The sequence below is a fragment of the Mixophyes fleayi genome, chromosome 6 (genome assembly GCF_038048845.1).
Source record: "Mixophyes fleayi isolate aMixFle1 chromosome 6, aMixFle1.hap1, whole genome shotgun sequence".
NCBI classification, from domain to species: Eukaryota; Metazoa; Chordata; class Amphibia; order Anura; family Limnodynastidae; genus Mixophyes; species Mixophyes fleayi.
Window position 1 is genome coordinate 125,013,298 of NC_134407.1, and position 124,161 is coordinate 125,137,458.

Sequence of the window (124,161 nt, forward strand, 5' to 3'; positions counted from 1 at the left end):
ACATTTGTCTCCAACAACTGACTAAACATAACAGTATAGCTGCTGTAGTCAGATTCATGCAGCATTGCTCACACTAATTGTGTGCGGTGGAAATACAAAACTGGTTGATTCTTTTTATATGGGACATTGGGCCTGATTCACTAAGGAAAGGAAAGCAAAAAAAAAATAAGTAACTTTAAACCTTGGTAAAACCATGTTGCAATGCAAGGGGTACAAATGAGTTTATTATTTTGAATATAAGGTAAAGACTGGCAGTTATTTTCATGCAGGATGCAAATACTGGATAGCTTTATTTTTACACTGACATTAAAAGTTGATCTACATAGTGTCAGGAGCCGCGGCGGCCACGGGCATCTCTACTTCTTCCTGTATTGATGTCCCCGGCCATCGCCATGCGGGGTAATTAAACATCATTAGGAAGTCTGAGCCTGCTTGTCATCACAGGGCTGAGCCCTGATTGGCCCATGTCAGTATATAAGGCAGGGAGGGCTTAGCCTCCCTGCCGGTTATAGCGTTCAGTTTGCCTGTCAGCTAGCCTACTCCTGTATCATGTTGGTGACAACCTGTGGATTGATTTCTTGTGTATGACCACTGCCTGGACTTTGACTCTGCCTGTTTGTCAGTGACCCTTGACCTCTCGGCCCCTAACTTGGATCTCGCTACCGTGCCTGTGTCCCCGACCTTTGGCGTGTTTACGACTACTCCTGCTTGCAAGTGACCTCTGACCTCGGCTAGGTTACTGGATTCGCTGTTACTCCTCATTCCTGGGTTCTCCGCAGCCAGTACCCATCTCACGACCCTCCGTTAGTCCGCAGCCAAGTCTGTCCCCACCACTAGGGGCAACAGTGAACACCGGACTATTGAATCTGCCATCACAATTTTCCCTGGCAGTGAATTCCATATCTTGACTGCCCTTACTGTAAAGAACCACTTCCTTTGCTGGTTGTGAAACTTCCTCTCCTCTAACCTTAGGGGGTGACCGCGTGTCCTGTGTATAGTACTTGGGGTAAAAAGTTCCCATGAAAGTTCTCTGTATTGACCCTTAATGTATTTGTACATAGTAATCATATATCCTCTTACACGCCTCTTTTCTAAAGTAAACATGCCTAAACTGGCTAACCTTTCCTCATAACTTAATGACTCCATACCTTTTTTTCAATTTTCTCGCCCTTCTTTGAACCATTTCTAGTTCCAAAATATCTTTTTTATAGAGTGGTGGCCAGAACTGTACTCCATATTCAAGATGAGATCTTAACAACGATTTATACAGTGGCAAAATTGCACTGTCTTCCCTTGCATCTATGCCCCTTTTTATGCATGCCAATACTTTGTTTGCCCTTGCAGCTGCAGCTTGACATTGAGCATTATTGCTAAGTCTACTGTCTACGAGCACTCCCAAATCCTTTTCCATTATAGATTCCCATAAATGAATCCCATTTAATTTATAGGACATGCGCTACCCCAATAGAAATCTGTCCTCACATTTTAAATTTACCTCCCCCTCCAATGCAACATGGTTTTGCCAAGGTGCAAAGTTACTCATTTTATTTGCTTTACTTTCCTGAATGAATCAGGCCCATTGTTTTTTATATTTGTCAATAGGATGCTCTCTGTATTGTATGGCGGTCACTAGGACGCACTCTGTATTGTATATCTGTCGCTAGGATGCTATCTAAATTGTATATTGGTCACTAGTATTGGGCAAATTATTATGCATAAAAGTATAATACCTACTTTGTCTTACTTTCAATACATCCCTGTTATTTCTCATTGAGGATGCAATGTGTGCAGTCTTATGTCTATATCATTTAATCCTAAATTTGATGGACACCATTTTTATATGCAATTTCTGTTTTGTTGTTATTTATGGTCAGTAAAATAACATAACTTTACCACTCAAATGTCCTGATTCCATCTGTATAGTCCAGATTTTTGGGGGACGGTTCTGCTCAGCAAAGAACTTGGGAGGTATTTGCCACTGTTCGTTTTCCTAAAATGCTATGCAAACCAGTTAATGGTACGTACATCATGTAAGGTAAGAGGAGAGGGAGCTGGTTGAAAGAAGGCACTTACCAGGCCTCCATGGTGCTGGCTAAACCCCCTCGAGCAGCACGGTGCTGCTCACAATAGGCCCTTCCTAAATTATTTGTAGGAGATATAGGCACAGGACGTTATTGAAATTGAAGAAAATTTTGTTATGGGGAAGGGGGTTGTTCATAGTTTTTATGTTATATATTTATATTTCTTAAACTTGAAAATTGAAGTAAACAAAACAAAAAGATACTATGGGGCAGATTCAATTTAGCCGTGACTAACGTGGTGTTAAAGCTAATACCATTAAGGGCCGCGTTACTTTTTACAGTAACGCGGCCAATTCAATCTGTCCCTATGTGTTTTTGAGTGTGTTTGTGAAGTTGGGGGGTATCGAGGGGCTCACAACTCGCTAGTTCCGTCTCTGGAGGTGGGGTTTTAGGTTTTATATTAAACTTTTTAATTCTTTTGGTTTTTGTAATGCTTTTTTCCTCCTCCTCCTCCTCCTCCTCCATGGCAGAATACACTATGGGGTTAATCCCCCCTTACCCATGAGTCAGGACATGAAAGAAGACTCACCCTGAGAGTATATAGGACCACACCTCCCTTCTTTCCTCTCCTTGTAGTAGAGTCAGGCAGTTCAGGTTTATTATTTTCTGTGCTTACCTACTTCTGATTTTATTTCCAGTTGTATAAGAGATAGCTGCTCCTGAAGGTCTGCCAATTGCATTACTCTTGAGTGTTAACAGTGCATAACAGTGGGACTGGCCTAATCACAGAGTGATGCTCTCCTCAGGAGCTTGCATCCTCTGGCAGCTATGAGAAGCTGCATGGCACCAGTATTCAGAATACATTTTGCTCTTGGTGCATCCTCCCACAGCAGTGGTGAAGCGACAGGATATCCACACGCTGTGTATCAAACAGAACTAAGGCGAATATGGAGGAAAAACAGTCCCAAGGACACAGGTTAGGGTAAGCACCAATGATAATTGTTTTTATGGTAGCTCATATTTTTTAGTGAGTTAGTGTACAGATTGATATTAGTCTACAATATTGTCTCTTGGGCAGAAACGCAGACTGGATATGAGAGGGTTAAGGAGAAAACTACAAGAAAAAAAAAAGAAGAAGCAAAAATTCTTTGTTTAGCCAAACATTTCTGGACGAATAATTGAAGATTGCATTAGCTAAAACATTTTTATTACTAAATTGATTACAGCAGCTGAGGTCTATAAGGTCAAGATTAGTAATTTGTGTTGCCTCAGAAGACTGAGTCAGGTATGCAGCTGGTGGAATCGGGCATTGCCAGACTGTCTGATGAAGGCTCAGCTCTGTGTGTGAAGAGGAGCTTAATTTCAGCATGAATTGTTGTGAAAACTGTTAAAAGCCATTTACAAAGTGAAGTAAATTGAGGAAGTTTCAGGGCCTAAAAAAGAATGGTCGCATTCTTTCATTGAATAAAGTTATCAGCAGTATTATATCAGAATTATAATTTCTTGAGGATGTTAATTCCTTGAGGGATGCTATGGATAGAATGAGGTGCCAAAAAACACTGAGTGGCTCAGTGTACTAATAGCCAGGCAACATGCTAGTCATTTGTGGCTGTGACTCAGGTTCAAATCACCTTACAGGCTGTTTTTAAAATAAAATAAAACACCTTAAATAAATAAAAAATAATAAAATTTTCTTTTACACCTGATTCCTGGGGCAACATTAAGGCCTTCCGTGACTTCCAGAGCATTATGCACCAGGGAAAATGTATACAGGATGGCATAAAGAGGACTGAACAAAAGATTGTCCAAACATATGCAGGTAGTAACTAAATCTATGTGTGAAGCATTCCTGGATGCAATTAAACAAGCTTCTAGACCATGGCTTACTCAATTGTTATATAAGAAGCCCATGATTGGTTACAGTCTAAAAATAAACTGATATCACTCCCCTTCTAGAGGATTATCTGTTTGATTACACATGAGAAGTCTTCAAATAGATTTTCTATCCAGATGGAATAGAAATATACAGGATCAAGGTCAGCTGATTTCACTAACAAAGGAGGTGAGACGGGATCTGCATGGATGGTCCGTAAACAGCTTTCTGGACAGTGGTGGTTCCTTATGAGTATATAGCCATTACAACAAAAGCAAGTTTATTTGGTGGGGCGCCACATGCGTACAACAGATAGCGCAAGGCCAGTGATGAGGAAGAGATGGCCACTTTACCCTCAGATGTAAGGAAAATGAAGGCTGTGGTCCGAGTGGGTTTTTACTTCCAGGATCTCATTACAGGTCGGTATGTTCAGAATACACTTAGACAACCAGATAGTAGTGTCCTGTATAAATCATCAAAGGGGCATGAAAAGCTGCTCTACGATGATGGAGATATACAGCCTCTACTGCTGTGGACAACTTGACAGGCCTAAAAGCAGTGCATATAGCAAGCGCTATCTACACCAGATTTGTTAAGCCAAAACACCTTGCACCCAGGTGAATGAACATTGAACAAACAAATATTCCACAATCTAGTAAAAAGGTAGGGTCACCCACAAGTGGACCTCTTGGCGACCTCACAAAATGCCAAGACAAGGAGGTTTTTATGCCAGGCGTATGGACAAAGAAGCAGAGGCTGTGGATGCCTTCTCAATAAAATGATAATTAAATTTTGGCTATGCTTTTCCACCAACACCATGATCCGTCAAGTGCTAATAAAAAGAAATAAGGACGGACAGGATAACCGTAATAGTAACACTATCCTTTTCGGGCCACAGATCTTGTTTTCCTCAGGTGTTACAGCTAGCGGTAGAGAAACCGTGGCTTCTTCCACTACATTCAGATCTGATCCATCATGGTCTGATAAACCATCAAAACCTAGGGTTCTGGAGACTAGCAGTACGGCTACTGAGAGGAGACATTTGTAATGCTAAGGCATTCCAGTAATCACTACGCTTGAAATGCAAGGACAACATCCAGGACATATTATAGAATCTGGGACTTTTTTTGTGTAAATGGTGCTCTGATAAACAGTTTTCACCAAAGGGTCCATCCATAGGTACTGTACTGAATTCCTGCAAGATGGGCATGAGAAAGGAATAGTAGTTATCACACTAAAGGTCCAAACGTTTGCTCTTGGAGAATTGTTACACAGAAGGTTGGCTGAAAATAAGTATATAATAAAGATGCAGGTGGCAAGGGGAATAAGATGCTTTTATTGCTCTCCTTTGGCTCCATGGGTCTTGAACCTGGAGACCCTGACCAATACCCTGGTATTGGCACCTTCTGAAAATTACAAGAGTTTCCAATGAAATACCTAACAATGAAGGTAATTTTCTTTTCCTACTCCATGGCAGCTCTCACAATGAGTTAACTCCCTAATCAGCTGAATGTAGACAGGAAACAAGAAAACACACCTGGAGGGTGTGTTTTCTTGTTTCCTCCACCATACCAGTGTCTTTTTTCTTGTCTCAGCTGAGTCATAAATAGTGTAGCTAGCTGTTTGTTATTTTATGTGGATGGGCTTACCTTCTAAATTTCTGACTTTTTCCTGGGACGTTTCCTGCTACAACTGGGTAGCAGCTGCGGGGCCTGTGCAGAGGCTGGAGGATTCACAATATTGCCACTTGGAATCTCCTTGTTCAGGTGAGTCTTCTGTGAAGACATCATGTTGTGGCTGATCTGGCCACTACAGGCTCCAGTCAAAGGGAAATTGGCCACCGGTGCAGTAAGTCCACTGGGCGGTGATCTTCTAGAAACTGCAGGTGCAGAGGTAATTGGATGCACAGATATGATGTCACTGCTAAGGCAGTTGCTTCCCACAAATAAAGGCTCAAGTTCCAGTGACATGGTACTTGTGCTTTTTGAGCTACAATCCTCCAGCATATATACAGTGGTTGGACAATGAATTAAGAATTTTTTTGTTTCTTGTAATATTTTGATAAAAAAATAATACTTTATATAAACTTAGTTTTTAATTTATTGGCCCGTGCTAGGCGTTTTTTCCTCATTGCTGGTGTCTGCTTCGGTTTCTTGACTGGTTGACAAGCTCTAAACCCAAACTCTGCAAGGTGCCTCCGAACAGTTTTTAAAAAAAGGTTAGCTCATGCTTCCTTCTACATCAACGTCACACGTTTTGCTGGCAATTTTTGGTTCTCTGTTGTAATTTTCTTGTGCATTCCGTCCTGTCTGGGTGTAGTTTTATGGCTGCTGTCACATCGGGAAGGTGATCTAGCCAGATTCTCCTGCCACTCGGTGGAACAATATGGCAACAAACTGCCTAAATGAAACTATTATGTTTTATGTTTACATCATAGAGTATAAATCAGAACATATTTAATATATATTCATTATTTTTGAGGTACAAAAATAAAATAAAAAAGAAAAGTGTAATTCATTGTCCCTCCAGTGTGTGTGTGTGTGTGTAATATATATAATATATGTATGGAATACTGGCACAGATGGACCAGGAGCCCACCCCAAGAAAGCTGAAGAACAACCCATAGGTAATCTCTTATTGAGGGGGTTTTGTTTGTGTTACTTTTAGTATTTTCAATTAGTCAATTAATTTTCTGTTTTTAGTAGTACCTATGTGGAGCCTGTACATGGAAAAAGATTCAGCAAAGCTAGTCTAGTAGCCATGCATGTGAACCCATGACTCTATTTCAACCTGGCGCTCTTTGATGCAGTGCTTTAATATTGTAGGAGTTCTGTGTGTGGTGTTTGCCCCTAACAAACAAAACAAAACCACCACAAAAATTTTAACAATTTCTCCTGGATGATGAAAACAATGCATGAATCTTTGTCTCAGGAGCAGGGGTCAAAAAGAGATCCAGCCGTCCACTCAGTGGGCTCTCTGCTAGTTAGATTCTGTGAATGTGGGAAAAAAATTGTTTATATTTTTGTTGCACCAATTGTAATTATGCTGATATATGCGTTATTACACCCAATATTTGATTCCCTAACATAATCTTCAAATGTTTAAGCATGGGGTGCTACCACTAAACTGTTTAATAGCAAGAAGAAGTTAAAGATTTATTTAAAGTGCTTTGATTCTGGGTAGGATAGTGATGGAAATATCAAAGAAGATCGCAGGATGTTTAATCTAGACTCGGTTATGTTATCCTCAATCATATCAATCTAGGGGTATGGATGATGCCTGCCCTCATGACACTGCAGGATGTTCTCTTTTTAGATCATCAGGTGGAATTTTTTCAAACTCGTAGAAAGAGTGGCAAGTATTTGATAAATACCAACCTAATATGAAGAGAATAAATGGCATGTATTATTATTATTATCATTTAATTATAAGGCACCACAAGGTTTCCGCAGCGCCGTACACAATACAAACAATGGACAGTACAGGGAATCACAGTACAAAACAATAAACGAGTAGTACCAAGACTTCAGAGGCTCCAGGCAAGGCAAATATATGGAGGTTGGAGCAGAAGAGAAGGTAGAGAGACTGGAGAGAGAAGGGCCCTGCTCATACGAGTTTACATTCTATAGGGAGGGTAGACAGACGACAAGCACAGAGGGTGTCGGAGGAGGGGAGCAAGCACTCCCTCTACTGAGGAGGAGCGAAGTGAGGAGAGTGAGCATGGAGAGAGGGTTAGGTGGAAGGCTGGTAGGCTATGCAGAAGAGATGAGTTTTGAGTGCCCATTTGAAGGAGCACAGGTTAGGGAACAAACGGATGGAGCGTGGGAGGTTATTCCAGTGCAGGGGGGCAGCTCGGGAGAAGTCTGGAGTGGGATGAGGTGATCAGAGTGGAGGAGAGGCGACGGTCAATGGCCGAACGCAGGGACCGGGCGGGAGTGTGGATGGAGAGAAGATTGTAGGTGAGGGTAAGAAGTTTAAAAAGAATTCTGTAAGGGAAGGGGAGGCAGAAGAGGAGCAGTGAGAAAGGAAGATAAGCCTCGCAGCCGCATTGAGTAATAGAACGAAGGGGGGCAAGGTGAGAGCGGGGAGGCCGGTGAGAAGGTTACAGTAGTCCAGCCGGGAAATGATAAGCACGAGGATAATAGTTTTGAATGCTTTGTGAGATAGGAAGGACCGCATGTGGGCGATGTTGCGAAGTTGGAAGCGACAGAATTGGGCAAGGGATTGAATGTGGGGGGCAAAAGAGAGAGAGGAGTCGAGGGTGACTCCCAGGCAGAGGAGTTGGGGGACAAAAGAGATAGTGGAGTTGTTGACAGTGATGGAGAGGTCCAGGTGGGATGGGGACTGAGACGGAGGGAAACAATGAGTTCGGTTTTAGCAATGTTAATTTTGAGAAAACGTGAGGACATCCAAGAGGAGATGGCAGAGAGGCAATCAGATACATGAGAGAGGAGGGGGGGGAAAGATTGGGAGAAGAGATGTAAAGTTGAATATCATCGGCGTATAGGTGATACTGAAGACCGAATGAAGTGATGAGAGCACCGAGGAGTATAGAGTAGAGGGCCAAGAACAGAGCCCTGAGGGACTCCTACAGGGAGGGCAGAGGGTGGGGAGGATGATCCGGAGATGGAAACAGAGAAAGAGCGATTGGCGAGGTAAGAGTTGAACCAAGTGAGGACAGTACCAGAGAGCCCAAGAGAGTGAAGGGTTCAGGAGGAGGGGGTGGTCTACAGTGTCAAAAGCTGCGGATAGGTCAAAGAGGATGAGGAGGGAGAAGTGACCCCTGGATTTAGCAGAGAGGAGATCATTGGTTACATTGGTGAGAGCGGTTTCAGTGGAGTGGAGGTGGCGGAAACCAGATTGGAGAGGGTCAAGTAGGGAATTGTCTGAGAGGTGACAGGTGAGGCGGTTGCAGACAATTCGCTCGAGAAGTTTAGAGGCATAGGGGAGAAGTGAAATGGGGCGGTAGTTGGCGAGTAAGGGGATCAAGATTGTTTTTTTTAGAATAGGCGTGATAAGAGCATGTTTGAAGGAGGAGGGGACAGTGCCAGAGGAGAGAGACAGGTTGAAGAGGTGAGCTACATAAGCACAGACAGTGGGGGAGAGGGAGCGGAGAAGGTGAGAAAGGATGGGATCCAGGTGGCAGGTGGACGGGGGAGAGGAATGAATGAGTTGACTTCATCACCCGGAGTAGGGCAGAAGGAGCACCAGGGTGGGATGTGGAAAGAGGGGGGAGCGAAGAGAGAAGCAGGAGAGGGAGGGGAGGAGGAGATATCAAGTCTGATGGCCTCAATGTTTGAGGAGAAATAGGATGTAAAATCAGTAGCAGAGAGGGAGAGGGGGATAGGAGGAGGCGGAGGGGTGAATGTGGCAAAAGAGGCGGCAGGGGTTAGAGGACTGAGAAGAAATGAGGGACTTAAAAAAGGATTGTTTAGCGAGGAAGAGGGCGGAGCAGTAGGAGGAGAGAATAAACTTAAAGTGAAGGAAGTCAGCCAGGGAGCGAGATTTCCTCCAGAGGCGTTCTGCAGTACGAGTGCACTTCTGGAGGAAGCGGGTGAAATTGGAGTGCCAGGGTTGCGGAGCTAAGGGGCGACGGCAGACAGAGGTGGCAGGGGCGACGGCATCCAAGGCAGTGGTGAGAGAGTGGTTATAGAGAGAGGTGGCTTGGTCAGGGCAGACCAGGGAGGGAAGAGGGGAGAGTAGGGTTTCAAGAGTGGAGGAAAAGGAAGTAGAGTCAACAGCGTCAAGATTGCGCCTAGTAAGGGTAGATTTAGAGAGGGGTGGGGCAGGGGAAGAAGACAGATTGAAGGAGAGTAGGTGGTGGTTAAAGAGTGGGAACAGAGAGTTGGAGAAGTCGGAGAGATCACATCGATGAGAGAAGACAAGATCAAGGGAGTGAGCAAGGCAGTGGGTGGGGGAGGAGGTCCACTGTGTGAGGCCAAGGGAGGAGGAAAGGGCGAGAAGTTTGATAGAGGCAGGGTCAGAGGGGAGATCAATAGGCATGTTAAAGTCACCAAGTATGATAGTGGGGAGGTCAGAGGACAGGTAGTGGGGAAGCCAGGATGCGAAGTTGTCAAGAAAGAGGGAAGTGGGGCCAGGGGGGTGGTATATGACTGAGACACGGAGGTGAATGGGGGAGTAGAGGCGGGTGGAATGGACTTCGAAGGAGGAGAAGGAGAGGGAAGGTTCGGAGGGAATGACCCGAAAAAAGCAATTGGGGGATAGGAGGAGTCCTACTCCCCCACCTGGACGGTCGTCCGGTCTGGTGGAGTGGGTGAAGGAGAGACCACCATGGGAGAGAGCGGCGGGGGAAGCAGTGTCAGCAGAGGAGAGCCAGGTTTCGGTGATAGCAAGGAGGTTAAAGGAGTTGGAGATGAAGAGGTCATGGATAGCCGGCAGTTTGTTGCGGATAGATCTAGAGTTCCAGAGGGCACAGGAGAAGGGGAGAGATGTGGAGGAGAGTGGCAGGGTTGGAGCGAGGGGGAGCATTAAGGTAGGGGCGGGGAGGGGGGCGAGGGGAGAGGATGGGAATAGGACAGGAGCGTGGAGGCATGGTGATGTACAGGAGATAAGGGGTGGTGGAGGGGCGAGAGAAACAAGGTGGAAGAAGCAGGGGGAGGAGTCCGAGAGGAGAGGCAGAGGTGTAGACAACAATAGGCAAAAAATGGTGCAAAGCAATAATGCAGTACAATGGTGCAAAACAATAGTGCAGTAGGCTGGTGATAAAATGAGTAAAAGTAATAGACTGGTAATGAAAAGAACAAAAGTAATAAAAATAAGGAGAGTAGAATTTCAGGCAAAACAATTTGGTAACAGTAAAGAAATAAAGACAAAGTAGAATACCAGGCAAAGACAGTGGGTGACGCAAAAAGAACAAATAGGCAAAGCTGAGGGAACAATACCAGGCACTGAGGACAGGGAACACTAGATGTAGGATCCTGGTGTATGTTTGCTGGTAGTCCAGAACAGGGGAGTCCTCAGGAGCAGGTGCCTTCAGGGTGATGAGCAGGAGCGCTGGCAAGTCCAGGGGGGAGGGATTCGGTGGATCTAAGGGTGCAAATAAGACCAGGAAAGTGTGCAGGGGAACAGGGAGAATCCTGGGTTGGAGGGAGTGAGATCAATGAGGACCAGAGAGAGGAATGGGGTAGGAGAAGAGACGGAGGGGGGTTTACTGGACATCCGTGGGGACAGAAAGCAGCAGCAGAGGGAGACACAGGGCCAGGAAGTGGATGGAGAGGTGGCGAGCAGGCCCGTGCCGCGGCCTGTCGTGGCTGATTTCGGATGGGCGGGGGAGGTGCAGAGAGTGGAGGCAGCATCAGGAGCTAGGTCAACGAGAGGCAGATGGCAGGAGGCAGCAGAACATCGGAGCAGGAGACAGCAGGAACAGCTTGAGGAAGAAGAAGGCCGAGTCTGCGTCCTGGAGTGGCAGCGTCGTCGGGAGGCCCAGACTGCATACTGGAGTGGCAGTGCCGTCGGGATTAGAGCGGGAGGCGGCAGCAGAGGAATGGACTGCAGGAAGTCATCTGGCCACAGACAACAGGCAGCAGGAGACCGCGGAGTAGAGGTGAGTAGACCGCCCGGAGAATAGGCCTGAAGCCAGGGGTTGAGGTAGATGGCGGCCGATGGACGGAGAGTAGGCCTGAAGCCAGGGGTTGTGGTAGATGGCAGCCGATGGACGGAGCACTCAGGAGGACCACAAAAACCACCCATGGATGGGTAGGCTGGCAGCAGAGGCAGGCAGCACGGAAGGCGTCTCCATAGGGATAATTCTGGGCCCAGATGAGAAAGCAAGCTGGGCTCCAGTAGGATGATGTACCCAAATGTAGTCTTGTACCTAAAATTGATTTAGTTATTGCAAGTCTGACATCAAACACCACGATTCCATTAGATGATGGTGGTCCTCTGAAGGATCCTATGGACAGAAAGATGTAGAGCTGTTTCAAAAGTTATATATTTCCTCAGGTATTTCACTCAAGTCTGGTATAGCAGTAGCTTCAATCTAGAGAGCTCTTAGATTATGAGCTAGTATTTTGCATACTGACATTGAGGAAGATCAGTAGACAATATTTGTTGAAATTACGCAATAAAACATTGATTCCATTTGTGAAACCCCACTGAATAACATTGTTTTTTTTTATTCCAGAAGCAGGACTTCAGCAGTAGTAGCAGAAAGAGCTCTTTGGCTATGCCAGTGGGAGGCAGACTTGTACTTGGAGAATCGTTTGGTCTAGATAGTCCTGTTAGGGGAAAAAAAAAAAAAAAGAGGCAGGCAACCTTGGTTTATCCCTGTAGGAGGAAGGGGGGGGGGGGTAGGGGCAGAACTGCATACTTTACAGATGTTGGAAACTTATCACTCATAACCAGTGGGAATGAGATGTTGGTGGCAAGGGCTACAGTAAACTGTTCTCATTGTGGCATGTCCTGATTACATCTTCCCTCGTTGAACAGGAAGTTCTAGAAGACAACCTTCAAGATCTGTTGAAAGTTATTGTTCCTGTAAATCAGGAAGGCATAAAATTTTATTAAAAACTTTTCGAAAAATCTTAAACTTAGTTCGATAGTCTTCAGGAGGTCTCAGACCAATTCTAGATTTGCAAAGTTTCATACAAACAAGGCACTTTCGAATGGAGTCAGTCAACTCCATTCTCAATGCGGTAAAGAAAGGAGATCTTTTTTTAAAAAAAATCTTTATGTAAAGAGGAAACAACAAGAAAAATACAGCATAGTACTCAAAAAAAAAAAAAATTAATGTAGAAGGCCTCTCCTCTAAGCTTTATGTAGTATATCAATGGGAAGTGGCGAAGGGGTAAAGGATCAGAGATGAGGGGAGAAAAAAGGGGGTGTTGGAATTTCACTAACCCCATCAGGAATATTGCTAAGGCGAATATGTGCAACACGTCTGGTGATAAAATGTCCCATATAACCCATATAATTAAAAATCAAACATCAGCAAGGACAAGAGTATTACCCACCATGCACCGCACCCAGCGTGGGGGAATCCGGAGGCGGCCCAAACACTATGTTCCAATTGCGGGAGGGGGAGCCGATGTGGATAGACAACTGCGGCTTGCTTGCAAGTACCACAGGGCCCACACCTTGTCGAATTGATGGGGTTTGTCATGGAGATAGGATGTAATACTCTCCATCATGCTTGTGACATGCCAAATGTAATTCTGTAGTTCCTGCATAGAGGGAGGATTAGGGTCTTTCCAATGCTTGGCTATTAGGGATTTGGCAGCTGCCAGTATATAAGAGATAAGCTTGTTGGAAGGAGCGCTCTCATCTGGTATGGGGCGAGAGAGAAGAAATGACCAAGGATCCATATCAACCTGCTGTTCTGACGTGGAGTTTATAAGTACAAGGACCATGCACCAGAAAGGAACTATACGAGGGCAGATCCACCATATATGTAGCATGGTACCCCTCTGACCGCAACCCCGCCAGCAGCTCTGATTGGCCACAGGAAAATTCTAGACAGACTGGTGTGTAGTACCACCTATAGTACAATTTGTAGGCCGTTTCCTTGATTAGCATAGAGATTGAGCTCTTGGCAGTTCCCTCTCTGACCTCCCAACAAGATTCATCTGGGGGGGGGCCCAGGTCGTTCTCCCATTCCCGCTCATGCCTGCGTGGCTCGTCAAAAGTGGTCTCTATAAGCCAATTATACATCCCAGAAATCAACCCTTTAGTTAATGGCGTATGTAAACACATGAGCTCAAAAAAGTGAGGGTTCAGAGAGCTTTAAGTGGCGGCAAGGACATAGCAGAGTGTCAAACCTGGAAATATTCAAAGAAACGCAGGTGAAAAGGTTCAAACTTGCGGCATAGATTCGGATCTATGCTGCAAGTTTGAGGCATAGATGTGATGCCCAAATTCCAATGACAACCAGGTCCGACACCACCAGTATTCTCGATCGTAGCCATTGTTTAATTTGCTGTGAGGAGTTACCATGAGGGAAGCGTGGATTGCCCCAGAGGGGAGTCAGGGGTGAAATAAGGGAGAACAATTTGTTCTTTACCTGACATGAGTCCTATAGGGTCAGACAAAATTAAAGAGATTGAAGGGAGGAAGCCTCTGGTGGTCTGTCTACGTTAAGGAGATCCCAAAGTGATGCCAGGGAAGAGACCCCAGTGAAGTGGGGCTCCAAGTCTACCCAAGCTATAGTCTGGTGGGGGACATGGGTAACCGTGAGCTGGGAGAAATGGGATGCCAAGTAATAGAGTTTGATATCTGGAAACCCCCTACCTCCCCGAGCCCTGGGTTTTTTGATCACTGCTACAGAGATTCTAGGTGGCTTACCATGCCATACTAATTTAAGGAAAGAGGAATGAAGTCCCGAAAGATAGAGTCATGTACTTTCACCGGGAGAGTCTGAAAAAGGCACAGAAGTTTAGGGAGCAGGTTCATCTTAACAGCAATGATCTTCCCCAGCCATGATATAATATAGCTCCTCCAAGTCCCCAGGTCTTGTTTGATTTTAGTCAGGAGGGGTTGGGTGGAATTTCCCGATATTATCTATCATAGGAAGAGGTACTGTAGATTCCTAGATATTTCATCTTGTTTGTCTGCCACCGCAAAGCAAAAGTAGCCTGTAGGTTGGTCCTGAGGGAAGGGGGGGGGGGGCATGGAGGAGCAGCATGGCCTCCGATTTAGCAAAATTAATTTTTATAACTGGACAGGAGGCCATACTCACCCATGAGGCTATAGAGAGCAGGCAGATACTACTGGGGATATGTAAGGGAGAGGAGTATGCTGTCAGCAAAGAGAGAGACCTTAAATTCCCTGGGACCCACACCCATTATCATAGCTATCTGCCGGATCATTTCCGCAAAGGACTCTATAACTAGAGCGAAGACTACGGTTGACAAGGGGCAGCCCTGTTTTGTCCCGTTAGAGAAGGAGAGGGTGTCGGATAAAGAGGCATTAACTAAATCTCTAGCTGCGGGAGAATCGTAAAGGGCAGATACCCCTGTCAGGAATTCAGCCAAGAAGCCATACGCCTTCAAGTCATGCAACATACAGTCCCATGAAATCCGGTCGAATGCCTTCTCAGCGTTCAGGGAAAGCAACATTGCCAGAAGACGTCTCTGGTTGATTATTTGGACTAAGTCTATCGTGCTCCGGGTATTATTCCTAGCCTGACGGCCTAGAATGAATCCCACCTGATCGTAGTGGATCAGATCTGGAAAGACACTGTTCAAACGGGTAGCCTGGATCTTTGCATATATCTTAACATCTACAATAAGGAGGAAGATGGGACTGTAGCTTGCACAATCGCTAGGGTCCTTCCCCTCCTTATGACTGTGATGCGCGCTTCTAACATCGATTTAGGAAATGGGACGCCATGTAAGACAGCATTGAAGAGGGTGCGGAGGTGGGGGACCAGGATCTGGAAGAATCGTTTATAGTAAGACGCAGTGAAGCCGTCTGGGCCCAGGGCCTTAGAGGTCTTTTTTGCCTTGGTAACCACCAGTATTTCCTCCAACGTAGCTCAGCCCAACAATTAAACAAGGAAATTACAAGTGAATGTGGGGAGATTCGCTTGTCTCAGGAAAGCTGCTATGGTATCTGCAGGGGGGGCACTCCCAGGGATCAGTCTATCTAAGTTGTACAATGTAGAGTAGAATTTCTGAAACTCGCAACCTATGTGGTCCAGGCTGTAGATGGATGAGCCAGAGGCAGACTTCAAAGCCATAACGTTATTTTAAGATCTCTCAGCCCTCAAACTGGCTTTTAAGATCCTATCTGCTTTGTCTCCCTTCTCGTAAAATGTTTGCCTCAGTCGTTTCAGGGCTGCAGCAGTGGATTCCGAGAGAAGGAGATTCAGGTCAGACCATACCTTGAGAAGCTTGACCAGGGTAGTATCGTCTGCGGAGAGCTTGTGTTTTCGTTCTAGAGTCTGAAGTTGAATAGACAACGATATGTGTTTAGAGATGGACAGCTTTCTGCAGCGTGAGACAATGCTAATAAGTTGACCCCCGCACAACTGCCTAATGGGCTTCCCAGAGGGTTGTGGGGGGCATATCTGGAAGGTCGTTGAGAAGAAAATATTCTTTTATAAGGGTCCGCAGCTCTAGAGTAAGTTGCAGGTCGTGAAGTACAGTGTCATTGAGGCGCCATGTGGCAGGGCAAGGATGGGAAACCATATCTGAGAGGTCAGCAGAAATGAGAGAATGGTCAGACCAGAAAATCGGGTGTATGTGAGCTGCCCGGAGCCTCAGGAAAAGATTGTGACTGAGGAAAACCATGTCTCTTCCTGAATAGGTGCCGTGGACCAGGGGGTAAAACTTATAGTATCGGGAGGAGGGTTCTCTAAGTCTCTCAAGAGTCAAAGAGAAGATGGTGAGAGAGGAGGTACGCCAAAACCTTAGATTTACGGGATTCCGAACCCTGGCGGGGGGAGCGTGAATGGACGATCTATCAACAGTGTCATCTACTACAACATTCCCTTGCCATAATCACTTCTCCCTGGCGTATCTGAGAGAGCAAGGAGTCTAGGGCAGCAAATTTTTTTTATGATTCGAGGCATAGGGTATTGCTTAATTTTCCCAATAGGATTAGAAAGCAACCGTCAGGGACAGAGTGTTATGTCAACAGCTTGAATGTCACATGTGAGACAAAGAGGGTAGCAACACCCCGTTTCTTTTGTCTAGGGTCGCAAGCATAGAAAGTAGAAGGATACAGTCTAGACTTCAATTCTGGATGTGACTGACGGGTACAGTGTGTCTCCTGAAGATAGACTTCGTCAGCCGTATGTTGTTTGAGTGTAAGAGAGAACGTTTTTTTGGGCTGTACAAAAACCTTTAACGTTCGAGGAAAAGATCCTAAGAGCCATGGGGCGGTGGAAAATGGTCCACCCCAGCTCCCCCCAGCGAGGGTCAGATGTGCTGGAAGAAAACAAAAAAACAAAACCATGTCAATACTGTGGCAATGAAAATAATTAGAATCAGAAAGTGCCTGAAGTAAAAAAAGATGGAAGGGGAAAAAAGGGGAATGGAGGGTGGACTGGACCAGTATGTGGGGCCACATCTGGTCCGTGAGGGCCTCCAGGAAAAGTGAGGGACAGTGCCTGTGACAGGGAAAAGCCAGGCAAGGGCAGTATATTACACAGAACAAAGGGTCTAGTTGTACCAACCTCAAGAGGTGAACATCTACACCACCTCCAGGCCAGGGCAAAAAAGCTGGCATGGGAGCCAGAAGAAGAGAGAATGTTGTGAGGGGTGGGAAACAGCTACTGCCATAAACCAGAGATGCAGTCATATAAAGAGAAAAAGAAACAGGGCAGTAGCATGTAGCAATCTGAAACGGTAAGAACACAACACATTGCAAACACAGAACATTAGTAAAGAACTGCTACAACTCTGCCTGTTATTTGTATCTAGCAGCAGTACCTTATACCACCAGAGGTGCTGCTGTTCTGTTCCTGAACTTTTCTACATGCCTGAAGGAGTTAATCACCTTGCATTATGCATAATTATAACTGCACCTGTCGCACTGCTTTAAATACCTGCCTCAAGCTGTGCTCTGTGCAGTTCATCCTTGTATACCTGGCTGCTGCTTGTGTTCCCCCTGTTACTGTTTGATTCTGCTGATATTTGATCTCCCGTTGTGACCTTGGCCTGTTTACCGTTTATGCTTGTCTGCTCGTGACCCCGAACCTTGCCTGAATACTGAATACTGCTTGACCTCTAGTTACCTTAGACCTTGGCCTGATTACCGGACTATGCAAGTTTGCTTGTGACATTTACTTTGCCTGGACTCTGTTTGCTTCCTGGACAAGACTTTTGCATCCTGGAATTGGGTAACTCACCCTTATTATCCCTGCCTTCAAACTATATTAGCATTCTGTGGAACCTGTTATTTCTGTGTACCTTCCTGCCACACCTGTTTATGTTGGGAGTTATACCTGTTTATGAAAACCTGCATGTTCCTGGAACTGAATCCTTGCTTATATATTTTGCTGGAATAAAGACATTTGTATTATACTTCCGTGGCTGCTTGCTGAGTTTATTAGGAATCGTAACAAGAACAACGCAAAATAACGTCTTCGGCCTAAGGCTCAGATCTTTTCCTAGTCTGCATGAGGAGGACCAAAAACCAATGGTCCGTCATGCAGAGAGGAGGGAGATGAAGCAAGGCAGCTTCTGGTGAAGAGAACACAACAAGCACATTTCAAGGAGGTGGAACACAAGCAGACGGTTTAGCGGTTCTGACACAGTTGTCTACTCGGTAGTTATGAATAGGAAGGGCTGGGATTACCAAAGTCTCGAGGAGTCACACCTCCTTCGCCATGGTCCAGGCTGAGTAAAGTTTGTTATGATGCCAGAAGAGAAGGCGAAAGAGAAAGCCCCAGCGATATTGGATGCTGTTGTCCTTGAGGATAGATGTCACTGGTTTCAATTCACATCTCTTGAGGAGAGTAAGTAGGGCAATGTCCTGGAAAATTGTCAGGGAAGCATTGTCGAATGAGATTGAATCAGTCTTATGAGATTCCTGCAGAATTGCATCAGTGGTGTAATAGTGACAACGAAGGATGACATCCCGAAATTGGGAGGATTACTGAGGCCGAGGACAAAGGGCTCTGTCCAAATGGAGCTGTTCCTCGTGGGTAGCAGGGGTGAGACGGACAAAAAGTCTTTCCAGGTACTCTTGTTGTTTCTGTAGATGGAGCATATCTGTTTGGACTGCCTGTACCGATTTCCTCATCTCCTTGACCTCACAGAACAGAGATTGTAAATCTTTGCGAGTCAGTGGCGAAGAATCCGAATATTTGGAATTGGACTGAGCTTCATGGTGAGGAGAGGAAGCACTCAGGGTCTTTGCTTCTGTATCGGCAAATTTCTTAAGGCTCTGAGGGAGGTCCAAGCCACCTGTCTTCCTGCCTCCTTTAGGCATGGTATGCACAGGAAAGATGCCACAAATAGATAATGCAGGATGTGCAGTTGTGAAAAGCTTTGTGTTTAAGTTAGAAGAAGAAAGAAGGGGCAGTATGATGACATTGTAGGAGCTAGTCCTAGCCCAAGGGCCATGCGGAGCGTCACAGCTTAATCCATATCACGGCTCACATTGGAACCGATCGGTGCCCAGATGAGTAAAAATCCAGAACACTCCTTCTGTGGACATGAGCAAATATGTCAGAAGAATGCTGCTCTGTGTGTTAGAATGGGATGGTCTGCCAGAGATGGGTTGACTGCATAGTCCAGAAGGTGAACCCACTATTTTTTTGAGGACTGATAGATAAACACTGCTAGACAACAATTAACCCCTACAAGTCAGGTCCCAACATGTGCAGATGGGGCCTTAGGACATCAGGACAAGCCTGAGCACTGAGTGTGGTGGCTAGAGTGGGTATCCAACTTCTGAAGTAATCAGGCAGGAGCAGTGTTCCCTCTCGTGCAGACAGCTTCAGATATCAGCTATCATTCAGACACTGCTGTGGACCGATGGAGAGCAGGTAAGCTGATCGGGGGTAGTAGGGTGGAACCTACCCCCTGCAGGGTGATGGATGTAGAGGCAGACCGTGACTGTGTGCTCTGTGCATGGGGGACAGAACCAGGGCCCTGTTGGAGGGGGGCTCCGGCGGGCACACTTCTCCAGATGCTGGTACCCGGGGATCTGGCGATCAATGCGGCTAAGGTGGCAAGATGGCAGCCGGCGAATCCAGAAATCGAGGCCGCGGCTTCCAGCACGGATTAGGCCTCAGATGTGCTGGGTGGACTGGGAGCAAAGGGGGCACCCCAATGTGGGTCCAGACTGTAGTGGAGGGTAAAGGCATTTGCGGGTAACAGTTTTGACAGGATACAGGTCCATAAATAACTGTGGGGAGCCCAAAACGAAAAAGGTTCTGCAGAACTCTAAGACAACGTGGCTGACCTTGGTGGGAGATTTTTTAACCTCAATAGATCAGCAGGATGTGTATCTTTACATCCCCATTGCAATCTAGCACCATCAAATTTCTGAAATTCTCATCCAGTCTTGTCACATCCAGTTCACAAGCCTTCTTTTGGGACTTTCCTCATTACCTAGAACCTTCACCAAAGTTTTAGCGGTTCCTATGGCTGCTCTAAGAAAGCATAGCATAACCATGTGGCCATATCTGAATGACATGTTGGTCATAGCATGTGGGATGGAGATATATATATATATATTATACATGGGGAAAAAATTAGAAGAAAAAGAACGGCGCCTTCTGGTGTAGTATTTGAGTTTAGCACATATATAGCTTATAGAGTTAAACCATTTATGTGTATTCCTACTATATAGCATCATGGTTCCAAACACCAAGTAGGTGGTATAGAATCAACCAGAGAAGTGTGGTACTATGGAAATCACTGAGGATCACCTGGCGTGTGATTATATATATATATGAGTACAAGATATATGTAAGGATGCGCTTATCTGTATATTTTACTGCATGTAATATCCTCGTGTGTGTGTGTGCGTGTAATATATATGTGTGTGTGTAATATATATATATATATAGCTGCTCACTGACCCCCGTGTTTTGGTTTTGGATCTGGATTACCTTCGGGTTTTGGTTTTGCCAAAACCGCCCTTGCGTGTTTTGTTTTGCAATTCTTTTACAAAATTCCATTTTTTGGGCTACAATCACATAATTTAGGTATTATTTTGTACCTACATTATTATTAACTTCAATAACACTAATTTCCATTACATTTTTACCATCTCACAGGTCACAATATGCTTTTCATACACTTTCAGACAAATACTGCAGCGAGTTGGCTGGATGTTAAGCGACAGAGCAACGACACATACACACTGCAGTTTATATCACATCTAGAAAACATTGCCACACACCAGTGTCACAAACTCACAATAGACAAGTAATACAAGATGGAATTATCCTTGTGGCCTCCCACCCACCCTTATGTTGGATCTTAAAAAGGACATGCACACTTTAACAAGCCAAGCAGTTGATCCACAAGAAGTGCCACTTTTGTGGCTGAAGTGCTTATTTTCTTTCGGCCTTCAATAAACAAGATAACAATGTCACCCACAATTAGGAGAGGTAGCATGTACACTTTATCAAGCCAAGCACTTCATCCACAATGAGTGCCACTTTTGTGGCTGAAGTGCAAGTCCAACATGGCCCTCCCTACACAAGCTAATAATGGGCTTGTTAAAGTAATGGCAGAAACACACATCAGTGACAGGAAAGTGCAAGATGGAATTGTCCTTGGGCCCTCGCACCCACCCATATGTTGGATTTTACAAAGAACATGCACACTTTAACAAACCATGCACTTCAGCGACAAAGGCTGCCAGTTTTGTGGCTGAAGTGCTTGGTTTGTTTGGGCCTCCACTAAACCAGCTTAATGCCATAAAGACAGGTGTCAGACCCGAATAGAGGAGAACACTAACCGGTAATAGCGCTACTGAGTTAGTAGGTGCGGAGTCTAACGTACCCCTGGTTTTCACCTGGGACCCCCGCAAGAAGGTTTGGAATTTGCTGCACAGGGCACGCAGGTCGCGGCCATATTAGTCAGTTGCCGGTGTAGTGAAAGAAGTGTCAGATGGTCCGGGTCAAGCCAAACGGAATGCATGGTACAAAGGGAGAATCCAAGAGAATCGTCAAAACAAGCCAAGGTCGCAGGAACACAGTGGGGCACACAGAAAGGAGGAAGGTCGACAAGCCAGGTCACAACTGGAGAGCAATAACAGGAGAGTGGTCTAGGAAGCCGGGTCACAACGGAGGAACAAACACTTGGAAGCAAAAGGCAGAAAACCTGTTACTCTGGCATCGTAATGGCGCCAGAGCAAGGTTTAAATAGGGGCAGGAAGTGGCAGTGATTGGACTGAATCAGGCACTAGTGTGCCGATACTAGCATTTCGTTGCCTAGCAACGGGACTAAGCTGGGCGCATGCACCCGACGGAGCTGGGGGGTGCGCCATCCCTGTTGCCAGGCAACAGGCCGCGCCAAGCGGTTCACACAGGCGTCCCTCCCCGCCGAGTGGAAGAACAGCGGGGACGGTGCCTGACAGCAGGTTAGACCAACAGTGCTGTCAAATTAATTCTGCACTGTCAAGATGTTGTCATCATCAACTTCAGCATCATTCTTACCCTCATCAGTGTGTACATCATCATCACAGACTATTAATTCATCGCCGCTGGAATCCGCCATTACAAAAGTGTCAGCACTTGGATGTATTTGCCGTTAAAGGCCTTCCTTGTGGAAGATGTAGTTCTTTTTGATGAACATCATCTTTTCTACATTTTTAGGAAGTAACCTCCTACGTCGATCACTGACAAGGTTTCCGGCTGTGCTGAAAACTCTGAGTACACACTGGAGGGTGGGCAGCTTAGGTATTGCAAAGCGAGTTTGTACATGGGTTTCCAAATTGCTTGTTTTTCCTCCCACTATGGAAAGGGACTGTCTGACATGTCGATTTCAATGAACTCATGAAAATAATCCTCCACCGTCCTTTGCATGTTAGTAGGATCGGATGGAGTTATGGCCGAGGTCTCACTTTTTTTGCTAAATTCTTTCAAACCAGATGTCAAATTGTTGTGGTCTGCCACCTGCGTCATCCCTGCTTCTCTTTGGAAAGCGCAATTTCTTACGAGCAGCAGCTGCCTGAGAAACTGAAGGAGGAGACGCCGTCAAGCCATGGACCACTTGAGCGGTCAACTTGCTGACCAGGAGCTCCTTGCATCTCTTCAGTCAGTTGGAAGCAAAGAATCCACGTAGGTCTTAAACCTAGGATCAAGCACAGTCGCCAAAACATAGTGATCCGACTTCAAGATTTTATTAACTCTTGGATCATTGCAAAGCAAATTAAGTACTTGATCTACAAGGCCAACATACTTTGCGGAATTGCTTTTTTTTTTCATCTCCTCCTTCAGTTTGTCAAGCTGCTTTTCCAAAAGTCGAATTAAGGGAATTACTTGGCTCAAGCTAGCAGAGTCTGAACTCACTTTACACATCACAACTTCAAATGGTTTCAGCACCTTGCCAACACAGAAAGGATTCTCCACTGTGTAAGACTGAAATACATTCCCCCTCCTTTCCCAATGTCATGAGTTGTGCAATACGCTTATATGGCTTTGTGCTGTTCCTCCATCTGCTGAAGCAAGATCCGATGAGACAATGATGACGTTTTGCTTCGTTTTCATGCCCGAACGCGCGTGCAAGTTACGAGCCGGCTCGGATACCCTTAGTTTGGGTGTGCTTGGTTTTCGGGAAACCGAGCCCGCCCATCTCTAATATACATCTAATATATAAAAGAGAAAATTTGTCCTTCTGTCTGTCTTTCTATACAAATCCACATTTTTCAAGCAAAGATCATGAAATTTTGCATACGAGTGTATTAAAACATGACGGAGGTAACTAAAAAAAATTAAAATTGAAATTCATTACGGGGTGGGGGTGGCGAGGGGGGTAACACCTAAAAATCATCGAAAACGACCATAACTATAGAATGTCTGGAACAATTTACACCAAACCTGGTACATATATGACTTACAGTCTGACAACAAATATTGTGGGGGCAAGACACCCCTAGCACTCCTAAGGGTGGGGGTGGCGAGGGGGGTAACACCTAAAAATCATCGAAAACTACCATAACTCTAGAATGTCTGGAACAATGTCTTGGAAGAAGTTCCAAAAAAAAGGGGAAATATATTTTTTCTGGATGCACCCGGAAGAACAGGTAAGACGTTTCTCATCAAGTTGTTACTTGCTAAAATTCGAGTACATTCCAAAATAGCTATTGCTGTCGCCTCTTCTGGAATTGCTGAAACTTTGCTCCCTGGTGGAAGAACAGCACATTCAGCTTTCAAGTTACCGCTTAATCTGGCCCGAAGTGAAACTCCCGTCTGCAATATCACTAAACGAACAGAAAAAGCTCAGATTCTGCAGGAATGTCAGGTCATTGTATGGGATCAACGCACCGTGTCACACAAAAATGCTTTACAGGCCCTCAATCAAACACTTCAATTTTTAAGAGCCAATAATTTACTAATGGGTGGAGTCACTGTTGTATTGGCTAGAGATTTTCGACAAACATTGCAGATGTATTGTATAAGCGTCTACAATTTCCAGTTCGTTTAGCTTTTGCCATGTCTATCAATAAGGCCCAAGGACAATCTTTACATGTAGCTGGAGTCAACTTGGAATCACCTTGCTTTTCTCATGGACAATTTTACGTTGTGTGCTCAAGAGTTGGATCACCAAGAAATTTGTATGTATTTGCCCCAAATGAAGAAACGAGAAATATAGTTTATCAAGCTGTTTTGAAGTAATTGTTTATCGGTTCGTTCCATCATATACAGTTCAAATACAGTTTGACATTTTCACTTTTCACCTTCTACTGGTCCAATTTTAACATGATATTTACATGTATGTTTAATATTTAGATTGTTTATTTACAAAAATCATTCTTTAAATCCCGGGCAACGCCGGGTATTCTGCTAGTGTGTATATATATATATATATATATTATCAAAAATAATAGATAGTACTTAGCGGAACTCCAGTTTGACCAAGGAAGTTCAATTAAAGTCCAAGTAGGACACAGGATTTCCTATGTTCAGGAGGCAGCCAAAATTCCCACAAAGCCAGATGGTGACCTGGAATAATTTATAACAAAACAAAATAGGGAGGGGCGCCACATAATATAATACTGTATATACTAGTAATACAGAAGATGTGCCATGAACAAGAAACTCAATCATCCATATGGGTGAAAAAAGGAAGGCAATTATATAACACTCAAACAGCAAGAGTCAATTTGTAGATAAAAGGATCAAGGACACACTGGAACTCCTCCACCTCACCAATATAAAATGTGCGTACCAGATAAAAAAAACCTTTAACGCTTATCTGTGTATGATGATAGTTCTTCACATGGGGTACACTCTGTTTCCACCCTTCAGGCATATGCAGGGCAAGAGATGCATACAGTGCTTCTAGAGTCCAAGATTGGTACTCAATAATATCCAGATTATGTAGACGGAAAAAGATTCATATAGTGTAATACTGTATAACACCAAATTTATTGCATACAAAATGCAGAATTGCACTTACATGAATAAAAGTAAAACATGCTTGTCTGGGTATCTTTAAAAAGAAAGGAGACCATCACGAACGGAGCTTCCTGTAAGCAAATCAGCTAATTCCAACTGCTCAAGAACACACCACCGATAGAAAGTATGGTCACAAAGTCCATTTTAAAACAATGTCCTCTACGCGTTTCGTCTTGTAAAAGACTTCCTCAGGAGGTAGTAATATGTGATTCTCCCGGTCACGGATTTAGATAGTGTGCATCCCGCCATCTTGCGCATGCGCACAAGTGGCGTACTATGACGTTCTATGTCAAAAGACGTCTGAGACGTTAGTCACATGTCCTAGAATTCAACAAACTTTACTAAACGCTCAAGCTGACATAGTATTGTATACATGCATCGCTAAGCGACCGCTAACAAAATGAAAATACATTTTAAAAACTTTGTACCAAAATGATAGCGTAAATGACAATCATCACCGGGCACCAGCAATAGCAAACTATAGAAACATATATTAAAAAATATATATATATATATATATATATATTGTAAAAAATACATTATAAAAAATGCATATATAAAAAGTTAATCATGTAGAGATTTCAAAAGCCATATACAAACATATCTTAGAACATATGTAAAAAACATAAGCACAACCCAACAGTATTGCAATATTAATTATCAGTGATAAGAATACCATAAACCCAAAACCCATTAAATGGGACAAAGTTCCTCATGTACCTCATAAAACATATAAGCCTAAATAAATCCCTATAAAAAAGGGGCTATTTCGTAATTGTCGTTGAACCCATTGGGCATTAGGGTACCCAATGTATAAATCCAAAACATCGCTCGATGAGAGAGAAGCTTTTGAAGGTCTCCACCTCTATACCCAGTTGAACATGTTCTAATGCCATAAATTTTAAAAATTGGGGATCTGATTGGTGGACTTCTTTAAAATGTTGTGAAACAGCGTCGCTAGTCACTTTATTCTTAATATTTCTTACATGTTCCTGGATTCTAATTTTCAATGCTCTTTTTGTTTTGCCTACATACTTGTAGCCGCAGGAACATTCCAGAAGGTATATGACAGACATGGAGAAATAATTCATTAACTGTTTAACTTTAAAATCCTTAGTATTATTATAATTAGAAAATGACTTGTTTATCGGAGCTGTGTACTTGCAGATGTTGCATTGGTTACATCTAATACTTTACAGATCTTTATCTGTAAACTAATTGAATTTATATTAACCCATAATTATTTTAAGTTTCTTAACGATTTTTATCTTCAGTTGTGTGGAACAGCTATGAACACAACCTTCGCGCCCAGTTTTGCTAACTTGTTCATGGGCGTATGGGAAAACCAATATATCTACAGTCCTAATGCATATTCAGATAATATTATTTTGTTTAAGAGATATATCGATGATATTATCATAGTGTGGAAGGGTGATCTTCAAACTTTGAACGAATTTATGTGTTATATTGGAGAAAATGATTTCAATCTCACTTTTACGATGAAATGTGATCCATTAAGGGTAGAATACCTTGACCTTGTTCTTATTGCTCAGAATGAAAATGTAATTACTCAGAATTCTATCAAACCTGTTGATACTAACAGTGTCGGACTGGGGCATGAAGGGCCCACCGGGAGACTGCAACGCTAGGGGCCCACCAGAGGGGGTGTGGCCAGCCTTCATAGAGGTGAGACCAGACACTAGAGGGGGAGTGGTCAGCCCACGAAGGACAGCTAGCACCATAGTGTAGTATATAAAGAATGCAGTGTGTGTATAAAGAGTACACAGTCTTGACCTGCCCCTTAGATTGAGCAGAACAGTCTCCAAAAATCGGGATTGTCCCACTAGACCAGGCTTGGCTAACCTGTGGCACTCCAGGTATTGTGAAATTACAAGCCGCAGCATGCTTTGCCAATTTATAGCAGCTTATTGCTGGAAGGGTATGCTGGGACTTGTAGTTTCACAACACCTGGAGTGCCACAGGTTAGCCAAGCCTGTACTAGACTCAAAACATTTGACAGACTGTCCTACCTGTTGTTGTCACTTTTACCACCTGTGGCTGCTGGTTTCTTTAGTTGCGGTTTGTCTGTTTCCTGGAATTTTGGGGGCCCTATTTGGCAAAAAATAATGGGTACATTGAGAAAATTCCAACCAGCCCCGGCGTTAAATCAATAGGACCCACAATTAATACTTAGCCACCACCTACCACACACACATTACATTGCCACAAGCCCACTGTGCCATCACACACACACTACTGTGCCCCTTAATCACCATGCTGTGCCTCCTTATGATCGCACTGCGCCCACCATGCTGCTTTTGCTCCCCCCTTCTCCTGGCCTCCCTTCACACTCTGCCATGCTGACCTGGCCCCCCTTCACACTCTGCCTTGCTGACTTGGAAAGCACTGTTACATGATCCCAATGTTTACACTGCCTGCCATGTGCAGATAAGTGCTGATTCCTGTAGCCAGTATATACACAGGGAGCCTATTTACGCCAATGTTACGCCAATGTACTAATGCTCAATCAAGCCTGCAGAGGTTATATCAATTTATAATGTGGTTCTCCATTCCTGTATCTATCACTGGAAATATTTATCACTGACATTTTATCTTACATGTCTTGTTTCTGATGCCTGGATAAACGATCACTAAAAAATGGGTTCTTCTAATTCTTAAATGGCTATTATAAGTGCAGGTACTTTTCATGCCTCCTTGGTACAATAACCTTGAGCTGTGTTCATCACATGCTCGGCAAGTGTAATAGAGACTAATCATTATGAAGGAGGCATACAAGGTACACACACATTCAAACATGCTATGTATGCAAAAGAGAAAACTTATTTGCAAGGGAAATATGTGCTGTAACTGGGAGAGTGCCAGAGACAACATATCTGGATGTTTACTTATAAACCTTTTTATCAGTATTGCAGTCACTTATGAGCAAGCTTAGAATGCAACAATTAGAAATCAGAAGGAAATCTCATCAAAGCATTTCCAACTTGTTTTCCACTGAAAAGAAAGTGTTAATACTCTGGTCAGACAGACCTCAAAATAGTGTTTTTATACTTACTGGATCACTGCACGAACCAAAAAAGTCTCCCCGCCGCCGTCGCAGTGTTGGTCTGGAGTCATCTGTTACCTGTTCTGTAAGCTCCGCCCTAATAACGGCTGGGCCTACCTGTGGTTAGACCGGCTGTCCGGCAGGCCAGTCCGAGGCTGGATACTAATAGTTATCTTCACTTCAAGAGTTCACACGCAAAGAAATGGAAGACTAACATTCCGTATTCTCAATTTTATCGCATAAAGCGGAATTGTAGCGAAACAACTCACTATAAAGAGCAACTTAATGTTTATTCTGAGAGATTTTATAAGACAGGGTACCCTAGGGAGCTGCTATATGACGCTATAGCAAGAACTGAGTGTCTTAACAGGCAAGATCTTTTATCTTATTCGAAGAAAAGCACTAAGAATGATAATGTGTCGTTCATTACCACATATTGCAGTGGAGATCATGCAATTAGATCATCTTTGTCAAAACACTGGAATGTGCTAAGAAAAGACCCTATTTTACATGACATCCTTCCTAGAACACCTAATGTTATCTTTAGGAAACATCTTAATTTGAAAGATATATTGGCCCCGAGTCGTTTGAAATGTATTACCTCTAGCAAAAATCCAGTTACGTTTCTAGATATGAAAGGAAGTATTAGATGTAACCAATGCAACATCTGTGTCACGGATCTCAAACAGAAGTACAGCTAGGAGTCACGAATTTGGTGAAAAACACTCTGTTTATTTGCAGAGAGGTATTAACAACAGGTAATAAGGAGCAGTGATAAATACCAGGTTCCAGCTGATGCAGAAAGTAGCATGAATGTCCAGAAACAACCAGGTAAACGGTTAATGCAGGGTACCAGAGGGTAGGTATTAACAACAGGTAATAAGGAGCAGTGAAAAATACCAGGTTCCAGCTGATGCAGAAAGTAGCATGAATGTCCAGAAACAATCAGGTAAGGACAACAGGAAAGGACATCACAGGATGGGACAACAATAACCAGCAATGACTGCTGGGAGGAACAGGTATATATAAGGGGAATGAGACACACCCAGGTGCATGAGATAATTAGTGAACATACAGGTTAACTCCTTAAGCACAAGAATAATGCACAATAGCAGCACCTCTGGTGAAAAGAGGTACTGCTGGAACACAAAATAGCAATACAAATAGAGTCCAAAAGTCCAGGAGGCAGGTTGTTACAATCTGCAAGTACACAGCTCCAATGAACAAGTCATTTTCTAATTATAATAATACTAAGGATTTTAAAGTTAAACAGTTAATGAATTGTTTATCCATGTCTGTCATATACCTTCTGGAATGTTCCTGCGGCTACAAGTATGTAGGCAAAACAAAGAGCATTGAAAATTAGAATCCAGGAACATGTAAGAAATATTAAGAATAAAGTGACTAGCGACGCTGTTTCACAACATTTTAAAGAAGTCCACCAATCAGATCCCCAATTTTTAAAATTTATGGCATTAGAGCATGTTCAACTGGGGATAGAGGTGGAGACCTTCAAAAGCTTCTTTCTCAACGAGAGATGTTTTGGATCTATACATTGGGTACCCTAATGCCCAATGGGTTCAACGACAATTACAAAATAGCCCCTTTTTTATAGGGATTTATTTAGGCCCATATGTTTTATGAGGTACATGAGGAACTTTGTCCCATTTAATGGGTTTTGGGTTTATGGTATTATCACTGATAATTAATATTGCAATACTGTTGGGTTATGCTTATGTTTTTTACATATGTTCTTAGATATGTTTGTATATGGCTTTTGAAATCTCTACATGATTAACTTTTTATATATGCATTTTTTATAATGTATTTTTTACAATATATATATATATATATATATATATATATATATATATTTTTTTTTTAATATTTTTAATATATGTTTCTATAGTTTGCTATTGCTGGTGCCCGGTGATGATTGTCATTTACGCTATCATTTTGGTACAATGTTTTTAAAATGTATTTTCATTTTGTTAGCGGTCGCTTAGCAACGCATGTATACAATACTATGTCAGCTTGAGCGTTTAGTAAAGTTTGTTGAATTCTAGGACATGTGACTAACGTCTTTTGACATAGAACGTCATAGTACGTCACTTGTGTGCATGCGCAAGATGGCGGGATGCACACTATTTAAATCCGTGACCGGGAGAATCACATATTACTACCTCCTGAGGAAGTCTTTTACAAGACGAAACGCGTAGAGGACATTGTTTTAAAATGGACTTTGACCATACTTTCTACTATCGGTGGTGTGTTCTTGAGCAGTTGGAATTAGCTGATTTGCTTACAGGAAGCTCCGTTCGTGATGGTCTCCCTTCTTTTTAAAGATACCCAGACAAGCATGTTTTACTTTTATTCATGTAAGTGCAATTCTGCATTTTGTATGCAATAAATTTGGTGTTATACAGTATTACACTATATGGGGCGTATTCAATTGTTAGCGCTAACGCTAACAAACGAGCGTTCGAAAAATCTTAGCGTTAATATGGTAATTACTCGCGGAATTTCAGCTCACTGCTCCCTGAGCTGCGAGCTGAAATTCCGCGAGTAAACTACCGTATTAACGCTTTTCGCGCGCAATATTACCGTATTAACGGTAATATTTTTCGAGCGCTCGTTTTTCAGCGTTACGCTCACAATTGAATACGCCCCTATGAATCTTTTTCCGTCTACATAATCTGGATATTATTGAGTACCAATCTTGGACTCTAGAAGCACTGTATGCATCTCTTGCACTGCATATGCCTGAAGGGTGGAAACAGAGTGTACCCCATGTGAAGAACTATCATCATATACACAGATAAGCGTTAAAGGTTTTTTTATCTGGTACGCACATTTTATATTAGTGAGGTGCGGGAGTTCCAGTGTGTCCTTGATCCTTTTATCTACAAATTCACCCTTGCTGTTTGAGTGTTATATAATTGCCTTCCTTTTTTCACCCATATGGATGATTGAGTTTCTTGTTCATGGCACATCTTCTGTATTACTAGTATATACAGTATTATACTATGTGGCGCCCCTCACTATTTTGTTTTGTTTATTTTTATATATATATATATATATATATATATATATATATATATATATATACACACACACATTTATTTATTTATAGAATTTCTTATATTGTCACGCTAATATCTGTTACGAGCCGCGGCGGTGCCCAGCCGCCGCGACTCCCTTACCTCCATCTCGGCCGTCGCTATGACGACCGGGACGTCACTTCCGGGGGCTTGCCTGCTGTTGCCGGGGCAACGGATAGACGCTCCTCTCTCCTGCGCCGCGTCCCGGCATTGTAGGGCAGCGGGCGCGTGCGCAACATCGGGGCAAGCCTGCGGGCTAATTAAACAGCTGGATGTAATTAGAGACCTGGGCTCTCATTGGTCTGCTTCAGTATTTAGGGCAATGAGGTCTGCTGCCTCATTGCCGGTTATAGCTTCTGCTACCCAGTCTGCTGACCTGCTTTGTTCCTGTTCCTGTCTATTGAACTTCTACTGATCTCCCGTGTATGACCCTTGGCTTGGATTTGGACTTCGCTTGTGTATCCCGTGACCCTGACCTTTGGCCTGTTTACCGTTTCTCCTGTTTGCCTGTGACCCTTGACCCTAGCCTGTTATCTGGACTTGCTACCTGCTTCCGGCCCTTGACCTCTGCGTGGACCACACTCCGCTTGCCTGGGTTCTCCCCCAGCCCGTACACACTTCACAACCCTCTGTCAGTCTGCAGCCCAGCCTGTCCCCACCATCAGGGGCTCCAGTGAACACCTGATTGGCAGAGTAGACTCCGGGTTGTGTTGTGACAGCTGGAGGGGTTCCTAACAATATCATGGTAATATTAATAGTAATGGGACCAACAAGTAAACATTCAATAGTGTCCCCAGTTCTTATTATCATATTATGCCACAGTAATGCTTCCAATACATATTATACCAGAGTAGTACCCCCAATTCATATTATGCCACACAGTATTGCTCCCAATTCAAACTATGCCACATAGTTGCCCCCAAATTGTAAGTATTCCACATAGATATATCTCTATAGTTGTACCAACCAATCCTTAGTGTGCATAATACTTACCTTTGAAGTCAGCGCCCACACGTCGTCTTCACCACAACCTGGCTACTGCTTCACTAAAGCAGCTGAAGATGGTTGCGCAGCAGCTCTATTTCGGCCATCTTCAGCTGCCTTTGTGAGACTGCTGCGGAGCTCGGCGTGCTAGACAAAAGTGGTCTGCATGCCACGTGTGGCACGCGTGCCTGGGGGTTGCCAACCCCTGACTTAGACTTTAGGCTCAGCCTTTCAAGGATCGAAAAATAGTCCCTCAAATGGTGGCAACGTCCAAGGTTAAGGAGTCAACGTATAACCCTTTCACAACCAGAATGGCTAGTGCTTACAACAGATTCCAGTGCTACAGATTTGAGAGCCCATCTGCATATAGAAATAATGCAAGGTACCTAGCCAGAGAAATATTCTAGAAATGAGAGCCGTTGGCATGCAATTCAGAACTTCCAATCCTGCCTACAGTACAAACATCTGAAGATATTTTCTAACGACAGAACAGTACTTGCTTTCATAACGCAAAGAGGCACCAGAAGCAGGTCAATGTTGTCAGAAGTAACAGCTCGGATATTATGGGCAGAAAACAAATTGGCAATTTTTCGACCCTTTATGTACCCGGCAAAAACAATGTCATAGCAGATTATCTCAGCAGATGTCAAATCCTCCCAGGGAAAAGGGTCTTACACGAAAGTCTTTTTGCTTACTAGGCCAGAAAAACAGGTTCCCTGACATTGGTTTGATGGTGACAGCCCAAAATGCCAAGAGGCATTTTTGGGCTGCATTTTGTCAGTTCCATTTCCACCACAAAGACAACAGTGCATTAGACGTAGACGTCTTATCAGTGCCGTGGAATTTCAAACTGGGTTATGTGTTCCCTTCTTTCTTCAATCATTGCTCGTGTTCTGAGGAAAGTCAAGAAATAGGTGGTAGAAGTAGGAGGGATTCTCCCATGGTTTGCAGTATCTTGGAGAATGCTTCGAGAACAACCTTGACCTCTGCCATGCAGGCCAGATCTTCTACACCAAGGTCCAGTCCTTTACCCAAATCCGTACTCCCTCTCTTTGGTGGCAGGGATATTGAGCGGTCACTTTTAAAACACAAAGGTGCCTCAGATGAAGTTATTAATATATTGGTTTGAACGAGAGAGAATAATTCTTCTACCATTTATTACAGACTGGAAAAAGTTAATTTTGTGGTCAAAAGCTAGGATAGTGGATCCTATGTCGGACAGTATCCCAGGTATTCTACATAGAATTTCTTAAAGATGGTTTTGTTAAGGGTCTAGCTCTATACAAATATCTGCAATGAGTATTCTTCTTGATGCCAAGTTGGCATCTCAACCTTATTTACCAATTTTTTTAAGCGGTAAAAAGATTGCTGTCATCAATTAAACCTTTTCTCAACATTGTTTTGGATTCCTTAACCTCAGGTCCATCTGAACATCTGCAAGACGTTTCCCTCAAATGGCTCATCCCTTAAGTATTATTTTTAGTAGCAAATACATCTGCTCATCGGGTAGGACATCTACAGGCCTTATGGGGTAAGGAGCCTTTCTTAAACAACTATACTGATAAAGTAGTCTTGAGAACTAATCCTGCTTATTTATCCGAAGTTGTTTCACCTTTCATATCAATTAAGGAATAATACTGCCAACTTTGTGTTCACATCTATCTAATAAGATAGAACAACTTCGTACCTTAGGTTTGGTCAGAAAAAAGTGATAGTTATTTATCTATCCAGAACAAGAGGTTTCAGAAAAAACGGACAACTCTTTATTCTTCCCTGTTGTTACCAGAACGGTTATGCTCTGTCAAAACCTTCCTTGGCAGGATGGATCAAGGAAGTTGTTACACAGGTCTACAAGGGGAACAGGAGTGAAGTGCCTAAGCTATTAAAGGCATTACTCGACATGGGATGTGGCTACCTCCTGGGCACGCAAGGCTAAAGCACCAACAAACAACATCAGCAAAGCTGGATGGTCATTAATTCAAACACTATTTTACTAGATGTCTCATCTGCTGCTGATGCGCAGTTTGGGAGAAGACTCTCCAACAAGTTGTTCAATAAAAAATTAATTTATGCATTGATCAGTTTGTTGTTTGTATGGCCCTCCCTACTATTTATACTGCTTTGGTATATCCCATTGTAAGGGTTGCCATGGAGTAGGAGAAGAAAAATTGAGAATTGTACTCACCGTTAATTTCCTTTCCTTGAAATACTCCATGGTAGCCCTATGTTTCCACCCATGTTTTATATTTACGTTTTTGTAGGACAGCTTTGGAAGTTACTAAAGACACTGGTGTGGAGGAGTAGTCACCTTATATACCCTCCAGGTGTGTTTCTTTGTTTCCTGTCTACAAAAATTAACAGTGAGTATAATTCTCAATTTTTTTCTAGAAGCAATTACCTCAGCTAGGAGGATTTCAGAGCTTCAAGCTCTCTGTTTATGCATGAGGATAAGGTTGTGCTAAGAACCAATCCAAAATTCCTGCCAAAAATAGTATCACAATCTCATATTATTCAGGAAATTGTTTTACCCCCACTACGTCCAAAATCAAGGAACTCCAAAGGAGATTTCATTGTTTGCTCTTGGTCCATCCCATTAACATTTATTTTGAGGATACAGGAATGAAGGAAAACAAAGCAGTTATTTGTTTTTAATCAGCAGCAATGAAAAGGGTGACCCAGCCTTAAAGGCATCAGTGGCAAGATGGATAAAATTCTTGTATTAGAGAAGCATACATAGTAAACAAGGTGGACGTGCCTCAAAGCATAAGCACACATTCAACAAAAGCCATGCCAATTTCCTGGGCAGAGAAGGAATCTGCCTCTATGGAAAAGTTATGTAAGGCAACAGTCTGGTCCTCCAAACATACTTTCACTAAACATTATCGTATCGATGGTCCAAGCTTCAGCAGATGCAAAGTTGGGAATGAATGTGTTGTAAGTGTGGTGAAGAATTTTTTTTTTTTTTCTTTTTTAAAGCGTATACGCTTATATATAAACAACTTTTTCTGGACTCTAAGCCCATAGTAAACTATTCTATACATGCTTTGTAGAGGTGTTTCTTTTTGGTTTTTTTTTTATGTACAGTATCACTCCATATGGAGTGCATATAGATATTATGTGCTCAAGTTCAACCCATTACACTTCAGTTAAATTATATGATGGGGCCCACCCTAGGCAAAATGCAGCTTTGGCATCACCCCATAGTGTCTGCTGCCATGCAGGAGGAAGCATCAAGTTTACCTGGTTTCCTTTACTCCTCCATGACAGCATGCTGCCCACATCCTTGTGTTGTTGTTCTAACATGGTATTAAGATATTTTTCAGCTTGGGGAAAGCCAGAAGATACAGGAAGGAGGGGTTCTATATACTCTCCAGGTGTGTCTTTATTCCTGTCCTGACTCATGTGCAAGAGAGGATTAACCCCATATTTGTGACAGTGACTTCAAACTGTTAATGTTTTGCCTTCTAACTTATACATTTAACCAATAAATAATCTGAATCAGGTTTTTAATAAAGTGACATTACTTCTTATTACTATATGTAGATTCTCTCACAATTGTAATGTTGGAAGGTGAATAGACTACAAGATAATTGTTTCTCTATAAATGAGTTGAAGAGATTTTTTTTTTCTATTAAATTTACTAATACAACATTTAGTTTAGTTTAAACATCTATAAACATTTACTTTCAATGTAATTTAATCGATCTGAAATTTGAAATATGCTAATTAGACAGAATAGGAGTACTTTAGAATGAGGCAAAAAAAAGGTTTAAGTACTTACGTTAAATCCGTTTCTCTGATTCCGTCTTGGGGACACTGCTTACCATGGGTTGTGGAGGGGAGCTTGGGAGTTGGCACCTAACTAGTTAAACTTTAGTACTGCTGACAGACCCCTCCCCTCTACAATCCCCCTGCCTCTTCCTGTTCAGTTAGTTTTAAAAAGCCCAAGGATAAAAAGGGCAGTCAAACAAGAGCACACAGAAGAAAAACAGAAGGGAGGGATCGCAGTGTCCCCCAGACGGAATCAGAGAAACGGATTTAACGTAAGTACATAAATCCTCTTTTCTCTTTCATCGGGTCTGGGGGACACTGCTTACCATGGGGACATTCTAAAGCAGCCCCCTAAGGGTGGGACTACTCTGAAAATCCCGCTCGTAAAGCACTACGAGCGAAATCTGCATCAGCTGATGGGAAAACATTAAACTGATAAAATTTTGTAAAGGTGTGGACAGAGGACCAGGTGGCTGCCCTGCAAAGCTGGTCTGCAGAAGCTCCATTCCTTGCTGCCTACGAAGCCCCTACCGATCTGGTGGAATGGGCTGTAAGTCTCTCCGGCACAGGACAGATAGCCTTTATATATGCTAGTCTGATGGTAGACGTAATCCATCTTGCAATGGATTGTTTTGAGGCTGGTCAGCCTCTCTTATTAGCGTCATAAAGGACAAACAGAGAGTCAGTACGTCTAATTTGGGAAGTTCTTTTGACATATATGCGGAGAGCCCTAACAACATCTAACTTATCCATAGATTGTTTATCTGAATGAGAAGAAGATGAGAAAACCGGAACTACAATTTCCTGGTTAAGATGGAAAGCTGACACTACTTTAGGGACAAAAGGAAGGGTCCTTAACACCGCTCTGTCCTCGTGGAAAACCAAATAAGGTTCTCGACAGGACAAGGCTCCTAATTCAGAAACCCTACGAGCTGATGCGATAGCCAAAAGAAAGAGGACCTTCCAGGTCAACCACTTTAAATCTGCCTCGCACAAAGGCTCAAATGGAGGCCCCTTGAGCATATCCAGTACCATGTTGAGATCCCATGGAGCTGTAGGAGGTACATAAGGAGGCTGTATGTGCAAGACTCCCTGGAGAAAAGTTCTAATATCTGGCAAATCAGCTAATTTCATATGAAAAAATACTGAAAGTGCTGAAACCTGTACCTTTAGGGAACCTAATCTGAGACCTGCTTCCAGGCCCTCCTGAAGAAAAGCTAACAGGCGAGGAATACGAAAAGCGGACGAATTGCATGTCCTGTTTTCGCACCACCTAATGTAGGCCTTCCAAATCCTGTGATAAATGCGAGATGAAACAGGTTTCCTAGCTAACATCATAGTGTTAACTACACTGGAAGAAAAACCTCTAGACCTCCAGAGGCTGGCTTCAACAGCCATGCCGTTAAACTGAGCTGAGGTAAACTCTGGTGCTGGAATGCACCCTGCAGGAGAAGCTCGCCTCGATGCGGAAGGTGGACCCCTGGTCCTTCCGCCATGGACAATATGTCTGCGTACCACACTCGGCGCGGCCAAGAGGGAACTACTAGAATTACTGGCAGACCGCCCTGCCTTACTCGTTTGAGGACACGAGGAAGCATGGGAATTGGAGGAAACAGGTATCCCAACCTGAACTCCCATGACATAGTCATGACATCCACTGCCGCCGCTAGTGGATCTCTTGCCCTTGCGCAAAACCCTGGAACTTTTCTGTTGTGCCTGGAGGCCATGAGATTTATGTCCGGAAGACCCCACTTCTGAACCAGAGACTGGAAGACTTCCGGGTGGAGTGACCACTCCCCCGGCGTCATCTGGATTCGACTTAGATAGTCCGCCTCCCAGTTTTCTATTCCTGGAATGTAAACTGCTGATATTGCCGGAACATATAGCTCTGCCCAAACCAATATTTGGGCAGCTATATCCATGGCAGCTGCACTCCTGGTTCCTGCTTGCCTGTTGACATATGCCACGGCCGTGGCATTGTCGGACTGAATTCTGACCGGGTTGCCCTGAAGAAGGGACTGTGCACCCCTGAGGGCCAAGAGAATGGCCTTCAATTCTAATACATTTATTGATAGGGCTGATTCCTGAACCGACCAACGTCCTTGGAGTCGGAGCTGCCCACTGTTCCCAAAACAGAGACAGACGTCCCCCCACTGGGGCCCCCTTTGGTACAGGGTGGTCGTCAGGACGCAGGCTTCTCCTGAGTCTTGGAGGCCTGGCGCTTAGATGCAAACGAGGATCTCCCCCTAGTAGAGGAGCCTCGAGAATTGGATTGTCTGCCTCTAAAGGACTGTCCCCTGTGAGAGGAGGTCCCCCGAAAGGGCTGACGGAAAGAGCTGGCCCGTGGGTTGCGGCTCCTGTAAGAATATACTGGCAAGGAAGTGCTTTTGCCCCCGTTGCCTGTGAAATAAGGGTATCTAATCCCGGGCCAAACAAACCTGCTGCAGAAAATGGACCTCTTTGATTCCGCATCACCTTCCCAGGATTTCAGCCGTCTACTGCAACAGCCATAGGATCTCTTGGACGGGAGCAGAAGAGAACCTTGTGCTTCATCCGAGATGCCACCATGTCGACATTTGGGTGACCCCACCATTCCACCAACTGACGAAACACCTTAGGATGAAGGGACAATTTCCGCATGGCCAAGGGACTTTTGCTTCTGCTCTAATGATTGAGGTATGCCACTGATGTGGCATGGTCTGACAATCTTCACTGGCCTTCCCTGCAGCAAGTGTTGTGCGCTTATAAGAGCATGAAGACTGCTCACAGTTCAAAGACATTGATTAGAAGCTTGGATTCCTTTTGAGTACAAAAACCCTGAAACCGAGCATGAAGACAGAAGGCCTCTAATCTCGAAGGCTGGCATCCTTTGTGTTAAAAGTCCAATTTTAAATTGATAAATCTGTTTATGTAACCACCAAAGAAGCAACTAACTGGTCTGGGGAGGCAGGTGCAATACCTGGGCCTTCAGATTCAGATGGTATTTGTTGCATTGCAACAGAAGATTCAACTGGGACTGCCTTGCATGACACTGAGCAAACTGGATCGTCTAGAAAGTCGATACCATGTTGCCAAAAATGCTCATGGCGAAATGTACCGAAGGCTACCTTGCCGCCAACCAAGATCTTACCCTGTTCTACAAGGCTAGAATCCTGTCTTGGTTGGTAAGAACACCCGTTTTGATGGATGTGAAATAAAAATACTCAAAAAGATCATTTGCTGAAATTGGAGCAACTTGGACTTTTTCAAGTTGAGAATCCAACCGTGAAACTGTAGAGTCAGGATTACTACTTGGATATGTCGCCTAAAGCACCTTTGGAGACTCTGTCATTAAAAGAAGATCGTCCAGACAAGGTATGATTGTAATCCTCTTGGACTTTAGCAGAGCAGCCACGACTGGCATGATCTCTGTGTAGATACGTGGGGTCATGGCCAGACTAAAGGGAAGAGCCTGAAATTGTTAGTGCTGTGACCGAACCGCAAAAGGGACTGATGACCCCTCTAGATAGGTACAGGAAGATAGGCATTTTTGATGTCTAGAACCCCCATGAATTTTCCTTGTTCCATGCCGTGAATGACCGAGCTCAAAGACTCGATCTTGAACCTGGGCACTGTGACATGGGTGTTGAAAGATTTTCAGAGTCAGAATTGGTCTGAATAAGCCCTTTGGATTTAGTACGAGAAAAAGGTTGTAATAAAAACCCAAACCTCTTTGAGAATCTGGCACCGGAATCAACACTCCGGAATAAAGGAGAGATAGAATAGTTTCTCGTAAAACCAGTCACTTTCGTGGACAAGTGGGAAGCGCAATGGCAAAGAACTGTCTGGGAGAACGACCGAGCAGATCGATCTTGTATCCTCAATCCACTACACCCAAGCCCAGACATCGGTGGTAGACTGCAACCACTGATCCCTGAACAAGAAGACGAGCTCACACCACTGGCGACAGCGGAGGAGCAAAATGTCTGTCATGCGGACTGCTTGTTTGCAGGTTTCGCTACTGGACGTTAAGCAGACTAGGCCTGGCGCCCACGCAGCAAACCACCCCTAGGGGCGGATGACTGGCCTGTAGAAGATTGGCTTGAGGAATATTAACCCCCAAACCTTCCTGAGGACTGAAAGGACTAGAATTTGGATAATCTTTGTTTGGGAGCATTAACTGGGAGAAAAGAGCCCTTTCCACCTGTAGCTTGACTGATAATGGAGTCAAGCTGAGGTCCAAACAAAAAAAGATCCCCAGAAAACAGTATGGTCTCAAGAACCTTTTCAGACTGCCCATCAGCCTTCCAGGACTTAAGGCAGAGAATACGACAAGCTGAAACTGCAGAGGCAGAAAAACATGCACCATCAGTCCCGCGTATGTAGCTGCCTCTCGTAAATAATCTATCGCCCTCTGAATTTGCTCCACTATTGGAAGCAGTTCATAGGAAGGCCTGCCAACAAACCTTGAAAACGGTGTTTTGACCAGCGTTCTACTGCTTTGTTAACCCACGCAGATGCCAAAGCAGGCCTGTACCATCCTTAAGAGTGGCTATGTTAGGAAAAGGAATAGTAGTTACCTTGGCTAACCTTGTAACTGCAGCATCCACACGTGGAAGCGTCTACCATTTAGCAAAAAACTTCAGGAGGAAAAGGATAAACCGACTGCAGTCACCGAAATACTTGGAACTTGCTATCTGGGGAAGTACAAGGCTCTTACAAATCTTCCAATAGGGAAGAAGCCAAGAAAAAATATTTTTTTTTTTCTCCATGCAAAAAGAGGAGCCTGTGCAACTAGTAACCTCTTACTTAGGAAAGTAAAGTACCCGACACACAGCTTGTATTAATTCCTCCACACTCTGGCGAACCGAATGAATCTGCTCCACAACCGAAGGAGCATTCATGTCAGAATTCACCGCTAAATTACCTTCATTCTGGGAACTACTGGCTTATTTTCATGAAGTTGTGGCGCCATCCTCCAACGCTTACATGAGGAAGACGGTGCCGCAGATTGTAACAACCTCTAAGAGGAAGAAACCTAAACCAAACCTTGTACAGAGGATGCAATTCCCTGTACCCAAGCAGGCTGTACAGACTCCGCCAGGGAGAAAGTCAAACCTTGACTTAGCGAACTAGAACCCATGTCAGTTGCTACAGTGCAAGCAGAATCAGAAGATGGAGCGACTACAGCCTGTGCTGTGACCGCACCAACTGAGCAAGTTCAGCCATTGTATTGGAGAGACCGAACCCAGGCATGTGTTGCCGTATGTAAAGCAGCAGCTGCTGTTTTACACGGTATGCTCTTTGAAAGCCGGCAGGCTGCGCACAGAGCCTGCGCGCCTGACTGACCTGATGGTAACTTAACATGACAGACAGCCCAGGTGAAACTCAACATTGATGTAACACCAGTTTTACCACACATGGTTTTTCTCCTTCTGACATGTTAACAGATGGGACAAAACAGTGTAATAAACAGCGTAACAAAAACACAATATAAATAACAAGCAGCCCACAAAACTGAACAGAAAGTGAGCCTGCAATACAGCCAACAAAGCCCCACAGAGTAAAAGTAATAAACTTTTAAAAATAATCCCCAAACCTTTCTATCAGGACTCAGGACAAAAAAGGGGAGATATAAAATGGCTGTTTATTCTGGTGTCTGCACACATAATAGTGAGAGACTACCATGGAGGAAGTGTAATTAGAAGAAACACCACTCCCCCAGGGCCCAACACTGAATTGGTAACATTGTGCCTAGCAGGGCTCACTATGTTAGTGACCCTTGCCTGACCCTGTCTCCTGAGCTAAAAATAAAATGTTTTTTTTTTTTTGTTTCATAAAATGACTGCTTCTAGTAAGAAGCAGCCTGCTCAGGGACAAACTGCGATTTTCTACCCCTCTCTCTCAGCATTGTGCTGGGAGAGGGTTTCACTTACCTTCTGCCACCCCTCCTCACGTTGTGTCTGCAGTCTGTCAGATCAGGAGGACGGACACAGCCTGCGGCGACTGTGCCTGGCTCCTAGGAGGGTATGAAAACGTTGGGAGAGGGAGGCTGGCAACAGAGGCACCTCTCACAGCAGCTCCGATCCCCCCCCCCTCCATACAACGCTTACCGCACGCTGCATACTGCCATAAAATAATAAAAGTAACAGAAGAGGGCTGCAGCCCAGACACAGCCCTTTCACCGGGCACTTAAACTAGACTGAGGCTGGACAGGAGGTGGGGTATAGAGGGGGAGGAGCTAGGGCTTAGTTAAACAGAAGTTTAAAGTGCCAGTTCTCCCTGTCCCTACTCTATACCCCAATGTCCCCCAAAGGAAGACAGAGAAAAAAAAATGTGAGTCATCAGACCAGGCCCCCTTCTTCCATTGCTCCATGGTTGAGTTCTTGTGCACATTGTAGATGTTTTTTGGGGTGGTCGGGTCAGTATGGGCATTCTAACCGGTCTGTGGCTACGCACCAACCTGTGATGCACTGTGTGTTCTGATACCTTTCTTTTATAGCCAGCATTAACTTTTACAGACTTTGTGCTACAGAACCTCTTTTGTGGGATTGAGACTGATGGACCATCCTTCACTCCCTACACGCATTAGTGAGTCTTAGGTGCCCTTCCTTGGACCACATTTGGTAGATACTAACCACTGCATACCAGGAACACCCCACAAGATCTGCCGATTTGGAAACACTGACCCAGTCTTCAAGCCATCACAATTTGGCCCTTGTCAAAGCGCTGCTCATACCTTTACACTTTCTCATTTTTCCTGCTTCCAACACATCAACTTCCAGGACTGACTGTTCCCTTCCTGCCCAATATCTCATGCCTTGACAGTTGCCAATGTAATGTTATTCAATTCACCTGTCAGTGGTTTTAATGTTGTGGTTGATCGGTGTAGTTTTTAATTAAAAGTGGTATTAATCCTTGAGGAAACAATTTGCAGAGTGTATGTACCAGAGGGCAATGTCTAGCCTGCCACATTTCCACTGCTTTACCCCACCTATGTAGTTACAAATACTGGTACACTGAAACTGTAATCAGGTATAGCACTGTAAAAGTTAAAGTTGGTGAATTTATATGTAATCAAGTTTTTAAAAAGTGCAGAGCCTTTATTTACTTTTTTTTTTAGTAGATCTGAAATTTTTTTTTTGCATTGTACTGCATGGGTTTGTCTTCCAGAAACAATTTTAAAATACCACTAAATAAAAAATAAAAAAATCCCAAAGCAATGTGCAGCCATATTTTGTATGTAAGTAATCTTAACATAATTGTTTTAAAAGAATGATTTTTATTATAATTTTTAAGAGAATTTAGTGTACTCCCCAAAAATTACACTTTTATTCTACTTACAAGTCATTTTTATAGAACCCCCCACTTTCTTTATGTACTCTTTGATGCAGGATTTCAAAATACCTGCACTCTGACCAGCAGCTAGACTTTAGCTTTTTATAATGTAGATCACATAAAAAGAGAATGATGGGTTATCATTTGAATTTTAATGGTTTAAAAATATTGATGGACTATGGTGATCTGTTTTTAGCAGAATGAGATATCTTGCAATTCATATACATTGTATATATTAAATATTAACACTACTAAAAAGGAACAGGTACAAATACATGGTGATTTAAGAGTCCGGTTTAATAATACTTTATATTTATGTACACGGAGTAGCTATATATATTTCATCTGAAAGACCCTTTGGGTGACGTTAGCAATGAAGGATATGACAGAGCCAATCTTTAAAATTCTACACAACAAATGGTACAGGCTGCAGCCTGGTTCACATTGATGGTTTTGGCTTGGCTGTGATGTCCTGTAGATGGCAATGAAAAGAAAACAGGCTCTTTTCTGGGCTTCACCATTCCTCTTCACTCCAATGCTTTATCAACACCTCTGCGGGTACTTAATAAAATCTCACATAAAACCCTTGAAGCAAAGGGTGGGAACGGAGTTTGTTGCTGCAAAAGAGTCCAATGTGCCATTTTTTTTTTCTATCACGGACTGGGAACAGACCTGAATTTGAAGAGAAAGGATTCAATAGAAATGTGATAGAACAGTGTAGTATAAAAAAAAAAGATTTCCACATTACAAAATAGGTAAATGCATCACAAATGAAATCACACATAAAAAAAGATTTAAAAAAAAAGTAGGCACTTCTATTACTTATAGTACACTCGGCGAAAGCTGTAAAAATTGGATTTTTATACTTGCGTATAATCTGTTTCTCTTTCTCTTGTCCATTGGGGGACACCAGGGTATAGAGTAGGGGCAGGGCGAACTGGCACTTTAAACTTCTGTTTACTAAGCCCTAGCTCCTCCTCCTCCATACCCCCACTTCCTGTAAGCCTCAGTGTATGTTTAACCAAGCCCACAGAAAGCGGAGATAGAGAGAAACACTAACATTCTCTTAAAAACAAGACATGTCAAACAGTAGGAGAAACCAGAGCGTTTAGGGTGGGCACCCAGATTTTACACAAGTATAAAAATCCAATTTTCTCTATCCTCCTTTGGGGGACACCGAAGACATCCCAAAGCTGCCTCACGGGAGGGAGCGCACATAAGAAATGGCAGGAAGCACCTTCCTTCCAAAACACTTGCATCTCTGGATGCAAACACATTAAACTTGTAAAACTTAGTGAATGTGTTTACAGAAGACCATGTGGCCGCTTTACACAGCTGTTCACTGGAGGCACCATGGCGGGCCGCCCAGAAATCACTTACAGACCTTGTAGAGTGCGCACTTAGATTATCTGGGACAGGCTCCCCAGCCCCACTATAAGCGTTACGGATATAGCCGTAATCCATCTAGCAATAGTTACTTTAAAAGCTGGCTAGCCTCTCTTGTGAGCATCATAGAGAATCAAAATATCCTCAGTCTTACGCACTTTCTGTGACCTTTGCACATAAATGCACAAGGCTCCGACAACATCGAGATAATGAATAGAATTATCATTATCCGAAGACGTAGAATTAGTCAGGGAAGGAATGACAATGTCCTGATTTAGATGAAATCTAGACACGACCTTAAGAAGGAAAGAGGGCTTGGTTCGAAGAACTGCCCTAAAAACAAGGTGGAGACTTGCAAGATAAAGCAGCAAGCTCTGAAACTCTGCGTGCCATAGATATGGCCAAAAGGAAAACAGTCTTTCAGGTCAGAAATTTGAATTTCACTGTATTCAAAGGTTCAAAAGGCGGATGCTGTAAAGCATTCAACACCAAATTCAAATTCCATGGTGCTACCGGAGGAACATATGGAGGTTGAACATGGAGTACACCCTGAATGAAAGTTTGCACATCAGGTATGACAGCAAGTCTTCTTTGAAAGAAGACCGAAAGAGCAGACACCTGACCCTTAAGAGAACCAAGGCGCAAACCTGCATCCAACCCGTCCTGCAAGAACCTAAGTAACCTTTCCAAGCAAAAAAAAGAAATAGGATATCCCTTCTTTTCGCACCAGCCAATATTTGTTTTCCAGACTCGTTGATAGATTTTTGCAGAACCTGGTTTACGAGCCCGAAGCATGGTTTGCACCACACGTTCAGAAAAATCCCTTAGCTCTCAGGATCATTGCTTCAACAGCCACGCCGTTAGAGCCAGACGTTGTAAACCTAAATGACAAAAGGGACCTTGAGTTAATAGGTCTGGGTGTAGCGGCAACCGCCACGACCGAGCTCCTGCCATGGAGAGCACTTCGGTGTACCAGGCCCTCCACGGCCAATCCGGCGCTACTAGAAGAACTGGAACACCCTTCTCTCTTTACTTTTTTTTTTGACACCCTTGGGAGCATGGCTACTGATGGGAAAAGGTACACGAAGCATTACCTCCAAGGGACAGACAGGGCGTCTACCGCAACAGCCATAGGATCTTTTGCGCGGGAGCAGAAGAGGGGGACTTTGTGGTTCAACCGAGATGCCATCATGTCGACATCCAGCTGACCCCACCGTTCCACCAACTGACGAAACACCTCCGGGTGGAGGGAGCATTCACCCGGATGCAGAGTTGCCTGCTTACGAAATATGCTTCCCAATTTTCTATTCTGGGAATAAAGATGGCCATGAGCGCCGGAACGTGAGCCTTGGCCCACTAAAATATCTTGTGCGTCTCCTGCATGGCCAAGGGACTCTTGGTGCCGCCCTGATAATTGAGGTATGCCACTGCCGTGGCATTGTCTGACAATCTTCACTGGCCTTCCCTGCAAAAGTGTTGCACGCTCATAAGAGCATGAAACACTGCTCTCAGTTCCAAAGACCCTGAAACCGAGCGTGAAGACAGGCGGCCCCCCAACCTCGAAGGCTGGCATCCATTGTGATCAAGGTCCAATTCCAAATTGAGAATTGGCATCCCCTGCTGAGATTTGGTTTCTGTAACGACCAAAGAAGCGACTGAAGGCTTTGCGGAGACAGGCAGAATTCCTGGCCTGCCAGGTTCAGATGGGATTTGTTCCATCGCAACAGAAGTTCCAACTGGAACTGCCGTGCATGAAACTGATCAAACTGGACCACCTCGAAAGTCAATACCATCTTGCCCAGAACTCTCATGCCAAAGAGCGCAGAGTGCTGCTCTGCCGCCAACAGAGATTTCACCATCTTCTGCAAGGCTAAAATATTGTCTTGGGGGTAAGAACACCCGTCGTTGTCGGGTGTCGAATACAAGACCCAAAAAGATCATCCGCTGGGATGGGATCAACTGGACTTCTTGAGGTTGAGAATCCAACCATAACATTCTAGAGTCTGGATCACTACTTGGATATGCGACAGAAGCGCCTCAAGAGAATCTGCCTTTAAAACAAGATAGTCCAGGTATGGGTTGATTATAATACCCCTTGGACCTCAGCAGAGCAGCCATGACATCCATGATCTTGGTGAAGATACACAGGGTCGTGGCCAGACCAAAGGGAAGAGCCTGAAATTGGAAGTGCTCTGATCAAAATGCAAACCTCAAGAGGGACTGATGACCCTTCCAGATAGGCATCTTTGATGTCTAGAGCCACCATGAATTCTCCTTGTTCCATGCCGTGAATGACCGAGCGCAAACACTCCATCTTGAACCTGGGCACTATGGGTGTTCAATGATTTCAGATTCAGAATGGGTTTGAACGAGCTGTCTGGCTTTGGTACAAGAAAAAAGGTTGGAATCAAAATCCAAACCTCTTTGAGAATCTGGCACCAGAATAATCACTCCGGAAGAGAGGAGGGATTGGATCGCTTCTCGTAAAGCCAATTGTTTTCGTGGACAAGTGGAAAGCCCTGTGGAAAAGAACCGCCTGGGAGGAAGACCGAGCAAATCCATCTTGTATCCCCGGGCCACCACAACCCCAGCCCAGACATCGGTGGTAGACTGAAACCACCGATCCCTGAACGAGAGAAGACGGGCTCCCACCACTGGCGACAGCGGAGGAGCAAAATGCCCGTCATGCGGACTGCTTGTCTACAGGCTTTGCTGCTGGACGTCGAGCAGACCAGTTGCTCAGTACGTTATAGAATTTCATACCCTCTCCTCAGAACTGTCCTGGAATAATGAAACTTTGGTAGCCGCATTTTGGCAAGGCCTATCGGACAAAATCAAGGATGTACTGGTATCTCAGGAACTTCCTACCACATTGGATGCTATGGTCTCACTTTGTAATAAAGTGGATCTTCGTTTCCGCGAAAGGTCGGCTGAGAAGGAACATTCTAACCGCTCATCTGTCCCCACTCAACCTCCCCTACTCTTGAAGAGCCTATGCAATTTGGGAGAACTCGGTTAACACCTAAAGAGAAAGGAGACGCTTAAACAACTTATGTATTTATTGTGATGAGTCTGGTCACTTCTTGAATTCCTGTCCTAGGAGGTCGGGAAATGCCAGGCCCTAGTCTGCTCTGGGGAGGTCAGACTGGGGACATTTGAAGCCTCCTCATCCTCTGCTTGTCTTCTCACAGTCTCCATACTATGGGTTTCCACTGAAAAATTCTCCCAAGCACTGGTGGACTCAGGTGCTGCAGAAAATTTTATTTTCTGGTCTCTTGTATCACAATGCTCTATTCCAGTTGTTCCCTTGGAGACTTCTGTAACCATCACTGCCATTGACGGCTCTCAACTCCCGGGAAGTATGGTTCGCTATCAAACCAAGCCCCTCACTCTCCGTGTCGGGGTTCTGCATTCTGAAATCCTCTCATTCTTCGTTTTACTAAACTCGACTACTCCCATTATCCTAGGTCTACCCTGGCTTCATGTACATTCTCCCAGTCTGGATTGGAATACCTCTGAAGTTTTGGCCTGGGGATCTCAATCTCGGACCAATTTTCGAACTAAAGTCAAGCCGATTAAGATTCTTTCTTCTTCCACGAAAACATTTCATCTGGGACTTCCTCCTCAATTTCAAGACTTCGCGGATGTGTTTGACAAGGTCCAAGCTGAACTTTTGCCCCCCGACCGCTACTGTCAGATCAGGACGACGGGGACAGCTTGCGGCGACTGTGCCTGGCTCCTAGGAGGGCATTAGAATGTTGGGAGAGGGGGCTGGCAAAAGAGACACCTCCGATCCACGCCTGCAGACAGCGCACAGCCGTCCGTGCTGCGCGCTGTACACAGCAAACTCCTGCGCCCTGTGACCCCCGGCCAGTAAGCATATAAGCCGCAGAAGTACTAATATTTAAACCTGCAGGCCATGGGGACAGAACCGCTGCACTTGTCCGCCAATGCGGACTCATCACACCAGAGCCGACAGCCGGCAGGTACGGGGGAGCGGTGATTGACAGCCGCATCTTAGCTCATTGATCTGGCGGCTGTTAGGCACAGAGGTTAAAAAAAAAAAAAAAAAAAAAAAAAAAAGCATATTCCGTATCAAAATTAACAGAAGTGGGCTGCTAATCAGCCCAGACGCAGCCCGTTCGCCGGGCACTTAAACTAAACTGAGGCTTACAGGAAGTGGGGTAAAGAGGGGGAGGAGCTAGGGCTTAGGAAACAGAAGTTTAAAGTGCCAGTTCGCCCTGTCCCTACTCTATACCCCAATGTCCCCGGTATCCCCCAGAGGAGGATAGAGAGACAAGAGTTTTGCTAACCTCTACCAAAGACAATATGTATACGCACACCAGCGCCTGCCTAGAATCTCTTAATATCAAATGGCAAAATTGCCACTAAAAACACTCAGTCCACCTTCAAACATATTTCTGTGAAACTTCTATTGCTAAAAACAAGCATATAACAACAACAAAAAGCTGGTGCTGGTGTGTGTATACATATTGACAAAGACAATCACCATAATAGTTCCAGCTACCAACATAACTGTTAAATTAGATTGGTCATGCCCACTGCTAAAAGAAAAAAAAAAAAGAAAGATAATCTCTCTCTGTATATTTATCCAACCACTCAACAAACCACACTGGCATTTCAGACATAGTATATTCACCTGAACTTTGACTGCAGCTGCCCAAGACTCTGATCATCGAGGTACCGTGAAAAGTGAAGCAAAGCCGTAGATGGGGAGCATAGAGGCTGAGGCAGAGAGGTTGCTTGGATTTGCAGAATGCAATGGGCGACTTGTGCAACCAGCGGTGTCCTGAAAGACAAACGATACATGCTTCAGCAACACAGACTTCAGCGTGATCAAATTCTGCCTTACACTAAGAATAACTTTTTCCCACATGTCCTTCAAATCATAATAGAGTTGCACATATGAAGCAAATTAATCTTTTTTGTTTAAATTCATGTTATTTGTATTAAATTTAATTTAAATTATCAGTTGTCAAATTCTGCGTAACCATGTAAACAGCAAAAAGTTAAAGAATGAAGACAAACAGTGCAAGCTTTTGTTTTTGTTCATACGTTTGCATCAGTCGAAGTCTACACATAAAATATTTACACATACCCTTTGATCAGACTTCATAATGATTCATCATTATCAAGGTGTTTTAACATATGTAGAATAAAAGTTACATGGGAAGATATTTCTTTTACAATTCTGGTATCCAATTATTTCACAAGCAAGTGATAGAGAGAGGCAACATAAAAAAAGGATTTCTCTGATTCCATGTGGGGGACACTGCTAACCCTGGGGTTGAAGAGGGTAGGGAGGAGTTTGGCACCTAAATAGTTAAAAAAAAATTAAGCTGCCAACAGGCCCCTCCACCTGCCAACCCCCATGTAACTCAGTTTGATTAAAAAGCGCCAAGAAGAAAGGCCAATCAACCAAGAACACACAGAAGAAAACAGAAGGGAGGGAACGTAGTGTCCCCCAGATGGAATCAGAGAAACATATTTACCGTAAGTATAAAAAAGCCTCATCTCTTTCATCAATCTGGGGGACACTGCTAACCCTGGGGACCTACTAAAGCAGCCCCTTAGAAGAGTGGGACCGCTGATAGTCCAGTACGTAGAGCACTACAGCCAAATAAGGCATCCAAAGACGCAAAGACATTAAACTGGTAAGATTCTGTGAAAGTATGGACCGAGGACCAGGTGGCTGCTCTGCATAACTGATCCGCTGAGGCCCCATTTCGTGCAGCCCAAGCCCACCTTCCTAGTTAAGAACCATAACTGCCGACTGCAACGGTCCGAACGGAGGCTCTTGCAACATATAAAAGGACCAAATTAAGATCCCAAGAAGCCATTGGTGGAACATAGGGAGGTTGGATATGAAGAACTCCCTGTAAGAAAGTCTTAACATCCGGATCTCAGCCAAACGTCTGTGAAAATACAGACGGTGCCAACACCTGAACCTTTAGAGATCCTAATCGAATACCTGCATCCAAGCCATCTTGAAGAAAAGCAAGAAACCTCGCAAGATGAAAATATTCTGAACTGCAAATCTTATCCCTACACCATCTTATGTATGTACGCCAGATACAATGGTAAATGAGCCGAAATTGGCTTCCTGGCTTTGATGAGGGTATCAACAACCCTCGAAGAAAACCCTCTGGATTTCCACAGACTGGCCTCAAAAGCCATGCCGTTAAATTCAGCCTGGCTAGATCCTGATGCAAGAATGGTCCCTGAATTAGTAGATCTTTCCGAAGGGGTAACCGAATACCCGGACCCACTGCCATAAGAAGGATCTCTGGATACCAGACTCTTCGTGGCCAAGCTGGAGTCACCAGAATGACTGGCTGACCTCCCTGCTTGACTCTCCGAAGTACCCTGGGAATCATTGATATGGGAGGAAACAGGTAACCTAACCTGAAGTCCCATGGCATTGTTAACACATCCACCACCACTGCTAGTGGATCTCTTGCGCAAAACTCTGGAACTTTTCTGTTTACGCATGACGCCATCAGATCTCGATCTGGAAGTCCCCACCTGTCTACCAACGACTGAAAAATTTCTGGATGAAGAGCCCACTCTCCCGGAAGAACTTTGTGCCGACTTAGATAATCCCCCTGCAAGTTCTGAATTCCTGGGATGAAAACTGCTGACAACGCAGGTACGTATCTTTTGGCCCAAGCCAAAATCTGAAACGTCACCTTCATTGCTCCTGCACTCCTGGTGCCTCCTTGTCTGTTTATGTATGACACTGCCATGGCATTGTCGAACTGAACGCGAACTGGCCTTCCTTGCAAAACACTCTGTGCTCACTGCAATGCCTTCAGAATTGCCATCAGTTCCAGCACATTTATAGGCAGAACAGACTCCTGTACTGACCAGTCTCAAATGAAGGACCACTGCCCCCCACCCTCTGAGACTGGCGTTCGTGGATGTCAAAGCAGCCACCCACTCAGGTAGATCTCCCACCTGAATAGAGCTGTCCCTAGGCTGCGCCACTACAGGCGTCGCTGCGCCACCGGCACAAAGCACCCCTGGGTCCAGATGTTCACCAGCTAATTTAGCATTACATTTGGAACAGGCAAAATATTTGGCACATGTTGCTTTACTATTCTTAGCCATTATTGAGCAGAAAATAAAGTCACACACAATCAAAGAACAGGCACAGACACAAGATATTTCACAGAAAATACTAACTAATCTATGAACAGGTCAACAGATAGTATTTCTGACAAAAAAGGGAGAGCTATAATCTCTCAGAAAATTAAGCTCTACCCAATGTGTGTGTCCACAATGCCTATACTTACCTATCTAGTAAATATAGAGAGAATAAATTGTACTTAGCAGAGACAAGCCTGTCAGCAACTGCAAATCCTTCTCAGAATGGCTGCTGTTTCCTTTCCCCCTCGATATTTGGCGCCAGAGGAATCCTCCACACGCTCCTTCAGAGGGTGGGGGAGTTCTGTAGACAACTCTCCTTCCGTTCTTCTCTCTGCCTCTTATGCAGTATGCCAGCGATTTCTACTTCTCTGCTAAGTAGAATCGCCTAGCATCAGTGCGGCCATCTCACCAAGTCCCCCCTCCTCCTTTTTCGAGGAGGGGACTTGGTACGCTCCAGCCTCCTGTCAACATGGCCCCCTGGGGACAGCAGTCGTCCCGGCGCTCTCTGCCACTGGGAGCGCCGGACCCTGCAGCAGTGTATGACAGCGGTCTGTACAGGCTCCCTGCTGACAGCTGTTTCTCCGGAACGAGTGTGCTCTGTGTTACAGAGCACCCCGTCCCTTCTCTATATTAAAATGAAAAAACATTTTTAAATCAATAAAAACCCTAAGCACAGTGAATTCTTTCACTGTGCACAGCTTTCTCTCTTCAGCCCAATCTTCTTGGGCACCTACATAAAATTGAGTTACATGGGGGTTGGCAGGGGGAGGGGCCAGTCGGCAGCTTAAAAAAATTAACTATATAGGTGCCAAACTCCTCCCTACCCTACTCAACCCCAGGGTTAGCAGTGTCCCCCAGATGGATGAAAGAGAAATTAACATTGCTGCCTTAAAGGCATTTTTCCACTTTTTCAATAGTGCTCCCCAAACCACTTATATTGGTGCTTTTGGCAAGGGGGAGTGAAAAGGGGAGGAGAGCGAGGGAGTGAAAAGGGGAGGAGAGCGAGGGAGTGAAAAGGGGAGGAGAGCGAGGGAGTGAAAAGGGGAGGAGAGCGAGGGAGTGAAAAGGGGAGGAGAGCGAGGGAGTGAAAAGGGGAGGAGAGCGAGGGAGTGAAAAGGGGAGGAGAGCGAGGGAGTGAAAAGGGGAGGAGAGCGAGGGAGTGAAAAGGGGAGGAGAGCGAGGGAGTGAAAAGGGGAGGAGAGCAAGGGAGTGAAAAGGGGAGGAGAGCGAGGGAGTGAAAAGGGGAGGAGAGCGCACTAGCTCTTGAGTAGAGACCAAATAAGTGTATTGTTATAAATCATTGAGCTGAAACATGCACTTTTTGTATTATACACAATTTTGAGGAGTGGCCCTTTAAGAAATTAATGATTTCAGGTGATGAACAAAGCTGTTAGTTAAACAAAACAATACTTACCAGAGAGATTGGTTTAATGTTGTAGGGCATTCAGAGCTCAACAAATCTTCACTTCGATCCAGAATCTGGCAAAGGAGAGTGAGTCCGAACTATCGAGTAAAGGGTTGAAAACAGTCAGTTGTACGCACATCAAAGATTTTTTTTTTTTTTTTTAAGAACGTGAACTTCATTTGTAACAGCCAAACAAATCTAGGCTTATATCTCAGAAAAATCTCAGAGCGTGTCCAGAAAATGGCCACAAAGGCTGACATTGGATCAGCTCTTCAGAAGATGACTTATGAGCCACTTTCCAAATGTGCTAATAAGCCACAGCCTTGTCTAATTTTGTGAATTATGTGTCTGGCTAAATTAGATTCTTGTTCTCCAGTATTCCGAGAGACAACAACTCAATGAGAGGGAAGTTGTTGCAGTGTGGGGGAAAGATTGTTTAGATTAATAGTTAGGCGCTCATTGACTAATAATAATGTCTTTATATATTTATGCCAAATGTTAGTGGGGTTTTTGATGTCGGTATGAGCAAACAAATAATATTTTTTCCTCTGATTGAGGATGAAAAATTAAGACGTAAAATTTTGAGTTAACGTAACTGCCTTCCACATAACAAATTCTATTAAACACTGACAATTATAACAATGACTTGTATGTTATAAAACCGCATAAAATCACTTGATACAAATAAAAAAAAATTGTACAAAAATTTACATAATAATTACGTTCTGTTTGATTGTTAACAACCCATATCAAATCACATCTAAAATAAAAGTTCAGCCAAATGTCAAGCCAGTTGACAAATCTACTCTCCACTGTATATTTCCAGGTTAATGATAGTCCACTGGAGATAATGCAATAAAATTATTTTTGCTTAATGTTGAATAGTCCGGTTTCCAGGAGGAAGGATTTTGAATGTTACACTGTATTATATACTAACCTACATTTCACAGAATTCCTTCCCCACAGTGTCAGCTGTAGTAAAGGGACATAGAAAAAGAAGTCATTAAGATAATGCGATACTTGCAGTAAGTGGATGATGGCTGCGTACCCAGCAACTTCTTGAACTGTAGATATTGGGCCGCGAGGCAGGTGTCAGCATAGCGGAAATCTGTAGGAGCTTGCGTTCCACCGTGGAGCACAAATGTCACTTCCGGTATTTGGGTAAAGCGAATGGAATAGCAGGGGCGTGTCCCCAACGCATTTCAGTAACTTCACCCTTGAGAAAAACCCTCTGGGACGAAACGTGTTGGGATCACGCCCCTGCTATTGTATTCGCTGCACCCGAATTCCGGAAGTGACGTTTGCGCTCCACAGTGGAGCACAAGTGTTTCCCGATCTACGCCACTCTGACACTTGCCTCGCCGCCGAATATCTACAGTTCAAGATATTGCTGGGTACCAGGCCATCATCCACTTACAGCAAGTATTGCATTATCTTAATGACTTGCCCATTTACTACTGCTGACACTGTGGGAGGAAGGAATTCTGTGGAACACAGGTTAGGATAATACAGTGCAACATTCAAAATCCTTCCTCCTGAAAACAGGACTATTCAACATAAGGCAAAAATAATTATATTGAACTATCTCCAGTGGACTATCATTAACCCGGAAATATACATTGGAGAGTATATTTATTTGTCAACTGGCTTGACATTTGGATGAACTTTTCTTTAATCTTAGATGTGATTTGATATGGGTTATCATCAATCAAGCAGAATGTAAATTTTTGTACATTTTTTTATTTGTATCAAGTGATTTTATGCGGTTTTATGACATACAAGTTATTATTATAATTGTCAGTGTTTAATAGGATTTGGCATGTGGAAGGCAGTTACGTTGAATAAAGATGTTACATTTTAGATTTTCATCCTCAGAGGAACAAATACTATTTGTTGGCCGATACAGACATCAAAAACCCCACTAACATTTGGCATACGTATATTAAAGACATTAGTCAATGAGCGCCTAACTATTAAACTAAACTATTAGTTTCTAGTGAGGGATATCCTTGGTTAGTGCAACTCTTGCATCATTGGGAGAAGAGCACAACTCTTCCTTCCACGCTGTCCTTGGGGAAAGATTGTTGTAGTTTTTAAATGTTATTACATTTTAGTTATGGCATTAAAAATAAGGGGAGGGAAAAAACGACCCAGAAGTCCTAAAGTACTCCAGATTTTTGTCATTGGCCATTTTAGTCTCAGTTTGACTTACTAGGTACTCCTTATAGAAACAAAAAATATTTAGTTGGGCTTTGGTGCTGCTCTAAGTATTTATACTTTATGTGGTGTTATTTAATGATGCAGAAGTGGTTTTACTACACAAAGTACAAACTATGGGTGTTATTGTATCTTTAGTTTCCAGAGGGAGGACAACCCTTGCTATTGGGTTATAGGCAGCAGCTAATTTAGATTGCAACTCTAGAGCACCCCTCTCTTTTTCTAAACTAATCCTTACTCCTTACAGAAAGCAACTAAAAGGTGACCTTCAGTGGCTTTTTAAGACGGCACTCATCCACACATTCACAACCTCAGACACCTGCCTTGTTCTGTAGCACAGATGAAAGCTGCTGTTGAGGGGAAGCCACACCAGATCCACATATACTCTGTAGAAGGGAGGTGATGGCTGCAGCAGATAACTGGTTAATCATATGGGCACAGGGAGTAGCCAGGCATGGTAAAATCTAAGAAATAGATATTGGTTATAATGTACCATGTTTGGGTGGGGTAGCTGCAGAGTTGAGTAAACATGTAGTAACCATCATATACCTGATCTTGTAAATCCTTCTTGATGAGGAAAGGCAAGCTGTGGGCTGCAGTGGAGAGCAAAGATGTGCATTGCTGCAGAGGCAGCAGAGGGAGGATACGGGCCACAAGCCGCTTCCCCTTTCTGATGCACATGATCTGCACAAACTGCTCCTCGGCTGCTCTGTGGGTAAAGCGAAAAGAAGGCAGAAGAGTTAGGTGGAGGTCTAGTATGCTTGAATGAAAAGATACGTTTTTAGGGCACGTTTGAAACCACGAAGAGTGGAGGATGGTCTAATTGGGAGTAGGTTTTAGTTGCTTTCTGGAGATTATACGAAGGTAAAAGCGACAGAATTGGGAGACTGACTAAATATGGGGAGTGAAGAAGAGAGAGGAATCAAGGATAACACCCAGGCAGCAGATTTGAGGGACGGAGGAGAGAGCTATTGTCAACAGATAGGGAGAGGAGAGGAGGTGAGGTGATGGACTTGTTAACTTCCCCATTGTAAAGAGCTGCGGAATTTGCTGGCACTATATAAATTAATGATGAAGAAAATGCTGGGACATGAAGATAGACAACTGAATATGCGAGAGTGGGGGAGGTAAAATTTGGGCATTGCCAGCGATGAGGTGGTATTAAAGGCCATGGCCTCGTCTGAGCAATCCCGAGAGATAAAAAAGGCACAGACATCCACATGCATTATGAACTCCCTCACTTTATTTTGCTAAAGACATGATGTATTTAGGCCGATGGGGCAAACATATGCTTTACCGTATAGAAATCAGATAGCTTTCAATATAAAAATATGCACTAAACTGATAAAGTTTAACATAACTGGTTGCAATGGTTTACAGCACACTATTGCTATATTTACTTCTAATTTAATACGTATACCCAATAATGCTATGCAAAGACTCACCTCTCTCCGCCTTCCTTCCCTCTGAGGATGTCACAAAGTTGCTGCAGTTTCTGCCTGCGTTCTGCAGTCAGTGCTTCCCGTTCCTCATCTTCACAGCACAGGGCAAAACGCCGTTCAAAATCTTCCAATGCCAACACCACGGAGAATGCCTGCATTGAGTCAGAACATACACAGGTCTGTAAAACCATCACTGCTAGAGTATTAAGGCGGACCTAGATGTCATGTTTGTATGTTATCATAGGTTTACAGAGGAGGTATTGACTAAATGAGCATTGCTTTTACTTAACAGGAGACACATATGCATTACTGTACAGGATTTTTAAAGCAGTTTCTCTACCCAACCAAACTGGGAAACAAACGAATGACAACCTTGAACCAAAGTTTCCCAATGTCACTGTTTTAGTCACTCCTACTTCTAGTATGTCTTGTTTTGAGAGCCTCAAATTCAAAACAAAATAATAAAGTAATCAAAATCAAACACACACACTTTATTGCAGGGAATTATGTGAATGATTACAGATTATCCATAAAGCAGGTAAGTAGTTTGCATTTATTTTTTAATGGCAGCAAATAAAAAAATCCAAGAACATTCAAAAAGAAGATTTTTACTCACCATAAAATCGATTTTTCTTACTCCATTGGAGAACATTGAGAGACATTAGGGTATAGTAATGGGTCTAGGAGTTTAGGCACTTCTTTGATCAACTTCTTTGATCTTCACTCTCCTCCCCTACTATGCCCCTCCTCTCCTGTAGATACCTCAGTTTTGACTAACCAAGCAAATGAGGAAGGGCAGCCCAATGGGGCAAAGAATATAAGCATAAACTTCACACAACACACTTAGAGAGCAAGGGAGGGTGCACAGTGTCCCCCAATTGAGTAAGAGAAATTGATTTTACGGTGAGTAAAAATCTTCTTTCCTACCACTGGGGGACACTGCGAGCCATTGGGTACATACCAAGCTGCCTCTAAGGGAGGAAATGCTCTGGAACGGCTGCACGTAATACCTTGCACCCAAAGCTTGCATCATAGGATGCAAAGCCCTGCAACCTGTAGAATTTAGAGAATGTAAGGACAGATGATCATGTAGCTGCTCTGCATAGCTGCTCCGCCGAGGCCCGATGGCATGCCGCCCAAGTAGCGCCAACAGCTCTGGTAGAGTGAGCCTTCAACAATACCAGGACAGGCAGAGATGCTCGAGTATAAGCCAGTCTAAGAGTGGAAGTGATCCAGCGGGCAACGGACTGCTTGGAAGCCGGCCAACCCTGCTTTTGCGCATCGTAAAGAATAAAAAGATCCTTGGTCTTACGGACAGAGGTTGTGCGGTCAACATAACACCGAACAGCATGAACCACATCCAGCAACAGTAAGTCGTCATTTGAAGAGGAGGGCGAAGAGGAGGGCGAAGAAGAACAAGAAGACGGAGGACGGAAAGCTGGGACCACAATCTCTTGATTTAAGTGGAACCTACACACGACCTTCGGAACAAAGGAGGGTTTGGTGCGAAGAACCGCTCTATCTTCGTGGAAAATTGGCAAAGTAGAATTGCAGCAGAGCGCTGCTAATTCCCACTCTACGAGCTGACGAGATAGCTAAGAGGAATATCGTTTTCCAAGTGAGATGGCGCAAATCCACCAAATCTAGAGGTTCAAATGGCGTATGGATGAGCGTATTGAGCACCAGGTTGAGGTCCAAAGACTCTACTGGGTGACCAAAGGGGGGCTGTACATGAAGGACCCCCTGCAGGAAGGTCTGAACATCCTTGACGGCTGCCAGCCTCCGCTGAAAATAAATGAAGAGCACCGAGACCTGAACCTTAAGGGACCCCAGACGGTGCTCCTTATCTAGGCTGGCCTGCAGGAAGGCTAAACCTGGATGTGTGGAGACCCTGGGCCTCACACCAAAGAATGTAAGTCTTCCAGACTCAATGATATATGGCTGAGGAGGACAATCTCCTGGCCTTGATCAGAGTACCAATAACTTCTTGAGAGAAACCCTTGGCCCTGAGAATTAGGGTCTCAATAGCCACGCCATCAATGTTAGCTGATCTAAATCGTGGCAGAAAAGAGGACCTTGAACGAGAAGATCCGGTCGCATTGGCAGGCGGAAGGGGGGGGGATCCGCTTCCAGTCTCAGAATGTCTGAAAACCATGCCCTGCGTGGCCAATAAAGGCATACCAGAATTGCGGGAACTCGGTCTCTATTTAACTTTTTTAGTACCCGCAAGATCATGGATATCGGAGGAAACAGGTACACTAGCCGGAACTGTCATGGCATCCGTGAAATGTGCCTGAGGGTCTCGAGACTGAGCAGTACAGAGGTACTTGATAGTTAAGCCTGAATGCCATGAGATCAATCTCCAGCATGCCCCAGCGTTCAACTAGGAGGGCAAAGACCCGCTTGTTGAGAGACCATTCGTTGGGATGAACCCTCTGCCTGCTGAGGAAGTCGGCCTCCCAATTTTCCACGCCAGGAATGTAAATAGCCGATATCTGGGGTACGTGGCGCTCCGCCCATACCATGATCTTGGCTGTCTCCCGCATGGCCCCTACACTGCGAGTTCCCCCTTGGTGATTTCGATATGCCACAGACGTGGAATTGTCTGATTGAATCTGAAGAGGCTTCTTTGCCAGAAATCTCTGAACTTTCGTCAAATGTCCTGTACACCGCTCTGAGTTCTAGGATATTGATCTAGAGTGTGGCCTCTTGGGGGGTACCAGAGGCCTTGAAATCTCAGGGACCCCATTACCCCTCCCCAGTCTAGCAGACTTGCATCTGTGGTAACTAAGGTCCATGGGCCAGTCTGAAGGGTCTGACCCTTGTCCAGATTTTGTCTGGATAACCACCACGCCAGGGAAAGAGGAGTGTGTTTCGACAGGCGAATAATCTGCCTGTCTAAATGCTCCCGAGATCCCGACCACTTTCAAAAAATCTCCGGTTGAAAAGGGCGAGAGTGGAATTGTGCAAAGGGCACGGCCTCGAACACTGAAACCATGGTTGCCAGGAGTTTCATGCAGCCGAGGAGAGATACCTCTCTCCGCACAAGTAGGTTCTTGGTCCTGTGCAAGAGGGTGAGGACCTTGTTTTCCGGGAAAATAGACTCTCTGGGTCAGTGTGTCTAACATGAGGCCCAGAAAGCGCATTCGCTGTGCCGGAATGAGAGATGATTTGGGTAAATTCAGAATCCACCCATGAGCTTCCAGAAACTGCATAGTGGTCTGAATGTGGCAAGTTAAGAGTGATGCAGATGGTGCTTTCAGATGGAGATCGTCTAAATAGGGAACTTCTGTCACAGGAGCCCCGCCATGATCTTGGTGAACACTCGGAGAGCGGTAGCTAGGTCGAAAGGTAGGGCCCTGAACTGAAAGTGGGAGTTTCCTACTGCAAAGCGGAGAAGGCAATGGTGCCCCCTCTATGTAGGTAGGCATCCTTGATGTCTATGGAAGCTAGAAACTCTCCCTGCTCCATTCCAGCGATGACAGACCGAAGGGACTCCATTCTGAACTTCTGAGTTATTGCCTGCTTGTTCAGAGACTGCAGATTTAAAATGGGACGTAATGATCCATCCTGTTTTGGCACTAGGAAGAGACTGGAGTAAAACCACTGACCTCTTTCCTGTGTTGGAACAGGAACAATAACACTGGCTGCCAGCAAATTCTGGATTGCTTCCTGAAGTGCCTTGCGCCTGAGGGGACAAAGGGGGGTTTGCTGTAGAGAAGAACCTTGGTGGTGGGAACTGAACTAGATCTATGACACAATTCCTTGTGTCCAAGCGTCCATGGTGGATGCCCGCCACTGGCGCTGGAAATAAAGAAGGCATGCCCCTACCACAGATTACCGTGGGGAAAGAGCTACACGCTGCAGGCTTTTCACCCGGTCTCGATGCTCCACGTCTAACAGTGCCCATACCTCTGCTATACCCTCCCCTGGGGGCAGAGGACTGGCCTCTCGAAGGGGTGCCCGGGCCAAGGAATGAAAACGTCATTGTCATGGTCTACTGGAACCCACGGGAAGAGCATTGCTCTTTCCTCCTGTGGCCACCTGAATGACCTTCTCTAGCTCTGCTCCGAACAGAGTAACCCCATCAAATGGCAAAGCCTCTAGAGCTCGCTTTGAATCAGCATCCGCTATCCAAGAGCGTAACCATAAGGTGCGACGAGCTGCAATAATGAGGGCTGAGAATCTAGAATTGACAGACACGGCATCCATGGCTGCCTGGCCTACACATAATCAGAAGTCTCCTGAAAATGATCGGCCAAGGATAGAAGTTCCGAACGTGGGCTGTTATCCTGAATGCCTCTAACTAACTGCTCAACCCATAGCTGAATAGCCTTGTTGGCCCAGGCCACCGCCATAGTGGGTCTAAACATACTGACTGATGCCATGTAAGCTGAGCGGAGGGCCTGATCGCACTTTTTATCCGTGGGATCCCTCAGTGAAATCCACTCCAGGGTGGGAATCGCTGAGTAGGACAAATGCGCTACAGGGGTGTCATCTCTAGGGGGAGGCCTCCCATTTAATAGCTTCCTCTGCCGGGAGAGGGTAAAGTGACAAATCTACCCGGCATCAGAAACTGCTTATTTGGCCTTAGCCAGGCGTCTGCTACCGTTTCCTTCATCTGAGGAGATGGTGGGAAAGCTGCCACCTGCGCCTTGGTCTTTTTAAACAAGGAGAACCCTGAGGGGGCCGTGGGTTATGGATCTGCAAAACCTAAGGTATGTCCGATACCCAAAATGAAATTATCAACATTATGGGCAGATGCAGAATCTAAAGAAGTGTGTCCCCCAGAACCGCCCCAAAATATGGCCCCCTTAATGAACTGCCGATCAGCACATACCTTAGTATGGCTGTCGGCGTGTACTGCATCCACGCTGTAATTAGTGTCCAGGCAGCGCGTGCAGTTTCTCTTAAGTATCTGATTTGCCTCTTAAGGAGCATGATCGATACCTTGTGTCCCCCCCCCCTACCACGCGCTGCACGTAGTCTGGGGGGGGAGAGAGTTGCCGGCATGTCTGTCAGAGGTGGATCGCTGCAGCTCCACCGCACGACTGAGTTACAGTGGGCTTGAAAACGTAAACCAACCCTTTTCCTATGTGGGACACCTAAAACTCTAACGGCAGACATACAAAATATGGCACTATAAGCTCATTTCTAGGGGTTGACAGACGGCCAAGAGGTGCAAGGTAAGTGAGTTCTGCTGCTGCTTAGCTTTGCAGGGACCCAGAGTGAAGGAAGCCGACAGGCTGTCGTCCCCCCTCTGGGTCTTAGGATCGATCCCCGCGCAGCACCTGAAAGGGAAAATAAAATAAAAACATGTAAAACCTAAAACTAAACTAAGTATAGGCAGGAGCCTATACCAACGTGTCCTATCTCTTAGGCACTTTAAAAAAACTGGGGTATCTTCAGGAGAGGGGGCGCATAGCAGGGGAGTGAAGATCAAAGAAGTTGATAAGTGCCTAAAGTCCTAGACCCACTACTATACCCCAATGTCTCGCAGTGTCCCCAAATGGTAGGAAAGAGAAAGACCATTTTAATTTCAGGATGAGTGATGAGTGCCAAGACTGGTGCAGGATGTTTCATTTAGGGCTGTTTCATTGTGGTTTATGAATTGAAATGATAACACCAAAGTGCCGTTAGCCCAACTCTAAACACTTCCCTACTGCAACTAGACATAAAATGCCAACAATCAATAACGAATTATGCACTCTTTAAGAAAGAAACCTCAGCACTAAATAGAGACAAAGGTAAAGGAAAAAAATAAATGCGACACCATTATTTTCCTGCCACTCTGAGAATGAATGGTTGGAGAACTCTCTTAGAATCAATGCTGAGAAAAGTTGAAATGTAACATTTGTAGAAAGGTAATGTAATAATATACCTTCTCAATGATAACAAGGGTCTGGCGCCTCTTGTCTCGCACTTGCTTTTCCCGAGTTTCCTGTAGCGTGAATAGAAGAGACATTCAAAATAGCACAGATACAAATGACATAGCAATGGACAGGGAGCTGGCCACTTACATCTTCATCAGATCGATGGGTTGCCACAGCATCGATCATCTTTCGGGGGTTGTTCACACTGGAGACAGTTAGCTTCCCGAGAGAGCCTTCAAACTGCACTGTGTGTGAGAAAGCCCACATTATCTCCTTGCATCCCCCCATCCCAAAAGACGCAGAAAATGCTTTCAAAGACAGCCACCTGTAACTGTACAACTATATATAAAGCAATGTATATTTCTCGCAATTTTTTTTATTTAAAACCACTCATGTAACATATATAAATATATCATAACAGTAAGTGGAGATTATTTACACTTACTGTTATGATATATTAATAAAAAGCAAGGAAAAAAATGTGAAGGGTAACTGCAGTGGTGATTTACCAGGCCTAATATGCAGGTTTACAACTCATGACTGATTTCCATAAACATGACTGACCGCTGATTACACACAGCAGTAGGAGAGATCTTGTCTGGTCTTTGAACTCCTCACCTGGTTTGTATGCATGCTCCAATTTGGCTACTTGTGGTGTGATGAGTTTCGTTCGTTCCTTCTTTGGGCCCTCACTTGGCCTGTCTTGGCTAGAAGATAACTTGTCCAGCTTCTCAAAATAATTCTGGAGTTTAGCACAAAATTGACAATTAGGTTAATTTTACCTACTAGAGCTCCAGGTAAATCCAGTCAGTAAATCAGACACGGTTGCTATCCCATTGGAGCTTGCATATTCTCCCTGTGCTCGTTCAGGTTTGATCTGAGCGAGACAGCTACCTTCCATGGTCTAAAGACATACTGGCAAGTTAACTGTCTTCTGACTAAATTGGCCTGCTGTGTGTGTGTGTGTTTGTGGGTCTGTGGTAGAGAAGTTTGATTGCGAGTTCAACTGGACTGATATGCATGAATACAATTCTGAATGTAAGTGCTATGTAATATGTTGGTATGTTACCAATAAAAATGATATCTGTATTGTCTTGCTTTTTTCCAGCACTCTGGAAAAGTGGTTTACTCTTAGTTCAACTGTGGTTACAATAGTATAGAAGACTTTCTTTAGATCTCATACTCATTAGCTGTGAATTTTTCTGTTTAGATCCACTTAAAAAGCATTCAGTTACATTGTCTCCACCCTCCCAGGATAGATTTGGGTCTTAAACCAATTACCTGATAGTAGAAATCATCGTGGTAGGGGTCAGTACTCTGTAGCTGGAGGAGTTGGATACGGCAGACCCATTCTTTTTCTCGTTGTAACATGAGACCCGCGTAGGGATCTCGTCTGTGAAGTTCTGAGTGTGGGGGCCGGGAAGAGTGTTCCCCTCCAGAGCCATTTATACCTCGATGCTGGCTGCAGGCACAGAAAATCAGTTGCTAAAAACAATAGCCAAACAAATGTAAAACATTGTAGGCGCTTATCTGAACTGCAGAGATCTGAGACAGTAGTGGAGGAGGCAGTTTCTCTTTTGTAGACCAGACTTATGGTCTGTCAGCCTATTGGAGGACATATCCCTGGGCTGATAATGATTCAGCCCATACAATGGCTGTAACCAGTATATAGGTACCAGAACAGGGATGGTTTATTCAGTGCTCAAAACCGATGGCTATATTCAACACGTATAGAGACTAAATGTTGTATAATAGAGCTCTTTATAGGATCAAATGGTAACTTGGTGTGATGATGAAACAAAGATAATTGCGAAGACTTTAAAATTGATGAAACACTATATGACAAACTCTGGTGAAAAAACAGATGGTAATAACCTGATAACATAACAGATCCTGAATCAGTGCAAACAATGTTATGGTAGAATTATATAGACAGTCTTGTCCGTATTGGTTTTTGTTCTAGTCTAAAGATAGCAAAAAGTGTTCTTCTGTGTTTCTCCCAGCGTGAGAAAGTTTCAAGTAACGGACAAAATGCTTTGGGAAAAGGAGACATTTTTTTATCCGACTTTTGAATATTTTCTCATAAACCATTGGAAAGGACAAAAGGAAGAGAGAGTCCAACAGCAAACTTCAGCAGGGTGTAATACCAACTCCGCTGCTGACTAAGGAACCGAGATTCTGTAATTTATTACAAACAAGCTTATAACTCATTGATAAAGATGTAAATGTAACCTTAATATCTGAAATAAATCCATTTATGCAGGACTTGCTATGCTCTCCATGCTTCTCTTTATCTTCCAGCATGGTTGCCCTGAAAAATTTTATAACTTATTTTTCCACTAGAGTTTGTCACACACCAAGAGAGAGCCAATCAGCAGCTGGTTAGCCGACAATGAGTCTTGCGGTATTTAATGACGGCTGTGCACAAAGCGCTCAGTAGTTACTGGTACTGTAAGTGGGTTATGCCATTCATTCAACCGAATAGAACAGACTTAACTCCCGAAAAACACAAACATGCGCATGAAATTTTGATGCATTTTTCAAATGCATAGATGTGAACGCTGCCCAAAATAATGTACAAGCAATTATGTAAATTTTTCAAACATCTCCATATCAGTCTTTATATTGTCAAATAAATATAGAAAAAGTGGCTTTTCATACAAATAATAAAGCCAGAACATGACTATATAGCTGTGGGGTCTAGGTTCATATGAAAATGATGGAAAAGTTATCCTATTATTTAGGGCCCTTAAGCTATAAGCATAAACTAAGCTAATCAGACATAAGTTTTAAGGTATTAACAAATATAATGCTATGTATGCTCTTAACATATCCAATGTTTTTCTGTCAGATCAATTTAAGATGGTTTATTTCTTTAAGTCAAATGCAGATATTTTGTGTTAATTTCCTGTCTGGATAAAAGGGACAACCACAAGACATTTTGTCAGCGAAAATTTGCAAAAATGAAGAAGTCCTTTGGCCTAAAAAAATTCCAGATTAAAGAAATAATAAAGAATCGGGGGATATTGAGAAATATCAGAAATCACCATGCTGACGGCAACAGTATTATATGCTTATTTTTTCAAGTTCTATAGAAGCTTGCAACATATTAAATAATATTATACACTGATGTAATTAATTAATTATTTTCCACTGACATGATTATGATGTAATTTTGTTATAAATGTGAGCTATTTTGAATGAGTAAACCAGATCAACTTGGACACCAGACAATCTTGTGTGGTCTCTTATTTCTGAGCTCTGATCGATCATATACATCACTGCTGATACAGCAATATATATATATTAACTTTGGCTTGTCAATTGCAGGTAAATATACCTCTGTATAGTGATACAGGAGGCAGCCTTAACATAGCTTATACACACACTTTATGTTGCTATGAAAAAGGAGGGGACAGCAAATAAGAATGATGGTCCCTGCAACTGAAGCTTTGTATTATTTTTTTCCCCCTTTCTTTTTAGTTTTTTTAATGTATTATGAGATTTTGAAGATGTTCTTTTGTTTTTAAGAGAAGATGACATGGTCACCGTCATTTTTAGTTCAGAACTCACTTCCGGTTCTGCTGGCGCTGGTGAAGCAAGCGTCTGTGCTGAGGGTGCAGGTGAGTGGTATCTGGGCGGAACTGCAGTTGCTGAGACCTGAGCCAGAAAGACAAGTCATATGGTCATATAAGGAATCTTTGTACAGCCATCCCTAATTGCACCCATCACCATTATATTACCTTAGATTCTTCAGATGAGCTCCTGGGGCAGCTGCAGAGGGAACACCAAAAAAGGGTCTAATTCCTCCACCTCCCGGGGTGACCATCTGCCCTACATGCCCTTGTAGAAGATTGGGACTGACGCCAGCCATAGCTGGACCATGGAGGCCAACAGGACGAGCAAACTGGCTGGGAGACATCCGACCAGCAGCTGTCTGAAAAGTGGAAATAGAAAAGAAACCATAAAAGGGAAAAAAAAAAAAACAGTAAACATTAAATAAAAAAACAAAAAAAATAAAATAAAAAATGTATAAATTTTATTGAAGACACAATATAACATGCCAATTAAACATAATATGTAAATGTAGTGCAAAACGAATATTAGACCTGTATAGACGTTTCCCAAATTAAGGCAATTTAAGACTGATTCATGGAGGGAGAATTATTCTATGCACACCAAAAACCTTTTGCTTGCAAATGAATAAAACCCCAGCAAAGTTACTCAGAGCCAAAAACTGATCGTTACAAAGGTTGAAAACAGATAAAAAAATGCCACTTATATTATAAAATTGTAAAAGAAATATGGTGTGGACATATTTTAGAATACGTTTTTTGGTCTTCATTAAAAAGTATTAAGCAAGCAACAGATCCAGCAACATTTGTAAGACATTCAGGATACCCTCTGCATGGGCTCCAGTCAGGACTTTGCAAGTCAGAGGCAACTCGACCTGTCCTGTTGCTCAGAAAGTAAATTTAGGTAATATCCTTTCATAAACTTTCTAAAGACCTCAATGTCCCGACACCAAACTTTCCCATTAGTATAAGCATAATGTAAGAGTTGAGGCATGTGTTTGAATGTATTGACCATTCTAGTCTCAATATATACATACATATTAGCTTAGGTTATAAGGTGTCTCTGGTTAGATTCATTTATTTACATTTGAACAGAAGGAAGACATCAGAACTCTCCACTTTTGGTTAACACGTACAAAAGGCAGAGAAGAGAGATCACGATGAAGGCTTACCTGAGCTCCCCCTAAAAGCTGTGCCCGCTGAAGCGGAGAGAGGGCAGAAGGGAATGGGTGTCTCAAAAGCGATGCCGGGTTACTCTGCAGAGAAAGAAATCCTAAACTAGATTCTCATTTCTAGACATTGGGTAAAATACTGACAAACACTAAACATACATATACCAGGCATGTCAAATTGGTGTTTATATAGTTTTCATTAATGCATCCTCCACATCTAGAGGGCTTTCAACCAGTCATGATCAGATCAATGTTTACATTTTTGGCAATTCAAGTACATTTTATATATTTTTGGGACAGATGGGAGTTTCTTTTAGCAGCATTTATTTCATTTATTGAGGGGCTTATAAAGATTATTTATGAATTTTTACACTGGGTAGGCTTCATATAGTAAGTGCAAAGTCTGACTACTTTTAGATTGAGGCAACAATGTACCTAATAATCTGGATCTCCCTATCCCTTTAAATGAGCTCCGAGCCATCAATTCTCTCTTATACAGCATTGTTTTTATTAAAAAAAACAAAACCCTCAAAAGAGCAAACAAACAAAAAAAAAAAAAAAAGACACTGAGCTAAAACAGTGTGTACTGAAGAGGTCTGTGAGCACTTAAATGTGCCATTTTATTCCTGAAGTGTGGGCTACCATGCTCAGAGCCTACTCAATCCAGTCCTCTATGACACTTCAGGTTGACATGACTAACATGAGAAAAGGACAGAAATATAACTGCAGAGCAATTTACCGGATGGCTGTTGAAAGGGGAAGAAGCTGCTCTAATGTGGATAGGATTTGGACACAAAACCTGAAGGAAAAAAATAAATAAATTATGTGACCAACACAATTCAAAGGACCACTTTACGTGGCCACTAACAAGTCATATTTTAATAGTACCTCTAGGTTGCAATTGCAAATTTGAAGCCAGAACAGATACCCATGGATATTAACTTAATTTTCTTTAAATAAACCCCCCCCCCTTCCCCTCCCAAAAAACAAAAAAACCTGGCCGATACCTGTTGCTGATTGAACATGGGGCCAAGGTGTTTTGGGGGTGTCCCAATAGGGACAGCTCGAACTGGAGGACTTCCAATGACGGGGGAGGTGGATCGGCGGGGCAAAGCCCTCTCCGAGGCATCTCGTTCTGCATCATCTCGGCTAGGGGGAGGCATGGGAGCCAAACCGTACTCATGTAGTATAGAGAGCGGACTCATATCCTTAAATGACAACAAAGACCACAAGTCAAAACTTCTAATGAATATAGTCTTATACTCTACATTTTCATTTGAAGCCATGGCTGGGCAAATGACATCACCTGTCACTTGCAAAGCATTATGGGAGATTTAGATTTCAAAGAAGCTCATCCTACTAAAATATTACACTTAATCAGACACACAATTACTCATCTACCCAACCCCATGCTATCAATACTTTTGATCTTACCTCTGTAAGTGAAGGCCCTCTGATTGGCCGCAAACTGGAGGAGGAGTCCCATATACTCGAATTTATCCCAGAAGAAAGCTTTAAAATGAAAACATTAAATATATAAGAAACCGTTTAGGAGCATAACTCACACCATCATATTTTTAAGTAAAAATTCCAAAAATTTAAAACAGAATATGCAACAGGTTACCTACACACAGTGGAGGCAGACTTTTTCTGGGTCGACCGAAGATTAATAGGAGCGTAGCCCATCAATTGACAAGTAACCAGTACCTTATACATATAAGTTAGGCAGTGCTTCAGGTCACTGGTTCCTAGCAAATTGATAAGCTGCATACCAAAATAGCTCACAAAATTAATGCCTCTACTATGTGTAGGTGACAGTTCCACCTTAAAATGGCACTTAATAGGACATGAGCACAGCATTGAACCTATAATGTCTGGAATTGAGCAGGAGGGATGCACCAACATTTTTCAACAAGAAAGTCACTCAACTGACACCCGGTTGATAATGGGAAAGAAAGCTGTTTGAGTCTTGGTTACAAAATATCCTATAGTTAATTGGGTATAGATATGGTGACTAACAAGGCCATGACATCAGTGTCAAGCTCTTAAAACCACTGGGCGACCACACGCGTTCTGTAGATGCGGACATTGTCACCCTGAAGGAGCCCATCCTGAAAGACAAGCTGAAATATGGGGAGGAGAGGGTATGATCACTCAGTACCAAGAAGTAACAATTAACATTGACCTTGCATTTTAAGGAAATAACACCGAAAACATGCCAGGAAAATGTGCGGCACAACATTAAGGTACCGAAACAGTTCACTTATGGAAATGAGCTTTGGGCTGTAGAGGTTCTTCAAGTTAGCACCACACTTGCACTTCTCAGTATGCCTAGAACATGATAAAGGATTGCCTTAGCACTACTGAACCTGCAAATGTGCATTGCTAGATGTGATGAGATTTATGTACTGCAACCTATGATATCCTGTTCTGTGGAGTTCTCAGACTGATCTTATATAAAGCTGGCTGTTTGCGTCACAGGTTTAAATTTGTGGTCAATTGATTTGCAGCTGCTAGCCTGTTTTGCCTTGCACTTTGAATATTTGCATATCACAAACCTGGAGAATGGTTTTCCACTCTGCTGCCCTTTACTGATATTTTACTCTTCAAGTTCCATGCTGAAATCCCATTAGACAATTTTTCTTGTGAAACATTAGGAAGTTTAGCAGTTTTCTCTTGCAGCCATGCTAGCCATCATTAAAGGCAACCAAGGCACTACAGCATTTCAAGACATGGCCTCTTTTTACTTAATTAGTACATGAGCCACACCTGTGCATTAGCCCTTGCTTCCAATGTTTGGTGTCCCTATTTTTTTTGTTCACAGCCTGTACTAATTATACACACACCAACTTCGTTTTCAGAAATACACTAAGGGCTCCTATAGACAAGAGTCGTCTCTCACTGCGATACGAACAGAACACAAAAAGCCGTTTAGGAAAATGGTGCAGAATAGAGTCATTAGGCAGCAAGTTAACAGACTGTTCCTGAAGTTGATGTGCTGGAAGCAGGAAAAATAGCTAAGTGTAAGGATCTGAGCACCTTTGACAAGGGCCACATTGTGATGTCAAGATAATTGGTTAAGAGCATCTCCAAAACGGCAGGTCTTGTGATGTATTCCCGGGATGCAGTGGTTAGTACCTACCAAAAGTGGTCCAAAGAAGGGTAAACTGTGAGCCAGCGAATGGCTCATGGGAGCCCAAGGCTCAGTGGTGTGCATGGGGAGCGAAAGCCAGCCCATCTTGTCCAATACTACAGAAGAGCTACTGTAGCACAAATTGTTGAAAGTTAATGCAGGCCATGATAGAAAGGTGTCAGAACACAGTGCACTGCAGCTTGCTGCATATGTGTGTACGTAGCCACAGACCGATCAGAGTGCCTGTTATATAATTGGGGGTTGAGCACCTTTAAAGGACGCCCTTTGGAAGAAGATTCATACACCTTGAGAAAGATCCAAGTAAAGGGATTGAAACGCGTTGGTGATTAGCGGTGCACTTACCTCTGAACTATCGTGGGTGCTGTATATGCTGGATTGTGGGACATTTATGTCTTCCTATATGCAGTTATTCAAGCCCCATCTGGTAGGAGCACTTGCAACATTTGTTTTTATTGTATTTTATTAAACTGTTTTAAGATAATGCACCTAGATATAGATTTATTTTGTTTGCGTGAGATCTAGTCCCGGCTAGAAGGATCTTGAGAAGACCCCCTGTGGAAACCCATCTTAAAGTGATGTTATAAGGCTTGCTGTATTCGTGATTGATGTAAGCTTAATACCATTGGGGGCCATTTTCACTTGTAGTGGTTCTCCAATTGGAGGCAAAGTTCTTGGGTGTTAATCTCCCCACACTGTGAGGAATTTACTTAGGGGTGATACAGAGAACCTCATGTTGTGATTTACTTCACTATATATATTTCTTCTTTTTTGTCGGTCTATACGTATGGAAGACCTATGGTGAAGAGGAAAAGAGAAGAATTGGAAGAGACATTTATAAGGACTTTGTGATCTATTTTATATGACTGATTTTAGAGCCTGTTGATACATCTTTTTGTTATATGTTTATTTAGGGGTGTGGTCTCCTGTTGATGTGATTTGGGCTGCAGTTATTTTATTGAAGCACTCTGGGATATATATATATTTTATTGTTGCAGACAAAGTACACCCCTTCATGGCAACGTAATTTACTGATAGCAGTGGCCTCTTTCAGCAGGATAATGCGCCTGCCACACTACAAAAACGGTTTAGGAATGGGTTGGGGAACATGACAAAAAGTTCAGTGTGTTAACTTGGCCTCCAAATTCCCCAGATCTCATTTAACTAGTTAATTGTGACTTTTACAGCTTATTACAATGTAAGGTAATAAATAATTTTACTAGTAACTTCTTAAAAATAACAATTAAAAAATATGACATTAAAAACAGCTTTCAGGTAACATGTACTGACAAGAAACTATAACCGTCACACTAGGAAGGACACACAGAAATACTGAGAAAGGTTGGGGGAACAGTCAGAGCCTGTGACTAGCTTGACAAGTTATTGCTGGCTCAGCTTTCTGTTGTCTCTGTCACAATCCATAGCAAAATGGGAATCCTTACAAGCAGCAATTCTATTTCTTACAAAAACAGCAGAATGTAGTTACAGTGCTGAAGCTTAAACCTCCATAGCCAGGTGGCTGTACAAAAGGAATATGAAGCTTTCCGGCAAGAAGAGAGTCAACCATATTATTACACAAATGAAAAAGACTATACAACTACCAGAGTTCAATATATTGAGAACAAATAGGTTCCTCTGATGGCTTTTTGAAGCTGGGAAAGTAAGGGTTTGTTCACCCCTATCTCCCAGTTCCTCTTCAGGGCTGTGAGAGCAACAGTGCAGCCCCCAGAATATATATTTTCCTAAGTTCCTAATGCAGCTTTAAAATGTCATTGATTGACCAAATGCTCCAGACTTCTGCTAATATGGTGAGATGCCTTTGAGCTCCAAGCGTTTTTAGTTTTTCTATTTTTTAAAGGAAATGCAGGTCTGAGGCCACAGACAGATTCCTACCAAATGTGTGCGTGACCCCCGTGGCAGGGCTGGCTCTTCAATCTCCTTCACCAGCTGGCTCAGACTATGCTCCAGTTCTTCTTGTTGGTCTCCCAGAGGATCAAGGTTGTGGGAGGAACTTCTGGCCAAACCTTGAGAGCTTGGGAGCTTCGCCATCTCTGCCAGAAGTTCATGCTGTTCTCGCCAGTCATCGTCTACAAAGAAAAAAAGATTTTGACATCAACCAAAGCAGCAGTGATGACAATGTTGAGTCTGGACCAACTACAGATGTAAATCCAGAGCTAAAAAAGGGGACCAATTTTGAAACTAATGCTAGTAATATCAATTTAATGGTGTCATTATTTAACATCAGAAATGGGAAATAGATATATACTGAACGTTGTTAAAAAAAAATCTAGTACTTCTGATACAGCAGTTGCTGGTGGCAGAGTTTATAAAATGCTAATGTTCAAAAATAATTATGCACCCAAATTATTTATTTTAACAAAATCTCGTATAGCAGACTGATGATTATTTTTTGTTAGTTATTTTTTTTTGTCATGAACCAAGCTAACTATCTGCCATTACTTTCCTTTATTAAACGAGACTTCCATAATTGCAACCCCCTTTACATCTCGGAAGGATCGATGTTATAAAAAAGAAATGCTTAGTCCAGGCTGCTGTATCTTTTACATCTTGCCAGTTAAAGTCCTGACTCCATTCCTCTGCTGCCTCCAATTACTACAGTCATGGCCGAAAGATTTGAGAATGACACAAATATTTTTCAAAGTCTGCTGCCTCAGTTTTTATGATGGCAATTTGCATATACTCCAGAATGTCATGAAGAGTGATCAGATGAATTGCAATTAATTTCAAAGTCCTTTTTTGCCATGACAATGAACTTTATTCCAAAAACATTTCCACTGCATTTCAGCCCTGCCACAAAAGGACCAGCTAACACCAGGTCAGTGATTCTCTCGTTAACACAGATGAGAGTGTAGACGAGAACAAGGCTGGAGATTACTCTTTCATGCTGATTGAGTTAGAATAAACTAGAAGCTTTAAAAGGAGGGTGGTGTACAAATCATTGTCTTTCCCCTGTTAACCATGGTTATCTGTAAGGAAACACATGCAATCAAAAAGGGCTTCACAGGCAAGGATATTGCTGCTAGTAAGAGTGCACCTAAATCAACCATTTATCGGATCATCAAGAACTTCAAGGAGAGAGGTTCAATAGTTGTGAAGAAGACTTCAGGGCGCCCAAGAACATCCAGCAAGTACCAGGACCATCTCCTAAAGTTGAATCAGCTGCACCATCAGTGCAGAGCTTGCTCAGGAATGGCAGCAGGCAGGTGTTAGTGCATCTGCACACATAGTGTGGCAAAGACCTTTGGAGGATGGCCTGGGGTCAAGAAGGCTTGCAAAGAAGCCACTTCTCTCCAGGAAAAACATAGGGAAAGACTGATTTTCTGCAAAAGGTACAGAAATTGGACTGCTGAGGACTGGGGTAAAGTAATTTTCTCTGATGAATCCCCTTTTGGATTGTTTGGGGCATCTGAAAAAACACTTATCCGGAGAAGGAAAGGTGAGAGCTACCATGAGTCCTGTGTCATGCCAACAGTAAAGCATCCTGAGACCATTCATGTGCGGGGTTGCTTCTCAATCAAGGAAGTGTATTCATTCACAATTTTGCCTAAGAACACAGCCATGAATAAAGAATGGTACCAAAACATGCTCCAGGAGAAACTTCTCCCGACCATCGAAGAACAGTTTGGTGACGAACAATGCCTTTTCCAGCATGATAAAGAGAACCTTGCCATAAGGCAAAAGTGATAACCAAGTGGTTCGGGGATCAAAACATCAAAATTTTGAGTGCATGGCCAGGATACTCCCCAAACCCTAATCCCATTGAGAACTTGTGGTCAATCCTCAAGAGGCAGGTGGACAAACAAAACCCCACAAATTCTGACAAACACCAAGCATTGATTAGGCAAGAATGGGCGGCCATCAGTCAGTATGTGGCCCAAAAGTTGATTGACAGCATGCCAGGGCGAATTGCAGAAGTCTTCAATAAGAAGGGTCAACACTGCAAATATTTACTCTTTGCATAAACTCAATGTAATTGTCAATAAAGGCCTTTAACACTTATGAAATGCTTGTAATTTTACTTCAGTATACCATAGCAACATCTGACAAAAAAGTCTTAAATCACTGAAGCAGCAAAAACTGTGTGAAAACCAATACTTGTGTTATTCTCAAAACTTTTGGCCATGACTGTATTCTACACGCTTCACCCGGTGTTCATATTGACTGCTCTTATGTTGTGCCATGTGGGACTTCGTAGACATAAATGATTTCTAATTAAAGAGTCCATAATGGTGTTTTCATAATGTGAAGTTCACATTGTTTAAAGCACTTTGCTCACCTATCAGAGGTTAGTGTAAACATTGCACATTAAACACACACAAACAAAGCAGCTCTGGTGCACTCAATACACAGTAGATATATTTTCTATTTTCCTTTTGGGTCTATCTGCACCAGTGTTTTGCTTCCAAAATCTAGAATTGTCCTCAAGGTCCGAGGCAAGGCCCTTGAGATTTTAGTCCTAAAACATTTGACAAAGTGGAATTGCAGAAAGGGCAGATAAGTCTATTGCTAGTAGAATCTTAATACTATCCTCTCTATGGAGTTAGATAGGTCAGGTTACAGGAACACTCAATTCAACCCCACACTAGCACACTCTAGAGCATTGCTCAAGCATATTTGGCTGGGGATATTAACCTGATCTTGGAAGTCCCACTTCCCACTGTGTGGGAAGCACATAAATCAGTTATCAGCGGTAGTATTATCTAGTATGCCTCATTTCGTAATATTAAACACTCTTAATTCCAAATTACAGCAGCTTAAGCAAACTCACAAACAAAATCATTCCGACAGATCCTATCTGTTACAGTGGAAATTCAGTTATTTTTTGTTTTTGTTTAAAAAAAGACTGAACAAGCCCTCTGTGGGTTAAACCAGATATTTTACGAAAAAAGTTGATACTATGCTTGCAAAAAAATGAAAGCCAAAAAAGCAGCACAAGCCATCATGGCTGTACGGGACAAAAAAAGTCAACATAATTATTGTTTGGCTATAATAAATCTGATCAATTCTATAGTTCTCTATAATCTACAAAACAATGCTTCCATGCCACCTCCAACTGACATACAGGGCTACCTCGATAGCTGCAACCTAACAGAGGTTTAACCAACAAGCTAAACTCAGATATAAAAGAGCAAGAGGTGAAAGAGGCATTTAACTCAAAAACCCTCTAAGTCTGATGGCTTCCCTATAACATCCTATAAAACTTGTTTTACACTTCTTATGCCCAGACCCAATTAATATTTGTTGCCTTGGATGTCTGTTGACTTGAATAGATTCCTCCATATTACGGGTGAATATGCCCCACGCACTTTAAGAAAAAACAAAACCGCCCTCACACTATTCAAATTTACTACATACAACTGAAGAGTTTCATACAGGCTCCACTACAATCTTCCAAACTCAGACTTCTGACACAGATTGAACGTTTCTGTATTTACACGCCAGGTATATTGGGCACTATCTCACTACTGTATAGTACTACCTTATCACCCCCCCTCGCCCTCACATTGCAGAGCCATTTGAACAGGCATGGGAACATCCCTGAACGCTGTTGTCAGTAGAATCTGGCAGGCAGCCTCCATGGAGTACATAACAAATCTCCTTCACAATACAGTCAAAGTCTGGAACCCATGGTACCTCTATTATCGCAGTAACTTCCCCCAATACATCATAACCTCCCTCTTGTCATTAGCTCCAAAAAACCCTTAATTTAATCTTCTTTGATAACTACATCCTTTAATTTCCGAAAATGAAATATCTATTAAAAGTTGCCGAGATAGTAAGAAAATCAATACCCCCCCCCCCCCCCCATTCATGTCCCTTACCCACATGTATATGTTTTCTCACTGGGTCAAGCAATATCCCCCATATTTATTTTTTATTCATTATACCTAATTTACATTCCACAAAATATATAAAACCAAGCAATTTTTCATCACACATTTCACATTGACTGGTCACTCTAGCAAAGGTTAGTTTTTATTTTAATATACAATGCTTTTCACCCCAGTAGATAGGCTGTGAGGTTTGTGACCAGTTTATATAGTCTTTGTTACTTCACTTTATATTTGACTTTTGTATTATGATCCACCTGCTGCTATAAATAAAAAGATTAAAAAGATAAATTAGACAAAGGCAGATTTTGTATTTTATGCAACTGGCTCCAGGAGCCAGCAATGTGCAAAAACTGGCAGACACAGAGAACAACAATTCATGTACTGTTATGGCAGTGACACCTATACTAAAATATTTCAAAGAAAGGGTCTTCATAATGTAGGGGAAAAAATAAAAGCAATCCAATGATGGGTATCAAACCATATATTTTATTAAATTGACCACTTTTTTGGAATTAAATTCTATATTATTAGAATTATAGATATACTGCTAACCATTGCCAGATCTGGTAGGCCTGCTTTATTTTAAAAATGGCACTTTTGCAGAACAGAGTAAAATCCATGGAAAAAGCCTCTATTTTCCTGGAACAAAATACCAGTCCTTCTCACCAATTGCTCCGGCTCCAAATGTGTCATCATTAAACTGATCAATGTCTTCATCCTCCTCAAGGTCAGGGAAGCCATCACCATCCTCAAGAGACTAAAAGGAGAGTAATGAAGATTCAGTTAACTAAAAGCAACACACAAACAGCAAATGCATACTCTGGTATGTTTATCACTGCAGCACACTATGGAGATTGACAACCCAACCAAGTAAGCCTACTAACAAATGGGAAAAGTAATGTTATTTGCAGAGCACCAATTACAAAAATGTGTATATATATCTATATTTAGACACACCAACTATACAGTAACTTGATGACTTCTAAAGTCTCCCCATTTTCCACATTCATCCTCAGTTTACAATAGGTACAGTAAGAAGGCAAGAAAAGGCAAACAGACATGCATTACAGGATGGGTTGGTCTTTGTCCCACTACAGCCCTGGAGAATGGGCTTTAATAGTACAGTTCAAAAATAAATAAAAAATGCCCTTTTCTACTTCAGCAATGGAGGGGGTGGATGCCTCCAAGCAACACTCAATAAAAGGGGAGTAATGCCTTAGAACAAACAGTAATCTATGAGGACCTTGCGGCCAAAGCAATGTCCACTTTGTAAAATATGACCAGTTGGCTGTTTAGTAAACCAGGTAGATTAATGTTCCATGATGTACCACCCAAGAAGGGTCAAACACAGTGATCGAGTGTACCATCAAGCCCACAGATAATCTGTACCCCACCTAGTGGTGGGTTGATCAGAAAGTGAGATAGTAGCTCATTGAGAGAGAAAACCTTGTCTTTGGGAAGGTCCACAAACTTTCAATGCACTGAGGTTCGGAAACACAATGTAAATCAACGGGGTCAAGGACTATTTTTACCCATTTATAATCCAGGCTTGTGCATCCAGGACATGGATATGTTGAACAGTAAGCTCCCTTGATCAGACTTTTACCAGGACTTCGTCCAGAAGCCAAATGGAAGCTCCACAACACAATCCTCTTATGTTCTGAGACAAGGCTGTTCAGAGGGAGCTTCAGAAAACATATCTGATATTCCCAGTTGATATCGGCGAGAACTCATGGGTGGGAAACAGTTTAATCAATTTAATCAGGAGTCAATAAAGCGGAGGAAGTGAGCCAATGTCAATTTCGGCCCTCAGGTCCTAGCTTGTAATCAGGCGGACTTCCCACTGTCAGAAGTTTTTGTGGTTTCCCTCGTCTGAAAAAAAAAAAGGGCGTCTTTTTTGGGGAAGGAAGCAGCCTGCGGCTTAAAGGAAAGGTCCAATACTGTTTTATATCCAATGAGTGAAAGGAACTCTTTCGGCAGAAGTTAACTTCTTAGAAAGTCTTCCCGCCCATAACTTCCTTGATCTTCGGCAGTTAGGGCACGAAGACAGCCTTCTGTGGAAAAGGCATCATAGATGAGCACCTTTTGGAAGTATTGTTCACTGACAACTATTTTAGCCAGTGGATTGACAGCTTATCTGGCTGTTAACCTGTATTAATAAATAGCTGTCTTCTGTGTAGGACAATGCATCCAAGCTATTGGAGGCAAGTTGCATTTTGCAGCCCCTCCACGAATACTTCTGTCAAAGTCGCTTTGACCAAGCAAAAGTCGTTTTGGCCATTGAGTGATTGCAAAAGCTGGCCTAAGCGCAGAACCAGAAATTAACCTCTTATCTGAGGGTTCCTTGAAGGTTACCACATCAGAAGGAGGAATTATGGTTTTACAGATGGAAATGATTGCTACAACTCCAAAGTGAATAATGCAAATTGCTCCAAAATGACATGAAGCATGGAAAGGTTTTCCTGAATGTTTCCCAACACCAACTCATTAAACAGCTGATCTCAGGGGAATAAAACAGGAACAAACTGGACAAATGGTTCACTTTCTGAATAAGGGGCATGGAAGTTTACCTTTATCTTACCATTATGGATAGATATAGAGAAAAAGACACCAGTGAAGTGCTGGTAAAGGTCTGTTATAGACCATCTAGCATAAATATTCTACTGAAATACAATTATTTCAAGAGAGCAGCAAAAAGAAATCTGTTCTTCTAGATATAAATTTAGACAATGGTTCAAGCAAAGGAAGACAGTTTTGAGGGAGCTGGAACTAATAGAAAAGATACTTTATCTAAGGTACAGTTGAGGGGGCATTTAGGGAATAGATATCACAACATGGTAACATGCAACTTAAATAAAACATTTTGTAAGTGAGCCCTAAAAACTTCAAATCTTAGAATAGCAAAATGTAATCAGCGCAGAGAAGCACTGAAGTTTGCAGATTGGGAAAATGATGTCTAATAAAAGTACAGAGACCAAATTGGAATTTGAAAAAGTATTTTTAAAATATTTGGAGTAATAAAAGGCAACCAATTGGGCTAAATGAGAGAGCATTGGATGTCTCAAGTTAAAAAAAAAAAATGAAACAAAAAAAAAAAAAAAGAATTTCAATTGTTAAAACTAGAAGGGACTAAAATTAATTATGGAAATAAATGGACCATTATTTCTTATATTTATTGACTCTGCCATAATAATATTAAGTCTGCAAGGTTGGTTCAATGTCTGTTTAAAAAGGTAACAATCTGAACTAGAAAATTATACTTAAAAGTAAATGTTGATTCTCAATGAGCACAGAAAGGGGTTATTTACAATAAGGGTGGCAAATCTGTGGAAATTTCTGAATACTAAGACAAAATTGTCAACTGTCACATTGGGGGTTTTGGCTTCCTCTGGCGCATCACAATTAAAATTTATGAAAGGTTGAACTTCATGACAGTCAACAGAATCAGTTGCAAGGAACAGAGTGGTCTGATTTCAGAAGGGCTGTCTAGCTGCCTAGGCCTCATCCTTCACGTCTTCCCTAGTTTTGCTTTCCTTTTCCCATGAGCATGGGTCCACCACCGGCTAGTCTGAAACATTCCCCAGCAAACAAATTAGCATGAAAGGACAGCATTTACACTTCAGGCAGCACATCCAGTACGTGAGCCCTCCATTGCCAGGACAGATAGGTGGGGGGGAATGCAATTTACAGACCATACAGGGAACTGGACCCTGGTTTAGGAATTGCCTGGAAAATTTACGCTACTGGGAGGACCGTCTGGGACTGCGGTACGATGAAGATAGCACACAGATGAGGGGATTGTCTTTCGATAAGAAACACACAAAAGGTGTGTTCCAGTTTTAATCGCTACAGGAACTGTAACTAATTTCCAATAACTTTCTGATTCTTACTGACTTCCGGTTTAAGAGGAAGTTCAATTGACACTAACAAAAAGTGATGAAATCCTAACTTACATTACATATTCTGTTAATGTACTAGATAAAATGTAGGCTGTTACATGTACACCTTAATATACGAATAAGTCTCTCTCGCCTCAACATCTGTGCATATGCTTTTAGTTTAGAAAGCAAGTTCAACCAGATACACCGCATTAGACAACCCTAACAATTTATGCACATACATACCACCTGCACACAAGTTCTGTGTCTGAAGTGCTTTTATTAACAGTTAAACAAAGATACTTGTCTCTCACATTAACAAAGTTGTCAATTCACCGTGGTCAAAATAGTATATCTACATGACAAAAGTGTGCATCAAACAAGCATCTAAATGACATGCTTGCCCTTCTTAGTACCAGCCCCAGGGCAAATACTCAGTTTGCTTTGCTATTATTCAAATCAAACAGTAGATCACTCCCTCTTTAGAGAAATGCAGACTATGATTTTAATTGGCCATAAATTGTATTGTTTCCACTACTACCTGAGCTCTGCAGTACATCTGCCAGCAGTATAAACCTGACTGCTGTTCTTTTCTGCAAACCATAACGATAGTCCAAAGCTGAACTTCCAGAACTTCAGATAGATGTTCTCAGCATACCACTGAAAGTCATAACTGGCGGTACCCCCAAACCATGTGCAAAATCATGTGCATTCTTGTTGTTTGGGGGCCTAATTATCAAACACCCCCCCCATGTTAAATCCCCAAAAACAACAGTTTTTTTCGGGATTTACCGCAAAATTGCAAGGTCTAACTGGGCTACAGCCCAGGGGCCTCGGGCATCCAGGGGGCCCTTGACAGTGCTCAGCGGCATTATTGATCAGTGCGGGAGCGCCCACGGCCCCATCAATGCTGTTGAGTACTGTCGTCCTTCCGCGGTGCTCAGTAGTCTCCTTACTAAGGAGATCTCGCGAGTCTCACTCATTAGGTCTCCTCAGTAAGGCGCTTACAGCATGAAGCGGAAGGACTACAGTGACAGGAGACAGAAAGAGCCAAGTGCTTGGGGCAGGTTGCGGATCACGGGGGGCTGGGGTGCCTCACGGGGGAATGGAGGCCCCCTTAGCCCAGGGGCCTCCATTCCTTTCATCCGGCCCAGGATGTATGTCAATTTCTAAAAGTTAAACCTTAGACTCTGGCATGATTAGCATCAGGGTTGATGCTATTCAAACGCTTGTTCGACATTATAGGAATAAATGTGCCAGTGCGGATTCTTTGAATGTTATGTGAATTTGTCTTTTTCTGTACTTTAACATCTTTTCCGGCAATCCAATGTTCCGTGCCCTACTGCACTGGAACAATACACCTTTCCACTTGCCCACCCACACCATACCATCCCTGGGAATCATTCTCTGGGCAATGTCTTTAGCCCCAGGCCTGTCTAATTGCCCCCATGTGGGCCAGAGGCACGACCTCCTTTATACATATTATATGACTAAATATATCTTAAAGCTTTGAGATAAGACACCGCAACACACACATGAAGACACGAGGTGCGCAGCAGACTGCACATGCACTCACCACAAATAAGACAGTTAACATGCAGTGACCATGAGAGACTATAGTAATGCAGCAACACAGCTTGCCGCTCTCCTTCCTTGCAGGGCGCAACATCACTCCCTGGACCCTCTGTACAGGCATCGGGGCGCACCGGTGCTCGCCCCAGTATAGCAGTACAGACCCTCATCCCCGCTTCTCTCTTACCTGACACCGTAGCATGTTTCTATCCGCCCCTCTCTCTCCCCCCACTCTCGGCCTTTCCGCCCCGTCCAATACGCGCGTGCACGCGCTCCCTCCTCTTGCCCGTTCCTCTGTCCTGGTTGGCCGTCAGCAGCGGAGCGCTCCCGATACCCCGCGATATGATTGGTTACCTGGTTCAGCGTGCGCGTCCGCGGGCCTATTGCGTATAAACAGCGCGTGACTAGCGTGCTCGCCCCGTTGCCCAGGTGACCTGCGTGTTACGTGATAAAAGGGACGGCGCTTTGGTTAGCGTAATACTTGAATTTTCGTAACTTTATTGAAATAGATAATTTCTCCAACAAAGCTGCCAAGCTACCCAGCTTGATCTATGTCAGTGTTCGTTTGTGATGTATAATACTCCTTAACAGTAACTCTGAAAGGAGGTTTAGGGGAAAGCGGGCAGAGTTTTGCCCAAAAATGGCGTAGTTGGGTCGTTTGGTTGATTTTTGGCCGTGGATTGTGAGCTAGTGATATTTTTCCCGATTTTGCTTTGGAGAGCCTTTATTGGCTTGTTGCACACGAGCATACTTCTCAACATTTGGCATTTAAAAAGTCGTGACAGAGTGTTTGCGCTGCGCCTCGTGCACAAGAATGGGACATGGTCACTACCCACTGATTTGGAATCACTAACCTAGGTGCTAGCCCAGTGTGTGCCTCTTAGAAGTAGATGTTTCCGTTTCTCTTAAACAAAGCCATGTTGACACAGAGAAGCAAAAATATATACTGATGTATAATGATTAAAGAGAGATTTCAAAGTACTCCCATTAGTTTGTTTACTGATAATCAGATAACATAACTTTATGCTATTTAAGTGTACAATATGTGGTTGTCACATAAAAGCCAAGGTAGATGGCAGCAGCACCACATAGTAAAGGTTGTTTTAATGTTTGTTTCCTTGAAGGGCACAGACTGTCTCAAAATGAATTCTGCTCCAATCTCATATTAGGTTTAGTCATATTTTGTTTTAACATTCCCAACAGGTACCTAGAAGTTTCCAACACTGACAATGTTAAAGGAGAAAATTATTATATATATATATATATATATATATATATATATATATATATATATATATATATATGTGTGTGTTGGAGTACCACAAGGCTCGGTGCTAGGTCCTCTGCTGTTCTCTATCTATACCGCTTCTCTTGGAAATCTAATAAGTTCCTTTGGCTTTCAGTATCATCTCTATGCGGATGATACCCAAATCTATCTATCCTCTCCTGATATCTCGACATCTGTGTTGTCCCGTGTAACTGACTGTCTTTCTGCCATTTCATCTTGGATGGCCTCTCGTCAACTCAAACTTAATCTTTCTAAAACAGAGTTAATAATATTCCCACCCGCCAACAAGAGCATACCTGACATTTCTATCTCTGTTGATAACATGACCATAAATCCCACCCCACAAGCTCGCTGCCTAGGTGTAATCCTTGATTCACGCCTATCCTTTGTTCCCCACATTGACTCTATATCTAAATCATGTTACATACATCTAAAGAACATTTCCAGAATCCGCACATATCTCACACAAGACACTGCTAAAACCTTAATTCATGCACTAATCATCTCCCGCATTGACTATTGCAATTCCCTCCTTACTGGTCTTCCCAAAAACAGACTCAAACCCCTAAAATCTATTTTACATGCTTCGGCAAGACTGATTTTCCTTGCAAATAGCTATTCCTCTGTTGAATCACTCTGTATGTCTCTACACTGGCTGCCTGTCTTCTACCGAATCCAATATAAAATACTTTTACTAACCTACAAGGCCATCAACAAAGCTGCACCAACATACATCTCCTCTCTTGTCTCAAAATATCTCCCAACTCGGCAACTCCGTTCTGCAAAAGATCTGCGTCTCTCATCCACCCTCATTACATCCTCCCATTCCCGGTTACAGGACTTTTTTCGGGCTGCACCCACTCTATGGAACTCTCTCCCTCGCACAATAAGACTCTCCTCTGTTCTACAAACTTTCAAGCGTTCTCTGAAAACCTACCTATTCAGACAAGCTTATAATATTCCTCAACCACCATCTTAACCTCACTACCTTTAGCCTGTTACACAATTTCACACAAGACAACTACCCCCGGAATAACATTGTTGTGTGACAGGATCATTTAGCTTATGAGTCACCCTACCTTTGCAGTCTGGCTGGGCCAAGATGCAAAATGTATACTTAACCTCATGTGTCAATCTCCCATTGTCCCATAGATTGTAAGCTTGCGAGCAGGGCCTTCTCACCTCTTTGTCTGTTTTACCCAGTTTGTTTATTAGTTTATTACGTTTGTCCCCAATTGTAAAGCGCTACGGAATATGTTGGCGCTATATAAATAAATGATGATGATGATATATATATATATATATATATTGTATATAACTAGATATATAAAAATATTGCCTTATCTGTGTATAAAAAGAAATATAACTGCCATAGACATTGTGACGCACACATGTTCAAGAATCTTGACTAAGGGGTATATTTACTATACTGTGGGTTTGAAAAAGTGGAGAAGTTGCCTATAGCAACCAATCAGATTCTAGCTATCATTTATTTAGTACATTATACAAAAAGACAGCTAGAATCTGATTGGTTGCTATAGGCAACATCTCCACTTTTACAAACCCACAGTTTAGTAAATATACCCCTTAGTCAAGATTCCCGAGGTCCTGTATCATGCACCTCCTGGGTCACATTATGCCTTACATGCCCCCTTGTCACACATTACACCCCCATCCCTTCCTCCCCTTTTCACAGATCACCCCAACCCATCAGTTCACTTATTGTGACTAGTGTCCACAGCAATATTGAATAGCTGTATAGGATTATATTTATACCATCTGTGGTTCCGTTATATTATGTATGTGGATAGTATTAGCTGACCACACACTCGTGTCTCTATGTCTTCAAAGCGGATTTCCAGCTGGACTGCTCCGTTCACCGTAGCCAGTAACTTTAAAGTGTAGTTCACATGGCAAAGATTTGGGTGTTTTGGTGAGCTTCCACAAAATCAGCACACGTAACTCCCAGAATTTGCACACCGTCACATTTGGATATTAGCAAGCCTGGCTCCCTGATTACCGTAGCAACAGCTTCAGCATATGAGATGTATCAACAGGGGAGGGTTAAACTTCATTGAATGGTCTTTAGCAGTCGCAATGCAGGGTAGAATCCTCAGGGTTTATAAAGTCTTATGCTTCTTATGTTGCAAAAAAAAGATGTCTTGGGTGTCAGTCAATTTCACAAATCATTCACAATTTCTGATACTTGAACTCATCGAAACAGAAGGAAAGTGTACCGTCTGTATCTTAGCAGCCTTGACAGCAGAGATTTTAAGCAATATCCTTGATACCTTTCTGCGCATATAGTGCACTTTCATCAGAAGGAAAGACTTTCACTTTGTATCCAATTGAACATTTGCCTATTAGGAGCTGTGCAATAATGTGATCATTAACATCTTCTGGATATAAGGATTTTTATAAACATTTATATACCTGAAGAAACAAGAATATGCTACATACTTCATAATATAATTGCAGCCTATATCAGAGAATAAGATATATATATATATATATATATATATATATATATATATATGTATATATATATGTATATATTCAATCGTGTTTTGAAATGTCTAATGATAAATAATTTATGTGTATGATATATGTGTTTTAATAAATATACTATTTCATATGCCACAAGAGTTGCGACACCATTACATTTTTGCTATATTAATACTGGCATGTTGAATAACAGTGCAGTCCCCACTATTTTTGGTTATATATTGATCCACAAACTCTACAGTACACTTGCAATTCTCCACAGGCTTATTTGCCACTGACTTTTACACCAGGGGGTAAATGTATGAAGCTGAGAGTTTTCCAGTAGGTTTGAAAAGTGGAGATGTTGCCTATAGCAATCAATCAGATTCTAGCTGTCATTTTGTAGAATGTACTAAATAAACGATAGCTAGAATCAGATTGGTTTTTCAAACCCACCGGAAAACTCTCAGCTTGGTACATTTACTCCCAGATGTTTCTGTAGGATGAAAGCCCAGGCAGTATTCCTGCACTGGGGCCCCTGCATCTATTGCTCATTGCAACAATGATCAGTTGATGAAAATGTAAGGAGGGCCAGTTAAAGAGGAGCTAGTTGACTAGACTTTACCTTGAGGTAAAAAACTCAAGAATTGCTACATTGACATTTTTGAATAGACAGGAGTTGTGTCAAATAAAAAAAAACCACTATGAAGAGATATATTGCATCCTCAAATACTGTAGTGACAAGGAATGGGGTACCGGGCACATTTAATAAAGATTAAACCCACCTGGAAATCCTCTCATCATGACAAATGGAGTGGTTCCACAAAATTCAGTGTGGCTCTGTGTCTTTATCCGTAAATCAGCAGCCACTTAAAGCTGGCTTCTCAAACATGCTCTCAGCACAAATACTCCAGGGAAATTCTTTCAAAGTCAAATTGTATACTTTAAAATGTCATTTAGCACCAGTTAACACATACCCTAATGTGTATCACCATAATTAAACTATTTCTCAGAGGTATACTAATGACGTGGATGAACTGAATACATTGTTGCAGCATTAAGCCTTTATGGGATGTCACATTCCTTAATATATTTTTGGGATGAGATAGTGGACCTATGATACTTATTTAAACAGCACAAATATAGATGCTTGTAGAAACAATTTAGAGCTCGATTTTTCAAGGGTACATATCGTCATAAGGTGATTTTAGTGCAGTTTACACCTAATGCTTGAATTCTCTGGCACCTAACCAGTGTTTTAATTATGTTTTTTTATTTAATAAATATGTACTCGTTTATTCCATCCACTGATCTAATGTTTATATATGATTTATATATTTTTGTAATTTTTTTAATAAACTTTTTACAAGTTTTTTTTAATATAAAAGGATATTAACTAATTGATTGTTTAGTGCTGTATATATTTATTATAAAGCTGATTATCTTAAAACCATTTCTTAGCCCTAAAGATATCTGCATATATGTAAGATGTCTGCATTATAGGGTGATCGCTGTGGGATAAATTGCAATTTCCGGCTCCATTATATAGTTAGTGATTGATGAAGTTAGGTAAAGCCAGTAATATTAGGGGCACTCTATGATTGTTTATTTATATAAAACATACATTTTAATGGTTCATTTAAAACGATAGTAAAGTCCCAAAATAGTACCTTAGTACCACTAGTAGCGAAATAAAACCAAAATAATAATCAAAATAAATTTGTTAAAAAGGCAGAACCAACTGCCTAGCCTCGCTGTGTGATGTGTTTTACAATTCCCTTAATTATATTATATCTGGGTAATATCGATCGTCATGCTGTCCAGGTGTCTGGCATAATAAGCAGTTTAACCAAATCAGTATAGGCACTATTAAAAGTGCAAGAAAGATGAGCTATATCATTACAAACAAATCCTATTTGCATATATATAATGTTATAAATCTAGTTCAAATGAATTATTTCCTTTTAATACTTTATTGATGGAGGGAGAGACAATTTAATAAAGTTGAATATATAACATTTGGGACAGAATCAAAACCATTATATTTTCTTTTATAAAGTAAATAGGTCTAGATATCCCAATATAGTAAGAGTTGGTAGCGCGATTATATTATATCCCGTTTTACACCACTGTGATCTTCTTTATCACAGAGAACACCAAATTAGCTACCTTCCAGTATCACTCCCTAATGAGATTGATATGGTGTCCCTCTTTGGACTACAAACACTTCCTAACAAACTGACTGTAATCACGCTCCCCTCTATACAAAGCTATGGGGTAAGGTGATCATATAGTGTCAGACCACCTCTGTTATGTTGTAGCCCCTTAATATATTATAGCATATCTCCCTAGTTTATACACAAAACGGCAGCATGAGTCACACATGTAGGCAGCACAGCGAGGCGGACGCCGACGCGCGTTTCGCTTACTCGCTTCAACAAGGCCTTGTTATAAATAAACAATCATAGAGTGCCCCTAATATACACGTCTTCTACTCTCTACCTTTTCTTTGTGAATATTAGTCCAACGTGTGTAGGGTGCACCAACCCAGCCATATGATAATAAATATTACAATAATAGACTGGGTATATGATTATCTGGTGCGTCGGTATATCTCTTTGTAAAGCCAGTAATGTAGATCTATTTAAATGTTTAATTATCCAGTAATGGCTGACTGTCAACCCCACAGATTATACTGTTAGATGCAGATATTTATAATATTTGTAAGTTGTACTTTGAATTAAGGGAGATAACTGATTTTTAATTTCACAGATCATATAATTATGCAGATGTCACTAGCTTGTTAATTATCTTGCACATGAGGAATGCAACTTTAATCATGGATATAAGTGGGAATTAAGGAGCCATGTCCCTACTCCCCATGAGAGACAATACGTCTGTTGTGTGCAGCAATTCAAGAGTGGTTTTTAGGAAAAGAGAGTGGATTTGGTGGTGGCCTGGTGCTTCAAAAGCGCTAGACCTGCCCCTGGGCAGCGTGACCATGCTCATTGTGGTGTGAGGCGATTTCTGTATTTTAGTAGGAGACAAGAAAGCAATGTTGGATCAGGGAAACGCCACACTAAAGGTTAGTTTAACTTTGTATTTTTCATATGTTAACAAACTCCACCAGAACTACTTTGTAAGTTTGTTGTGAGTATTGTTTTTACCATTCTGTGAGACACAGATCCAACTGAGCCTCACCTGTACACAGTTGTGGATAATTTAAAAGATAATTTGCTTAATATAACCTTACCCCACTCCATTACAATCCACATGTAATACTGGAAATAGGCAGTTCAGCTAGTATTCATTCCTGCTTTGTGCCAAAAAGTGCATGCTTGCTGGAATGAGATGCTAAGGGTATATGGCGTACTTGCCAACTCTCCCTGAATGTCAGGGAGACTCCCTGAAATAGGGATGATCTCCCTCACTCCCTGAAGAGTCTGGCATTCTCACTGATGCTGAGCCAGTACAAGACGTGGTTGGCTTCGCCATCTGTGGCATGATGACACAGTTCAGAAATTGTGTCCTATTTCCATGTATTGATGTCTATGGAGGTTGCCATTTTCATGGAGACCAAGATTTAATCAAAGACTGAAAGGTAAGACAACATGACTTCAGTAATGGAGACAGAAATGTAAAAGACCCTTCAGTCTCTAGAGATTCATTAGCTGCTTTTCTTTAACGAATAGTTGCCTACTCTCCTGGAATGTCCGGGAGACTCTCTCATGTCTGGGAGACCTCCCGGGCTCCCAGGAGAGCAGGGCAACCTCCCGGTTCTCGCCCCTGCAATAGAAAAGTGGCGGGGGGCCGGGCTTAATGACACAAATATAATAATCTTGTGACAATCGTTTAGGGGTGGGGCCAAAATGATGCAATTTGTCAAGCCCCACCCTCGCACGCCCACCTCCCCCGGGATCTCCCTGAAGCCACTGAGGAAAAGTTGGCAAGTATGGTATATGGCTTGTAATGTGGGTATTTCTCTGCAATAAATGATTGGCGATTGAGGATGTGAGGGTATATCTGTTCAATGTAAGCTAGCACTGGGAGTGGGTATCTGCAATGTGTATCTGGCACTGGGAATATCTCTTCAGTATATGGCTGGCCTTTGGGATTTTGTTTGTACAAAAAATGGAAATGGGTGTATGCAATCTGCACATATTAATCGGAGGATGAATCCATTTTTTTTAGCTTATGTATGGATATTTATATATTCTAGGTGTATAGCTTTATTTGTAGCCTAATTATACAGTAGATTTTGCCTAGATCAGTTATTGTGTGCAGGGGGTAAAACGTACTGCAATTCTAGATGACCAATCTCCCTCCCATGTTGGAAAGCTTCAACTACACCTATGTGCGTCCTTTACAATGGGCCAACCCACATTGCTTTGGTGACAGGGTTGAGATGGTTACTATCTTATAAATCACTGGGAGTACAGTATGACCGCGCTGCCCCCATTAAATCAAAATTATACAAAAACGGAATATTATGATATTTCTGATTCACAATTTACTGAGCAAGTAGAGTGATTCTATACTGTTGGAATAAGACTGAAAGGTATATGATGATAACAATTCGATTTAATGGTGGGTAACTAGACAATTGTTAAAGCAGTAGAGAAATTACACTGATACTTTTAGTTTCGTGATACCAGCCGGCATATACTGAACTATAGTTAAGATCGTCTGGAGACCATTTATGTACAACGTAATATATATATATATATATTTTAAAGGCGCAGAATATTGTGTAAAACAGCTTATAATTAAAATAACCGCACTGTTAGTTGTAAATCCGAGCACTAATACAATAATCACTTTCCTCTATATAACGTCTTATTTTCTTCTTTCCACGATACATATTATTCTCCTCAACGACAGAGTCGGTGGAGTCTTGTATCATATGTCAGGAACAAGTAATATGATTATTGTCGATCACTTACAACTATCTGCAAAACAAATACAGATTGCATGTACATTCATTCAGTAAACTAGGTTCGAAAATCACATTATTAGCTTGACAATACCGAGGTGAAATTCGTATGAAAGGCTCCATAGCTCAGGGGTTAGAGCACTGGTCTTGTAAACCAGGGGTCGCGAGTTCAAATCTCGCTGGGGCCTACTTCTATTTTTTCTTGTATTTTTATAACATGTTTGCTACTTTTCACTGCAATATAAATATAACTGATATTTTTATATTAAAATGTCATTCACGAATAGAAGTTTAGCAAATATGTTTTATATATGCATGGTTAACAATAAATGCTCAATACAAAATTATATACTCATTCATTACACTTGAATAACCAACATTATATGTCCTTGTCAATATATTTGTAGCCATATTCAAATTTCATTAATTTTTTTCATTAAATTTATATATTTATTGAACATTGTGTTACGTACGTACATAGTTTATTTCATCCAAAAAAATACAAGGACAGCGCTAGTAGTGTAGGGGTATCATGCAAGATTCCCATTCTTGCGACCCGGGTTCGAGTCCCGGCTAGCGCAGTTATAATTTTGCAATGGAATTAAAGCAAACTATTATTATTTTCTATTTTGGTTGCAGAAAAATCGTTAGCTGGATACTCAATTTTTTGTTATAACGTTCTTGTTTTTGGCATTTTATTCTATAAATATCAACTGCAAGGGCTGCAAACGACCTAGATATACAGTGGTTTAGACGGGTGTCAGCAAAGCTCTGCTTTCCAGTATTGTGTAGATGCGTTTTTACACACAGACGTGACCTTACCACTTTCTACGCTATATGTGTTGATTATAATTTGTAACTGGCCGGAGTTTACTATTTCTAGGCAACTGATTTTGAGCAAAGCTCTGCTTCCCAGTATTGTGTACATACATTTTTACACACAGACGTGACCTTGCCACTTTCTACGCTATTTGTGTTGATTATAATTTGTAACTGGCTGGAGTTTACTATTTCTAGGCAACTGATTTTGAGCAAAGCTCTGCTTTCCAGTATTGTGTACATACATTTTTATACACATAGGCAGGCCCGGCGCTCCCATTAGGCAACCTTAGGCAGTTGCCTAGGGCGCCGGGACCTGCAGGGCGCCGCTGACTAGATTTTCTAATCTAGTCAGCGGTTTAGCGGCACGAGATAGATGCACAGCAGCGGCGGCGGCTGTTTTTCAATGTCCGCATGATCACTGACTGACGTTAGTTATCATGTGATAGTCTGTCCGGCGGCGCCTCTGAGGTATCACACTGTCTGTCACTGACAGACAGTGTGAATAAAGTTATTTCCCCTCCTCTCCCCTCTCAGCATGCATCGCGAGGAGCAGCTAGAGGAAGAAAAGGTAAGTAAAATCTAATTTTTTTTTTATTTAGTGTGTTCGGGGTTCGGGGGGCAGGGGTGGCGGCGAAATTTTGCCTAGGGCGCCGAGAACCCTAGCACCGCCCCTGCACAGAGGTGACCTTTTCACTCTCTACACTTATGGGGTCTATGTATCAAGCATTTTTGACACTTAAAAGATGCAGAAACAGTAGTTTCCACTACTTTTAAGTGTATTTGTTATGCATTACAGAAATGTCCCCCATTAAGGCAAATACCGTTCAGCATCTCAGTCCCCATAGTAATGGTAAGCTTTGCATTGCAATGACAGATAACGCCATCCTGAGATGGCGTTATCTGTCATTTCCTATTGGTTTCTGCTGAAGCCTCGACTTCACAGAACCTGGTACTGTGGAAGTGCTGTGCGCATGCGCACAGCACTTCCTCCTGTCACAGGCAGCGCTAAGCTAAGTGCTTCCGGTAAGCAGGAAAATACTTCGCTACAGAGAGGTCACTTCGCTGGGGCTCCCAGAGTAGCCCCGGCATGGTGCATCTCAATGGTACATAAATATACATCACTGCGATGTGCAGCAATGCATATTTAGTTGTACTGCACTCAATTGATGCATATGTGTTGCTTGCAATTTGGAACTGCATAGAGTTTGGGATTTCTAGGCAAACTGATTTTAAATTAAGATTCAGACTTTCAAGCAATCATTTACCTTGTATTTTAGCTAAACATTTTTCTGCGCTTTGTATTATTCTATTATACAAGTATCACACTTGCGCTAGTAGTGTAGGGGTATCATGCAAGATTCCCATTCTTGCGACCCGGGTTCGAGTCCCGGCTAGCGCAACTCATATTTTTTTTTTCATTTGCCCAACACATTTATCTGTTTTTATATGTTAACAGTGAAAATGAGGCAAACCATGATCGTTGCATCAGCGGATCTCATATGCGTTTTGGATCCTATAAGCAGTGCTGTTTTTGTAAGATAAAAGGTGCCGGAACTCACCACTTTCTGCCCCCTCATTTTTGTGTAGCCCTCTCTTACTGCCCCCCTTGTGTTTCTGTAGCCCTCTCTTTCTGTCCCCCTCATTTTTCTGTGGCCCTCTCTTTCTGCCCTCCTTGTTTTTCTGTAGCCCTCTCTTTCTGCCCCCTCGTTTTTCTGTAACCCTCTTTCTGCCCCCTCATTTTTCTGTAGCCCTCTCTTTCTGCGCCCCTCCCCCGCTTTCTGTAGACTGTACTTCTATGCTTTTCTCGCTTCTCTGCTTGATCGCGGCTCCTCTCACTGGTTCCGGCACCTCTCAAAAGGTGCCGGAACTCCGTTCTGAGCATTCTATGGCAAAAAAAAGCCCTGTTTAAAATAGTGCATTCTCTATTGCCCAAAGCACCTTTTTATATATCGCAGTGTTTTGAGGGGCAAAGGAAGCTGCATCGCAGTGTTTTGAGGGGCAAAGGAAGCTGCATCGCAGTGTTTTGAGGGGCAAAGGAAGCTGCATCGCAGTATTTTCAGGGGCAAAGGAAGGCTACATGGTACAGTGTGATGAAGAGAGCCATTACTATGGCATAATATGAACTGGGGGCATTACTCTGGCAGAATATGAACTGGGGGCATTAGAGCCGTAACTTAGAATTCTAGCGCCTGGGGCGAGATAGACAAATGCCGCCCCCCCTAGCCCTCAATTTTAACCAAATTAACCTAAAATATTGCTAAGCTGCGCCCCCCTTCAGAGTTGCGCCCTGGGCGGTCGCCCCTATCGCACAGCCCTAGTTACGGCCCTGGAGGGCATTACTGTGCCATAATATGAATATAATATGAAATAACAGATTTTTGTCAGGTAAAGTATTCTTTAATATTTTTTTTTTAACATTTTAAAACTCTTTCTTATAACAATCTAGTTTTGTGTATCTCTTTCACTGTTTTTATTTGAGTAATAAGTGCATGAAATATTTGAATCCCACGTGTGTGTGCGTGTCTATATATATCGTTTTCCAATAAGCATTGTCTAAGTGATTTCTTGTGTTTCCAAAGCACAAAATAATTTATTTAGCAGATGCAAAAGTTAGCAGTTCAATACATAATTATAATACAGTACAGCCGATACCAAAGATACATACATACCTCCGCGCCCACCTGCACTAGCTGCGCTCCGCTGGTACCAGCTTACAGTACTTCACTGCAGAATACTGTGGTCAGAGAATGACTGAAGCCAGTACCAGCAAAACTGTATTATATACACTCAGTGTTACAGAGAAAACAATGCAGATGACGTGGCTTGCTTCTATAGGCCCAGAAACCAGTTTAAGCTAGTCTATTCACAATACACAGTCAGTAACATTTTAAACATTTATTCCCTAACATCGCTAACTAGAGTGTGCAATGTACGATCCCTTCGATGAATGAACCTGGCAACTGCGGATGAATAGAGGATTAAAATGATACTAAACATGACATGTTTCCTGTAATCTGAACCTTAAATATCATATACACATATAACATGTACATATAACCTTAAAATATATATATATATATATATATATATATATATATATATATATAAACTAAATACCATCTGCTCATAAATCATTGGGGAATGGAACCATATATGAAATATATAAATAACTAAATGTGAGAGTGCAAGTGTGTGCGTGCGTATTTTACCGGGTGATCGCGCCATGCAGCGTGTTACGTGGCATACTGATCGCAATCACACGGTAAAACAATATTAACCAATATACTTTCGTTCATCCAATTATATGACTTCGACAGTTCCACCCTTTGATAGTATAATAAACTATCACCTTAAAGATTTTATATGCAGGATCTCAGTACCAAGTTTCATTGCTCTGTAATGTAAGTCCCTCTTGGTGTATGACCACGCTGTCTGTAATTCTAAACAGGTTACCATAAGAGGGAGTCTTAATCCTCAAAATAATTTTTACTTTTACTATAGACCGTATACCTCTGAAGGTTGGAGATAACCTTTCTGTATGCCCTTCAAGGGTACAACAAAACATGCAATACATTATTTGGAAGGCTACAGAGTGCAATAGAACATGTATCAGTAATATTGAATATTCTACTACAGTTCTTCATGTCTAACAGGTTCATCCGTCCAACTCATGTCATTAAGCTCAGATAACATTTAAACACTTCATGTTCACCAATAACATCATCAACCTGAGTTAAAATATACATTCCAATAATATCAACATTTCCTTTCTTCAACATTTGTGGGGCGGGCTATTGTCTGTTCGTTCTTCCCAGTCTTCCAATACTCAAGTTTCTTTGCACGTGAAACAGTGATCGGCTTGCCAAATATTGGGAGACTCCAGACTAAAGGACCTAGGTGTCGTACTTTTCCCCTAGTGACCTCCCACCCATAATTCGGGTACCGCAGGAATATTTAGTGGAAACAGAACTAGTCCTACTCGATATAATCTCTGAGGCACGTGAGAGCACATCCAGCACTTAGTTTGGTCTAAAACCTTACCAACCCAAGAATGATAATCATTTTCAAGGATGTCTGCTCAAGTCCGAATATTACTGGACTGGTATCGCTGGATGTACCTCTCTTCAACTATGGGGTCAACGTACTTACGGACGCAATACTCCACAGACAATAGCCCCTCGCACTTTCTCCAAGTTTCAAGGTTTCCAAATTTTCCTTTACCCCTGAATTGAATAGAGTGATTGGCTGGACCAATTGTGCTACCAACTTCTCCTTCATTCTCAACTACTCAATATCACTACCTGAACCAGCCTCTGTCACCTGTCTACCATTGAAAGGATTGACTGTCCTGAAAAGAGAATGAGATGAGAGAAACACAGAACAGGAAAAACTACCACTTCATGCTGGACAACTGTCTTAGTCTTTGGCTCAGGTGTTGCTAACTGCATTCATGATTGTAGTTGGAACCTTCTCTGGGTGTTGACTCCTCTGCAGTGGATCTAATGGGTACCGGTGTCTCTCTGCTACCCTTCAGTACGTGATGCTGGTAGCCCACACTTAGTACCTGTCTGTCAAATAACCTGAGCATAGGGAATCACTGTTCCACAACTTACTCTCCCGGTCTAACACCCTGACATTTAGTGTAACTTTTCAGGAGACACATTCTCGGTTGCTGTCTTACTATTTACCTTTCCTTTCAAGGTCTAGACTAGTCCCTCAGTTACAAACTTATCACAAGAAAGTCCAAAACATTTCAAAAGACGACAGGTTTAGAGGCAGTTCAGGTGTAATCTTGATAGTGGGGAGGACTATTGGCCAAAGCTTCCAGCAATTTCAATCAAGTTTCAACCCTTATTTTATTCAATTTGTTCTAACTAGTGCCGTTACTTTATTTTCACACTGGTTTGTGGCTAATCAAAAAGTATGTAATTTGTTATCGCTGCTCATACATAAATACCCCTATCACCTTTTATAACTCTAGGGCTATCACATTGAATAACAAAAAGCTTTGAGTATGACACAGTAATACATTAGAAGAATTTCAATACACTTTTACTCAGATATATTTCATCGTAACACCAGTGTATACTTGAGGATCCCGCAAGGTGGTATTTGGATGATGTGGATTTGTTTCACCTGGAGAAATTCTTCATGTAACACAAATAATCATATATTAATTAATATGTGTGTGCATGCGCATGTGGGTGTGTGTACACGGTTTAAAACAATACAACGAAAAACAAAACATAGATTTGTCAGCTGTCACATAAAACCCTGCTGTCTATTTGACAGCCATTTTCGCCTTGGTGTGACAGCCATGTACAGTCGTGTGTGTAAGTATGGACTTTACTAGCAGCTTGTAACGCTCCGGTTCCACAGATAGTAACTGTTTCGTTACCTGCAGTCCATTCATCTAGAAACTGCCATGTTCCAGCATCAGACATTCTCCAGTTCATTCATTCAACTACATTCAGATCTGTGCAGGTGCAAGCCTTTAGCATTTCAGGACCTCCTCCCTCTTTTTCATTGGCTAAGCACTTCTGGAGCACTATTTAAACCTCCTGGATTCACCTGTCTGATGACTGTTCTTCAAGCTCACTTCCTGCAGCCTTTTGTTCTGGTTCCTGTTCTCCTTGTGGTTTGCCTGTGTTCCAGTCTGCTTTCAGTTCGTGGTCTGTGCTAAACCATCGCTGCTCCAGTAACTCTCTTGCCATCTCCAGTGTACTTTATCGTGACAGCTCCGGTTCTCTCATTGCTACCACTCAGAGCCGCTACTACATCTGTGACTCATCAGCTGTTACCATGGGTTACCTCCGCTACTCCAGCCTGCTCTCAGTCTCTGGCCGTGTTGAACTATCGCTGCTCCAGTGCCTCTATTACCATCTCCAGTGTACATCATCTTGACAGCTTCAGTTCTCTCATCACTACCACTCAGAGCCGCTATTTCATCTGGGACTCATCAGCTGTTACTACGAGTTACCTCCGCTACTCCAGTCAGCCTTCAGCCTCTGGCTATGTTGAACTATTGCTGCTCCAGTACTTCCATTACCATCTCCAGAGTACTTCATAGTGACAGCCTTTGTCCTCTCGTTGTATACCACAGGACACCTATTCTTCTAGTGACTCATTGGCTGCTGACCATCAGCCTGTATCATTGTTGTGCCTGTATTTATATCACTCGACTGTGGACTCCATCATCTCCATCCACTTCACCTGGCTCCCCCACATCGTTCTGCTATACACTCACTCACGGGACCGCGACCTGCAGATTTGGTGCAGCCAAGACCATACCTCCTTGCGGGGGTTCCTTGTGAAAATCACCTGTCTGTTTAACTCCGCGCCCGTGGGTGGGCCTAGCCACGTTCAGCAGAGCCTAGGGATCAATTTCCTGTAAGCCAACCGTGACAGTAAAAACAGGCCAAATGTCTGATCCCCCGATGGAGCCTTCAGCAAAAGACTTGCTACAGCATCTAGTTTCACGCATCGAGCAACAGGATAGGATCTCCTGGAATAATGACGCCTCGGTAGCAAGACTATCAGACAAAATGAAGGGCGTACTGGCACCCCAAGAACTTCATACCACTCTGGATGGGATAATCTCTCTTTGTAATAAAGTGGACCTTCGCTTCCGCGAAAGGTCAGCGGAGAAAGAACATCCTAACTGCTCATCCTTCAAATCTGCTCTTCGTTCCCACTCAACCTCCCCTACTCCTGAAGAGCATATGCAGATCGGGAGGACCCGGTTAACATCCAAGGAGAGGGATAGGAGACGTCTTAACAAGTTATGAATTTATTGTGGCGAGCCGGGCCACTTTCTGAATTCCTGTCCAAAGAGGTCGGGAAATGCCAGTCCCTTGTCTGCTCCGGGGAGGTCAGACTGGGGACATGTAAATCCTTCCCATCCTCCGCTTGTTTTCTCACAGTCTCCGTATTATGGGGTTCCTCTGAAGAATTCTCTCAAGCACTAGTGGATTCGGTTGCTGCGGGGAAATTTATTTCCTGGTCTCTAGTATCTTAGTGTTCTATTCCTGTGTTACCCTTAGAGGCACCTGTTACCATCACTGCCATTGATGGGTCTCAACTCCCGGGAAGTATGGTTCGCTACCAAACTAAACCACTTACTCTCCGTATTGAGGTTCTGCATTCCGAAACAATCTCAATCTTTGTTTTGCCGCACTCACCCACTCCCATTATCTTAGGTATACATACTCCTAGCTTGGATTGGAGTACCTCTGAAATTCTGGCCTGCGGATCTCATTGTCAGTCCAACTGCCTAGCTCTAGTCAAGCCAGTTAAGATTCTATCTTCCACTACCAAAACGTTTCTCCCAGGATTACCTCATCAGTATCAAGACTTTGCGGATGTATTCGATAAGGTCCAAGCTGAGCTTTTGCCCTCCACCGGCCTTGGGATTGTCCAATAGAATTGCTCCCGGGAAAGGATCCTCCCAGAGGAAGAGTCTTTCCAATTTCCCAGCCTGAAACCTCGGCCATGTCAGTATTTGTCAAAGAAAATCTACAGAGGGGCTTCATCAGGCCGCCTGTCTATCCAGCTGGAGCGGGCTTCTTTTTTGTCAAAAAAAAGGGACGGGTCTCTCCGCCCCTGTATTGATTACCGAGGTCTCAATGCGGTCACTGTAAAAAACTGGTATCCTATACCTCTTATCACCGAGTTGTTTGACCGCATCAAGGGGGCCAAAGTCTTCTCGAAACTAGACCTACAACCTGATCCACATACCCTCCGGAGATGAATGGAAGACAGCATTTAATACCCGTGACGGTCATTACGAGTACTTAGTTATGCCCTTTGGACTTTGTAATGCTCCAGCTGTCTTCCAAATTTTTATTAACGAGATCTTCAGAGAACTGCTCTATTCATCTGTGGTCGTCTACCTGGATGACATCCTCATCTTCTCCCAGGATGTTCATTCACATCACCAACATGTCATTGAGTTTCTGTCTAGGCTCCGGAAGAACCAACTGTATTGTAAGTTAGAGAAGTGCTCCTTTGAAGCTTCCTCCATGCCATTTCTAGGGTATATCACCTCCGGTTCTGGGCTACAGATGGACCCTGAGAAGGTTCGAGTAAATCTTGGATTGGCCACATCCCGCCACCCTCAAAGCGGTGCAATGCTTCTTAGGGTTCTCAAACTACTACAGACATTTTATCCAGGGGTATTCCACCATTGTTGCCCCCATCACAGCCCTCACGAAAAAAGGGGCCAATACCAAGAATTGGACGGAGGAAGCCTTGGAGACATTCACATTTCTGAAACGGGCCTTCTCTTCTGCACCCATCCTCAGACACCCCAATATCTCGCAACCATTGTTTCTAGAAGTGGACGCCTCTGCTATTGGAGTAGGAGCAGTACTTGCCCAGAAGTATCCTCCTAACAAACTTCTTCCCTGTGCCTTTTTCTCCCGCAAGTTTCTACCCGCAGAATGGAATTACACGATTGGAGACAGGGAGCTGTTGGCCATGAAGTTGGCTCTATCAGAATGGCGTTATCTTTTGGAGGGGGCTCATCATGTGGTTTCCATATTTATTGACCATAACATTTTTCTATACCTAAGGTCTGCTCAGTGCCTCAACCCTCGCCAGGCTCGTTGGTCACTGTTCTTCTCTCGTTTTAACCTCTGTGTGACTTTAAAGCCAGGTCATCTTAACAAGAGAGCAGATGCACTTTCCAGGGCCTTCAACTCTGACCTGAACTCTGATCTACCTCTCAGTCGTCCCATCTTGGATCCTAAATGTTTGGTAGCACTCACTACGATCAATTCTCCTCCTACTGGGAAAACATTTGTTCCTGCTTCTCTTCGGAAAAAATTACTCCGCTGGTGTCATGCCTCCAAATTCTCCGCGGGGTTTCTCAAGACCTATGAGTTGATATCCCGCTCCTATTGGTGGCCTACTATTCGATCAGACGTCAAAGATTTTGTAGCTGCTTGTAACATATGTGCCCAACAAAAAAGTCCTCGTGCGAGTCCTATGGGTCCATTACATCCCTTGTCCATAGCCACCAAGCCCTGGACTCATATCAGTATGGACTTGGTTACTGACCTTCCAAATAGTAAAGGATGCAATACCATCTGGGTCATTGTGGACCGCTTCTCTAAGATGGCCCACTTTGTTCCTCTCACAGGTCTGCCATCTTCATCAGTCCTCGCTCAACACTTCATTGAACTCTCCCATTGAAATTGTATCTGACAGAGGGGTTCAATTCACCTCTAAGTTCTGGCGTGCCCTTTGTAAATCTCTCGGTATACAACTCAACTTTTCCTCGGCCTATCACCCACAATCCAAAGGCCAAATTGAAAGAGTGAATCAGGATCTGGAGACATTCATCAGGTTATTCTCTTCCGCCTCCCAGGAAAATGGGTTTACCTCCTGCCATAGACCGAGTTTGCACATAACAATCTCTTCCATGCGTCTTTTGCTTCTTCGCCATTCTTTACGGTTATTGGGCTTCATCCTCTGTTTCCCAAATTTTCTCCTCTCCTACCCACCCATGTTACGGCTGTTGAGGATACCATTCGTGACTTTTCCACCATATGGACTAAAGTGGTTGTAAATCTTAAAGTTTTCCTCTCGTTATAAGACATTTGCGGACAGGAGGCGCAGAGCGGTTCCAGCACTCAAGGTGGGAGACAAGGTCTGGCTATCAACTCTGAATATTCGCCTCAAGGTTCCTCCATGAAGTTTGCTTCTCGCTTCATTGGACCCTATAAAATACTTCGGGTCATCAACCCAGTGTCCTACAAGCTTCAGCTGCCCGCTTCCCTTCATATTTCCAACTCCTTCCATATTTTGCTTCTCAAACCCCTCATTATCAACAGGTTCTCTGTTCCAGTATCCACCTCCACAGCACCCACATTTTCTCAGCAACAGGAATTTGATATCACACAGATCCTGGATTCCAAGATCTCCAGAAGAACCTCCAAGTATCTGGTAGATTGGAAGGGCTTTGTCAGACGCCGTCCCCGCGCCTCCACGCTAAGCCGGGACGGACGTCTGTCTCTCCCTGAGCGCCCCGTTGCTAGGCAACGGAGACGCGTCTTCCGGCGGCGTGGTGCGCATGCGCGCCCATCGCCATAACAACGGGACGCGCTGCTAGCTTCCTGTCGGCGGTCAGACCGCCGAATCTCTGCCCACCAATGAGGCTTTAGGACTTCCTATATATATCCTGCTCTGACATCACTAGGATGCCAGAGCAACTAGTTATCTAGCCTCCCGCGTTCCAGCGATATCTTCATTATATCCTACCTGTTGATTCCTGTTACTGACCCGGCTTCCTGACCTCGCCTTTGGATTCTCCCTGTGTCCTGTCTTGTTACTTCGGTTTGATCTTGGCCTGCTGACTATTCTCTGCCTCCTGATTCTGTACCTTATCTGCCCGCTTGGTTCTGACTCGGCCTGTACGACTACGGATTTGCCCCTTACCTCGCAAGTAGCTATCTGGGAGGGCCGCGACCTGCACGTTGCTCGCTGCGAAGTCCAAACTTCTTTGCGGGGGTCCCTGGTGAATACCGGCGGCGTGTTAGACTCCGCGCCTCCTTGTGTAGCGGTGCCAATACTTGCAGGTACTAAAGTCACCTCTGTGACAGTTTGCTCTGGCCATGTCAACCGAGTCGTCTAATGAACCTTCAGCACGTGACCTTCTACTCCATTTGGCTCATAGAGTTGAAAAACAGGAGGCTGAGCAAGCACAGTTGCTTCATTGCATTCAAGGAGTCGCCGCACGTCTCGAGACCCTCCAGACCTCTGTGACTGCAGCTCAGAATGTTCCCGTGACTACTTCGGCGGCTGCAGCGACCTCCTCCTCTCCTGCCGTGGCATCCACTGCTGTTTTGAGACTCTCCCCGCCGGAAAAGTTTGACGGAGAGCCTAAGAGATGCAGAGGATTTCTGAATCAGTGTCTTATACACTTCGAGTGTAATCCAGCTTCGTTCCCCTCTGAACGCATCAAAGTGGCCTTCATCATTTCTCTATTATCCGGACAGGCACTCGCCTGGGCTTCCCCCTTGTGGGAGCGAAATGACGCAATGCTTTCTAACGCCTCTACCTTTATTGAGACCTTCCGTAAGGTCTTCGTTGAGCCAGGTCGCATATCCTCAGCTGCCTCCAGTCTCCTTAACCTCCGCCAAGGATCCATGACAGTCGGTCAGTACGCCATACAGTTCCGCACCTTGTCCTCTGAACTCAGTTGGAACAACGAAGCCTTAGTAGCGGCATTCTGGCAAGGGCTGTCAGATCGAGTTAAGGACGAGTTAACATCTCGGGAGCTTCCTACTGATCTGGATTCATTAATCACCTTATGCAACCGCATTGATCTACGCTTCCGAGAACGTACACAGGAACGTTCCGCTTCCAGACGGACCACTACTCGCCTTGCTCCCATGTTCCAAAATCAGGAGGAACCGATGCAGATTGGCCGATCTCGGCTTTCCGCTGAGGAACGTCAGTGACGTTTCAAATAAAATCTGTGCCTATATTGCGGGGATCCTGGTCATACCATATCCTCTTGTACTAAAAGACCGGGAAACGCCCCCTCCTAGTCAGTGGCAGGGAGGCCGACTTAGGAGTTGGAGTTACTACTCCCTACACTACTGCTAGCACAGATTGCCTCATGCCCATCTGCTTGGATACAGCTGTCGGCCCCTTTGAGACCCTAGCCTTTGTGGATTCCGGCTCTACCGGAAATTTAATCTCTGCCACTCTGGCATCGCAACTCCAATTAAATACACCAAAATTGCCTCAGCCGTTATTTCTCACCGCGGTGGATGGGAATCGGACCTCCAACGGGTCGGTTTCCCACATCTGTTCTCCTATTCGGCTGACGGTAGGGGTGCTACATTCTGAACTCATCGAGTTTTTGGTTCTTCCTCGTTCTGTCAACACTGTCATTCTAGGATTACCTTGGCTCAAGCTTCACTCACCCCAATTTGATTTGAATCGTGCTATGGTTACCTCTTGGGGCCCACAATGTTTCAAGTCCTGCCTGTCCGGTCTAAAACCTGGCCACTCCACTCTTCCTTGTCGACGGACATCTCCTCAGACTGAATTACCATCTTCATATAACTCCTACCGAGATGTGTTCTGAAAAACCGCAGCCGAGACTCTACCTCCTCATCGGGCCTGGGATTGCTCCATAGAACTATTTCCTGATAAACCGCTTCCCAAAGGCAGAATATATCCATTATCTCTTCCCGAGAATGCTGCTATGTCTACCTATATATCTGAGAATCTCCAGCGTGGATTTATCAGGAAGTCTAACTCTCCCGCAGGCGCGGGATTCTTCTTTGTTAAAAAAAAAGACAGGTCATTACGGCCTTGTATCAATTACCGGCGATTGAATGCCATCACTGTTAAAAACAGATACCTGTTGCCACTCATCTCGGAACTGTTTGATAGGATCTCCGGATCTAAGATCTTTACTAAACTAGATCTGCGAGGAGCATATAACCTCATTCGTATACGCTCTGGAGACGAGTGGAAGACTGCCTTTTGCACTAAAAGAGGGTCACTTTGAATATCTAGTGATGCCCTTTGGATTGTGCAACGCCCCTGCTGTGTTTCAGTCTTTCATTAATGAGATTTTTCAAGACCTTCTCTACGTCTCTGTAGTAGCTTATCTAGACGACATTTTAATCTTCTCTCCAGATTTGGCCACCCATCGTGCTCATGTAAGAGAGGTCCTATCCCGTTTAAGAACAAATAAGTTATATTGCAAACTCGAGAAGTGTGTTTTTGAGGTATCACAGATCCCTTTCCTGGGTTACATTGTATCTGGAGTCGGTCTGCAGATGGATCCTGTGAAGTTATCTGCTATCCTCGAAGGGCCTAGACCGTTGGGACTAAAGGCAATTCAGAGATTTATTGGATTCGCCAACTACTATCGGCAGTTCATACCTCACTTTTCTTCCATCATTGCACCCATCACCCATTTGACCAGAAAAACAGCTAATCCTCAAGTTTGGTCTCCGGAAGCTATTACCGCCTTTGAACTCCTCAAGAAAGCTTTCTCTTCTGCTTCAGTGCTTGCCCAACCTGATCAGAACAAACCATTTCTAGTCGAAGTTGATGCTTCCTCTGTTGGTGTCGGGGCAGTCTTGTCGCAAGAATCTATTTCTGGGAAACTAATACCCTGCGGTTTCTTCTCTAGGAGGTTTACCCCCTCTGAGTCTAATTACTGCATCGGAGATAAAGAGTTATTAGCCGTAAAGTCTGCACTCGAAGAATGGCGTCATCTCCTGGAGGGCGCTCTCTACCCGGTCACTGTACTTACCGATCACAAAAATCTCATCCATCTTCGGGAGGCTCGGTGCCTGAATCCCCGTCAAGCCAGATGGTCCTCATTCTTTGCCCGGTTTAATCTCAGACTCACCTACCGTCTGGTTCGCTAAATTCCAAGGCTGATGCTCTGTCCCGTTCCTTCGATATCTCTGATACTCCACACTCGGTAGAACCCCCACCGGTCTTAGAACCTTCTTGCATTGTGGCGATCACTCGGATACCTCCTGTCGGTTGCTCCTTTCTGGAACCACACCTACGTCTGAAGGCGCTCCGTTGGGCACATACCTCTAAGTTTGCTGGGCATGCCGGATCAGAGAAAACTCTTTCATTGCTCTCTCGACAGTACTGGTGGCCCACCATCCGTACTGACGTCCGGGAGTTCGTAGCCTCATGCACTACTTGTGCTCAGAATAAAGTACCTAGGCAACCTCCCGCAGGACTGTTACAACCTCTTCCAATTCCTGATCACCCTTGGTCTAGCATCTCAATGGATTTCATCACCGATTTACCACCGAGCAACAGCTACAACACCATCTGGGTCACTGTGGACAGATTTTCTAAGATGGCCCATTTCGTTCCACTAAAGGGCCTTCCAACTGCAACTAAACTAGCACAAATCTTTATTAAAGAGATCTTCCGCCTCCACGGTTGTCCTCTGGAAATAATCTGACCGTGGCGTCCAGTTTATTTCTCGCTTCTGGAGAGCCTTCTGCAAGGATTTAGGTATCAGTCTTAAATTCTTCTCTGGGTATCACCCACAGACCAACGGCCAGACGGAGCGAGTAAATCAAGATTTAGAATTGTTTCTTCGTTGCTTTTCTTCACACAACCAATCCAATTGGAGTTTTCTGCTGCCTTGGGCCGAATTTGCCCACAACAACCATAATCATTCTTCTTCTGGATATTCTCCATTCTTCACTGTATATGGGACCCATCCCATTCTTCCCTTGTTTTCTTCCCCACCTCCCACAGTTCCTGCCGCCCACGCTATGACTCAAGATATGGCTAAACTATGGGTTTCCACCAAGCAGAACCTTCTCAAATCAGGACGTCATTATAAATCTTCCGCTGATAATCATAGAAGAGTCGTACCAGTCCTCCAGGTTGTGGACAAAGTATGGTTGTCCACTAGGAATCTAAAACTACGGGTTCACTCCATGAAACTGGCACCTCGCTTCATTGGGCCTTTCTCAGTTACGCAAATCATTAATCCAGTTACGGTTAGACTCCAACTTCCTCCAGCGTTGAAGATCCATAACACCTTTCATGTCTCTCTCCTTAAGCCTCTGGTACTCAACAAATTTTCCCATGTCACTCCGGTACCTCATGCTATTCCCACCGCTATGGGGGACGAATATGAGGTTAGTCAAGTCCTGGAGGAACGTAAATTTCGAGGACGTCTACAGTACCTAGTACATTGGAAAGGCTTCGGACCTGAAGAGAGGTCTTGGGTTTTTAAAGAAGATTTGCATGCCCCAGGATTATTATCCGCCTTCCTTAAGCGGCGCCCTTTATCTGATGTGCTTTCCGATTGTGAGGAGGGGGGGTACTGTCAGACGCCGTCCCCTCACCTGCACGCTAAGCCGGGACGGACGTCTGTCTCTCCCTGAGCGCCCCGTTGCTAGGCAACGGAGACGCGTCTTCCGGTGGCGTGTGGCGCATGCGCGCCTGTCGCCATAACAACGGGACGCGCTGCTAGCTTCCTGTCGGCGGTCAGACCGCCGAATCTCTGCCCACCAATGAGGCTTTAGGACTTCCTATATATATCCTGCTCTGACATCACTAGGATGCCAGAGCCACTAGTTATCTAGCCTCCAGCGTTCCAGCGATATCTTCATTATATCCTACCTGTTGATTCCTGTTACTGACCCGGCTTCCTGACCTCGCCTTTGGATTCTCCCTGTGTCCTGTCTTGTTACTTCGGTTTGACCTTGGCCTGCTGACTATTCTCTGCCTCCTGATTCTGTACCTTATCTGCCCGCTTGGTTCTGACTCGGCCTGTACGACTACGGATTTGCCCCTTACCTCGCAAGTAGCTATCTGGGAGGGAGGGCCGCGACCTGCACGTCGCTCGCTGCAAAGTCCAAACTTCCTTGCGGGGGTCCCTGGTGAATACAGGCGGCGTGTTAGACTCCGCGCCTCCTTGTGTAGCTGTGCCAATACTTGCAGGTACTAAAGTCACCTCTGTGACAGGCTTTGGTCCAGAAGAACGCTCTTGGGTCAACGCTTCGGACATCCATGCTCCAGCTTTGCTCTGAAGATTCCATGCTCAGTTTCCACGGAAGACTTCGTCTAAGCGTCCAGTGGCCACTTTTAAAGGGGGGGTACTGTAACGCTGCGGTCCCACAGATAGTACCTGTCTCGTTACCTGCAGTCCATTCATCTGGAGACTGCCATATTCCAGCATCAGACACTCTCCAGTTCATTTATTCTGCTACATTCACATCTGTGCAGGTGCAAGCCTATTGCACTTCAGGACCTCCTCCCTCTTTTTCATTGGCTAAGCACTTCTGGAGCACTATTTAAACCTCCTGGATTCACCTGTCTGATGCCTGTTCTTCAAGCTCACTTCCTGCAGCCTTTCGTTCTGGTTCCTGTTCTCCTTGTGGTTTGCCTGTGTTCCAGTCTGCTCTCAGTTCGTGGTCTGTGCTAAACCATCGCTGCTCCAGTACCTCTCTTGCCATCTCCAGTGTACTTCATCGGGATGTCAGGAACCCCTCCAGCCAGTACATCAACACCCGGAGTCTACTCTGAAGTCTGGTGTTTGCTGTAGCCCCTAGTGGTGGGGACAGACTTGGCCGCAGACAACAGAGAGTCGTGAGTTGTGCACTGACTGGGGAGAACCCAGCGATAGAGTATAGGAGCAGCTAGCAGAGTGAAGTCCAAGCAAGGGTCGAGGACCGGCAGCAAACAGAGTATCCAGTAGACAAGCCGAGGTCAGAGGTCACAGGCAAAAATGGCAGCGTCAAAGTCTAGGCAATAAATCTAGGGGCACAGGCAAACAATCGTAGTCAAATATTCAGGCAAGGGTCAGCAAGGGTAAACAGGATCAAGGATAAGCAGGTACAGAGAGATAGCAGGCTACAGCACTGGAGCAGGAACTATAACCGGCAGGGAGGGCTTGTCCCTTCCTGCCTTATAAACAAGTAGTGGCCAATGAGAGGTGTCCTGCACAGCAGGAGGAATTAGCCCAGCTGGGCTTAACCTAAACTACTTGTGCGCACGCACCCGGCTGCCTAGATGCCGGAACGCGGCGCTAACAGCTGAGTGCATCCTGACCATTGCCTAGGCAATGGCCGGAACCCGGGGGAAATGACGCCCCGGTCGTCATGACGACGGCCGGGACGCAGAGCCTGCGGTGCCAGAGCCGCCGCGGCTCATAACACGTGACAGCTCCGGTTCTCTCATCGCTACCACTCAGAGCCGCTACTACATCTGTGACTCATCAGCTGTTACTAAGGGTTACCTCCGCTACTCCAGTCTTCTCTCAGTCTCTGGCTGTGTTGAAGTATCGCTGTTCCAGTACTTCCATTACCATCCCCAGAGTACTTCATAGTGACAGCCTTTGTCCTCTCGTTGAATACCACAGAGCACCTATTTTCCTAGTGACTCATTGGCTGCTGACCATCAGCCTATATCATTGTTGTGTCTGTATTTATACCACTCGTCTGTGGACTCCATCGTCTCCATCCACTTCACCTGGCTCCCCCGCATCATTCTGCTGTACACTCACTCACGGTGGGTTCCCTTCCTCTCCACCCAACACCCTTTTGGGGCGTTCAGTGTATCCTCCATCTGGATCAACAACGTCCCCATCCATGTCAATTCCCTGGTTAGATCCTTCTTCCACTGAACACTGAGAATCCAACCATCCAGCTACTCTTGAGTTGACACTTTCATCTGAAATGGCAGGCATAGTTCTCCTTTCTTCTACTTGTGGAGGTCTTACAGCGGCCCCCTCGGTAGACCTAGTGAGCCTTCTGATATCTTGTCTCCAATCTATTTCTCCCAATTTACCTGGAGCATCATACCCCCAATCATCTCCTTCCTCATCTTCTTCTGTGATTGGTTCTCTGATTCGTCGTGATCTTCTGGGTGTGGACACTTTTGGCTCATCTGTTTCAGGCTCCTCACAGAACCGGACACCATATCTGATGGGAAGCAAATGTTTTCAATGGTATGTCTTTATAGGGCCTGTCAGCCCCTCGGGCCTAATTCGATAGGCTGGGATGTCTGGCAATTTCGCAACCATAACATGAGGATCCTTTCGCCAACGATTGGCTAACTTGTGTTTCCCCGGGAGGCCCAAGTGTCTAAGTAAAACCCTATCAACTGGCTCCAGAATATGCTCCTTGACCTGTAGATCGTAACAACCCTTGTTTCGTTGTCCAGCTTTTGATGCAGCTGCTTCTGCTAGTCTGTAGGCCTCCTTTAGTTCTTGTTTCAGCTGCTCCACATATTTCAAATGGGCCTTTTCTTGGGGATCAGCAGTGTCCACTCCAAAACAGATATCGATTGGTAATCTAGCCTCCCTTCCAAACATTAAGAGATATGGGGAGAGGTTCCCTCCCTCATGTGTTCAATATGGTTTAACAGCAGAATTGTTTAATGTGTTCCCCCCACTATGTACCCCTTCAATCCTTCCCCTTTTTATTTTGTGTCCTTTCCTTACCCCCCATCCCTTTCTTCTTTCTATACCCCATAATTTTTGAAAAATTAATAATAAAAATACTACTGAAGTTAAGAGATATGGGGAGTACCCCGTGGACTCGTTTTTCGTGCAATTGTAGGCGTGGACCAAATGGCTGATGTGCCTACTCCAATGTGCCTTTTTTTTAGTGTCCAAAGTGCCCATCATGCTGAGAAGGGTCAGATTAAATCTTTCCGGCTGCGGATCTCCTTGGGGATGGAAAGGAGTAGTCCTGGACTTCTTTATTCCGCAGACCTCGCACAGTTCTTTTATTAGCTTGCTCTCAAAATCCCAACCCTGATCTGAATGAATGCGGGCAGGCAGTCCATAGTGGAAAAAGAACTTTTCCCATAGGATTTTTGCCACGGTCACAGCTCTCTGGTCTTTTGTCTGGTAGGCTTGAGCATAACGGGTGTAATGATCTGTCACCACTAGAATGTTACACTTGTTGCTTTCATCCGGTTCCACTGATAGAAAGTCAATACAGACTAACTCTAAAGGCCCATTGCTGGATATATTCTTTAAGGGGGCAGCCTTCTCTGGGAGGGATTTCCGAAGCAAGCATGTCCCACAAGATTTACAATAACTTTCAATGTCTTTCTCCATTTTCGGCCAGTAGAATCTATCTGAAATTAAACTCATGGTCTTCTCTATTCCCAGGTGGCCGTGTTTATCATGTAATTGTCACGGGCACTAGGAGTCTTTACCCAGGGATCACCAGGTGGTAGGCTTACCAGAGCAATGTAGATGGTAATAGGGTACTCTGGTAGCTGGGTGATCACGGAACAGGAAACAGCAGATGATGAGATGCTCAGGAAAGTCTATGACTAGCAGCACTGGTAATATGGAGGTAATAGTACACGAGGAACTGTAGGACAAGGACACGTGAAGGTAGTCAGTGGTCTGCGATAGCAAGTTGTACCACTGCTATAGTGAGGAGGAATGTCCAACAGAAACGAGGAGGTGATGAGAGTCAGCGGTCTGCGGATAGCAAGTGGTACCGCTGTCTGAGTGAAGGAATGGAATCCAAGTGGAGGTATCCGGGGAGTCAGTGGTCTGCGATAGCAAGTTGTACCACTGCTGTGTGAGAGGATACTGGAACAGGTGATACTGGAAACAGGGATCAGTGGTCTGCTACTAGCAAGTTGTACCACTGAATATATATGTGAGGAGGTGCACGGGGAGAGGCTGCAACACAGGATATACACAGGCACCTTATACACAATCCACAGTAACATGCACAATATATATAAATGACTGAACAGCTCTGCAAATATAGAAAGTCTCTTGAAGTAGTCCAGCACAAGTTAACACAGTCAATGATGGCAATAGACTCAGCGGCTAGCAGACTCCAGAGGAGAACCAACACAGTCCAGCAAGATATGCAATACACCAGCACAGTCAATGAGAAGTATGCATACCGTGGTTCAGAAGCAGGCAGTCAGATAGGAGTGCAGCGATACCTGAGCGGCCAGAGGCCGGCTGGATGAGAAGTCCCAGGATAGATGAGGCAGCGGTCTAGTAGGTGCAGCGCACAGGTAAGTAGACCAACAGGGACACGAATCCACAGGAATCAGTAACACGTGGAACTGGACTCATGGAGGGCCCAGGAGAATGGAGATGATCCAGCAGAGGAGTAGTTGATGAGATATAAATCCAATGCTGACAGGAGGGTAGAGACCAGCGGGACACGTGAAGGCGTGGAGAGCGGATCAGCAGTAGATGGGTGATAGCGCGGTCAGCAGCAGCAGGACTCTGCGGTACACGGAGGTAACCAGTAGCAACCAATAGGTGTCAGTAGCGATGGAACACGGGAGAGCAGAGTAGACCAGGAGCTGTTGATCACGGAGAGTAGCGAATGGCAATTAGAGCAGCAGTCTCGAGGAAACACAGGAGAGCTGAGAAGAGACTGCAGTGCACAGGGGCAGCGGATAGGAATCAGCTAACTTGTCACGATGATGAACACAGGCGAGTTGTAGGCTGGAGGCTGTAGTGCACGGAAGCAGCGGATAGACATCAGCTAACAGTCACGATGATGAACACAGGCGAGTTGTAGGCTGGAGGCTGTAGTGCACGGAAGCAGCGGATAGACATCAGCTAACAGTCACGATAATGAACACAGGCGAGTTGTAGGCTGTAGTGCACGGAGGCAGCGGATAGGAATCAGCTCACGGACTTGATGAGGAACAGGTGAGTGGATGTAAAGTAAAGGTTGGAGTGCACGGAGGCAGCGGGTAGGAACCAGCAAACAGTCACAGTGAAATATAATAGCGTGATGTGGATTAGAGGACTGTAGTGCACGGAGGCAGCGGATAGGAATCAGCAAACAGTCACAATGATATGTAATAGCGTTGAAGTGGTTTGGAAGACTGTAGTGCACGGAGGCAGCGGATAGGAATCAGCAAACAGTCACGATGATACAGTTGATGGTAGAAGTGGTATGGGAACCACAGTAGTAGAAGTGGTTTGGAAACCACAGAGGTAGAAGTGGTTTGGAAACCACAGGAATCAGCAGCGCTGAAAACACGAGGAATACAGGAACACCTTCAGAGACTCATAGGGAATGAGACTCCAAGATCAGGCAACGTGGTGTTGACCACAGGTGCTTAATATAGGGAGTGTTGCCTGATCTGCCAATTGAGTTAAAGGGACATACACTGAAGTATAGGAAAGGGCTGCGCATGCGCAGACCCTCAGGATGGAGGACGGCCACGGTTCCTAAATGTCCGGGAAGAGGCACTCACAGTACGGTGAGTGACAGTAATGCACAGAGCACCATGGGACGGTGCTTCTTTGGCAATACTAGCTGTTTCCTCTCTCTGCCATCTTTGCGGCTGGTTTCTCTATACAGTAGCCCCTGCTTCACCACCAATGACTCTCTCTGTCTGCTTAGCAAAATAGCTTCCTCCGTTTTCAAACTACCCGGGTGGATTCTTTGTCTGTGTTTAACAGACCACCTAACTGCTGCTATAGAGGAGTCATACTGCTGATCTTCTTTGACTTGGCTGGAACTCAACTTCTGAAGATCACTGAGCTCCATTTGACTCAGCCAGCAATATTGTCTTGGTAGCGCATCTGTCGTTGCCCCTAGAGCTGTTAAGCATTCTTTGACTGGAGGCACGACCACACGCCCCTTGTGACACATCCCCTTCACCTCTGGAGCTGGCAACTCTATCCATTCTTCTTCCTGAGATTCCACAAACCTTCCCGGTAATCTTGACAAAGCATCGGCATCTACATTTCTTTTCCCAGGCCTGTACTTTATTGTGAAATTGTAAATGCCCAGCGCCGCCAACCATCTGTGCCCAGTTGCATCTAGCTTCACTGTGGTCTGCACATATGTGAGGGGATTGTTGTCTGTATGCACTTCGAATGGTACTCCATACAAGTAGTCGTGAAGTTTGTCAACAACTGCCCACTTAAGGGCCAGGAACTCCAACTTATGCACCGGCTAGTTCCATTCACTTGGTGAGAGACCTTGACTGATGTAATAGACTGGTCTTAACCTTCCTTCTTGCACTTGGTATAGCACTCCTCCAAGTCCCTCAAAGGAGGCATCTACATGCAGAATGTATGGCAACTCTGGATCGGCATATGACAGAACAGGCGCTTGAATCAGGCAGGTTTTCAATCCTTCAAAAGCTTGTTCGCAAGCCTCATTCCACCTTTCCCCGAACGCATCATTTACCCGGAACAATGGTTTCTCTTTCCGATGGGAACCTCTTTGAGCAGGGTAACCTCGAGTTAGATCTGTAAGAGGCTTGACAAGTTAAGTGTAGTTTGGGACAAACCTTCTGTAATAGCCACAGAACCCCAAAAAAACCCTTAATTCCTTCAGTATTGTTGGTCGAGGCCATTCTTTCACCGCTTCTATCTTCGCTGAATCTGTAGAAATTCCTTCCCGATCCACAACATATCCCACATACTTGACCTGGATTTTACAGAAGCTACACTTGTCAAGGGACAACTTCAACCCTTTCTTTATTAAGCAATCCAATACCTTGAGGAGTCTTTCGTTGTGCTCATTCAATGTTCGGCCAAATACTATCAAATCGTCCAAGTATACCAGCACTTCCCTGAAATTCATATCACCCACAACATCGTCCATGCATCGTTGGAAAGTGGCTGGAGCCCCTGATAATCCTTGTGGCAATCTTTTGAACTTAAAGAATCCAACCGGGCAGATGAAGGCGGTTTTCTCAGCATCCTTCTGACTCATCAATATCGGATAGTACCCGCTGCGTAGGTCTAGCACAGAAAACCACTTGCTTCCCTGAAGACAATCAAGGGCTTCATCTATCTTAGGGACAGTGTACTGATCAGGAATAGTGCGCTTGTTTAATGTCCGGTAGTCCACACACATCCGTATTTTTCCCGTCTTCTTTCTAGCCACCTCAATAGGAGAAGCATAGGGACTCTCAGATTTCTCAATCACATCATTCTCTAGCATTTCCCTTAAATGTTCCTGAATATCATCCAAATCAGCAGGGGCTAGGCGTCTTGACCGTTCTCGGAAAGGCCTGTCGTCCGTTAACCTTATGTGGGGCTCCACTCCTGTCGCTAGACCTAAATCCCAGTCCCCCAAAGAGAAGGCAGCCTCTCTTTGTAGCATTTGCATTACTAGCCAGTGTCGGTCTTCTTGACTAGCATCACTACCATTAAAGCATTGATCAAAACTTCCTATTTGTAATGTGGTTTCTTTCGGAGAAATCTTTCCCTCTTTCTTCTTATAAGCAGCCAGACACATAGGATGAATCTTAAGTGTTTTACTATAACTTGCTCCTCCCACCTCTTGGCACCAGTTGGCCAGTATCCCGAACAAGTGGGAGTTCGTTCCAATAATCACTGGGACATCTCGAGGTTCTCTTTCGGCCTCAGGACAGACAAGTGCAACCACCTTCACCTCTTCTTTTATTCCAGCTACTTCCCGTGGGAACTTCAAAGGTACAGTGATGTACCCAAGGTAGGGATAATTCTTGTCACTCAGACCCCAGATGGTCAGTCCACACAATGGCTTGATGGGCAAGTCAGATAGATTATCTCGGTACCACTTCTCGAACACAATGGACACCTGTGAACCACTATCTAGCAAGGCCATACAAGGTCTCCCATTTAGACACGTGAGGAGAGGGTCCCAGCAATCCTTTGGGCAAATGACTCCATCCCAGGTGAGAGTTCCCCACAGTGTTAATGTCAGCTTTCTTTAGAGGGCCAGTGTGGGGGTTCCTGGTCCTCCCTTTCAGTTTTCCGAAAGCTTCCCATCCACCTTCTTCCCTTCCTCTGAGGACATTGTCTAGCGAAATGTCCAACTTCTCCACATGTGAAACAATCGTTCTGCTTCCGAGTAGTGTTAGCTTCGAAAACTTGCTGGGGGTGGATGTTCGGGTGCAGTTGCTCGGTAGTGTGGTTTTTCAGCATCTGTGCTTGAATCTGCTTCTGCATCTCCAACAACTGAGCAATTTGCTCACCTTGTTTCTCCACAATCTTCATTAACTCAGTGCTGGAAAGGTCAGCCTCGGTCTTTGACTGTATGACCTTGACTTTCTTGGTCACCCTCTCTTGGGATTTAACTATAGCTTCCTCTTGTTTAACATCCTGTATCAACTGAAGAAAAGTAGGTGATGTTTGTCCCAGTTGAGCATTTCTTATCTTCATCGCTACTGGGTCAAGGGACAGAGCTCCCCATAACAACTGTTGCATACGCCTGTCGTCTACTTCTGCTAGGGGTATTCCTTTCTTTGACACAATAAGGTGGATCAGCTTGCCAGCCGATAGATATAACTGGACAATGTCTCCCCTGGCTCCTGATAGGTGTGGCGTAGCTGATAGAGCAGATCTTTAGCATCCTCTGCCATTCCATATTCCTGATCTAGAGTCGCTAAGTAGGGTCATGCTGTGACTTGGGGGTCACTTCTCCGTACAGCTTGGATTAGTTCTCCAGCAGGACCTTGCGGGCTTTCAACGATCCTCTGTCTCCTATAGGGTTCGGAGCAATGCCATTCCTCCAGGTATTGGGAAGCCATCTCTTTCCATGCCTCGTAAGTTTCTTCCCCAGTAGGGACTGGTTTTATTCCTGAGAAGAGCCAGAGCCTTCTGTAGCCCCCTTCATGCTGTGACTTTCCTAACTGCTCTACCAGTTTCTGTACAGCAGTGAGAAACAATTCGCTTTGAGCCTCATCAGTTTTCCTAGTACTGGAGGGTGACTGAGAATTCTCTTCCCTGGCCTGAGGGAATACTTGTCTGTTAATATCTCCATCCGGAAGTTCAGTGTTAAGAGGTGCTGCGACTAGCTGTTTTGGCTTCAACGGAATCACAATGTGCCATTGTTGTTTTTGTGGCCCAGAAACGAGGGAGGGAAGAAAATCTTTATCCAATTCTGCTTGCGTCTCACAGAGGATCAGACTGGTCTTATGCTCATCTCTACCTTTCCATCCAAGGATTTTAGGATCTACCCCATAAATCCTGTGGAGCACATGCAGGACTTCCTCCTCTGTCACTCCCTGAGAGTCACCATAGATCCCTAAACATCGAGTTGGGGCCACATTCTGTTGTTCACACCACAGAAACACTTCTTCTCTTATACTATCCATGACGTCTGTGCTGATGGGTTTCACTGAGTGTGTCTTCAGGATCTCAGCAGTGCCTCCACTGTAACACCCCCTTCTGTATTAAGCGTTGTGAGGGTGTATATATATTGAACCACGCAGATGCTTCTAACCTCGGTACTTGGTTTTCAGTGCCTCCATCCGAATCTCTGCTTTCTCTTCTGGGGGGTGTTCAAAAGATACACCAGGGGGAGATTCGGGAAACCCCGTGCCCAGTATTTACACTCTGTGACAAAGTGTGTGCTGCAAAAGCCAGCCAGACACATTTATTTAAATGGAAATCCTAAATGCAGCTTTGTAATTTTATAGAAAAATATACTTTGGTATAATTTGAAATAATAGTGCAAACAATACAATACAGTAATAAAACAGTGTGGATGAAAGTGGAGCACCACTTCTTACTATGCACACCAAGTTAACACAAAAACTCGCAATAAATCAATAACATTAACAGCATACAATATAATAGAATATATAACAATATAAACATTAACTGTCACAGCTTTATACACATGGAAAAATATATCAGATACCTTACTTGCTCCTGATACTGGGAATATCTTGCAGGGTGAATGTATATATTTTTACTTATAGCTCTACAATGTACTGCCAAACACACACATCGGCAGTATTCAAACACACCACACAAATGGAGCAGTGCACTGCAAGTTGGGGCCCTTCTGTATGGATGCAGCATGGCATGGAAGCATCATGTGTCCAGTTTGCAGATTTTAGAGGTCTTTAAATCACTTGCAGTGAGGTACAGCAGTCACAGTATGCAAACCCTCCTCTAGCAACAACTGTAAAATCCTTTCTAATTTGTATTCTGGGACTTGTAGTTCCACAAGTGCTGATTAGACAAACACTTGGTGCATATTTACCTGCCCACCCATCTATCCCTAACTCTTCAGCCCTTGTGGCCAGATATAGTCCAAACCCCACTTGAATAACAACAGATAGGTAAAAATAACCAGTAACTTATCTGCACCAGTGTGTCACAGGTCTGAACTTGATTATCTCCAAAATGGCTGACTTGTAAAATGTTCTTTTTCAGAGGTGCATGCAAACCTCCTCCTACAGCTTTAAACTGTGACTTCCAGCAGGTTCTGTTCAGGACTGCACTGAGCTCTGATGTCTCTGCAGACTGTCTGCTCTCTCTCCTCAGACCACCAATCCAGTGCCCTTCTGCCTAGGGTCACCTATCTGGACTGATCACACAGCTCAGTCTCTCCCAGGATGTCTCTCTCTCTCTCTCTCTCTCTCTCTCTCTCTCTCTCTCTCCCTCTCTCCCTCTCTCCCTCTCTCCCTCTCTCCCTCTCCCTCTCCCTCTCTCTCTCTCCCTCTCTCCCTCTCTCTCTCCCCCTCTCTCTCTCCCCTCTGGTTTCTTAGGCTCCGCCCCCTTTTCATAACAGCTTTCTGGGAGATGTAGTTCCTCCACCTGGACTGGTAAATAGCTATATGCATCTCTTTTCTTACTGATGCAATTGTGATTATTAGCCCCTGGGTGCTCAAGTCCAACTGCAGCATCCCCAGGGATTACATGAGCATTAATGCTATATTCAACTTATTAGTGTACTTGTTAGGGGGAAGCCCATTAGCAGAGTGTAGCATTAAATTGTATACTTTCCATGTACATTTTGAGGGCAAGGCTACTTCTTTTTTTTTTTAAAGCAAAGTTACACATATTTCATTCTAAAAAGCTGCCTCCATTATGTGAGTCAAACATTTTGTATATATAAAAATATATCAGAACAATTTTTACTTATTTTTTGTTGGATTGCTAAGAAGCACCACCAAAAATCTCAACTTCAATAATATGCTTGGCCTGCCCTGCAAAATAGCATATGAACGGGAATGAAAGCAAAGTCCAGGTGGGTTTAGAAGCATGATTTGATTAATAAACCAGGTGTACACTCTCTTCCTAATTGCAGAGCACAGAGTACTCGACTCACCTGCGACTGGCGCCATGTTTTTGGAGGTCTAAGCAACCATTACACACACAGGTGTCTGAAAGATCCGTGTGAGACGTGATCGCGCCCATACGCGCTCAGAGAACCAATCAGAGCGCAGAGTCCTCCATTTTGTTATAATCTGTAGATTTCATTTTGAGACATTGCAAAATGACGGCTGCTATCTTCAGTAGAAGGGAGCTCCGGTGCCTTACTGAAGGTATGTACAATGCGCCCCTCGGGGCGCTATGTCTCAAATGAGCTCAAGTTGCGGGCGTATGAGAGGGTCTGCAGACACCTCCGCCTGCGGTACCATCGAACTGGGATCATCGTCCAGCTCCAGAGGCGCTGGAGTGATCTCCGTGAGTGAGTTCTCTATTAATCGCCGAAAACGTGTGTAAACATATATTTTGTGTATATGATATCACCCATATCACCGGACATGGCCTACCACTACACTACATATCAATCTTTCTACAAACTGGAAAAGTCATTCCCCTTCCAATGCACCCAACCTGCTTTGGCTCCTGTCTCCTACATTTGGCTACAGAACATTTACTTTCCCACATGATTTATTGAGGAACTTCAGGACATTAATACAGGTTTTGGCATCAAGCTCTCAAACTCTTGACCCCAGTGCTGTAAGTTGGTGACCTAAGCTTAAAAACCATTTGCAGAATTGAGTGCCAGATGTGTTTTTATTATTGGCAAAACATTTGAAAGGCAGCTTTGAAAAACAAAAGACCTTAGCTCATTTTCAAAGATGTGGCAGGTCCCATAAGGTGCAAGTGGCTATTTGCACTGTGCGGGTGTCCCAACAAAGGACGATTTCTAAAGTATTGGCATCATCCACAGTATTTGATATCCCACAACTAATTAAGTGGCGCTGTACAGAGAGAACTCATTCACATCTATACCTGCCCCATAGTAACTTGCAGACATTTCCACACAGACTACTGGCAATTTCTAAAATATCCAAATTACCAGGCCAGTAGTATGTTTTTGAAGTGTTGGAGTCAATACATGCAAGTATGGAGCAAATATACAAACTCCACACAGATCAAGCTATAATCAGGACTCAAACTCCTGACCCCAGTGCTGTGAGAGCAAAGTGCTAACCACTAGGCCACTGAGATATTCCACATCCCTATACCAAAAACAAACATTTGTGACAGGTCATGTGAAATGCTTTGTGTTTATCATGTTTAGCTCCTTGCTTTTGTAGTAGCTAATATTTGTGTCTGCTAGCAATGAGGAGTTTATTAAAAATGTATAATCAGCTGATTATCGCAATACTATCGGTTTATTAAGCTGGTGATTGTGTTAATAATACCCTGTTTTTTTTGTCTTGTTTCCAATAGACCACGCACGTTGGGAACGGCGGCAACGCTGCCGGGCTGTGGTGGAGGAGGAGGCTGAGCAGGAGCAGCTGCAGCAGCAGGTGGCAGTCCGGGCCGAGGGCAAAGCCTCCCCAGAGACAGAGGTGGAGGAGCAGGGTGAGGGCCAGGACGAGGCGGAGTAGGAGTCCCAGCTGGCACCCCAATCCTCTCCCTCCCCCTCTGGGGAGGCTGAGTGGTCTTTGGAGGAGGCGGAGCCGGAGCCAGACCCCGAGGTCCAGCAGGGCCAGGAGGGCGACAGCCAGCTGCTGGTGCCTCAAGCTGGTGAGGCATTAGGAGATAGTGAGTCTTTACAAGAAAGGGTTTTTTGATTTTGATACCACTGCAATGTCCATAAAATTTGTGACTAATCCCTGCTGGAACACATGTTGATTAAAAGGTGACATTTATGACACAGTTGCAATCATAATGAGCATCCAAATGTGAGTTTGTGTAAACAAGAAAAGAACAGCCAGAGCCATCTTAACACATGGCCACGCAGGGCAGGGGCAACACGTACAGACGGTCCCGATGGACTTGTCAGTATATAATGCTCTAGATTTTCCATGCAATTATCAAACAATTCTCTAGCAATAAAACGAGTTAACATTTTGTTTGAACACTTGATTATTCCAAAATTTTTCAAAGTTATTTAGTACTGTGCCACCTCTGTCTGTATGATTAAACAAATGATTTGGAATTTGTATTTGAACATCTTAGCTTTGCAAAATCAAGGGTCATGTTAGATTTGCCAAATGTTTATAGATTAATGTCTGCTCTTCAGCAGACTTTTTCATGTGCAAACACTGAATTAGTAGGAGGTAGCAATAAGTATGAGCTTAATTTTCATGCCAGTCTTCAAAGAATTCCTGTGATTGATTGTGTAGGTAGGGCCTCAGTGTAGTGTTTTGGCCTGGGAACTATAATGCTGTTAAGACAACCCTGTCCACACCCCTCTCCCCGGGGCACACCAGAATATAGTACATCTATAAAAATGCTACACCAAAGCCTTATCAACGTCTAATGTGCGGCCAAATGCTTTTGTAGCTAGAGGCCTAACATTTTAAAGTAATGTAACAGTACACATCTCTAGTAAGTCCAGTCTGTTTGACAAATTAGGTTGGGATTTATTGTATTATTTTATTTTCAGCACCCGAGGAGGAAGCTCGGGATTTGCGACCCCCACCACCCACTGCGGCCGAATTGTTGGCTTGAAAAAGTCTGCCTGGACAGACGAAACGCGTCGCTGCTTGCCAATTATTTTATGGAGTATCTACTATTGAATATTGGTTCCGTTTAGCCTCACTGATTGTGAAGACTTTGCTACACTGTCTCCAGAGGCATCACGTCTTTGTGTCCTCAAGAGGACTCCTTTTTGTGTTTTCCGTGTTTTAGTCCGGACGGAAATCGGTGGTGCGCACCACAACAGGACTCATTCTGGAACTTCAAGCCGTTCGAGCTGCTTGTGCGGCAGTACGGGGATTCGGACATACATTTCCCTTTAAGGGTAAGCCCTGTAGGGTCTATTTATTTACCAGCTTGACGATTTACACCGGCTGAATTGATACCATATACAGCGGACCACTCTTGTGTATTTATGCTCCATTACTAAATTATCATTATATAATCGGTCTTATGGAGATATACACTTGATATTAGATACACCTCCTCGTTTATGGAAATTGGTCATCTGACTTAGTAACCGGAATCTGGTGGAAGAGAGTCTATTTACAATTCTACATAGAGCTACCACTCTTTTGATCTAAGAGACAATTTGGTGTATGCAAGTTCTCATGCTTTCTCACAGAGATATTTGTTCTATTTTACCTATATAGGTTTCTATGAGCCTGTAGGTCAGCTTATGCGATTATTGATTTTATTTATATATTTTTTTATGTTTATTTTTATGTATTGCATCTAGTAAACAGAGGTATAATTCCATTGTGAGTTATTTGCATATTTATTTTTATACGTATTTACCTTGATTGTAACATCTCATGCGCAATCTGCTTTTTTGTTTGGTATATCTGTTTAATAGCGGATTTGCACTTCCTCTGTTTGATTTGCTGCATCTGATGTTTCCTCAATATTTGCTTGTTTTTTTCTGTACTACCCATTAGCGCCGGAGTCATCTATTATATTGGCCTAATTGTTGGGTCAAATGGCCCAATTTATAGGTCACTTTGAGGCCCTCCACCAACAACAGACACAATTGCTGGCCAATTGGTAGGCCACATTGGCCTACTGGTATTCCTTATTTCAATATTTATTTATTTTTATTGTTGTTTTATTGTAAATAAGTTAATTTATATTTGATCATATTTTTGGCAATTTGTGGCCTTGACAAATTAGATAAGTTGTTTTAAAAAAAAAACCCTTGGTGTGTGTGTCTTTATTCATCTCATTACACAACATGTGGGTGTAAAGATAAAAGAGAATATATATATAATAATACGACAAGAGTAACATTTAAGCACGATGGTTTGTTTCGAACATCATTTCTACAGCAGAAAAGGATTTCATTTGCTGTTTGCATATCATCCAAAAGGAACATGTGCCCTCCACCAGCAAGCCACCCCTGTAAGAGGTATGGCATCTGTAGGCCCTGTGCGCAAGATAAATTCCCAAAGGTGAAATGCCCTAGCTAGTTCACAATTTCCCCAAATCATGTGTCATTGAAGTGATAGTCCAAGGTTACGTTCAAGTATCAGAGCAAAGCCAGTCACACATTGAAGAAACCATCGCAACTGTACCCAGAAGCGGCGACAGTGGTGTAAGGCAGAAGTGCAAGCGAAGCAAAGCTCCATGGTACTGGAGTGTGGTGAGCGTTCTGTTTGGATAAATCTGAGTACAGCACCTAACCTGTACGCCGTGGATCCAGATGAAAGTTGGTTTGCAGGCAATGTTGCATTTAACTCCAAGGAGGCTCTCCCCTAACCCCCCCCCACTCTTAGTGCATGTGAACTGTGGGCTCTGAGGCTTTTCTAAAGTTTCCCCCAAAAAATTAGATTTTTACAATACAGGTTAAATATGAGGGCAGAATTTACAATGTGGTTGAGCGTGTAGAACAAATCAAAAATAAAACCATTGCGTCAACTTCCTGCGTTTCTTGTTAGCATAATGATTCCAGTACACACAATAGTTATGGGTATGTTTGGTATTTGAACTCTTGCCTGCTGTGTTGTGAGTCCAAAGTGCTAACCACTGAGCTACCTGTGAGATTGCTATTTTTTCAGCAGTTTGTGTGGATAATGAAGAGTACTATTAAGTGTCAGTTTCCTGTGTAGCACGCATGCCGTATTGTTGGTGTTCTTTGCATTTTTTCAAATCTCAGGTTGTGCTCGTGGGTAGCTGTCCCACTTTCTATAAAGTCATTCATGAGTTCTAAACCAGACAGAAACCCTTTATCTGTGTGGAGGTTGGATACACTCTTGTGTGTGTTTGTGTATTCTTTATGGAAGAGTATGCTACGCATTTTCCTAAAAACCCAGATGGATTTCTGGTACAACATACAGTTGTAAATATTAATTATTTATGTGCTTTTTAATGTAGCCATGTCCATGCATTTTGCATACTATACGGTGACTTGAAATCCAAAACACAGAAAGGCCTTCAGCAATGTGTGTTTCAGTTAAAAGTGTGTATTACGCTAATTAATATCAAACGAAAAACATTGTTCACAGTGTTCCACTTCATTGTTATTTGCCACTGATTAGTCAGTAAAGAGCTATCCTGTGAAAATAAGCCACAGGCATTGTGTTGTGTTCTGTGTAAACAAACTGTTTGGACCTCCCACATTGGGCGTGATGTATACATTGCTTAGCTTCACGTCAATTGCTTGAGATCCGTCGCTTGTGCTTGTACCTTGTTTAAAGATCCGCAGGTGGGTGTGTTTTTTGAGTTTGCGATTCTTATTTCCGTCCCTTAAGTCTAGGAGACCACATGTGGGTGTGTTTTTGGAGTTTGATGTGCTTATTTATCTCGCGTAAATGTCTGCGTCACTCAAAGTATGCAACGCAAATACGGATGCATTTCTGTACCTTGATGAATCGGGCCCTCAGTGATTAACGGAATAGGATATTGATTCTTTACTGTGATGTTATTCAAGCCTCTACAATCAATACAAGGACGAAGTGATCCATCTTTCTTCTTTACAAAAAAGAACCCAGCTCCAGATGGAGAGGAAGAAGGTCTAATGAAACCTCTTTGTAGATTTTTCTTAATGTAATCAGTAGTAGCCTCAGTCTCAGGTAATGACTGTGGATAAACACGTCCTCTGGGTGGCATTTTATCCGGAATTAAATCAATGGGACAATCCCATGGATGATGAGTAGGCAACCGTTCAGCATTAGATTTATTAAAAACATCAGCAAAAGAAGAATATTGTGGTAGCAACAACATATTAGACTCTGATGCTTGAAGAGTTCTTAAGGGCTTAACTTGGGTAAGACATCTTCCTGCACAGGTTTTTCCCCATGCAGTAATCTGAGAAGAACACCAATCTAGCTGTGGCGAGTGGAGATGAAGCCACGGTAAACCTAGAACAATTGGGCTAGTGGCCAACGGTAAAACAAGGAAAGAAATCTGCTCCCGATGAAGGGCTCCTACTTGCAGAAAAAGTGGCTTGGTGCAGAGCTGGATAGAACCGTTGGTAAGAGGAGCTCCATCAATACCAGTAATCGTAATAAAATTCTCCAAAGGCATAATAGGAAGAGCCAACTGTTTAACAAGATGTAAACAAATAAAATTTCCCGCAGCTCCTGAGTCCAATAAAGCCGTAGTATGAGCAGTCTCTGAAGACCAATGTAAACTGACAGGAAAATAACAAACTTGATCAAAAGAAAAATT

General features: G+C 43.5%; 2 protein-coding genes and 3 non-coding genes across 7 annotated transcripts; 3 read left to right on the forward strand and 2 right to left on the reverse strand.

Annotated features, from left to right (window-relative positions):
* Positions 1-43,455: 43,455 nt before the first annotated feature.
* Positions 43,456-82,193, reverse strand: PATL1 (PAT1 homolog 1, processing body mRNA decay factor). Of its 3 annotated transcripts, none has more exons than XM_075217285.1 (19): positions 82,061-82,193; positions 77,090-77,180; positions 72,462-72,655; positions 68,852-68,929; positions 68,425-68,625; positions 68,157-68,216; positions 67,418-67,501; positions 66,414-66,607; positions 66,244-66,330; positions 63,952-64,132; positions 63,289-63,412; positions 62,818-62,915; positions 62,679-62,738; positions 56,801-56,949; positions 55,905-56,064; positions 55,679-55,819; positions 53,148-53,236; positions 49,224-49,373; positions 43,456-43,849 (listed from the first exon to the last, which is right to left on the reverse strand). In XM_075217285.1, exons 1-19 carry the CDS (start codon positions 82,073-82,075, stop codon positions 43,831-43,833), a joined length of 2,175 nt encoding a protein of 724 aa, XP_075073386.1. In that variant the 5' UTR covers positions 82,076-82,193; the 3' UTR covers positions 43,456-43,830. The 3 variants fall into 3 exon arrangements, with proteins under 3 accessions (XP_075073386.1, XP_075073385.1, XP_075073387.1); XM_075217284.1 differs by lacking the exon at positions 82,061-82,193 and adding an exon at positions 81,878-82,012; XM_075217286.1 differs by lacking the exons at positions 72,462-72,655; positions 82,061-82,193 and adding an exon at positions 81,878-81,899.
* LOC142161561 (uncharacterized) lies at positions 50,102-52,658 on the reverse strand. Its single transcript, XM_075217287.1, has one exon. It carries the CDS (start codon positions 51,692-51,694, stop codon positions 50,630-50,632), a length of 1,065 nt encoding a protein of 354 aa, XP_075073388.1. The 5' UTR covers positions 51,695-52,658; the 3' UTR covers positions 50,102-50,629.
* Positions 82,194-90,693: 8,500 nt separating the features above from the next.
* On the forward strand, positions 90,694-90,766 carry TRNAT-UGU (transfer RNA threonine (anticodon UGU)). The gene has a single exon. It is a non-coding gene; the product is annotated as a tRNA-Thr (tRNA).
* A 322-nt stretch (positions 90,767-91,088) lies between these two features.
* On the forward strand, positions 91,089-91,159 carry TRNAG-CCC (transfer RNA glycine (anticodon CCC)). The gene has a single exon. It is a non-coding gene; the product is annotated as a tRNA-Gly (tRNA).
* Positions 91,160-92,728: 1,569 nt separating this feature from the next.
* TRNAG-CCC (transfer RNA glycine (anticodon CCC)) lies at positions 92,729-92,799 on the forward strand. The gene has a single exon. It is a non-coding gene; the product is annotated as a tRNA-Gly (tRNA).
* Positions 92,800-124,161: the final 31,362 nt, after the last annotated feature.

What these genes read in the sequence shown, in the direction of transcription:
- LOC142161561 (XM_075217287.1), bottom strand. Translation starts at nt 51,694, where the DNA reads ATGGCTAAGAATAGTAAAGCAACATGTGCCAAATATTTTGCCTGTTCC.
- PATL1 (XM_075217284.1), bottom strand. Translation starts at nt 81,997, where the DNA reads ATGCCTGTACAGAGGGTCCAGGGAGTGATGTTGCGCCCTGCAAGGAAG. An exon ending in GGGGGTCACGCACACATTTG is followed by an intron (nt 68,930 to 72,461) that starts GTAGGAATCTGT and finishes TTCATTTTAAAG; the next exon opens with CTTTCTTCTGGGATAAATTC. An exon ending in GAGGGCCTTCACTTACAGAG is followed by an intron (nt 68,626 to 68,851) that starts GTAAGATCAAAA and finishes TTGTCATTTAAG; the next exon opens with GATATGAGTCCGCTCTCTAT.